This window comes from Myotis yumanensis, unplaced genomic scaffold (assembly GCF_028538775.1).
Source record: "Myotis yumanensis isolate MYYU_CA2020_CCGP unplaced genomic scaffold, mMyoYum1.0.hap1 SCAF_4, whole genome shotgun sequence".
Taxonomy (NCBI): Eukaryota; Metazoa; Chordata; class Mammalia; order Chiroptera; family Vespertilionidae; genus Myotis; species Myotis yumanensis.
In genome coordinates, this window is record NW_027223755.1 from 92501354 (window position 1) to 92645532 (window position 144179).

The window sequence follows — 144179 nt, forward strand, 5'->3', positions numbered from 1 at the left end:
GACTACTGAGCCACGCCAGCTGGACACAGAGGTTATTCTTCATCACCTCAAGGCCGCAGGCAACCTGGAGAGGCCCAGGCGTGGCTCCTTCCTCAGAGGTTACAGCAGACCCTTCCTGGCCAGTCCCCAAGCCTCTCAGATATGCAGAGTGCACTCGCAGGAACCAGGGCCAAAGGCCTTTGCCTTCTCTCCCTCCTCGCCTTACCCTGTCACCCCTCAAGTCTATTCTCTGTCCTGGCCATCTCAAGGTTGAACACCGAGAGCGCTGGCCTGGTAGTCGCACCATTTGGAAATGGCCCAGAGAGGGATTTGGTGAGAGCCCAGGGAGGCTCCCCCGGGCGACTCTGGCTCCTCCCTTCTCCAGTCTGTTGTGCAGCTTGCTCAGCTCTGTCTCTGATTTTGTGGGGCAGCCTAGTGAATCATCCAGTAGAGTCCCTCTTTGGCTTAAATTAGCCAGAGTCGGTTTTGGCTGGTTGCCAACAACCCAAAAGTAAAAATAAAATCCTTAACCATATTAACCAATTCTTAACTGATTCCTCCACTCATGCCTGAAATGTTGACAACCGGCACTGGCTGGGGCAAGTCGGGCTTTCCCTTTGCACCTCGAGGTGGGGGTGACATCTTAGGTTCAGCTGATTCTCCTCCATGACAGGTAAGCAGATGGGGAAACGGAGACTAGGAGGAGACAGAGATACGAGTGCAAAAGAGGTTGGGAAATGTCCTAGTAGTTGGAACTCTTTCCATGAGACATGACATAAAAACTTAAAAAAGAATTTACTGGCATTGTAGCTGAAAAGTACAATGGTAAAGTCAGCTTTAGTGGCTTTAGTTATGGCCAACAGTATCCTGGTTTCTCTTGGTCACTTGGCTCAGCAATGCCATCTTCCAAGTCTTGGCTCCATCCTCAGGTCCTCCCCTCACGGTCACCTGTGAGCTATGGCACCTCCAGGCCTCACATACTCTTATTTCTTCTAAACTCTCTCCTGGGAAATCTCATCTGCTCTCATGGTTTTAAACATGTTAAATTGCAAACCGATGTATCCAACCTCAACCTTGTCCCTGAAATCCAGACCCACCTTCCCACTGCCTACTTGATGTCTCCACCTCAAAGATGAAGAGGTGTCTCAAAATTTATTCCTTAATTTATTTTTTTAATATATTTTTATTGATTTCAGAGAGGAAGGAAGAGGGAGAGCAAGATAATAATATCAATGATGAGAGAGAATCATTGACTGGCTGCCTCCTGCACGCCCCCCACTGGGGATCCAGCCTGAAACCAGGGCATGAGCCCTGGCCAGGAATTGAACCGTGACCTCCTGGTTCACAGGTTGACACTCAACCACTGAGCCACACTGGCCGGACTCAAACTTTATTAACGTGCGTTTGGATTCTCCAAAAGGGAGCGTGTGTGCTGCCCTTCTCAAACCGACTTGATCATAGGATCCCTTTTTTCAAGGTCCACCTACGAACATTTAGGAATATATGTTCCGTGGAACACAATTTGGAAAAATTTTGACTACATTATTTCCATGACTCCCTCCAGTTCTCGAAGACTGTAATTTTGGGACTTAGCAGGACCACAGTAAAACAGAGGTCGCCTGGTCTTTTAAAAAAAATGATGTTTAAATGTTTCATGAAAGCGTTTGTTCATGTAATAACATCACCAAAAGGGTGCTGGACTTGACCTCCCTCTCCAGAGAACAGAGAGGAAAGCCTCCCAAGGCATCTTCAGGCTTCTGCACTCACTCACAGCTCCAAAGAAGCAAAGAGATGCTGCCTCAAATGTCCAAAGCCATTAGCACATTCTGCAAGGAAAATTCCATCCAACTAAAAGATTCTTTTTCCAAAATTACTCAATTACAAGCATGTTTCCACAGCAGAACGCTTTGACCTTTAGCAATTAAATCCAAACCAAAAGTACACAATTTCTTCCAAAAACTTCCAAGTAGATTTTTTTTTTTTACTCAGAAAGGGAAATCTAGGCCTGTGTTAGGGTTCTCCAGGGAAACAGGATGTATACATAGAGAGAATGAGATTTATTACAAGAAATAGATTCACACAACTTTGAAGGCTTGTGACATCCTCAAATCTAAGGTTGGCAAGCTGGAGAGAGTCAATGGTGTAGTTGCAGTCTCAGTTTAAAGGCCTGTGAACCAGGATAGGCAACGGTGTATGTTCTAGTCCCGTGGTCGGCAAACTGCAGCTCACGAGCCACTTGCGGCTCTTTGGCCCCTTGAGTGTGGCTCTTCCACAAAATACCACGTGCGGGCACGCACATACACTGCGATTGAAACTTCCTGGCCCATGCGCAGAAATCGGTATTTTGTGGAAGAGCCAGCAGGCTCGAGATCCAAGAAAAGCCAGTATTTTAGTTTGAGTCCAAAGGCAGGAAAAGACCAGTGTCCCAACTCAATAGTCAGGCAAGAGGGTTCCTTCTTACTCAAGGGAAGGTCAACCTTTTTATTCCATTCAGGTCTTCAACTTATTTGATGAGGCCCACCCACCTTGGGGAGGGCAATCTGCTTTATTCAGTCTAGCCATTCAAATGTTAATCTCATCCAAAACACACCCACAATATGTTTGGCCAACTAACTGGACAGCCCATGGCCCAGCCATGTAGACACATAAAATTAACCATCACAAGGCCCTTGACTACAATCCAAGCCTTGCCTTCTTTCAATTTCCTTGACTAACCTCTGTGCTACACTGTGTTATGTCCACTTAGTTACTCTGGGAATTGTGTCTCCCCAAATCTCCATCCCTGTATGGTTTCAGGAAAGAGTTGGCCAAAGAGAAACATATGTGAGACTTGGAAAACAGGTGGGAAACAGCAGCCACTGTTCTCTGAAGGACATCACTGCATGCAGTGATGCATGGTCACGCAGATAATCTAATAGGTTCAAGTATATGCTCAACCTCCTTTGCTCCACTTCCAGCTCTTCTTCCCAACTGCTGGCCCTGCTGACCAATGGTGGCCTCAGTCCCACCACCACGTGTTTGGTTCCTGATTCACAGAGGTAGGGACTACACCGAGGAAACCTGGACCATCCTAAAAGTTCCCCTCACTACCCCATGTTAGCAACTGAATGTTCCTGATCTCTCAGATCAACTGGTAGGTGACTCCTCTAGTCCTCACCTCCCCAGCTCCTCCCACAATTGTGGAAGGTCTGAGTCCTCTAAAGCAGCAGTTCTCAACCTGTGGGTCGCGACCCCTTTGGCGGTCGAATGACCCTTTCACAGGGGTCGCCTAAGACCATCCTGCATATCAGATATTTACATGACGATTCATAACAGTAGCAACATTACAGTTATGAAGTAGCAACGAAAATAATTTTATGATTGGGTCACAACATGAGGAACTGTATTTAAAGGGCCAGAAGGTTGAGAACCACTGCATCTAATTTATCTCTTATGCTGTAATACTCATAGTGATGCAGCTCCCCTGCCCAATCCTGACCAATACACATCTTTAATGTTGTTGTTTTGAACTTGCAGTTTAAATATTCACACAGAACTCCACATCCTGCCCACAGAGTGACACAAGTTTTAGATTCAGAAAAACCTGAAGTCCAGCTGCACCACAATGGATCCTGTGCAGCCTTGGGCAGGTGGCTTAACCTTCCTAAGCCTCAGTTTCCTTATCTGTAATAATGTCCTTGATAATAGTACCAACTTCCTGGGATTGTTGAAAGGATTAATTTATAGAGCACATAAGCTTATAAGCAAATAATTTATGATCAAAGTTCCTAGCCCTGAGTAAGTGCTCAGCAAACTTTAGTGCCTGGCTGACGTGGCTCAGTGGTTGAGCATCAGCCCATGAACCAGGAGGTAAGGGCACATGCTGGGGTGGTGGGCTCCATCCCCAGGGGGAGGCGTGCAGGAATCAATGATCCTCTCTCATCATTGATGTTTCTATCTTTCTCTCTTCCTTTCTTCCTTCTTCTCTGAAATCAATAAAAATATCTTTTAAAAAAACAACCACTTTAGTGATGTTGTTATTATTAACTAGAAGCTCAGAGCCAGTCAGTTTCTGGGAATGTTGTTTGTGCATGGCTGGCTAAGGCAGTATAAGCAGAAGGAGACCCTACATAAATAGGGTCATCCCAAAACCAAAGCCAGGAAAACAGCACTATGCATTAAATGTTAGAATTGTGAGGGAACATGAGGAAAGGAGGCAGTGCAAGACTGGAGGGCAGGCTGCATTTGAGTTTGAGAAATGAATTAAGGCAAGGGCTTAGGACTAAGGAATGGAGTTGCAGGCAAATGCCAGAATTCCCTTTTTATAGGATGACTAATTTGTAGCACAGAGCAGGCACAGTGGCCTATAGAAAACCTACAAGTCAGACCACAACCCTTACCTTTTCTCAAAGTCATGAAATATCCAGAAATTCAAATATCATTGCAATACTGCATCTATAGCTAGATGCTTCAATGTCATTTACTTTGGTGGTTATAGATGGTATTTATTATGATACATTATTTTGGTAATTATTATTTAGTGCTTTCTATAATACTCCAATATGTGTGTTTTTTAAATATCATAAGCATGCTTTTTCTCTCTAGATGCTCTCATGTGTATTATGTAAAGCTCCTTTCTCACATATTTTTGGGTAATTTCTTTTTAACTACTTCAGGTAGTTAAAAGCAATTGGGCCCCCATTAAAACAGAAACAGGGATTTATGTCCTACTCAATACATGTAAAATTTGTACAAAAATATCTTCTATAAAAATGATTGGTAATCTGTAGACTTACTACCTGGGAGATGTCTTGAGATGTGAATCCCATCCTTTGGGTTGTGGGTTTTTTTGTTTTCTCCAAATAAATCTGATCTTTAAAGTTCAAAAACTAAAAAAAATAAATAATAATAATAAAAGCAATTGGGTATAGATCAGCCGTGGGCAAACTATGGCCCGCAGGACAGATCCGGCCCTTTTGAAATGAATAAAACTAAAAAAAAAAAAAGACCATACCCTTTTATGTAATGATGTTTACTATGAATTGATATTAGTTCACACAAACACTCCATCCATGCTTTTGTTTCGGCCCTCCGGTCCAGTTTAAGAACCCATTGTGGTCCTTGAGTCAAAAAGTTTGCCCACCCCTGGTATAGATAGTATATTTTAACAAGGAATATGGTCCATCCATAATATTCACTATTATATGGGCCTATATGGATACAGGCCCATGTAACAGTGAATATTATGCAGCTGATCAATGTTTTTTTTTTAATGCATTTTTATTGATTTCAGAGAGGAAGGGAAAGGGACAGAGAGATAGAAACATCAATGGTGAGAGAGAATCATCGATCGGCTGCCTCCTGCATGTACCTCACTAGGGACTGAGCCCACAACCTGGGTATATGTACCCTTGACCAGAATCGAACCCGAGACCCTTCAATCTGCAGGCCAACGCTCTATCCTCTGAGCCAAACCGGCCAGGGCTGATCAATGTTCTTTTTGAAGAATTTTTAATTTTATGAGACAAGTATAGGATAAAAAATATGTGTATATATATATATACACATACATATATATAGCTAGATATAGACATAGATATGTAAATATATACATATATACACACACATACATTTATATAGCTAAATATAGACATAGATATCACACACTCTCTCTCTCTCTCATGTAAGTAAAAGATATGCATATAGGATGTCCCAAAAAATGTATACACACACTTTGAATAACTATCAGGGAAGAGTTTATTAAAATACATTTCATTTTCAAAATTGAGCCATTAGCTGTTAAAGTATGTATACATTTTGGGGAGACACCCTGTATATAAAAGATTAGAAGGAAATTCTCATAAATACCCTCCAGTCAAAAACCACAGGGAACACACCTGTAGTTGAACACTGACCTGGTGCACAACCATGGGGAACCGCGAGGTGCTCCGGGTCCGCCTGTGTGGGCATGTGAGCTGTGAGCGCCAGGCCATGTTCAATGGAACAGGCCGCAGGTCTTATACTCAATTGAGTGTTCCACTGTTGTCATCTTGAAACTCTTAGTAATTTTTTCATAAGGGCCCTGCATTTTCATTTTGCCCTGGGCCTCACAAGTCAGGAAACCATCCTAGTGACTCAGTTGGAGAAGGTTAGAAAGTTCTTATTATAGGATTTGGACTTGCGTTAGGTGATTTGGGAGAAGGTTCAAGGAAACGGGCTTTGCTCTGGGCTGGGTGTTGGCATAGTGTGGGGGTAGTTCTATAATTGGGGTATAACTATGTCAGTCAAGGTTCTCCAGGGGAGCTGAGCCTATCGGAGATCAGATAGATGGATACAAACAGACATACCGGCATATTTTAAGGAACTGGCGCATGCAATTGTGAGGGCTGGCAATTCTGAAATCATAGGGCAAGCCAGCAGGCTGAAAATTCTGGAAAGAGTTAATATTGCAATCTTGAGTCCAAAATCCACAGAGCAAGCCAGGCTGTCTGGAAACTCAAGTAGGGTTTCCATGTTACAGTCATGAGGCCAAATTCCTTCTTCTTTGAGAAGCCTCAGTCTTTGCTCTTGAGGCTTCAATTGATTGGATGAGGCCCACCCACATTCTGGGGAGTAATCTGCTTTATTCAGGGTCAGTCACATCTAGAAAATACCTTCACAGCAATATCAAGAGTGTGTGACTCTGGTGATCATCAGAGCGGTTCCCAATAATACAGTTCTCTCCTGAGCTCAAGGCAGGGTTGTACCTTCCTTCCATGCCCCTCTTGGAAGTTACGTGTGGATGTGTAACCTGCTTTTTGATCAAGGAAATGGGAGCAGAGGGACATGTCTCACGTGAAGGCAGAAGCTTTCAGAACCTGTGCTTAATTCACCACATTCTCTTTCTTTCTGACATGGTGAATGGCAATGCCCCAGATGATAACAGGTCTGTGGGCCTCAGTGTCAATGGGAGGAGGATGAAGCATGGACCTGACTGGCCCAGGAGGGACACTGTTATGGGCTTAACATTTGTTTTTTTTCCCCAAAATTCATATGTTCAGGCACCTACCCCTCAATGTGATGATATTTGGAGATGGGCCTTTAGGAGGTGATTAGGTGTAGATGAGGTCAGGAGGGTGGGGCCCCATGATGGGATTCGTGCCCATACAAGAAGAGACATCAGAGAGTTTGGGAGGACACAGGGAAGAGGCACTGGGTGCAGGCCAAGAAGAGGGCCTTCACCAGACACCAAATCTGCTGGCACCTTGGTCTTGGACTTCCAGCCTCCAGAACTGTGAGAAATACATTTCTGCAGTTTAGCTACCTAGCCTATATTTTATATAACAGACTGAGCTAAGACAGACACATTGTGTGAATGAGATTTGGTTGTTGCTTGTTACTGCAGCATTACCTGGTCTATCCTGAATGATAGAGTCCAAAGCCATGGTATTAACCACTGAGCAACACTGCCTCTTCACTGCCACTAAAAACTCCTTTATGAGAACTAAATATTAGCAAACAAGTCCTTTCTCGTGTACTGCAGTTCAAAATGAAAGAAACCTCAAAAGAACACAGAACTAACAAGAGCACAAAGGAACAGCAAACACTAAGCCAGAAACATTGGCCCTCTGGTGTACCCATAAACTGCAGATGGTCTAGTTTCTTCTTCAACTTGAAACGGGGGGAGGGGGTCAGGCCTTGTGCTAGGGGGAGCTGGAGGAGATGAAACAGCTCAGAGCCAGGTTCTAATAAAGCGCAGAGCTCAGAAAAGCTCAGAAGCCCCTGCACAGGCAGATTCCAATGCAAACACGTGGGCCCCTCCTTCCCTCCCCGGTACTCAGATCTCTGCACATCCCTCAGAAGCCTTGATGGCTTGTGGACATAAAAAGGCTGATTTGATTTGGGGCCACGTCTCAGATCCTCTGCTCGTTTCCCATGAAGATTGCCTTTGAAAAGCAGCTCCTCTGAACTGCTTCCTCTCAGCCCTAACACAAGTGCCACATTCTGTCAGCTCTTTAGACTGTTTCCAAGTGGCTTCCTTCCGATCTCAGGGTGTTGGCTCACTGTGTCAGGGAAGTTTGCTTCCTTGTTTTTCAATTCACTGATTTCTCCCTGTGACACTTGTTGTGTCCACTCTAAACACCAACCATCGCAAGACCGAGAGCACGCTGACCGCTGTGTCGGCAGCATTAGATGACCAACGCGCCCCTTTCGTAAGTGTTGATCTCGTGCTCACTACATACGAGGCACCATGCCAGGCACCGAGGTACCACAGTGAGCTTATTTCAGATGTAGCTCCTGCCCTAATGGAGTTTACAGTGTGGTGGTGGAAACAGAAAAAAATAATGAATAAATAAAGTACAGACAATTATGAAAGTGCTATTACAGAAAAAGCATGGCTCTCAGACACAGACTGAAACAAGGTGAGTGAGTGGGGGGGGGGGGGAGAAATCCATTGTTAGTTGGGGGCCCTCCAAGAAGCAGTCACTGCACAGGCCACTCACAGTTTCAGTGGGACAAGGAGTGCCAGGAGGCCCCCCAAGTCAATCACCTGGGCTTCACAGGTGCTCCTCCCTGGCCCTGCAGCACAAAAGCAGCCCTGCCTCTGCCTGCTGATCAGCACCAATTACCCCTACTGTATGGTGCTGTCCCTTTCCTCCTGCTAGCCTGGGGACAGGTGGCCCAAATGTCCTGGAACAGCATGGACTTCAACGGGACCCTTGCTGCATCTCCAGTGGATCATTGCGAGTGATGCCAAGTGGATCACTCCTGCTTCTCTTCCTCGGTTCCTGGACCTGTGCACTCTTCCTGTTGGACCACAGAGCAGCCTCTGGTTTAATGCACGTGCTGCATCCTGGAGGATGACGGCCCGTCGTTCAGAGCACAGCATGTCAGCTGGCTCAGCCATGCAACGCTCTATGGGACAGCTGCTCCAGATGGTACAGAATATAACATGAGCGCCGGGCAGCATGGCTCAATGGTTGAGTGCCAACCTATGAATCAGAATAGAACATGACCAGTGGTCCTGGGCCCACTCCTGGGCCTCCCTCACTGCCAAGCAGGTCCCCTGGCCAAATGCTGTCATGTGGGATTCCGTGCCCACAGATTGGGCATTCCCTAAGCCTCCAGACAGTGGTGCTGACTGAGAATCTGCCAGTAGGAAAGGCCATGTCATATTCAGACTAACTCAGGATAGGCCTGGAGCCCCATGAGGACCCACTGGCAGCAGGGCCATCAATCCCACTTGCCACAGCGGGAGATCTAAGAAGCTCCTTTTCATGGCTGCACATCTCTAAGTAGGGTGGAAGGAACAAGGTGCTTCAGGACTTCTGTTCGGAGGAGTTGTGTTAAGGAGGTGTTGCAGGTTGAACTGTGTCCCCCCAAAAAAATATGTGGAAGTCCTAACCTCTGGGACCTGTGAATGCAGCCTGTTTGGAAATAGGGTCTTTGCAGATGTCATCAAGTTAAGATGAGGTCATACTGCATTAGGGTGGGCACTATCAATTGGCTGGTGTCCTTATAAGAAGAGGGAACTTTGCCCTAGCTGGTTTGGCTCAGTGGATAGAGCATCAGCCTGGGGACTGAAGGATCCTGGGTTCGATTCCGGTCCAGGCTTAATCCTGGACCGGATTCTGACTGCAGGCTTAATCCCCGGCCCTGATCAGGGATTATGCAGGAGGCAACCAATTGCTATGTCTCTCTCACATCAGTGTTTCTCTCACCGTCTCTCCTTCTCCCTTCCACTCTCTCTAAAAAAAAATAAAAAATAAATCAATGGAAAAATATCCTCTGGTGAGGATTAACAACAACAAAAAGGAAATTTGCATATACACAGACACAAGGGAGAAGGCCATGTGAAGACAGAGGCAGAAACTGGAGTGATGTGTCTACAACCAAGGAAGGTCAAGGACTGCTGACAACCGCCAGTAGCTGGAAGCGGCAGGAAGGATCGTTCCCTAGAGCCTTCAGAGGGAGCAGGCCCTGTCCACACCTTGATTTCAGACTTCTGGCCTCCAGAACTAGGAGAGAAGTAATTTATCTTGTTTTAAGTCACCAGGTTTGTGGTATTTGGTTATGGGAGCCCTAGGAAACAGATACAAAAGGTGATATTTAGTCTGCGACCCACCATATCCCAAGAAGGCAGCTGTGTAAGCCACTCGGCAAAGGGAACAAGTAGGCTGGAGGACCTGTGTGACTGGAGCATGTTGGAGTTAAGAATGGAGAAGTGAGCACCACACAGGTCAGGTAGGGCCCTGTAGGGAGGGTTTAAGATCAAGTGCATTGGGAAGCCATTGCTGCATTTTTTTTTTTTTTAAATAAGAGAAAGTGTATTTAGAAAGTCACAGAGGTAGAAATGAGCTATAGAAGAAATGAGCTTAGGAAAGAAGTTACAGAGGCAAAAGAAGGGCCCTTGGAGCTTAGGAAAGAGAGAAATAAGGAAAACTCACCTGGGGTGGAGGCGGAGAAAGGCTGGGGGGTGCTCCATAGAGAGAGCCACCCATCAGAGCATTTTAAACAAGGAGATGTTATGACCCAATTTAGGATGGAAACTATTTCACTTAACTCCATTGTGACATGGAATATAGATCTGAGGCTAAACTGTGGGATTTGGGTTTTTTTCCTCTTACACTACATTAGCCTAAATTCCCCGAGGCAAGAGTGAATGTGTTAATATTTTATTTGGAACATGCAAACAGGGCAGCAAGGGTGAGAAAAGAGGGGAGTGAAGCAAAGGAGGATGTGAAATAATGTAAATAATGAGTGTTATGGGCTGAACTGTGTACCTCAAATTCATATACAGTGGGGCCTTGACTTACGAGTTTAATTCATTCCGTGACGGAGCTCATACTCAAATTACTCGTATGTCAAATCATTAAAGTGAACAAGTGAGACACATGATGCTGGGCTGATGTTGTGGCGTTCACTGTGACGTTAGCTGCGCCAACTAGCTGTGGGGTATCTGAAGCTGGCTCGTAACCCAAATTTTAGCTCGCAACTCAAAGCAAAAAATCAGCCGAGAGACGGCTGGTATCTCGAAAAACTCGTTAGTCAGGACACTCGTAAGTCAAGGCCCCAATGTATTCAAGTTGTAGCACACACACACACACACACACACACACAGCATCCTCAGAATGTGACTATTTGTAGATGGGTCCTTAAAGGAGTGATTAAGGTAAAATGAGGTTATTAGGGTAGGGCCCTAATCCAATGTGAATGGTGCCATATAAGTAACAGAGACTCCAGGGATGCACACACACAAGGTGAGGCCCCATGAGGAGAATACAGTGAGAAGGCGGCCACCTTCAAGCCCAGGAGAGGCTCAGAAGGAACCCAGTCCGAGTGGCCTTGGTCTTGGGCTTCCAGCCTTCAGGACTGTGAGAAAATAAATTTCTGTTGTTTAGGCCCCTAACCTATAGTATTTTATTCCAGCAGCCCTAAGCAGACTCAATGTCTTTTGTGAAGTCATTCGGACATCTGAAAGCAGTAGTATTTTCCTCAGATACTCTTGCTTTCTTTGTGGTGGAGACTTAAGAAGAAATTGCAGTGAGGAAATTAACCTTGAGAAGGACTCTGAAGCCTCAAGCAGTTTGTGGCTATGTCTGTGATGGGGTCTGCATTGTGATTTTATCACATTCATCTCCCACAAAGTTTCCTCTGGGTCACAAAACACCCCAGAACTGAGGCCTCCGACCAAATGTGCGGCATGAATTCCTGCCCTGACTCAAGGTGACTATCCCTCTCTCTGGGACATAGAAGGCAGAGGTGCATGTCATGTTTCTTCTTTTGCTTCAGCTTCTAATACATTTCTTTCCTTTTCAATGCAAGAGCAACTTCAAACCAAAGGGAGTGTTCCTGCCTGGAGTCATCACATCACGGGATCAGCCTGCCTGATCTGGGATCCTGGCAAAGCACCTGTTAGTAGTCACATGACTTTCTCAGATGACCTATTCTGTAAAAGAGAAACAATAATGATATCACCTATAACATGAGTTTTTGTGGGGGTTAAAGAGATAATACTTAGAACACCAGCAATGGGGCTGTGTGGTGGGAGTGATCCACTCAGAGGGAAAGACTATTCAGTCAGTGATATTGCGGACATTGTTGTAGCTCAGGGCCTATCGCTCAGGACTCAGTCGATGCTGTTCTTCATAAAAGTCTTGCATAACAATTTGATCCTTAAACTAGGAGCATGTATAACTTAAAATTTTCAAAGAGGTACAAACCCTATATAGTTTTATATGTACACTAGAGGCCCAGTGCATGAAATTCATGCACTCGGGGAGGGGTCCCTCAGTCCAGTCTGCGCCCTCTCGCAGTCCAGGAGCCCTCGGGGGATGTCCGACTGACGGCTTAAGCCCGCCACCGCTGCTGCACTCGCCAGCCATGTGCCCGGCTTCTGGCTGAGCATTGCTCCCCCTGTGGGATCGGGCCAAAACCGGCTCTCCAACATCCCCCGAGCGGTCCCGGATTGCGAGAGAGCGCAAGCCAGGCCAAGGGACCCCATTGGTGCACAATCAGGGCTGGTGAGAGACACGGGAGGTTGGCCAGCCAGGGAGGGACTGCGGGAGGGCTCCAGGGCATGTCCAGCCCCTCTTGCTCAGTCCCAATCAGCAGGACCCCAGCAGCAAGCTAACCTACTGGTCGGAGCGTCTGCCCCCTGGTGGTCAGTGCATGTCATAGTGAGCGGTTGAGCAGCCTTAGCATATCATTAGCATATTACAGTTTGATTGGTTGGATGGCTGACCGGCTGACCGGACACTTAGCATATTAGGCTTTTATTACATAGGACTAGAAGCCCATTGCAGGAAGATTCCTGCAAGAATAGGGCTTCCTCGGGCCTATTCCTGCAAGAATAGGGCTTCCTGAGACCGGAGCAAAGCAGAGAAAGGAGCGAAGTCCACTGAGGCAGCCTTCGCTCCCTTCTCCGCTGCCTCGCTCCCTCTCTTCGCCGCTTAGCCCTAGGCTCCCTCCCTTCTCTGCCACCTGGGCTCTCTCCCTTCCCCACCGCTTTGCTCCCTCCCAGGTCACTGATCCAAGGCCCAGATCCCCCAGGCAGCATCACACGCTGCTGGCCCCGCCTCGCAGAGTCCAGGGTCCGGGGCCTGTGTCCTTCAGGCAGTATCAAGTGCTGCCGGCCCCACCTGCAGTATGCAAATTAAGTGCCATCTTTGTTGGTGGTTAATTTGCATATCATGCTGATTAGCCTATGGGAGGCGTAGCGAAGGTATGGTCAATCGCCATGTTTGTCTATTATTAGATAGGATATGTGCTTGAAAATGCATAGAGCTTCCAGTCAAGATGGCAGCACAGGTAAATGTGGTACTGTCTTCTCTTTCTTAAAATATATTTTTATTTATTTCAGATAAGAAGGGAGAGGGAAAGAGAGATAGAAGCATCAATGATGAGAAAGAATCATTGATCAGCTGCCTCTTGCACACCCCACACAGGGGATGGAGCCCACTCAGGCATGTGCCCTGACCAGGAACCAAACCACGACTTTCTGGTTCATAGGTCGATGCTCAACCACTGAGCAACACCAGCCAGGCAAATGTGGTATTTTCTTAAACGTTTTTTTCTTGAATTAGTATTTTAAAAAAATAGATTCATAGTTATAAAAATGTTTATTGATTTTGGAGATAGAGGAAGGTATCCTTGTGTAGAGAACACTTCAGAAGATTTTACTTTCTCACAAATTAAAACGGTGGAGAGAGTTCCCTCTCCTCCGGGGCATGGCCAGGTCATTATTTGATTCTCATGGTTTGGAACATTCCCCAGATTAGTAACATCTTCCCAGAGTCTTCCTGTCAAACAGTCTTTGCCTCCTCTGAGTGACTCTAAGATCCGAAGGACCTATAACTACTGCTGGTTTGTGTCCAGAAATAGATACATCACAGGCAGAGTGTGCTGCTTGGGGAGGTAGCTGCCTGATTCATCAATTTTATCCCCCGGGCTATACCACTTTGACCAAAAGCCTCTCTGTTTCTCCTACTCACTTTTAGGAGAATTTCTAATTTTAATAAATAACAGCACACTCATTTCGCTGGGAGCTCCCTGGGGCTAGTTATACTATCAAGGCATGTTCATATTTCCATTTTCAATCATTTACTCCCTTCCTTGCTGGCACTATTTTTAAAACTTTCCAATCAAACTGAAGCAACTTCAGAAAAGCAGCCGACCACATCACAGTTCGTTTCAACTCTGCAGAAAGCCTGACTTTTGGAAAGAAAGCTTTTTAAAAAAGGAAAGTTCTCACCAATTCAGCCTTTCAAAGCCAATGAGAACTTCCAATCTTATTAAATAGCTGGTGTTTTGGCAATAGCTCTGAATTAATAAGAAAGTAGTTACAATATTTTAAATTCATTTTACTTATGGGCTTTTTTAAGGAGCTAATGAATATTCCCTTTGCCCTGCTCTTGATTCCCCAAATCTCATGTTCTGTAATAAAATTACGAACATATAAATAATTTGCACATGTTAAATTTTGGAATTGTTCCCTGACCAGTGTGGCTCAGATAGTTGGAGCGTCATTCCATGCACCAAAGGGTTGTAGGTTCAATTCCCAGTAAGGGCACATACCTAGGTTTCAGGTTTGATCTCTGATTGGCGTGCATGTAGGAGGCAACCAGTCAATATTTCTCTCTCCCTCTCTCTAGAGAATCAATGAAAAACATATACTTGGATGAGGATTTTTTAAAATTTTTGGAATTACTCTGAAATGTATTACCATGAATTTTAAACATGTTTGTGTTTTGTTTGTTATTTTGAAATTTCTTGAGTAAGAGGTTTTCGGAAAAGGAGAGCATCAATTCTGAGTCATTAAAATGAATTCCAAAAAAAAAAAAAAAAAAAGAATTCCTTTATCTATATTTAAGATTATTCCTATGGTACAAATTATATGATTTTTTAAGAAATATAAAACGCTTCATGAATTTGCACATCATCCTTGCACAGGGGCCATGCTAACCTTCTCTGCATCATCCCAATTTTAGTATATGTGCTGCCAAAGAGAACACCAAATGATATGATTTTAATATAAGTGTGAGTATACATGACGTTTTTCACTTAATGTATTTTCCTTGTGTGCATAATGAAATGCAAAACTCATGCTTTCAAGAATTGTGTTTTGCCCTGGCTGGGATGGCTCAGTTGGTTGAGCTTTGTCCTGTGCCCCCAAAGGTTGCCAATTTGGTTGCCAGTTTGATTCCTGGTCAGGGCATATGCCCAGGTTGCAGGCCCAATCCCTGGTCAGGGTGCATGTCAGGAGACAGCTGATTGATGTTTCTCTCTCACATTGATGTTTCTCTCTTTCCCCCACTTTCCCTTCCTTTCTCTCTAAAAGTCAATCAATATAAACATATATATTTTTTAAAAGCCCAGCTGGCGTAGCTCAGTGGTTGAGCATCAACTTATAAGCCAGAAGGTCATGGTTCGATTCCCAGTCAGGACACATGCCCAGGTTGCGGGCTCGATCTCCTAGGTAACAAATGTCCACACCTTGGTGCCTTAAACCAACTGACATTCATTTTCTCACACAGTTCTGGAAGCCAGAAGTCTGAAGTCAAAGTGTTTTCGGGGTTGGTTCCATCTGGAGACTCAACAGGAAAATCCTTCTTTGTGTCTCCAAACTTCTGGGGGCTTCCTTGACCATCTTTGGCTTATCTCACACCAATCTCTGCCTCCTCTTCACATGGCATTCTCTCTGTGTCTGTGTTTCTGCAAATTTCCCTCTTCTCAATAAGTACACCAGCCAATGGATTAGTGCCCACCCTAATACAGTATAGGGGTTCAGAACAAGTCATCCCGATAAGTGCCTCTGTTCCCCTCTCCTTTAACTACCTAAATTTGAATTAGGCAGAGGAAGCTACAAGTGCAAATGTCCTGGGGTTGCATAGAGTTTGCTAAGAAAGCTAGTGTGCCTGCAACAAAGGCCAGCCAAGAGAGGTGGACAGGCAGGGGCCAGTTCACAGGAATGTTGGAGGCCTAGGGAAGGAATTTGAATTTTTCATTCATGCAATGGGAAGACAGCCACTGAAGGATTTTAAGCAGAATAATTACAAGATCTGATTGGTATTTGTGTTTATGAAAGCTCGCTCTGCCTGTGTTGTGAGAATATAATACAGGGGGAAAGAAGGGAGGTTGCAGACAGCTAAGAGGGAACTGCTGACACCCTGAAAGGGGCAGAAATAGAATATTGGGGAACCAGCTAGTATTATAAGAGGGCACATTCTATCCTGGCTGGAGCTGACCTGGAGATGCAGCCCTTCCTCCCCATTTGAAGCTGCCTATTATCATGGGAAGATTAACAAAGGTGCTGCAGAAACCAGAATAACCAGCCCTTTGAAGATCCCCAGCCCTTTCTGCATACCTGCAGGCCTTTGCAAACCTCCAGCCTGCTTACCTGTTAATTGCCCATGTGGCATTCCCTTTGGCTATTTGCCCATGTAACCCCAACCCTTGCATATCACTAAGCCCTTTGAAGACCCCTAGTCCTTTTGCATATGTGTAAACTGCCCTTTTGCTATATAAGCAATTGGCTTATGGTGGGCTGCAGAGCAGATTTTTGTGGCTAACCTGCTACTTTCCCATACTGCCAGCAATGCTATATAATAAAAGCCTAATATGCAAATTGTCCCCTCAGGTGGTCTTTCAACTGACAGGGAGTTCGACCGCTCGCTATGATGTGTGCTGACCACCAGGGGGCAGTGCAGAACATGGCAGGCGTCGGCGACACGGCACTGGCAGCAGGCGGCATTGGAGGCATTGCCAGCCCCAATGGCAGGACCGCGGCGGGATGGGAGGCGAGGGCCGATTGACCTGCCGATTGCGCCCCACCCCCCCCCCACCCCCCGCAGAGACCAGCAGCAGCAGTGGCAGAGGGCGGGGCCACCACCGCTCCCAGGCGTTGAGGGAGCCGGGCAGGGGGCCCCCCAGGCCCTAATCGATCCCCCAGCAGCAGGATGGTGTAGCCCAGCCGTGGGCAAACTACGGCCCGCGGGCCGAATCCGGCCCGTTTGAAATGAATAAAACTAAAAAAAAAAAAAAAAGACCGTACCCTTTTATGTAATGATGTTTACTTTGAATTTATATTAGTTCACACAAACACTCCATCCATGCTTTTGTTCCGGCCCTCCAGTCCAGTTTAAGAACCCATTGTGGCCCCCGAGTCAAAAAGTTTGCCCACCCCTGGTGTAGCCAGTGAGGGGGCAGTGCCAGGCCAAGGCGGGGTGCCGGGCAGGGCTGCAGGACTGCAAGGCTGAGGGAATGAGCTAGGGCCTGATCCCCGCAGGCCACCCTGAGAGACCCTGCCCGTGCACAGATTCGTGCACCGGGCCTCTAGTATTGGAATAAATGCTCATATGTGATTCAACCCTGTCTCTGCTTAATTGGCTTGAGTAGTGACAGGCAGCACAGACCCATTGTTTGTCTGGTTACAAGCTCACCCCCCTCAAGTAAGAGAAACCAGGGTGGTGTAAATAGACATGCAGGGAGTCAACAGATATAAGACGTGTTTGAAGGATTTACTGAAAGTTTGAAATGATGTAGAGAGAGAATAAATTGGAGAAGTCAATGATAAGTGCTTGGCCATGGTGAGTGTGGGAGAGGGAAGATGAGCCTGAGGTTTTTTTTGTTTTGTTTTGTTTTTTGTTTTGTTTTTAAATATATTTTATTGATTTTTTACAGAGAGGTAGGGAGAGGGATAGAGAGTTAGAAACATTGATGAGAGAGAAACATCAATCAGCTGCCTCCTGCACACCCCCCACTGGGTATGTGCCCGCAACCAAGTTATATGCCCTTGACCAGAATCAAATCTGGGACCCTTCAGTCCACAGACCAGCGCTCTATCCACTGAGCCAAACCGGCTAGGGCTAGCCTGAGGTTTTTATTTAAGAGCCACAGATGAAGGGTGATGTCACAAACTCACTAACTGGGTTGGTGGGGGAGGAGCAGCTCTGTGCAAAATGATGACAGAGCATGGACACATGTCAAAGCTCGCATTTGGAAATCTCCCCACCATGCACCTTTACTTCATGGAGCTAAATGTTGTAGGAGAGGGAAAAAATTTTTCTAGGTTCTTGGCTGAGATGCCCCTGTAATAAAATACAGATTAACAGGAGAAATACAAATTTAATTATGTACATATGTATGGGAGCCCCACAAAGTTATGTGACTCCAAGATGTGACCAGAGCAGGAACTTTTTATACCTTTTAGACAAAGAAACAATCAATTTGTGAAGAGTTGGTAAGGCAGGAGGATCTGGGCTGGGGGTAGTAAACAGTAAAGAATTTACAAGGTTTGTTTATATAGCCTTCTGGGCCCTAAATTCTCTACCTCTGGGGATAAGGATGCCTTCTATCCTCTAGGTATAGGGAGGGCACCTTTCACCTGAGGGTCAGAGTGTTCTTGCACCAGCTGTGGAAATAATGAAATTCTTTTTCTTGTTATCAAACACAACCCTTCGAAGGGCAAATTCTTTTCTACCATGTTAGCATTCTATAGCTCCCTGGTGGCTGAGTCTGATGGTGTAGACAGAGTAGACCCCAGCCCCAGCATCTCTGCTTGGACATAGACCTTGACTTTGCATAAATGCATAGGCTGTGATGTGACAACATCCCAAAGGCCCCAACGCTCCCCATCACTGAGCTAGAAAGTCTCCTCATTGCCGCTCACAGACCTTCCTATTGGAAGGTTCCATCACCTGGATCTATACCTGGAAAAGTGTCATTGGCCAATATTCATGTCACCTCCTACCTGATCTTACTTATCTTGGATTCCTCAGGTTGTTCCTCAGAGGTGGGTTTTATTAGGCAGCCTCTCTGTCTGATTTACTGGATCTTAAAAAAACACACACAGCCCTAGCTGGTTTGGCTCAGTGGATAGAGCGTCAGCCTGCATACTGAAGGGTCCCAGGTTCGATTCCCAGCCAAGGGCACAGGCCTGGGTTGTGGGCTCGATCCCCAGTAGGGGGCGTGCAGGAGGCAGCTCATCAATGATTCCCTTTCATCTTTGATGTTTCTATCTCTCTCTTCCTCTCCCTTCCACTCTGAAATCAATAAAAATATATTTTTTAAACACACACACACAACACATCAAAACATCAGAATGAGGGCCTTAGGGTCAAAATTCCAGCTTGAAGACCTGGCTTCAAAAGCATGGTTTCTTGACCTGCTCATTATGTAAGTTTCAGTGAGTTCCTTAATCTCTCTGAGAGCCTCCTATTCTTCTTGGGTAAAATAAGAATGACGACATGCCCATCTATAGCATTTTTAGAGAGAAAGGAAGGGAGAGAGAGAGAAACATCGATGTAAGAGAGAAACATCTATCGGTTGCCTCCCGTACGCACCCCAACCGGGGATCAAACCCACAACCTAGGTATGTGCTCTTACTGGGAATCGAGCCTGCCACCTTTTGGTATATGGGATGATGCTCCAACTAACTGAGCCACAGAAGTCAATTTTATGTTCTAACTTGGAAAATGGCCATAATACACTATTAGGTGGGGGGAAATGTCACAGAATAGTATTAAGGGGTGATTTTATTTCCATCTAAAATTTAAATATCATATACATATGTTAATATATGCATTTTTAAAAAACTGGGAAAGAAGAGAATAGAATGAGCCATTAAAGCAGTTATTAAATGCCTACTATGTGCTAGGTGCTGAGAACATACAGATAAATAAGAAATTAGAATGTCACTTCCATGAAGGAAGAGAACTTTGCTGTTTTGTTCACTGTTATTGCCCCAGTGTCTGGCATATAATATGTACTCAATAAATATATATGTAACAGAAGGAAGGGAGAGAGGGAGGGAGGGAGGGAGAGAAGGAGGGAGGGAGGGAGGGAGTGAGAGAGGGAGGGAGGGAGTCCCTGTTCCAAAGTGGCTCATAGCCGAGTGTTGACACAGATGTGTGAGCAGATGACTTTTCTGAAAAGGGACACTGCAGAGAACTCTGGGCGAAAAAGGCTCCTAGTTGGTAGGGGTTTTGCATAAACCATCTCTCATCCTTATGGCATCACACCCCTTTCACAGAAGTTGGTTGCAAAGTCATGGCCATGCAGCCCTTTTCAAACTCAAAGTTTATCTGGCTACAGGAGCCCTCTTCTTTCAAGACAGCGCTTGGCCCTATAAAAGAGAACCAGGCTGAAACTGGTTTGGCTCAGTGGATAGAGCATCGGCCTGCGGACTGAAAGGTCCCAGGTTCGATTCCGGTTAAGGGCATGTACCTGGGTTGCGGGCACATCCCCAGTGGGAGATGTGCAGGAGGCAGCTGATCGATATTTCTCTCTCATCGATGTTTCTAACTCTCTATCTCTCTCCCTTCCTCTCTGTAAAAAAATCAATAAAAATATATTTTTTAAAAAAAGAGAACCAGATTATCCAGGCTGAGTTGGAGGCAGAAGTGCTGGTAATGAACATCTCCAAACTGGGTCTTAGAGAGCCAGAAACTCGGAAAACAATGCCTTTTGTCAGTATCTGGGGGAAATTGTCTTCAGACAACTCAAAGGTGACACCCAATGTCACTATGGGGAACTACACAGAAACCCTATAGTGGTTCCGGAAGAGGGAGGATGGGAGACCCTTGCTGTTGACGATTTTATTTCTGGATTCTTCTCTGATTCCTTTCTGATAGCTTTTGCTTAATTACAGTTGCATTGGAAGAGCAGAAGCCTCAAGTGGAAACACAGATTCGGGCTAACACCTGTCCAGGGACTAACTAGTCATCCAGATCTGGTAAGAACCTCTGTTCTCCCTCTTACCTGTTATGTAGCCTTGGACACATTCCTTCATCTCCGTGAGCTTCAGTTTTCTCACTTGTAAAATGGAGATGATGATACCTATTTTGCAAGGCTGCCAAGTATAGTAAATGAGATCAACTATGTGCACATTATAAAACAGAAAAAGCTTAGCAAGTGATGTCATTACTGAGACTTATTGAGCCTTACTAAGCATTTGACATACACTGTCTTTTTTAAAATCCTCACAACAACCCTACTATATTTTAAAATATATTTTATTGATTTTTTACAGAGAGGAAGGGAGAGGGCTAGAGAGTTAGAAACATCGATGAGAGAGGAACATCAATTCAGCTGCCTCCTTCACACTCCCTACTGGGGTTGTGCCCGTAACCAAGGTACATGCCCTTGACCGAATCAAACCTGGGACCCTTCAGTCCCCAGGCTGACACTATCCACTGAGCCAAACTGGTTAGGGCCAACCCTACTATTTCTATCCCCACTGTGTAGGTGGGAAAAACTGAGGTCCAGAGAGAATGGCCAAGGTCATTGTTAATAAATGGCCAAGCTGGGATTCAAATCCAGGCCATGAACTTCATGAAGAGCATCCACTGTGAATCAGGATGCTATAGTGGTTTGAGTGTATAATTGTTAAGAAAACTAGATTAAATGTATCCAATTATAAAATGGTCAAAGGAGCTGTGGCTGGTGTGGCTCAGTAGGTTGGGTGTCATTCTGTGCACCAAAAGGTTGCAGGTTCATTCTCCAGTCCGGGCTCATATGAGAGGCAATGGATTGATGTTTGTCTCTCTCTCCCTCCTTTCCTCTCTCTCTAGAATCCATGAAAAACTTATCCTCAGGGGAGGATTCAAAACTAAATAAATCTTCCTCACTCTCCCTGCAAAAACACTACTGTTTCCTGGGTTTCAGGCTGTACCTATCCATTGCAGAGACCTGCGTCCAAATCCCAGCTCTGACAGTTACTAATTATGTGACCTCCAGCAAGTTACTGAACCTCTTTCAAAGCTTTGGTTTATCTGTATACATAAAAGCCTAATATGCAAATTGTCCCCACAGGAGTTCGACTGGGAGACTGATCGCTCACTATGACATGTGCTGACCACCAGGGGCAGCATGGAATGAAGGCCCTGACCTGCAGCCGGCAGCCAGAGAAGGGAGGCCCTGGCTGGCAGCTGGAAGGCCCCAATTGGGCCTGATTGCCGACCAGGCCTAGGGACCTTACCCATGCATGAATTTTGTGCACCGGGCCTCTAGTTAATCTATAAAACAGAATCAGAATGCTTCCACCTAAGATGGTGGCATAGGTAAATGCAGTACTAGCATCTTCCCACAATCATATCAAAATTACAACTAAACTACAGAACAACCATCATTCAGAACTGCCTGAAATCTAGCTGAACAGAAGTCTTATAACTAAAGATAGAAAGAAGAAGCTACATTGAGACTGGTAGGAGCGGCTGAGACTCAGGACAGGCTGGTCCCACACCCATGTGTAGTGTTTAAATATTGGGAAGAATATCTTGCTATGGAGAGCCACTCTAAGGAGCAGGGGTCCCAGACCTACACCAGGCCCCACAGCCCAGGGTTCCAGTGCCAGGAAGAGAACCATAACTTCTGGCTGTGAAAACCAGGGGATTGTGACTGAGTGAGACAGAGGGTTCCTGGAGTCCCAGGTGTTCCTCTTAAAGGGCTCATGCACAGACTTACTCAGACTCACTCACTCTGAGCTCCAGTGCTAGGGCAGCAGCTTGAAAGGCACCAGGGACATACAGGGAAGAACTGAATCTTCTGGCTTTGGGGTGAGAGTTGAAGAGCCAGTTTTCTCCCAGATGGAAGTGCTAACAGAGGTCACTGTTCTTTGCTGAGCTCTCCCCTCCACCACAGAGCTGACACGTGAGTACCATATCTGAGTTTCCATCAACACTGTTACCCTGCCCTGGTGATTCCCTGTAATTGCCACCCTACCCAACTTGGGGGCCCACCCAAGCTGCTTCCAGTGGTGTTTCCATACAAACAACCTGTCTTGGTTCATGCTGCAAACTTTCCTAAAATTTCTCAAAGGTTCACAAACCCCAAACAAGCCGCATCTGGCCTCAGTGTGGCCCATACCTCTTGCTAAGTGGCTGTCCAGTACCCTTGGTTTGCAGCCTGGCCTCTCCTGCGCACCTCCAAGCCCAGCACAAGCAGCAGCCATCTGCAGATTGCTTTGTAGCTCATGCTCAGATGGCCCCGGGCAGAACACAGGTGACATTCAATCTTGCCCTGCACCTCCTGGGGGGCCCCAGAGCCAGCACACTTCATGGGCAGTTTCAACTATGCTGAAGCACCACTCAACCACCTTCATGAGCAACATGCTCAAGGGGCAGACTCAGCAGAGTCCCACTAAAGAGAGTCCTGCTCTGTGGGGCCAGCCCCTCCACAGAACCTCCACTGTCGTTGCTGTAGTATCAGCCAGTCCTCATAGCCCATCGGCCAAGGGTAAATCCCTCCCCTTGACATGCCAACAGCCATCAAGGTTCAAATACAACAGGAGGGTCACATAGCCCACACTGGGGCATAGCACACTTGGAGCAGCCAGCTCAGGTGACTGGGGAAGCTGTGCCACTGGGCCCTATAGGACACCTAGTTCATAAGGTCACTCTCCCAAGACTGGAGACAAAGCAGCTCTACCTAACACATAGGAACAATTACAGGGAGCAGCCAAAATGAGGAGGCAAAGAAACAGGTCCCAAATGAAAGAACAGAACAAACTCTAGGAAAAAAAAAACTAAATAAAATGGAGACAAGCAATCTATCAAATGCAGAAGTCAAAACAGTGATTATAAGGATACTAAATGAACTTAGTGGAAGAGTAGATGAACTTAGTAAGAACTTCAACAAAGAGATAGGAAACATAAAATTGGGCATAGAAAATGCTTTTTAAAAGTCAGAAATGGGGAGACCAAGATGGCGGCGTAGGTAAACACCGGAGACCGCTGCCGCAAACAACCATTTCAAAAATACAACTAAAAGACTGAACGGACATCACCCAGAACCACAGGAAGGCTGGCTGAAGAGAGACTCTACAACTAGAAAGAAAGAGAACAGCAAATCGAGGCTCAGAGGCGGCGCAGTGTGGAAAATACAAAGGTACCGAGGTGCGCGCGCAAAGCGGGCTGGTGGCTGAGGGCGCGGTTGTCGTTTTCTGTCGGGAGTGAGCCTCAGACTCTGGGCTCCAGATCCGGGCGAGTCTCTAGGGACCCAGACTCAAACGGGAGAAGCGGGATTATCCGGCATCAGTTGGGATCTGAGGGCAGCTTTCTCTCCGAGGTTTGCAGCGGCTGCCGGGGTTCTGAGAAGCAGAGCCTCTGGGAACGGGACTGAGCGTGGCCATAACTGCTCCCTCCGCCCGCCCTGTTGATCCCGCCCCGCCCAAAACCTGCGCACAGCCATTTGCCGATCGCCTCAGGCAAAGGCTGGATTAGCACCTCCCCAGAAGGCAGACGTTTTCCACACAGCTGATTCCTATAGCCAGTCGGCCTGGGGGTCAAATCCCTCTAGTGTTAACTACAACAATTAAGGCTTGGCTAGAACAAGACTGCACACAGAGACCACAAGGGGTTGCACCAAGAAAGCATAAAAGATGCGGAGACAAAAAAACATGACAGAAATGGAGGATATGGAGCTAAGAATCGCAATTTTGAGGGCTTGCCATAAATTTGTGCAGAGCCTCACGAAAACTAATGAGACCCTCGATGCTACGATAAAGAAATTAGAAAGTAAGCATACACGGACTGAAATAAAGAATATTATACCCAATAGCAGACCAGAGGAGTACAATAATCAAACCAAAGATTCGACAAAAAACACCCAATTGGAAAAGCAAAATGAAAAAAGAATCCGAAAGTGTGAAGATAGTGTAAGGAGCCTCTGGGACAGCTTTAAGCGGTCTAATATCAGAGTCATTGGAGTGCCAGAAGATGAGAGACAGCAAGATATTGAAAACCTATTTCAAGAAATAATGGCAGAAAACTTCCCCCACCTGGTGAAAGAAATGGACTTACAGGTCCAAGAAGCGCAGAGAACCCCAAACAAAAGGAATCCAAAGAGGACCACACCAAGACACATCATCATTAAAATGCCAAGAGCAAAAGACAAAGAGAAAATCTTAAAAGCAGCAAGAGAAAGAGGCTCAATTACCTACAAGGGAATACCCATACGACTGTCAGCTGATTTCTCAACAGAAACTTTGCAGGCCAGAAGGGAATGGCAAGAAATATTCAAAGTGCTGAATACCAAGAACCTACAACCAAGATTACTTTATCCAGCAAAGCTATCATTCAGAATTGAAGGTCAGATAAAGAGCTTCACAGATAAGGAAAAGCTAAAGGAGTTCATCACCGCCAAACCAGTATTATATGAAATGCTGAAAGGTATCCTTTAAGAAGAGGAAGAAGAAGAAAAAGGTAAAGATACAAATTATGAACAACAAACATGCATCTATCAACAAATGAATCTAAGAATCAAGTGAATAAATAACCTGATGTACAGAATGAACTGGTGATTATAATAGAATCAGGGACATAGAAAGGGAATAGACTGACTATTCTTGGGGGAAAAAGGGGTGTGGGAGATGCGGGAAGTGACTGGACAAAAATCATGCACCTATGGATGAACACAGTGGGTGGGGAGTGAGGGTGGAGGGTGGGGTGGGAGCTGGAAGGAGGGGAGTTATGGGGGGAAAAAAGAGGAACAAATGTAATAATCTGAACAATAAAGATTTAATTAAAAAAAAAAAAAAAAAGTCAGAAATGAAGAATACATTACAGGGAATCAACAGTAGAGTAAATAAAGCAGAGGATCAAATCAGATATTTGGATGCTAAGGAAGCAGAAAACACCCAAACAGAACAGAAAAAAATAAAAATGAAAATAAAGATTCCAAAACAGTGAGGATAGCTTAAGAAGACTCTGGGACAACATCAAAAGTACCAACATTCACATCATGTGGGTGCTGAAAAAAGAAGAGAGGGTAAAGAATTGAAAACCTATTTGAAAAAATAATTACAGAAAACTTCCCTAGCCTGGTGAAGGAAATAGACAAACAAGTCCAAGTATCTATAAGGGAGCTCCCCTAAGACTGTCAGCTGATTTCTCAACAGAAACTTGGCAAGTCAGAAGGGATTGACATGAAATATTCAAAGTAATGAAAAGCAAGGACCTACAACCAAGATTACTCTACCTAGAAAAGGTATCATTTAGAATTGAAGGACAGATAAGGAGCTTCCCAGACAAGAAAGAGTTCATCACCATCAAACCAGTATTATATGAAATGTTTAAGGATCTTCTTTAAGGGAAAAAAGAAAAAAATATGAATAATAAAATGGAACTATATACATATCTATCAATAATTACTTTAAATGCAAATGGCTTAAATGTCTAATCAAAAGATACAATGTGGCTGAATGGATAAGAAAACAAGACCCTTACATATGTTGTCTATAAGAGACTCACTTCAGATCGCAAGACACAAACATATTAAAAGTAAAGGGACATTTACTGGAAATATCCAGTAAATATTAAATGGAAATTAAAAAAAAAAAAAGCTGGGGAAGCAATACTTATACCACACAAGATAGACTTTAAAACAAAGGCTATAACAAAAGACAAAGAAGAATTCCACTTTCCAGCATTCCACTTCTGAGTATTTATCCAAAGAAATCCAAAACTCTAAATTGAAAAGACATATATTGATATATATAAAAGCCTAAGTGACTGTTACAACTGAATGACCAGTCAACCAGTCGCTACGATGCACACTGACCACCAGGGGGCAGACGCTCAACACAGGAGCTGTCCCCTGGTGGTCAGTGCGCTCCCATAGCCAACCTCCCACAGCTGTCCAACCTCCTGCAGTCCCTCCCCCCCACTCCCCGCAGGCCAGCTGGCCAACCTCCTGCAGTCCTCCCCCCCCACCCCCCTGCCCCAGGCCAGCCAACCTCCTACAGCCTGGCCCTTTGCAATCTGAAATTTGCTTAGTCTACTCATTCAAATGTTATTCTCATCTAGAAACACTCTTACAGACACTCAGAATAAGCTTGTTGTTTTTTAAAAAATATAAATATAGCCCTGACCAGTTTGGCTCAGTGGATAGAGCATCGGCCTGCGGACCGGAGGGTCTCGGGTTCGATTCTGGTCAAGGGCATGTGCCTTGGTTGTGGGCATATCCCCAGTGGGGGGTGTGCAGGAGGCGGCTGATCGATGTTCCTCTCTCATCGATGTTTCTAGCTTTCTGTCCCTCTCCCTTCCTCGCTGTAGGAAATCAATAAAATATATTTAATATATATATATATAAAGATACATATATATTTTTCAGAGAGGAAGGGAGAGAGAAACATCAGTGATGAGGTGAAATCATTGATTGGCTGCTTCCTGTATGCCCCCTACTGGGGATCGAGCCCACAACCCTGACAGGTAGTTGAACTGTGACCTCCTGGTACATAGGTCGATGCTCAACCACTGAGCCACGCCAGCTGGGCTCAGAATATGGTTTAAGCAAATATCTGGTCCTCTCAGTTTAACACAAAAAAGAAACCTTCACAGTGAATACAGTTTTCAAAGGCATAGGCGCACAGGGGGACCTGATGACTGAGAACTATTTTGCATGGTTTTCTGACCTTTTTGTGGCTGGGCCTCGGTGTTCCTCCTCCCATACCTAGGAGCCTCACTCAGTGACAGAGCACACACACGTGTACACACACACACACACACACACACACACACACACACACACACGGCCCAGGGGTCATCCAGGTAGAACAATAGGAGTAATTGAGAATCTATTCTTCAGTCTCACCTTCTTCCCTGCCCAGCAAGGGCTGGTCTTTCTTCAGCCCACTAGGCGGCGCTGCTGGAACCACTGCTAAGAAATTCCTCCACTAGTTTCTGCCCAAGGATGCCAGGTCCCCACGTGCCTAAATGCTTCCCAAGGAAGCAGAGGTGGGAGACAACTGCTCTCCATTTCAGGGGCTGACTCGGGGTTCCTGATGAATCCTCCACAATGGGCTGGGGGTGGGGAGATGGGGTGTGAAGATGGGGGTGTGAAGAGGAGGAGGATTTTAAGCACTGGCTTTTATTAACCACCTATTGTGAATCAGACACTGAATAGTCCTTAATCCTCACAACTGCTGCCCCTAACCCACCCCCATGGTAGTTCATTTCTCACAGCAGAAAGGGAGGCCCAGGGAAGTTAAGAGACTTGAGCCATTTCTCAGGTAAGGTCCCTGAGGTACAGAAAGTCTGGATGACTTAACCCTGATCACAGAGCTGGTGAGTGGGGATATTTGAAAAGATGACACCAGACGTCCAAAAGAGAGGGAAACAAAAAAGCCACTGCTGGGGGGGGGGGGGGGGGGGGCGGGGCATGGAGGAGGATAGCCACCTCATTCCACATTTTGATTCGTCCTTTATTTTTTATTCACCATCTGAAACCTTCTCTGAGACCTCTTCTGACTCCCTCTCCTCTCTCCTCCTCCAACTCCACCCTCCAATCTGGCAGCCTCGAAGAAATTTTGTTTTAATGTGAATTCATTACTAACATTTAAAAATTGGGGGATTACACATTTTTTGTTGTTCATCCTCACCCAAGGATATTTTTTCGTTGATTTTTTTTTTTCTAGAGAGAGAGTGGAAGGGGGCGGGAGAGACAGAGAGAGAGAAACATTGACATGAGAGAGACACATCCCACATGCAACCTAACCAGGTCCGGGGATGGAGCCTGCAACTGAGGTACAGTCCAAGGGGGCATTGAACCTGGGACCCTTCAATCCACAGGCCTACACTCTATCCACTGAGTCAAACTGCTAGGGCAGACTGCACATTTTTAAAATCTGAATTTCTAGCATCTTTCAAAATAAAATGGGTGCTTAAAAAAAATGGGCCCTTTGGTAGTGTTGGGCAAGAACTGCCCTGAGGCAAGAGTGGGGTCTAGAGGAAGGGCCTGCCCCTTTAAAGGAGGCCTGAGTCTGGGTCCCTCGTCCCATGACACATTTAAATGCAGCTCCTTCTTAAACTCTACTCCAGCCACACTGTCCTCTTAGCTATTTCTAGATACAGCCAACCTCTTCCCACGGGAGGACCTCATCCCTGTCCTGGACTCAAACTGCTCTTCCACAAAATAAGCTCAGGACTGGAGCCCTCCATCCCTCATCTCTGTCAATTGTTCCCCACAGAACACCTGACCCGAAATAGCAGCGTGCACCCCCTCATTATGGATTGCGTTATGTCCCCCTAGAATGAGGTATATTGAAGCCCTAACCCCAGTACCTGGGATGTGACTGTATTTGGAAAGAGGGTCTTTGCAGATATAATTGAGTTAAGACAAGGTCCTAGGATGGGCCCTAATACTCGTGTCCCGATAAGAGGGAAAGTTGGACACAGTCACACAGGGAGAAGGCCCTGTGAAGACAGAGGTGGGGTGATGCGTCCACAAGCCAGGGAAGGCCAAGACTGCTGTCTATTATGGGGCCGGGAAGGGCTCTTCCCTCAAGGAATCGCAGTTTTTTGAGCCAGGTGCCCACCTTAGTCCAATCATCCCTGGCAAGTAGGTGGAGTAAACTGGTATAAACATGACCACCTAGGGCCACCGCTCCAGAGAGCATAGCGAGGGGACTTCTAAAGAACAGAGAGGAAGAGAAAGGAATCCATGCAATGGTGATGGTGTGCCCCAGACTACCAAGAGCTAAATCCCTGGGCAATATGCCATACATATTTATTGCGCATCTACTCTACTCTACTTAACCCACGTAAAGATTATGTGTTGGTAAGGTACGTTTATTACAGAATGGAGAGGCCAGATTAAGTTCAAAACAAGTTCAATTGTCCCTGCCCTAGGGAGGCTAGAACCCAAAAACATTAACAGACCTGAACAAATTTTTATCACCATGAATATAATTCTTTTTGTACAGCTTTGTTCTTTTTTAAAAATATATATATATATATTATTGATTTTTTACAGAGAGGAAGGGAGAGGGATAGAGAGTTAGAAACATCTATGAGAGAGAATATTGATCAGCTGCCTCCTGCATGCCCCCTACTGGGGATCGAGCCTGCAACCAAGGTACATGCCCTAGACAGGAATTGAACCTGGGACCTTTCAGTCCATTGCTGGATGCTCTATCCACTGAGCCAAACCGGTCAGGGCTACAGCTTTGATCTTAAACATTCTACTAGAAATTTCCACAGGAAGATCCTAAAGGCAATGAAAAAAATGATATAATAATGATCCTATCTAATAATAGACAAACATGGTAATTGACCATACCTTTGCTACGCCTCCCATGGGCTAATCAGCGAGATATGCAAATTAACTGCCAACAAAGATGGCGGTTAATTTGCATACGTAGGCGAGAAGTGGCGGAGCGAAGACTGAAGGCTGCTCCAGCCGGAACAGCAAGGGCTGTGAAGGCGGCTCCAGCCGGAGCAAAGGCCTGGGTCCCGGGTGCCAGAGGGAAACCAGTGCCCGCAGCCAGGGGAAGGGAAGGCCTATTGCACGAATCTTTTATATTTACTGAGGAGCTAGTCATATTCCTGGCACATGCTAAGCATTTTTACATTCATTTTCTTATTTAAAAGGAAGGTATTATTATTTTATTATTTTTATTATTATGCCTTTTTATATATGAGGCTGATGCATAGAGAGAGTTAATTACTTGTCTAAGTCACATGAACTAGACCATCCATTCATGATAGATGACTCAATGGAATAGACATAAGAAAAGTGAGAGCATGCTGGGCCAGAGTGGCTCAGTTGGTTGAGCGTCATCCTGTACCTCGACAGGTTGCCGGTTCAATTTCCAGTCAGGACACATACCTGGGTTGCAGGTTTGATCCCCAGTCCAGACACCTACAGAAGGCAACTGATCGGTGTTACTCTCTCATCTCTCTCTCTCTCTCTCTTCCTCTCTCGCTGGTACACTATGACAAAGCCACTGTCATTTGAATATCCTTGCCCAGATCTATCCAAGCCATTTGTAACAGTTCTCTATGTAACACTTCAAGGCTGAAAGACTATGGGAAAGTAGAGACAAATCCAGTGCATCTTCAGAAACAATCACTAAGTAATGAGTGCAAATATTTAGTCAGAAAGTATCAGACAAATGATCATTCTCTGACTTTATATTTAATTAGAAATTGAATCATGGAAACGCCAAGTTTATTGTACATGAACAAAAAATTCAAATGAATAATATTTGTCTGGTTTGCTAATTGGAAATCAGCCAGTCCTTGCACCAAGCAATTATAAACAGACTTTAATTGCCTGGCTGGATATGAAAGGCAAACCTGCCCTGAGTATAATGCTGCTGCTGGTATTAGCTTAGTAACATTAGTAGCGTTTAGTAACAGGTGCAAGGATTAGCACCCACCAGCCAGCTAATCTGGCAAAGGCAATCTAAAACCCAAAGAAACAGGACATAATTATAATTTATAAGGGATAAAGGCTTAAAATGTGTTTCTGAACACTAAACGAAAGCAATATAGCTCTTTTTGACAAAGTGGGTGGCGGTCTAGGCAGTACTCCTGCCCCTTAGGCAATGTAAATTGAAAGGCTCTGAAAAATATATATTCTTTGATCCAAAAGTTTACATCCAAGAAATTATTTTACAGTATTAAGGAAGCCTTCAAAGACCTGGTTATAAAAATGTTCATTATCATGTTGTGTAAAATAGTGAAAAGCCTCCTACCACGAGCCCTGGCCAGTGTTGCTCAGTGAATTGGGCATCGTCCCGTGCACCAAAAGGTTGCTGGTTCGATTTCCAGTTAGGGCACACGCCCGGGTTGCAGGCTCAATCCCCAGTAGGGGGTGTGCAGGAAACATGTTTTGCTCTCACATTGATGTTTCTCTTTCTCTCCCCCTCGCCCTTACTATTTCTCTAAAAAAAACAATAAAAATATTTTTAAAAACCTCCTACCATGAGAAATTGGTTTCATCAAACATAGAACATCTATACAATGGGTACTACATCGCTATGAAAAAAGATGCTACAGAACTAGACACCCTGGCGCATAACAAAGTTACGTGACTTGAAGACACTTGAAGATCTAGTTATAAGAATGTTTTTCCAAAGAAGATATGCAAATGGCCCACAAGCACTTGAAAAAAATGTGTAACATCACTAATCATTAAAAATGCACATCAAAACTGCAAAGAGAGACACCACTTCATATCCATTAGGTATGCTATTATTTGAAACAAACAAGCAAAAACAGAAAACAACAAATGTAGATGAGGATTTGAAATTGGAACCCTTATGCACTATTGATGGGAATGTAAAATGGTGTAGCCATAGGTCGGTACTCAACCACTGAGCCACACCAGTGGGACACAATTTTTTTAATTGTGAGATTTTGCTTTCTAGTTTTTCTATAATGAGCACAAATTTGTACAACTTTTAATATTTAATATAATACAGATATAGCGTATAAAATTAGCCAGATAAAAGAATCTCAAAAGATAGTTTGTAAATGTGTTACTAATAAAGACTTGAGAAATACCAATTTTAATAAAGTGATTAGAGAATATCATCCACCTGAGAATTAAAAAAACCTAATTAATCATTCATCCACTGTGTGCGAGGCACAATTCAAGCCCTGAGGATGCAATATGTAAATGATAGAAACAGTGCCTGCTTTCGGGGATTAGTGGAGAGAGCTATCCCAGGAAATAAAGCGGTGATAATTTCAGATGAGAAAGTGCTATAAAAATTAAAAGAGAGTAATTAGATAGAGAGGATCTAAGGAAAGAGACAAGGCCTCCTTAGATAGTGTGTTTAGGAAAGGCCTCTCTGAGGAGGTGATAGTTGAGCCTCAGCTCATATGATAAGTAGCCAAGGAAAGAGGATTCTGGGCACGGAGCAAGTGTAAAACCAGGCTCATTCAGAGTGGTTCTCAGCCTTGACTCCACTTCAGAATCACCTGCTTTAAAAGAATATCGACGCCAGTCCCACCTAGAAAAAAGGAATCAGAATCTCTGGGTGGTGGGGAGTGTACCTAAACATTAACACATTTGTATATTTTTGTGGGGAGGGGATCAAGGAGATAAACAAACGGGACATCTGTAATACTTTCAACAATAAAGATAGATTAATTAATAGCAAAGAAAAAAGACATTTGTATTTTTTTCAAAAGCATTTTCTAATATACTAACAATAAACTTGTAGGCACCAAGACTAAAAATACAATGCCAGGCCCTCTCTTCCTTTCTCTCTCTCTCTCTCTCTCTCTCTCTCTCTCTCTGTCTCTCTCTCTGGAGCATGCCCACACCATTCCCCCTCTTCTTCCCTCAAGGCACATACCTTTGCTCTCTCTCTTTCCTAAGCTCCAAGGGCCCTTCTCTTGCCTCTGTAACTTGTTTCCTGAGCTCACACAACCCAGCTGGCTCATTTTTTTTCCTTTTTGTTTTTGGTTAATCCTCAACTGAGGATAATTTTCCATTGATTTTTTTTTTTTGAAAGTGGAAGAGAAAGGGAAAGACAGAGAGAAACACTGATGTGAGAGAAACATATTGATTGTTTGCCTCCTGCACAAGCCCTGACCAAGGCCCTGACCAGGGCCCGGGCCAGGGAGGAGCCTGTAACCAAGGTACATGCTCTTGAGCAGAATCAAACCTGGAACCCTTTGGTTCGCAAGCCGACCTCTATCCATTGAGCCAAACTGGCTAGGGCTTGACTCATTTTTTCTACCTCTGTGGCTTTCAAAATAAAATTTCACTTGTATTTGAAAAAAAACAATACTACTTACAATAGCTAAAAAATAAATAAATACTTAAGTGCAAATCTAACAAAACGTGTACAGAATTTATATACTGAAAACTAAAAAACACCAATAAGAGAAATCAAACAAAACCTAAATAAATGGTGAGACATACCATGTTCATGGATTGGAAGGCTCAACATAATATCTATGTAAATTCTCCCAAACTGATAAATAAACAATGCAATTCCTATCAAAATCCAAGTAAGATTTTTTAATAGTATATATACAGTTATTCTAAGCTCTATATAAAACTAACGTAGCTAAAACAATTTTTAAAAAGAAGAATAAAGAGAGGAATCAGTCTACCTAATATAAAGACTTATTATATTGTCCTGACCAGTTTGGCTCAGTGGCTAGAGCGTCGGCCTGTGCACTGAAGAGTCCTAGGTTCGATTCCGGTCAAGGGCATGTACCTCGGTTGCGGGCACATCCCCAGTGGGGGTTTGTGCAGGAGGCAGCTGATCAATGTTTCTCTCTCATCCATGTTTCTTATTCTCTATCCCTCTCCCTTCCTCTCTGTAAAAAATCAATAAAACATATTTTTAATAAAAAGACTTATTATATAGCTACAGTAATTAGGATTCTGTGGTATTGGTAAAAGGATAAAAACACAGATCAATGGAACAGAATAGAGGATCCAGAAATAGACCCACACAAATAGGCTGAATTGTATTTGATAAAACTGTAAAAGCAATTCAATGGAGGAAGAATTGGTACTGAAGCAACTGGATGTACAAAGGCAACACCAAAAAAAACAAAAAAAAAACTTCAACCTAAAAGCTAGCATGAGAGATCCTTGTGATGGAACTAACTTAATTTGTCAGTATATCCTTACTAGAGGCTTGCCCAGGGGTGGGAAAACTTTTTGACTCGAGGGCCACAATGGGTTCTTAAACTGGACCGGAGGGCCGGAACAAAAGCATGGATGGAGTGTTTGTGTGAACTAGTATAAATTCAAAGTAAACATCATTACATAAAAGGGTACGGTCTTTTTTTTTTTTTTTTAGTTTTATTCATTTCAAATGGGCCGGATCCGGCCCTCGGGCCGTAGTTTGCCCACGGCTGGGCTTGCCTGTGCCTCAGGCTGGCCCTGGGCGGCTGGGGGGCTGAGGGCGGGTCCAGACACACCGCATGCCTGCCACGCCCCCAGCGGGGCTGAAGGACTGGGGGACTCTGCCAGGGCTGAGAGGACTGGGCACCGCCCTCTTATGGCTATGTGTGCCGCCGTCTTTGTGATGGCATGACAGTTAATTTGCATATTTCCTCTTTATTAGATAGGATAGATTGTGAAGTTGCATGACCGTTTTGTCTGTATTCTTCAAAATATCAATGACATTAAACCTGTAGAGAGACCACAGAACTGCTCTACATTAAAAAAGATTAAAGAGCCCTGGTTGATGTGGCTCAGTTGGTTGGAGCATCATCCTGTGCACTGAAAGGTTGCCAGTTCAACTCCTGGTCAGGGCACAGACCTAGGTTGTGTGTTCATTATCTGGTCGGGGTGCATGTGGGAAGCAGCCGATCAGTGTTTCTCTCTCTCTCTCTCTCTCTATCTCTCTTCACCTTTCTCTAAAATCAGTAAAATGTATCCTTGGGTGAGAATTTAAAAATATATATAGTTTAAAAAGAGATTAAAGAGACATGATAACCAAACGCAACATGATCCAGAATTTTCTTTGCTATAAAGGACACTGTGGGGCAATTAGTGACATTGAATGAAATTGCATGTTAGATAGTAATGTTCTATTAACATTAATTTCCTAATCTTGATATGGCATTGATTTTAAGATACACACATGTTGAAGTATTTACTGGTAAAACATACTCTATATCAATTCAGAAAAAAATTATGTAACATTAGATAGAGAATAATAAAGCAAATGTAGTAAAATGTTAACATTTGAGGAATCTGGGTGAAAAGTTTCCAGGAATTCATTACAGTACTCTTATAACTTTCACCATAAATCTAAAAGGGCAAAAAGAATATGGGTCTGGGATCTATGCTGTGCTGGAAGCCGGTCCATCCTTGCTGCTTGACACAGTCGCTGCAGGAAAGAAACATCTGCACAGCATATGTTTCAAGGGACCTGGCGTATATAGCACACTGTTCTTAATATGTTTGCTCCCCTTAGCACTATGTGTTTTAACCAAGGTTACCTCCGAGAAAGGTTGTTTCGCCAGGTGGGGATTTTTCCCTGAGGTTAGGGAGGGGATACAACCCCTTAATTAAGTGCCAGGCGGGTAGTTAAGCTACATAATCTTTACTCCCTGGAATGGAGATAAGAAACGCCCTAACCTTTGTAATAGAAATTGACAGGATTAAAATCGGCTGGTATAAATACGGATGTAACAAGACAATAGTCGTCAGATCCTAACCAGAACCTAGCCAGAGAACATGGCAAAAGATCCTGGACAGAACCTGGCTACAGAACTTCACTGGAGAACCTAGACAGAACATGGCAAAAGAACCTGGATAGAACCTGGCTAAAGAACCTGGTGACTGAACCTGGCTGGAGAACCTGGAGAACCTAGCGAGAGAACATGGCACCAGAACTTGGTTGGAGATCCTGGAGGGAGAACCTCGCTATGCTGATGAACTGAACCCAGTCTCCATGTCATTCATTCTTCGCCGACTCCGTCCACACCTTTGGGGATCCCTGGACCCGTTGGGGTTGGACCCCAGCAATGCTGAATCTATGAAGCCTCTGCCACATGGTTGTGAGCTTGTGAAAGTTGTTCACTATTTCTGTGCCCAGTTTCCTCATCTGCAAGAATGAATAATAGGACTTATCTCATAGGATCCTAATAAACTTTGCGTGAGTAGAAAATTATAAAATTATTAGTATAGTACCTAGTATATAATGAATGCTCAATAAATATTCGTAACTATTACCTTGGTCTAGCCCTAGCTGGTTTGGCTCAGTAGATAGAGTGTCAGCCTGTGGACTGAAGGGTCCCAGGTTCACTTCCTGTCAAGGGCACATGCCCAGATTGTGTGCTCAGACCCTAGTGGGAGGTATGCAGGAGGCAGCCAAATAATGATTCTCTCTCACCATTGATGTTTCTATCTCTCTCTCCCTCTCCCTTCCTCTCTGAAATTAATAAAAATATATATATTTAAAAAGTATTATCTTGGTCTATTTGACATGCATGCATGGATAGATGGATGGATGCATGACTGCATGGATGGGTGAACACATGCATAAAATCAAGTAATCACAGTTTAAAGTACACTTCTCTATATAGCAGAGAATTGTTGAGCAAGCCAACACAGAATTCCAGCCTACTTGGCCATAACATTTCTCTAGGTACATGTATAAACTGACATTTTTCTTTCTTTTTTTTTCTTTCTCTTTTTTTAATGCTAGTTCCACTCCCCCACCCCCACCCCACCTCCCTTCACATTGAGGGGAGGCAGTTGCTACTCCATTTTTCTTCCTTTATCAGAGTCTTACGATTTTCATAATTATGAATCAATCCTTGAATAAGATCATCTCTGAATGACTCAACAAAAATACACAAAACCAACTCACCAGATCCTGAACCGCCGGAACCACTTGCAGGCATAGGTTCCCTTCTCGGCTCAGTCTCTGCGGGGAGCCCCCTGGAATTCAATGAGGACAACAGTGTGTTATGAAAAAAGGCAACAGGTTCTGTAGCACTAGTGCCACTATTTCTTGCATATCCATAAATAATGTCTAAATGAAATGTAGCAAGTAAATCTAAATTAGTAATTTTAAATGCATGGAAAGTAGGGAGAATTCCACAATTTAAAGAGACCCTGCAGTGATTACTTTTCCTGTGATCATACACACACATACACATATTAAACCCTGATTGACTAATTTTTTGTTGTTATTGTTCAGTTGAGGTTTCTATTATCTTAGCAGCTAATCAGATAGAGTCACCTGGGACAAATCTGTAGACCATAGAGTCAGGAGTATTGACTTGTTACAACAAGGGGATGACACAGCAGAGGAACGGTGGGATAACTCACCAAACAAAGGGAAAAGTAGCATTCTTAACAAATTTAGGGAAAGCATGGAGTCTGGATGAAATTGAAATGAAGCAGGGTTTTGATAGGCTCAGAGCAAAGTAGGGCTCAAGATCAGGTCTGGCCCTGACCGGTTTGGCTCAGTGGATAGAGCATCGGCCTGCGGACTGAAGGGTCCCGGGTTCGATTCCGGTCAAGGGCATGTACCTTGGTTGCAGGCACATCCCCAGTGGGAGGTGTGCAGGAGGCAGCTGATAGATGTTTCTCTCTCATCAATGTTTCCAACTGTCTATCCCTCTCCCTTCCTCTCTGTAAAAAATCAATAAAATATATTTAAAAAAAAAAAAAAGATCAGGTCTGGATGGCAAAATACACCCAGGGTCCTGTTGCCTTGGAAACTATAGTTATGCTAGATATGAACTGTCCTGTTTAGAAACCTCTTATCTGATACGCTGCTCTGGGTTGGCATTCGAGGCAGCTTCTCTGTGTCAAAGTGACTTAGATCCCCCAAATAAGATTGGGATGTTCTTATTGGTATAGTTTCAAACAATAAAGTTTCTGCTTGCTGATGACTTTGTAGGACAAATTTTCTCAATGAGTAAAAAGGCAGTGTTTACTCACAGGAGAGAGAACAATTTACAATGGCTTTATCTCTGTTTGCCCCGTCTGATGAAGAGTAAACAACTGATTCCTCAGGAAAAGCTAATTTCTTCTTTCTTACTATATCTTGAGATATATATATATATATATATATATATATATATATATATATATGTATATATATATATATATATATAATGTTGATTTTAGAGAGGGGAGAGAGAGAGAGAGAGAGATCCGCTGCCTCCTGCATGTGCCCTGATGGGGAATCGAACCTGCCACATTTTGGTGTATGGGACAATGCTTCAACCAACTGAGCCACACCAGCCAGGGCTATCGATATATTTTTTGTACAAAGTAGGGTATTTCATTATCCAGAATATGGCATAGGACCGAATAAAGGTGGTCGCTATCGTCAAATAGATAAAATGTTCAGCCTACCTGTAGAGCTGACTAATAATAGTGTCAATTAAGGTTGTTGCCACAAGAATGATTTGATTCTTCAGTGTTTATGAGGTGATTACACTGTAATTGTGGCTACACCTCAAGATTCACATATGTTATTTATGTGGGGAGCAGTTTATCAATACTGTCAACGATAACCACTCTATACAATGTTATTTCCAAGGATTTTCATCTTCAGTAATGCATTCTGTCTGCCAGAGAAGAAATTCAATAGCATCCACCCTGGACAGAGATTAGGAAAGGTGTGTGGACATCAAGTTGGGGGAAATTTTAGACTAGGAATCCTCCACCCTTCCTGCTGGCTGTGGTGACTAAAAAAAGGTGGGGAGGCAATGTCAAGATCTTATTGCCTTATTTTTTTTCTTTCATCATTCTTATTGTGGTAAATATATTGTGGTTATTTGGTAAATAACCAAAATGTGTCACTTTTAAGTATACAGTTCGGTGGCATTAAATTTTCACATCATTCTGCAACCATCACCACCATCCATCTCCTCAAACTGAAACTCTGCACCCATAAACAATAGCTCCCCCACCCTTACTCCAGGCAGTGCCTGGCAGTCACCATTCTACCTTCCGTCTATATGGAATCTGATTATTCAAGGCATCTCCTAAAAGTGGCTTCGTATAGTACTAGTATTTGTCCATTTGTCCCTGGCTTATCTCCTCAAGCATAATGTCTTCCAGGTTCATCCATGTTGTAGTGTCAGAATTCCTTGTTTTTTAAGGCTGAATAATATTCCACATTTTGTCTATCCATTTTTCCATCAATAGACACTTGGGTTGCTCCTACCGTTTGGCTATTGTGAATAATGCTGCTATGAATAAGAGTATGCAAACCTCTGTTTGCATCCCTGCTTTACCTAGTTTTCAGTATACACCCAGAAGTCGAATTGCTGAATCATATGGGTTCTATGTTTAATTTTTGAAGAATCACCTTACCATTTTCCACAGCAACAACACAATCTGACACTCCCAGCTGGGAACCCATTCCCAGCAAGGGTTCCAATTTCCACATGCTTGCCAACACTTATTATTTTCTGGGTGTACTGTTTCTGGGTATATAATCCTGGGAATGAGGTAGTTTCTTACTGTGGTTTTGATTTGCATTTCCCTAATAATTAGTTATATTGAACATCTTTTCATGTGTTTATTGTATATTGGTTAAAGTATCACCCCAATGTGCCATGGTTGTAGGTTCAATCTCCAGTCAAGACACATACAAGAATCAACCAATCCTATATAATAAAAGGCTAATATGCAAATTGTCCCCTCAACTGGGAGTTCCACCAGAGTTCGACCAGGGGGCGGGGCCAGCCGGCCAAATGCCCGAGGCCCCTCCCCCAGCCAGCCCCACCCCGATCGGCCCCCCACCCTGATCAGGGCCAACCTCCTGTGTGTCCCCCCTCCCATCAGCCCTGATGGGGCAGGCCAGCCCCCACCCATGCACAAATTCGTGCACTAGGCCTCTAGGGAATATATAAATAGGTGGAACAACAAATCGATGTTTCTCTCTCTCTTCCTCTCTCTAAAATCAATAGAAAATTTTAAATAAATAAACTGGATTGTTTTTGTTGCCATTGTTGAATTACAGGAGTTCCATATATATTCTAGATATAAATCACATGTCAGATATATGAAGTTATAATATGTTTCTCCCATTCTGTGGGGTTAAAATAATTTTTTAATTTGTTATATATTTTTATTGAGGAAGGAAGAGGGAGAGAGAGACAGAAACATCAATGATGAGAGAGAATCATTGATCGGCTGCCTTCTGCATGCCCCCTACTGGAGCTCAAACCCACAAACCAGGCATATGCCCTTGACCAGAATCAAACCTGGGACCCTTCAGTCCACACACCGATGCTCTATTCACTGAGCCAAACCAGCTAGGGCTAAAAAATTTTTATAAGTCACAGAAAGAAACAGATCTTGAGTGGATGCTTTAAAAACTTACACAGTAGCCTGGCCAGTGTGGCTCAGTTGGTTACGTGTTGTCCCATGCACCAAGGGGTCTCCGATTCAATTCCCTGTCAGGGCACACACCTGGGTTTCAGGCTCCATCCCCAGTAGGGGGCATGCAGGAGGCAGCCAATTGATGTCTCTATCACTCTCTTCCTCTCCTTTCTTCTCTCTCGAAAATCAATAAAAACATTTTTTAAATTTTATTTTATTGTTTAAAGTATTACAGATAGTAGTACATATGTCTCCTTTTTAAAAACATTTTTTTAAAAAACCTACACAGTGGAGCCATAGTAACTTAGTAAATCCAATTATACATGCAAAAGGGAGAGAGAGATTCACTATTTAAATAATGGAGGAGTTTCTGCCCTCCATTCTCTTCAAAAAGCATAGGTTTCAGAGGGTGAGGCCAGAAGACACACCTGCTGGTCCCTGAGGCTGTCTTTGTCCAGGGGCCTTTCAAAGTGTGAGCTCTCTGTGCTTAGCTTGATTCCAGTGTTTAGAACCCAGCTGTCCAATGTGGTAAGTCACATGTGGCTATTTAAATTAATTAAAATAAAATTATCAGGCCCGGGCCAGTGTGGCTCGGTGGTTGGAGCGTCATCCATTACAGGAAGAGGTGATGGGTTTGATCCCCTATCAGAGCATGTGGGAGGTGGTAGATCGATGTCTCTCTGTCTTTCTCTCCCTCTACCTCCCTCCCCCTTCCTCTCTCTAAAAATAAATAAATAGATAGATAGATAGATAAAATAATTGGTACTGAAGTCTCTGTAGTCACATTTCAAGCATTCAATAGCCACAGTATAGATATAGGACATTTCTATCATCACAGAAAGTTCTAGTGAACTGCCCTGGTTTAGAAATATACATTTTGGGGGTTACCTCATGGGTCCCTAACATAAGCCAAATACAGAACTAAAGAAACAAGAAGCACTTCCACTGCTGGAGGGAAAGTGGGCTGAGAGTGAGACCTGGTGTGTGGATCCTCAGAGGGATGGACTCAGCAGACAGGCAAAGCCGAGTTTGATTCTACTCACTCAGGGACTTGGCTGTAATCTACATTATAGATCTGGAGGACTGTTTCTCAGAGAAGAGTTGGAACCCTAGGATAGAGGTTTAGCAGTGGTCGGCAAACTGCGGCTCTTTGGCCCCTTGAGTGTGGCTCTTCCACAAAATACCGACTTCTGCGCATGGGCCACGAAGTTTCAATCGCACTGTACATGCGCGCCTGTACGTGGTATTTTGTGGAAGAGCCACACTCAAGGGGCCAAAGAGCCGCATGTGGCTCGCGAGCCGCAGTTTGCCGACCACTGACCTAGTGTGACAGTTGGACCACTGGCAACCATATGACTTCGGATGCTTATTTTGAAAAGCAGAACCCTGGGCCTCACACCAGGCCTACTGAGCCAGAACCTCCGGGATGGGTGCCCAGGCATCTGCACTGTTCATTAAGTCCTTCAGGGACTCTCTTATTGACCGACATTGGAGAACACTGTTAAGAAACGGAGCTGGGAAGTTGAAGAAATTATATGCAGTAATGACGAAAAACAGCAGGTTATATGAACCAACATAGACAGCCTTTTTCATGTCCCCAGCTCACTGCTTTTTGGGCTCTTACTGGCTTCTAATAAGAGAGAGTGCGTTTGCATGCATGCTGCACCATCCACCCGGAGTGCCCTGCACTCCTTATGGGCCCTGCAATACCTCATTCTTTAAAGCTCAAACTAGAAACCATAACCTCTTCCAGAAAGCCTCCCCAGCTGCCCATAGAATTATTCCCTCCTCTATGCTACTTCACATTTTACTTTGTTGATTAAAATGTTAGTAATAATTATTAACATATTAGTAATAGTAATAATTAGGTATGGAGCTCTCCTTATGGTATTCCAGGCTGTGTGCCAAGTGCTCTACCTGGATTAAATCCTTTTAACCCTTGCAAATAACCCTATGAAGCAGACACTATTGATTTCCCCATTTTACAGATGGGGAAACTGTGACACAGAAGTAAAGTCACTTGCACAACTAGAAGAACAAGAGCAGGAACCAAACTCTTCAAGGTCTTACATGAAGCCTTTGAGAACATGTCTCATTCATCTACAGGGGCCTGGTACCCAGCATAATGACTGGCATATAGTAGGTGACAAGTATTGTTTGCTAAATAACTGAATTTTAATAGGACACTGATAGAGAACCCTTAAGCTCCTTATCCCACCTTTTAACTGAAGATATGTTCATTCTAAAACAAGTAAGGGTAAAGGGTACAGGAGAGAGAGAAAGACGTAGGAAGATAGACAGTGTGTATGCCTTCACAACTCACACTCCGTCTTCTCTCCCAATAGCTGCTTTAGCAAGTTCTCCCTTCAATTATCCAAGTTACCTGCCAGTGCAGAGATGCCATAAGATCTCATTTGACTTAAGCCCCAGGCTGTCTCATGTATATTACAACAAATGCATCTTATCCTCCTATATCACTTCTTACAATCAGGCTGTAACTTAAGGCTCTGAGAGGAGCCCTATAGCTTTTCCAGTTTGACACCCCCATCTCTCTGCTTTAGTTCTTTGAGTATGTTTTCACTTCCTCTTTGCACATCAAATAATTGACTTGTTTTCCAGAAGGCCTGCAAAGAAAACTTAGAGTGGGAGACAGACTCATTATGTCCATCTGTTAAATTGGCTTTCCACCTATTAAGGGCTGTGTGCCACTCCACAATTATTACTGTCCTTACTGTGCCCTTAGTATGAATTTTTATTTCCTCCAGTGACCTTTATCGCCATCTCAAAGCCAGACACCATGACCTTGATGCCTCCCTAGAAAGCAAACACAGCAGAGTTCTCTCATTGTCTGGGGCTGTTGCTCCCTCCCCCTGTTCTCTGGAACCAGATCCAATGTCAGCAGAAGGAATTGCATTTACCGCTCCTTAAATTCCCTCTACAACTTTCTAGAACATAAGCTTTGCCTCCTCATGTGTTCAGAGAGGACGCTCATCAGGACACAAGGCCACAAAGGTCTGCTGCTGCTTCCCGAAGCCTAGAGTGACGCACGTGTTGATTTTAGGAGGAATATGAGAAGATTGTGTGTGGTAAAGAGACATGGGACTAAGTGATGCCAAGTCACATAATGAGACAGCCATTCTCTGGTCAACCACCCTTCTATTCACTTTAGAAGACGGTCTCAGATGAATTCTACTGTCTAACATATCTCCAATGCCTGCTAACCTTTGTTCTGAACAAAGCCAGAGTGGGCCTCCAGCAGGCCACAGGATCTGGCCAAAAATGTAATATTATTCTGTTCCCTTTGTATATATTTTCAAAATTGTATTTTTTTTCATGGTAAGGGATGCCTGTTTTACATTTACTATAGCAATAAAGTTTCCTTTGAAAATAAATTTGGTGAAAAAACCTGTGTCAGTTTAAAGAAAAAGTGTGAAGTAAATAATAGTACAGATGACAAATTCAAATGACAAAAATGGGAAACCTGAAGCTTGTGACACAAGGTGGTGGCAGTTAAGCCATTCTGGTAAGGGACCAGACTGGCCTAGGTTTGAATTTTGGCTCTGCCACTTGGTAGCTCTGTGACCCAGTTATTTCAATTGTTTGGGGGGATAATCCCCCCCCCCCCCACACACACACACAGAGTAGTTGTGTGGATTAAAAGAGGTGAAGCACCAAGCTCAGCATCTGACTCATAAAAGCAGCCCACTCCAAGGGCGCTATTGACGTGACGGTTGCCCCGCCTACCTCCAGACGGCATTCTGGTGTCTTGGTAAACACTCAGAAGGCCACCATGTAAGGGTCCATCCCAGTCCACGCAAGCAACCCGGACAAGGATGTTTCCAGATCAGTCCCACACTGTGCAGGACTGATTCTCTGTGCCTGCACCTTCCCACTTCACTTCATCTCTTCCACCCCCATCTACTCGACCTTCCCAGTGTGGTCATCCAGTCAGAGACTCTCCCAGCTCTTTGCTTTTTTTGTTTTGTTTTGTTTTTTTCTTTTTAAAAATATAGTTGACATAAGATATTATAGTAGTTTCAGGTGTACAACACAATGATTCAACATTTATATACCTTCCGTTGTGACCACCATGGTAAGTCTAGTCCCCATCTGTCACGGTACAAAGTGATTACAACATCATTGACTATATTCCCTATGTGTACATTATGTCCCCATGACTTATTTATTTTATAACTGGAAGTTTGTACCTCTTATTCCCTATCACCTTTTTCACCCTTCCTCTCAGTGCCTCCCCTCTGGCAACCATCAGTTTGTTCTCTGTATCTATGATTCTGTTTCGGTTTTGTTCCTTTGTTTTGTTTGTTTAGATTGGACTCTCCCAGGCCTTGACCCTCCCTCGTGAGTGCTGACAGTCTGATCTTTTCAATCATTACTTCATTGTTGTGACAAATATGAAGTGCCTGCTGGGAGAGTGGCGGGGGGAGCACTGAGAGTGGAAGCCCAGGCTGCCTCTCTCAGAGCACTTGCGCTTCCAAAGCACAGAGATGGGCAATAATAAACAAGACCCATAGACACGGGGCAATTTGAGACAGTCTGTGCCTGAGCTCCTCCCGAAAAGGACACTAGTTTACAATATGAGAGCGAAAGCAAGAAGGCAGAGCAAGGCCTTGCTCCGACTCAGAGGGAACATGCACCTCAGGTAACTGAAATTTTCGCCACTCCGCACGCATCTGAGAATGACCTCGAAAGCGCTGCAAGTATTGACTCCGGGATTACAAGTAAATTCAAGGGAGTAGATGAATTCACAAATACAGTTTAATGAAGATCCACTGTAAATCAGGGCGATGCAATAGTGAGGAGGAAGGGGGTCAATTTTCAATTGGGAATCTCTCAGAGGAGGAGATAACATCTCAGTTGGGACTTAAATGATGAGCAGTAGCCAGCCATGGAGCATGGCATGCCAGGGCATAAAAGCAACAAGAGTACAGAATTTGAAGAGGAAACAAGCTTGACAAGTTGAGGGATCAGAAAGGAGGCCAGAGCAGCAAAATTGTACAGAGAAGCCAGAGATGGAGAGAAAGGCAGATGATGAAGTGGGAGAAGTGTAGTTGTGGTCCACACAGATCCTGGCCCATCATCTATATAAAAGTCAGATCTTCCTCTAGGTAAGGGGCTCCCTTCAAGCCACCCCCACGGTCCTACCTTAGCTTGTACCTATTTGGGCCCCCCCAGGTAGTCCTGACTATTTCCCCCTAACAACCCAGACCCTGTTCTCTCTCTAACTTGGGATTGCTAACAAGTAGAAGTTCTTCCGGATGTGTAATCTAAATCAGTCCTGCAACAATTCACATCCATTTCTGTTGTCTTCACTTAAGTAATAATATAAGGAAGTTACCATCACGATCATGTCCTTTAACATATCATCACTTTCTGAGGACAAGCAATATGCTAAGAGCTTTCAGGAAAAGGCACAGAGAGGTTAAGTAACTTGTCAAAAGTCACACAGCTGTATACTACAGGAGTCGTCCAAGATGGACTCTTTCTATTGTGTTCTTTCCTCCCCTGGCTCTTCTCAAACATATAGACTCTCAGCAGGTCTCTTTATGGATGGTCACAATAACCTGATTCACCTATATAAAAAACAACTGGGTAATTTATCTACTTAAGTTCCCCATTCCTTGCCCTGTACAGGGTGAATCAGTAGCTAGTCTCTAGGGCTTATTATTATTTCTGAGGTCTGTAATCAGCAAGAGTGGATTCATTGTGCAACCAAAGGCACGGTAGTATTATTTAAATCTTGAGTATGGTAGATGTGAAATAACATTTGTTAAATGCATGACTAAGCAGGAAGGATGACGTTCTGCTAGTTTGAGTGGGCAAATGTCCTAGCATTTGTCATGCGATATCCATGCCCCAGTGTTTGTCATGCTGTGTCCTTGTCACGAGTGTCTGCCATACAGAGTCCCTGTCCTGGCAGTTGTTATTTTGGCTATCCCACATCCATTCCTTCTTTCTAATAACACATCGGTTCCTGGTTGGGGAAATATCTCTGTGGGTCATCTTTCTCTTGCTGGGAGCAGTCCCCCAGGCACAGTCCACATCAGCTGGGGAGAAGAATGTGACAAGAGCTTGGCCAATGGGCAGCTCCTCCTGGATTCAGAGCCTTGAGTGAAGGTGAGAGGGATGTTGGTGTGCTGTTCAGACTCAGGGTGACATTGTGTTTTATAAGAAATATAATCATTCAGCCCTAACCGGTTTGGCTCAGCAGGCTGTTGTAACATTAAAGGTAGATAAACTTTGAAGTTACATTGAAGATAATAACCAAATAATCCAGAAATTCCGAAAGAATTGAAAGCAAGGATTCAAGGTACCTGTATATCAATGCTCACAGCAACATCTATACTAATAAAAGGGTAATATGCTAATTAGACCAGGAGACCTTCTGGGAGACCTTCCGGACAAAGCCATGGTGGCAGGGCCGAGGCAGAGGTGGTTAGAGGCGATTAGGCCAGGAGGGGAGGGCAGTTGGGGGCGATCAAACTAGCAGGGGGGGCCAGTTAGGAGTGAGCAGGCCAGCGGGGGGGGGGGGGGCAGTTGGAGGAGAGCAGGCCGGCAGGGTGGGGCAGTTGGGGGTGATCAAGCTGGCAAGGGGGGAGCAGTTGGGGGTGAAAAGGCTGGCGGGGGGCGGGGGTGCAGTTGGGGACAAGCAGGCCAGCAGGCAGAGTGGTTAGGCGTGATCAGGCAGGCAGGCAAGCGGTTAGGAGCCAGTGGTTCCAGATTGCGAGAGGGATGTCTGACTGCCGGTTTAGACCCGATCCCACAGGGACATCACCTGAGTGGTCCCAGATTGGAGAGGGTACAGGCCAGGCTGAGGGACAGTGCATCCCCGCCTGCACAAATTTCATGCACCAGGCCACTAGTTATTTATAATAGCCAAAAGATGAAAACTGCCAAGTGTCTACCAATGAATGAACAGATGAACAAAATAAGACATACACCTACAATGAAATATTATTCAGCCACAAAAAGGAATGAAGTTCAGATACATGCTAAGTGAAATTAGCCAGACACAAAAGAACACATACTGTGTGATATACTTATATGAGGTACCTAGAGTAGGCAAATTAATGGAAATGGAAACTAGAGGTTACTAGTGTTAGGTCTGATCAAATAATTGAATCAATATCCCCTCCCCTGGGAACTGACCTGTAGGCCATTTCACAATGGACATTCCACTTGCATAGACCACATTCCACTTGCTAAGACCATTATCTCTCCCCTCTGGAGTTTCCCAGAATCTGGACCTGCACAGAGAATTCTCTGCCCAGAAAAAGCTCACCTGGAGTCCTTGAAAAACCTCTGACTCCCTGTCTTTGCGGGCTGGTGCCATTTTGGGCTCAGCCCATCTGGTATCCAGATGACCTAATCCTATATAATAAAAGGCTAATATGCAAATTGTCCCTTTGACCGGGCATTTGACCAGGGGACAGGGCCAGCCGGCCAACCTCCCTCAGCCCCTCCCCCCAGCCAGCCTGGCCCAATCAGCCCGATTGGGGCTGGCTGGCTGAACCCCATCCGTGCACGAATTCGTGCAGCGGGCCTCTAGTAAATTAATAATTCTTCACCCTTTTTGGCCTTGTGTGTTCCTCCTTTGGCGACCCTATCAACTAGGGGCTTGGGGAAGGGAGAATGGGGAATTCTTATTCATAAAGTTTCAGTTTGGGAAGATGAAAAGCTCCGGAGATGGATGGTGGTGATGGTTGCAGAAAAATGTGGATGTACTTTAAGCCCCTGAGTTGTACATTTAAAAATGGTAAATGTTGTTAGGCATATTTTCCAATAATTTTTTTAAAATATTTGTTATTAACTTTTAGAGAGAGAGGAAGGGAGAGAAAGAGAAACATCAATGTCAGAGTGATACATCAGTTGGCTGCCTCCTGCACTCCTTCTACCAGGGATCGAGCCTGCAACCCAGGCATGTGCCCTGACCAGGAATCAAACAGGCAACCTTTTGGTACAGGGGATGATGCCCAACCAACAAACCACACTGGCCAGGGCTACCATAATTTCTTAAAATAAAACAAATAGAGATAATGAGATAGTACAGTGGGGCCTTGACTTACAAGTTTAATTCATTCCGTGACGGAGCTCGTAACTCAAATTACTCGTATGTCAAATCAAAAAGTGAATGAGTGAGACACGTGATGCTGGGCTGATGTTGTGGCGTTCACTATGACGTTGGCTGCGCCAACTAGCGGTGGGGTATCTGAAGCTGGCTCGTAACCCGAATTTTAGCTCGCAACTCAAAGCAAAAAATCGGCCGAGAGACGGCTCGTATCTGAAAAAACTCGTTAGTCGGGACACTCGTAAGTCAAGGCCCCACTGTACTTATAATACATGATAATTATTATTATACTAGAGGCCCAGTGCACAAAAATTTGTGCACTTGGAGGGGGGGGGTCCCTCAGCCAGGCCTGCGCCCATTTGCAGTCCAGGATCCCTTGGGGGATGTCCACCTGTTGACTTAGGCCCACTCCCCGTGGGATCAGGCCTAAGCTTGCAGTCAGACATCCTTCTGGCAGCCAGGGAGCCCTCAGGGGATGTCTGACTAAAGTCTTAGGCCCCCAAGGGATCGGGCCTAAACTGTTAGTTGGACATTCTTAGTGCTTCCACGGAGGTGGGAGAGGCTCCTGCCACCACCTCTGCGCTGGCCAGCCATGAGCCAGCTTCTGGCTGAGTGGCACTCCCCATATGGAAGTGCACTGACCACCAGAGGGCAGCTCCTGCATTGAGCATCTGCCCCCTGGCGGCCAGTGCACATCATAGCAACCGGCCATTCTGCCGTTCAGTCAATTTGCATATAAGCCTTTTATTATTATTATATAGGATGTCCCTATTTCCCCCCTTTTGCCCCCTCTACCAGCTCTTACCCCCCACTTCTCTCTGGCCATCACCATACTGTTGTCTGTGTCCATGGGTTGTGCATATATTTTCTTTGGCTAATCCCTTCTTTAAATTCACTTCGTTAAATTTTTATTTTCAGGTAAGTGCTTAGAACTGCACTATTATATATTTTCTATTATATCATTTAGAATTAAGATATTTTTTAATTGGACCCTTGTAAATTTTAGCACAATTTAATAAATTATGCTAGAAGCAATTAGGAGATTTTTCATGTAATGCAGATACATTTCAATTAATATTTTATTAATTTTTAATTTTTTAATATTTTAATTTGAAATAATCTCATACATGGAAAGAAAACTATAAAATACTACAGCATATTATATGTAACCTTCACCCAATTTCTTAGGTGTTAATAATTTAAACATAACCATTATACAACTAACAAAATTTGGAATATATTTTTCTTATAATCTCTTTAATGTTACTTAATCCATTTACTTTGTTTTTGTTAATCTTCACCCAAGGATATTTTTCCATTGAATTTTAGAGAGAGTGAAGGGAAAGGGAGAGACACATTAATTGGTTCCCTCCTGCACATGCTCTGATAGGGACTGGGGATCAAGCCAGCAACTGAGGTACATGCCCTTGTCTGGAATCTAACCTGGGACCCTTCAGTCCATGGGCTAATGCTCTATCCACTGAGCAAAACAGGCTGGAGCTTAATTCATTTATTTTTAATCTATATGTGTCTTTATATTTAAAGTGGGTTTTGTTTTTGATTGACCCTCATAATCTGTCTTTTAATTGGTGCATTTATGCCACTGACTTTCAGAGTGCTTACTGATAGAGTTACTGCCATATCTGGCAGCTTCTGGGGCTTCGGGGGCCCACCTACCTGCGGCCTGGGACCGGATCTGATGACGGGTGGCAGGCAGGCGGCTTCTGGGGTAGCCCACGAGGGGCTGGATGGCGGCTTGCGCCGGCGGCTTGCAGTATGCAAATTAGCTGCCATCTTTGTTGGTGGTTAATTTGCATATCTCGATGATTAGCCTATGGGAGGTGTAGCGAAGGTACGGTCAATTACCATGTTTGTCTATTATTAGATAGGATATTTGTATAGTCTATACATTATTTAATAGGCTAGTGATGCAATGTAACACTACTGAACCTAGTTGGAGTTTTCCTCTGCCCACCTTCCCCATCAAGTGGTCTGTACAAATGTGCCAGGTTCTTGGGTGTAAAGCATAATGAGCAATATGTTAATAGCTCAAAAATAATGAACCCTGGTTTCTACAGGATGAATCAACTTTCCATATGAGTCATCTGATTATTATCAGACTTCCACTGTGCTCTCTATATGGGTCTTTTACATTCGTAAAGGGATGTAATGAGATAATCATTACAAAGAGGCAGCTAATTCAAATGTAAATCAATAAGCCAATGGATCCTGGGGCCTGCGATATTTAGACAACTGTTAATGGCTAAGCTATGCTAACAGAGGGAGCTGGCAGAGGAAAGAAGCCGCTCTGAGGGTGGTCCTGGTGGTTCCCCTATACTTCTGGGAGACAAACCCATTTACAGGGAAACCCATCAGTCAGCGATCAATAAACCTGGATTTAAGTCACAGAGGGCACCCAGGATTACATTGGCTAAGCATTTCCTCCAGATGGGTGGTCTGAGAGCATGAGACCTGTAAAGTGACAAAGATTTACTCATGGAAACATCTACAATTCATGGGGGAAAGGTGGTACAGCCACTATGGAAAATAATATAACAGTTCCTCAAAAAATTAAACATAGAATTACCATATGACTCAACAATTCTACTACTAGGTATATACCTAAAATAATTGAAATCAGGGACTTGAGCAGATATTTGTACACTCGTTTTCATAACAGCACAATTCACAATAGCCAAAAGGTAGAAGCAACCCATCGGTCCTACGACAGGAATGTAGTATATATAGACAATGGAATATTATCCAGTCTTAAAAAGAAGGAAATTCTGACATATGCTACACCACGGGATTCCAGGTATATGAAGCACGCGGAGTAGTCAAAGTCATACAACAGAAAGTAAACTGGTGGTTTCTATGGACTGGGGGAGAGGAGAGTGGGAAGTCATTGTTTAATGGGTACAGAGTTTATGGTTGGAAAGATGAAAAAGTTCTGGAGATGGATGTGGTGATGGTTACACAATAATGTGAATGTACTTAATGCCACTGAATTGCACACTTAAAAAATAATTAAACCGCCCTAGCCGGTTTAGCTCAGTGGATAGAGCGTCGGCCTGTGGACTGAAAAGTACCGGGTTCAATTCCGGCCAAGGGCACATGTCCGAATTGCAGGCTTGATCCCCAGTAGGGGCTGTGCAGAAGGCAGTCAATCACTGATTCTCTCTCATCATTGATGTTTCTATCTCTTCCTCCCTCTCCCTTCCTCTCTTAAATCAATAAAGAAATATATTTTAAAAAAAATAATTAAACCTTGGCCAGTTGCTCAGTGGTTAGAGTGTTGGCCTGAGGATCGGAGGGTGTTAGGTTCGATTCCCCGTCAGGGCATGTACTAGTACCTGGCTTGCAGGTTTGCTCCCCAGCTCCAGTCAGGGTGTGTACAGGAGGCAACTAATCAATGTGTCTCTCTCACATCTATGTTTCTCTTGCTCTCCTCACCTCCGCCCTCCCTTCCACTCTGAACAATCAATGGGAAAAATATCCTTGGGTGAGGATTTTTTAAAAATTATTAAAATGGTAAGTCTTATGCATATTTTACCACAATAAAAAGAAAGATCCCATTTTCAAGAATGGGTATGTGACCCAATTCAGGCCAACAACATGGAAGAGCTTCTCATTCTTAGAACTGCAGGATGAGATGCTCTCTCTTGGCTCTCTGGACCCGACATCTGGAATATTGGCTTTCATCTGGAACTCTGCAGCCCTCTTGGGACCAGCCTGAGAATAAAGCTGACAGCCAGGGCAGCTGCCAGGTAGAAAGCTGTGGATCCTTGATGATGTCATGAAGCTCCTGAACCAATGGTCTCAGAAGTCAGTTCTACCTTAGGACTTATAGTGATGTAAGATAAAACACTTCTTATAGTTATATCCAATTTGAATGGTAATTTCTATATCTTGCTTTTGAAAGTATCCTGACACTTGTACAAGTACTGTTGGTATAACAAAATTTTGGAAATAACCTAAAGGCCTATCAGTAGGGAAATGGGTAAATAAAAAAGAGGTAAAAACATAGATGGAAGTACTGTACTCTGAGAGGTTAAATGCCCGGCTGTATGGCTCAGTGGTTGAGCGTCAACCTATGAACCAGGAAGTCACGGTTTGATTCCCGGTCAGGGCACATGCCAGGGTTACGGGCTCAATCCCCAGTGTGGGGCCTGCAGGAGGCAGCCAATCAATGATTCTCTCTCATCATTGATGTTTCTATCTCTTTCTCCCTCTCCTTTCCTCTCTAAATTCAATAAAATATATATATATATATTTTTTTTTTTTAAAGAGAAACATTGACCGGTTGCCTCCTGTACACACCCTGATAGAGGACAGAACACGCAACCTGGGCAGGTGCTCTGACTGGGAATCAAATCAGCAACTTTTTGGTGCACTGTACAACACTTAACCAACTGAGTCACTCCGGCTAAGGTGTAAATATGTTTTTAAATAGGTTAGATGGATCACATTAAATATTCTAGTATGATAGCGGTTGCCATTTTTGAGGGGGTAGAATGGCAATGGGATGGTGGTAAAAGAAGCAACATGTATTGGAATTGTTTTATTTCTGATCTTAAAACATGAAACAAGACGATGTGATGTTAACAATTGACAGACTTGGGATTCTATGTAGGTATGTGAGTGTTTGTGATTCTTTGTACTATTCTATACTTACAAAATTCTCAAAGGTAAAAACAAAAACCAACAACAAACCTTCCCCAGTGCTACCCCTAGTCCAAACAAATTTATTTAAGGAAGGCAGAAAAAAACCTTTGAGCAAAGACGGGAACCAAGGCTAAAGTCTGTATAATTATTACTGGGCTGTAAGACTTCAAAAAACACGGCTTTTCACTAATATTAGAATGTTTAACCTTTTAACTGTTTATTTTGAAATAATTTTAGACATAAAAAATTATTGCAAAACTATTACGAGAGGTCCCATGTATCCATCACCCAGCTTCTCCCAATGGTAACATCTTACGTATCTATTGTAACACCAACAAAACCAGAAAGCTAACATTTCTACAATACAGGTGAGCAGACTCTACACCTTACTGGAATTTCATCTGTTTAACTTTTCTATTATCTTTAATGTCTTTAAGCTATAAAACCAATTTGCTCATCTATGGATGAATAAACAATTAGTATATCCACACAGTGGAATATGATTTGGCCATAGAAAAGAAATGAAGCACTGATATACCTGCTACAACATGGATGAAGTCTAAAAATATTATGCTAAGTGAAAAAAGTCAGACACAAAAGGTTATATATTATAAAATTCCATTTATATGAAATAACCAGAAAAGGCAAATTTTAGAGATAGAAAAGTGGTTAACAGAGGCATGGAGAAGAAGAGACTGGGGAGCATGTGGTTACATAATATTGTGAATGCACTAAATTCCACACTTCACTTTAAAGTGGTTAATTTTATATTATGTGAATTTCATCTCAATAAAAGAAATTTTAAGCAATTTTCTTATTGTAGAAAAATTCAACCATAAAAATATAGTAAAAAATTTCAATTTCTTCTCCCAGCTGTTTCCTCTCCATACCCAATCCCACTTCACATGTATACCTTCCAATTAAATATTCAATATGTAGTAACTGTTCACACTTTTTAAAGTTTTAGAACATACAAAGAGATACATGTTTCTTTCTCTCCCAAATGTTTACTGAACACTTTATCCAATTGCAATGTTGTAGATGATGGAAACACAATAGCGAATAAAACAGACTAAGGGAATTAATTTTCTAGTTGCAGGAGATTGGTAGTAAACATGGGAATGAATAACTTCAGATCATGGTAACTGCTGTGAAGAAAAAATAAGACAGGGTAAGAGGGCAGAGAGTGATGTGGGTTGGTGGAGGGCAGGGTGACTAGGGGAGACCTCTGAGATAAAGACACAACATTTGAGCTGAATGATAACAAGGACCTAGAGAGTTGACGATGAAGGAAAAGAACATACCAGGGAGAGGAAAAAAATAGATACTTTTAAAGAAACTGGATTGTATTAGATGCATTGATCCACTATATATTCTACACACACTAGATATTGTGCTTTTCTCTGACTTTACCGTATATTAAAAATGAAATTCCATATTGGCACCTAATTTATTTTATGCTTTTAAAGTATATGCTTTTCTTGATCTCAGAGAGGAAGGGAGAGGGAGAGAGAGAGGTAGAAACATCAATGATGAGAGAGAATCATGGATCAGCTGCCTCCTGCACATACCCTGCTGGGGACCGAGCCCACAACCCGGGCATGTGCCCTGACCGGAAATCAACGGTTACCTCCTGGTTCTTAGGTCAACGCTCAACCACTAAGCCACACAGGCTGGGCTACTTTACTCTTTTTGATAGCTACATATTATTCCATAATATTGATATAATATCACTTATTTAACCATTTCCATGCTGGTGAAATGTAGGTTGTTTCCAGTTTGGAGCTCTTGCAGAAATGCTGGAAAGAATAGATTTTCACCGTTGTGCTCATATTTCTGTAGAAACATTTCCAGGAATGGGACGGCTACATCAGTGTCCATTTGTGTTTTCACCCACTAAAACCCTGGGAGAGGTGTGAGTTTTCTTAGCATCCTCATGGTCGGAAGCATGAAAGACAAACTCTTAGATTGAAAAGAACAAAAGAAAGTACTGTGTAGTTGAGTAAAACAGACAAATTCAGCTTAAAGGCAGAATAACTAATGAAGGATAAGAAGACAGCAGAGAACAAAAGTGAGAGACCATTAGGAATGCCAGCAGGTGGAATTTGCAATGGAAGGTGGGAATTATCTGTTGTGAAATGGCTCAGACCTTGAACTGAGCATAGCTTTATGAAGTATAGCTGTTGTTAAGCTCACCCTGTGTGTCACAAAGAATAGCATAATGTCCTTGGAAAAACTTAAAGTTGATAGTCCTGTGTCTCAACAGCCCTAAATGAGTTTGTTTTTTTTAAAGGCAGTACCATCCCAAACTCCCTATTGCTTTACCCATTCATTCATTAAACATTTATTAAGCTTCAATGCCACTCTACTCGGCATTGGGAATAAAAAGATGAAGAAAAGACCCTGACCTCAGTTGCTCAGTCTTAGCTCAACGGTAATTATTAAGAAGAGCTTCTCACTGTCTGGCTGAAGCAGTGCCTCAACCCTGGCTGGTCAAGGCTTTTGAAAACCAATGGAGTGGATTCTTTCCTGAATATCCATAATTATCCTATTCAGGGATATGCAAGTTAATGACATCAACTGCTTTTCTAAGCTGCAGTCTTAGCAGTTTCTGTCTTTGTCCCTGGGAAAAGCACAAGGTACAAAGAAACTTTAATTTAATTAGATGTGAAGAATCGACCCATCGGAGCGATCATCCAGTGCCCTATGGGTGACACATCTTGAAGCATGGTATCCAATGACAAGGTGGTGGGAAGACAGAGCAGCTCACTATTTGAGTCATCTGCTTGTATTGACAATTTCTTAGTAATAGGTTGGGGAGTGCAAATCTTGAGTGAGAAGGCACTTTATTTCACACACATTGTATTTTCTTCTTGTGAATATAAGATAAAAATATTTATCAATCAATAGCAATGCAGGTCTCCTATGTAGGTTCTCTGTAAATCTGAGGGCAATCAATTAATACCAACTTTAAAATGGGACACTTTGCCGAAACCGGTTTGGCTCATTGGATGGAGCGTCGGCCTGCGGACTGAAGGGTCCCAGGTTCGATTCCGGTCAAGGGCATGTACCTTGGTTGCAGGCACATTCCCAGTGGGAGATGTGCAGGAGGCAGCTGATCGATGTTTCTCTCTCATCCATGTTTCTAACTCTCTATCTCTCTCCCTTCCTCTCTGTAAAAAAATCAATAAAATATATTTTTTAAAAATAAAATGGGACACTTTTAAGAAGCGTACAATTGGGTCTTCAGAGAACTATATTAGGTTGTAACCAGAACTTTGTATTAATCAGAGGAATACATTATTTTTTTTGTGGGGGGTGGGGCGGGGGGAAGTGTCCAAAAGATTTTAGGGAGCATGGACCACAGACCTGACAAGAAACTTGTTATAATGGAGGTATCTGGTTTCTTTACATTTTCCAAATGTTATGGGTTAAAGAAAAAAAGCACACAGAAAATTTGCTAGTTTAACATTAAACACAATTTCAAACCACATTAATGTAGAACTTGTTTTAAAAGGTAACTGACAGCTTTGTTTTTGACCTGTCTCATTAAGGTACTTTTTTAAAAAATAAAATCTTTATTGTTGCAAGTATTTTTTAAAAATATATTTTATTGATTTTTTTACAGAGAGGAAAGGGGAGAGATAGAGAGTTAGAAACATCGATGAGAGAGAAACATCGATCAGCTGCCTCCTGCACATCTCCTACTGGGGATGTGCCCGCAAGCCAGGTACATGCCCTTGACCGGAATCGAACCTGGGACCTTTCAGTCCGCAGGCCGACGCTCTATCCACTGAGCCAAACCGGTTTCAGCATGTTGCAAGTATTACATATGTCTCCCTTCCCTCCCACTGACCTCTACTAGCCCACCCCGCACCCCCCACCCCAGGGCTTCACCACCCCAGGGCTTCACCACGGGTTATGCATATATGCATACAAGTTCTTTGGTTGATCTCTTCCTTCCACTGCCACCCTCCCTCCCTCTAAGGTTCCTCCGTCTGTTCCATGTTTCCATGTCTCTGGATCTATTTTGTACATCAGTTTATTTTGCTCATTAGATTCCACATGAGTGAGATCATATGATACTTATCTTTCTCTGACGGCTTATTTTGCTTAGCATAATACCCTCCAGGTCCAGCCATGCTGTTGCAAATGGTAAGAGTTCTTTCTTTTTACAGCTGCATAGTATTCCATTGTGTAAATGTACCAAAGTTATTTTTTATTTTATTCTTTTAAGATATATTTCTTTACTGATTTCAGAGAGGAAGGGAGAAGGAGAGAGAGAAACATCAATGATGAGAGAGAATCATTGATCAGCTGCCTCCTGCATACCCCCTGCTGGGGATTGAGCCTGCAACCCAGGCATGTGCCCTTGGCCGGAATCGAACCTGGGACCCTTCAGTCTGCAGGCTGATGCTCTATCCCAGGGGTCCTCAAACTACGGCCCGCGGGCCACATGCAAATACAAATATTGTATTTGTTCTCGTTTTGTTTTCTTACTTCAAAATAAGGTATGTGCAGTGTGCATAGGAATTTGTTCATAGTTTTTTTTTAAACCATAGTCCGGCCCTCCAACGGTCTGAGGGACAGTGAACAGGCCCCCTGTTTAAAAAGTTTGAGGACCCCTGCTCTATCCATTGAGCCAAGCCGGCTAGGGCCCAAAGTTATTTTTAATCCACTCATCTGCTGATGGGCACTTGGGCTATTTCCAGATCTTAGCTATTGTAAATTGTGCTGCTATGAACATAGGGGTACATACATTCTTTCTGATGGGTGGTTCCAATTTCTTAGGATATATTCCTAGAAGTGGGATCAATGGGTCAAACTGGAATTCCATTTTTAATTTCTTTGAGGAAACTCCATACTGTTTTCCACAGAAGCTGCCCAGTCTGCATTCCCACCAGCAGTGCACTAGAGTTCCTTTTCTCCCGCATCCTCACCAGCACTTGTTTGCTGATTTGTTGATAGCCATTCTGAGAGGTGTGAGGTGATACCTCGCTGGCATTTTGATTTGTATCCCTCAGATGATAAGTGACTTTGGGCATTTTTTCATATGCCTCTTGGCCTTCTGTATGTAAGCTGAGTTTTCTTTTGTCTTTACATGTGTTTAAAACTCATATCTAGATCTAGATAAGGTTAAGAAATACCTAGTCTCTGTGTATCCATGCCTTTATTCTTTAAATAGTAGATTAGGAGCACTTTGTCTAGACTCCTTGCAGAAAAATACCAGCAATATGTTCTTCTCTGCCTGTACATGGATGAATTACAGGAAAACTTACCGGGTCCTCAGAGTTATTTTCCTCCTTCATACAGTTGTGTCGAAGTATTTACCTTTTGTTTTTTTTCTTTTCACATGCTTATCTAAAAGCAACCTGTCAGCGTAGGATGCAGTCAACAAAGTACCAAGAGAATAAACTTGAGCGAATCCGACCATTCAAAATAAAACCACGTTAATGGAACTAATGGTGCACAGAAGAAGCTGGACGTACCAAAATAACCCTATTAGTTGGGTACAGCTGGATACATCAAGGAATATGGCAATCCTCCGTTTAATTTGCAAAGCCCTTGGCCGGAGGAGGAGGGGATGGAAAAGTTTGGGTGAAGGATTTAAATGACTAGTCCAACAGTGAGTCATTGAAACTTTCCAGTTAATAATACCCTCTGCCCGGGCAGAGCCTGGGCCCGAGCGCTTTACGAGCCACATCACAGTTTAAGTTGTAATGTCTCACGGTTTTACTGCCTCTTCCACCAAATGAATACATAAAATGAAACGCGCTCTGCGTCAGCTTTGAAAAGCAGGAAAAAATCTGGCTGGGGGAGGGGAGAAGGAAGGGGGAAAGAAAGAGAACAGGTAGGGATTCAGAGAGGCAGAGAAGGCGGTGAAAAGGAAGGAATTTCCAGGAGCTGAGAGCTTTCCCCCGCATCCTGTGCCTCACAGGACGCGTGGACCGCCGTGAAGGCTGAGACACTCGCCAAGTCGCGCCAGGACTCGCCTCGGTGACCCCTGCCCCCAATCCGTGACAGGTGGGGTCGCTGAGCCGCCACCAGATCGCAGCTTCCTCGCGCTGCCTGCCGGGAGCCCGAGCCGCTTCCGGTTGCTCCGGACCCCAGAACTTCGACTCCCGTCAGCCCCCGGGAAAACCGCAGAGGGGTCGCGCGGACGCTGCCGGAACTCGTAGTCCCGTCTTCGCTGCGCTTCATAGCCGTAAGCGGGAACGCACAGGGCCGGGAACTACCAAGGCGAAGGTACGGGTGGCGGCGAGGGGTCAACCCGTGCCGGGCGTGGGGTTGGCGCTGAGGCTGTCGGAGGAGGTTGGGGTTGGGTGGGAGGAGATCCGCTCGCTTACACGAGGAGGATTGAGCCGCCGCCGCCGCCGTCGTCGCGAGTGCGGAGTCGGGGCTGGAGCCGCTGCCGCGACGCCGCCGGAGTTTGTGTCGCTAGCCCTCGGCCCTTCTGCCTCGCCGCTTCCCGGGGTCAGCGCGGCCTGCTCGTTCCCGGCCTGTCGCCCCCGCCTCCATTTCCCGCCCTCTCTTCACCACACACACGGCCCCCCCGATCATGGATCCGGGCAGTGGTGGCGGCGGCGTCGGCGGCGGCGGGAGCAGCAGCGGCAGCAGCAGCTGCGACTCGGCGCCCGACTGCTGGGACCAGGCGGACATGGAAGCCCCCGGGCCGGGCTCATGCGGTGGCCCCGGCGGCCCTTTGGCGGCGGCGGCGGGCGAGGCCCAGCGTGAACCCCTCAGTGCGGCCTTCAGCCGGCAACTCAACGTCAACGCCAAACCCTTCGTGCCCAATGTCCACGCCGCCGAGTTCGTGCCGTCCTTCCTGCGGGGCCCGGCCCAGCCGCCGCCACCCTCAGCCGGCGCCTCGGCCAACAACCACGGAACCGGCAGCGGCGCGGGAGGCTCTTCGGGTAAAGGGTCGGGACTTGGGGCAGCTCCGAGACGCGGGAGGAAGCCGGGTTGCGAGGGCGGGAGCAGCGACCTGGGGGCCTGGGCCCACCGGGGCTAGGGTGGGCTGGGGTGAGGCGGTGCGCCTCTCAGTGCCGGGGGACTTGGGGCCCGGCAGCACGTGGGGCGCTGACAGCGGTGTCGGGCGCCGGCAAGTCTTGGGTGGGGCGGCCCGGGGCCGGGGAGTCGGCCTCATGGGTGGCCGCGGCGGAGGGCCGGGCGGGGCGGGAGAAGCGCGCTGGGGACACGGCCGGGGCTTGGAGCCGGGCTCTGGGCCCCATTACCCACTTAAGCCGGGAACCGTATGGAACGGAGAGCGGGCGGCGGCAGGGCAGTAACACGAGGCCTAGAAGTGAGGACAGATGGAATCCCGAGTCTGTAGGTGGGCGTTGAAAGGTCCGAGGAGTTGGGAAGGACGAATCGAGTTTTCTCTTCACCCAGAGGCCTAGGAGAGAGCGTCTCTTGCTGCAACTTCTATTATTGAAACTGTAATTACGTGTTAAATATCTGTGGCACCGACCGGTCTAAATGAATCCCAAGATGCATTGCAGTCTTGTGATCCGACAGAAACTGTTGGCTATCAATACAAAGATCTTTTTCACCCTTCGAATTTTGTAAGCTTGTAAAGTTCACAAAATGTCACAAAGTTAGAGTACCTCATTTGACATGGGTAGGAAATCACATTAATTTGTGTGCTCCCTTTCTTAAGTGGGACTTGGACTTTCCTCCGTCAGTGACAGGCTTAGAATTTTCAGTGTGTCAAAATCGTTTACCTTACTCAGGTTGTTGGGTATAAGTCACTTTTTTTATGTTATGTGTCAGTTAACTAGTCTATTCAGACACGAGCATTTGTTATAACTTAATAGTAGCCATGTGCGGTTCTGACCTTAGTGGTAGACAAACTTTCAGTGGTTTCAAGTTAAGTTCGGTCTTTAAAAATCTGCCTGTATTTAGGGGCTGCTTCCATAATAGCATGCTTTCAGGTACTGATTTTGTAGGAATATCAAATGAGTGCACTGAAGTATTCTCCTTATGTAAAAGTTGCTTATTGTCCTGGCCAGTGTTGCTATCTGGTTAGAACATCTGTCCACCCAGGATCGTGGGTTTGGTTCCCGGCCAAGGTTTCTCTCGCACCATCCCTCCCTCCCTTCCACCCTCTGAAAGCAAAGGAAAAAATGTCCTCAGGTGAGGATTAACAAAATGAATAAATAAATAAAAGTTGCTTATTTTAGGAACTGTCAGTAGTATTAGCTTAAAGAGAAAAAGGGAAGGGCTGAATGTCCTTGCATTCTAGTGAGGGTATGGAACTGGATCGTAGTTATTCCCAGCAATTTGTGAGAGCATATTGTAGATTTCTCTTTAAAGTTCTATATTATAGTACTTCTTAGATAAGTGGACACCATAAAAGTTTAGTTTCTTCAGAAACTTGCTACAATTTTCTCTCTAGAGGCAAAAAGAGACTGGAGAAATACTTTTGCAAGTATGTACATATGTGAGCACACAGTTTGGATTTGGTTGTTTTTTTGATGGGTATTTCTTTTGCTTGTGTGGGTGTTTGATGTTTTCCCTTTGAACAATGAAGCTTACTTAGCTTTTATTTCTTTGCTTATATCAAGCCATTTTGGCTACTTAAACTAATCTACTTAACAGCTCCTAAAAGTGCTTATTTCCAGTGCTTTATCATACAGATCCCTTTTATCCAGACATTTTCTTTTTGGTCCTCCCTCCTTACTCTGGAGCCATCAGCACCACTATAGCTAGACCTATTTCCAGCCTAGCTATACCTATTAGCCATTCAGGGACAGCTCTCCTTAGAGCAGTGGTCTGGAATAGTGGTCAATTGTTGAATGGCTAGGCAGACTAGGCATTAACTTTTTTTTTTTAAGCTAATAAATTTTTATTTAAGGAATTTCACATGTTCTGTCTGAGTCCTTCCATTGCCTTAGTTTATCCTGAGTTTGAGTCTTAATCGTCTTCATCCCTTTTTTGCTCAATCCGGTTGTCATTTCAGTCAGTCCACAATCCTTATATTTGAGCTTCTTTGATCTACACTTGAATATGGACATCAAAAAGTCTCCACCTATAATCGTTGGGAACTGATTTCTTCAAGCAATTTACTTTAGGGCAATGGTTAGGGTTTGAGTAGATGGATCTGCCTGGTTTAATTTCAGATACCCTCTAAACACGAATAAGTTCAAATCATCTTCACTCCTAAGCTATCACTCCCTAGAATAGTACAGATCTTCGGATATACAAAATACCTAAAGAATAAGACATAAATTCAGATATTGTGTTCTCAAGATAAAACCCTAATAAGAAAAAGAAGTCATCTTTGTTATAGTGTTATCAACATCAAAATTAAAATACTAAAGCAGTATGGTTGATATTTCCCTTATATTCTATGCTTTTTAAATGATTAATCCTACAGTCCTGGAACCAGCATTTTAGGTATCATGTTCCTTCTTTTTTTTTTTTTTTTAATATATTTCTTTATTGATTTCAGAGAGGAAGGGAGAATGAAAGAGAGATAGAAACATCAATGATGAGAGAGAATCACTGATCGGCTGCCTTCTGCACGCCCCACGACTGGGGATCGAGCCCGCAACCCAGGCATGTGCCCTTGGCTGGAATCGAACCTGGAATTCTTCAGTCTGCAGACTAATGCTCTATTCACTGAGCCAAGGCGGCTAGGGCTCATGTACCTTCTTATATGTATCAAAACTCATACTGAACAATGAGTTCTGGGTTAGGCATTAACTCTTACCCAGGAGAACTTTTCTCTTCCTGATAGTTGCTCATTTGCAGTTTTACTCTTAATTCTTTTCTCTGTGACCTGCTGGGAGTTAGAGATGTAAAAATGTGTAGGGAAGTGGTTGTAAGGAAAGTCCCTACATTATGGTCAACTTTTTCTTTTTTATCAGAGACTTATTTTGATGTTACAGACTTTACCAGCTGCTTCTACAAAATGTGAGTTATGTTTTTAAAAATTATCCTTTGTAGGATATTTATTTGAAAAAGAATGGATTTTCTAAATTGAGGTCCTGAGTTATGTGGGACTGTTGGATTGCATGTTCCAAGCCCATTTAAGTCCATAAAATACCATCAGAGCAGAAAACTATGCTTGGAAGCAGTAGGGGGAAAAATGGAAACAGCACTTAGATTGAGTTTACAAAGGAGGAATCATAAAGTTTGCAATTTTTTTTATAGTGAGGAAATAGAAGGGCTAACATGTTTCTTTTGTTGTTAAGCCATAGCTGAAATTTGCTGTGTGTGTGTGTGTGTGTGTGTGTGTGTATTTAAACTAGATACCAGAGAGCACTTGAAGGAATCTAGAGATAAAGCACTAGGATGAATGACTTTTAAAATTTTTGTCTAGGAAGAATATGTCATTTATCCTGAAAACAGGCTTTCTTTTTTTAAAAAATTTTATAGGGGCACCTTGAGCAATCAGTAGAGGAAGATGCTTTTATACAGTGTCATCCACCTTCCCTAGAAGGCTGCTGGTTATACCTGTTTCCAGCTATCCCAGCTTAGGTTTCAGTGTTGACCTAGGATCTCTTTGAAAATTTAATAGAGGGTTCCAAAGACATGACTAAGTAGAACCCATTTAGATGTAATTCATTTTAGTTCAATACTCTGTACAAAGCCAAGTAAATTGGCTAAGTAATTGCTCTTCAAAGTAGAGGTCCTAAAATGAATGAAAATATGAAGACAAGGGTTATATATACCAGAACAAACATTTTCTATGGTAGAATGTACTTTAAGTTCCAGTTTGCACCTAGTTCAGTTTTTTCTTCTTCTTCAGTAAATGAGAAATAGGTTTAGCAGTGCTAATCAGGGTTAGTTACTTGGTGTCTTAGTCCATTTGGGCTGCTATAACAAAATATTACAGCTGATAAAAAACAGACATTTATTGCTCACAATCCTGGAGGCTGGAAGTCAGTGATCAGGGTGCCAGCCTGGTTGGGCAAGGGCCCTCTTCTAGACTGTTGACTTCTTGTGTCCTCTTATGGCAGCAGGGGCAAGAGAGCTCTTTGTAAAGACACTAATCCCATTCATGAGGGCTCCACTTTCATGACGTAGGGCCCTCCAAAGGCCCCACCTAATACTGTCACTTCAGGTGTTAGGATTTCAACTTAAGAATTTGGGGGGTAGAGGTGGGGCACAAATATTCAGACTATAGCACTTGGATTTAAGAGCAGCCCTGGCTTCTAAAGTAATGTGTAATGCTCTTTCCACTGTTCCACCCTCAACATTTCTCAAAACTCTGCTATTAAAAAAATAAGTATAGAATAAAACCAGCAGTCCTCAGAGGAAGATCTGTCTCCAAAATGTAGCACATTATATTGTGGAACTTGAATTTTAAAAAGAAATATTTGTTTTGTAGTGCTTGGTTTTCACTGAATGCCTGTATGGGGGGGGGGGGAAGGGATTTTTTTTTTTAATGATTGAGATATTAATATAACATGAAATTCACCTTCTAAAAATCTACTGTTCAGTTGTTTTTAGTATATTCACCAAGTTATGCAACAAAGTGTCATCCACCTTCACTAGAAGGCTTGTTACTTGGTGGATGCTTGTTAATCATTCAATAGTCTCAAAGAATGTCTTTGGAGCCCCAGGGTAGAGAAGATACAGAATCAAACTGCTAATGCTTGTTTCCTCCAGAAGAACTCTTAAACTTTATTATTATTATTAAACACTAGAGGTCCTGTGCACCGTGCGGGGGGGGGGGGGGGGGGGGGCGGGGAGGGGGTCCCCTCAGACCTGCCTGCACCCTCTCCAATCCAGGATCCCTCAGGGGATGTCCGACTGCTTCACACAACCCGGGACCGCTGGCTCCTAACCACTCGCCTGCCTGCCTTCCTGATCGCCCCACACCCAGGACCCAGGCTTTCCTCCCTCTGGCTGGCCACAGGCACCCAGGACCCGGGCTGGCTGCAGCCACAGGGGACCGTGGGTAGGCGGCTTTGCAGGGGCTGTAGCCGCAGGTGCCTGGGACTGTGGGGCAGGTGGCTTGTCCCTCTTACAGGCTGCAGGTGCAGCCGTTGGCACCCGGGACCGTGGGACAGGCGGCTTGTCCCTCTCCCAGGCCTTAGCCTGGCTAGTCCCCATTCCTCTCTTGCGAGCTCATTTGTGCCTGGCTGGTCCCCAGTCCTCTCTCACAAGCTCATTTGTGCCTGGCTGGTCCCCATTTCTCTCTCCCCGTGTTGAGTGTCTTTACATCTTGAGGGTGTGATGACCATTTGCATATTAGCTCTTTATTCTATAGGATTACCTGTTGACTGATAGATAAGTTTAGATAAATAAGGTTCTTGGCTTTAGATTTGTTTTCTTTTTCCTCTAAGACTGAAATGCCTACAATAACAATTCTAATATACAGGATTTTTCAGGCTTCTTTGGGACAGTAAATGGGATAGAGTGGACAGAGGAGATCAGGGGAAACTATTGCTCCTAGAGTGTCGTGTGTGTGTGTGTGTGTGTGTGTGTGTGTGTATTAATCTTCACCTGAGGATATTTTTTCCTTTGATTTTTTTTAAAAATATATTTTATTGATTTTTTTACAGAGAAGAAGGGAGAGGGATAGAGAGTTAGAAACATCGATGAGAGAGAAACATCGATCAGCTGCCTCCTGCACACTCCCCACTGGGGATGTGCCCGCAACCAAGGTACATGCCCTTGACTGGAATTGAACCCGGGACCCTTGAGTCCGCAGGCCGATGCTCCATCCACTGAGCCAAACCGGTCAGGGCTTTATTTTTTTTTTTAAGTGAGAGTGGGAAGGAAGGAGAGAGACAGACAGACATTAATTGGTTGCCTCCTGCATGGGCAGGGATCTAACCTGTAACTCAGGTACCTGCACTTGACCGGGAATTGAATCCTCAAACCATCGGTGGCTAGGGCCGAAGCTGTAACCACTGCATAGCACAGGCAGCACTGTCTCTCCTCCCCCGCTCCCCCCAATCTTGACTTACTGATTATTAGATTATTGAATCTGGGCCCTTGTTCCATGATTTTACATGCTTGAATGACTTGAGCAGGAGGATTTAGGGAACAAGTGCTGTGCCATATTGAGCAGTTGTTTAAACTGTTAGAAATTTTGATTGAGAATAAACTGTCTTTGGAACAAGTTTTATTTAGTGCAGTGAGTACACAGCTTTTTGCATTCTTTTGTCCTTTATTTTTCACCTTTTCTGAATTGTATTGCATGAAAGGGCAGCAATTAAAGTTTATCAGGGCAAGTTAGGAGGATATTATAAAGGACAGATTTTAAGCTTGGTTTTGCTTGCTTTTGTTTGCTCAGGAGGAAATGTCTTAGTGTTGAAATAGTATTGTTTTTCTGGTTGAAGAGAAAGAAAAAAATGAGACTGGATAACCTTATGGGGGCGGGGTGAGTTAGCAGTATTAGAATGGAAATTTTTGAGCAGTGAATCTGGTTTTGCTCAGATATATGTATAACAATTAATGAACTGCCTACAGAATGCAGGATGCTGTTCTAGGCACTTGAAATGACAGCACCAAGATGAATAAATTATTCTCAAGGAGTCTAGAAAGAGATCAGATTTACTCTAATGGAAGACACAACATGATAAGAGGGCCATACAGAGGGGTGCAGAGGGCTTTCAAAGCTGCAAATAATAATTGTTCACAGATTGCCTTATGTTGTAAATAATTTCAATCTTGTCACCCTAATGATAAAACTAAGAATCTATTTTCTAAGTGTCGTGAATATCTTAAGTTTTTTAAGTTTGCTAGGAATTTGCTAGAGTAGAGTATCAGATATCTTTTACACTCCTTGTCTCATTAAATAGCAGTGAGTTTGGTTACTGCAATTCTGACTAGTGTATCCGTGAGGCATGCTAATTTAGAATTTCTACTCATAGTTCTTAGAAATCTTTGGAAAGCAAGAATTTGTTCACTGGCTGAAGGTTCTTGATTATTCTAAGGTCTCAGATTTCTTTTTTAGCTGTCAATTGGTGATTCATACCAAAGCTTCTTAAAAGTTTTATACTTGTTTTCAATAGATTTTAAAGAAGCATAGCTGGGCTATCAATGTATTTGGGTTTTTTAATTTGTGTGTTTTTTTTTTTGTTTTTTTTTTAATAAATGGTTTTGCTCTAAGGAAATTTACAGTGGAACCTGGGTTCTCGAACTTAATTTGTCCCAGAAGGCTGTTCAAAAACTGAAGCATTGCTTCCCATTAGAAATAATGTAAATTGAATTACTCCATTTCAGACCCCAGTTCCCTGTGTTTTTATGGTTGTTGTTTTTTTATATATATTTTATTGATTTCAGAGAGGAAAGGAGAGAGAAGGAGAGAGAATAAAACATCAGTCATGAGAATCACTGATTGGTTGCCTCCTGCATGCCCCCCATTGGGGATCAAGCCTGCAACTGGGCATGTGCCCTGGCCAGGAATCAAACCTTGACCTCCTGGTTCATAGGTCTGAGCCACACCAGCCAGGCAATATTAACCATTTTAGAGTGAACAATTTAGTCATAGTGTTGTATAATTACCACCTCTATCTAGCTCCAAAATATTTTTATTACCCCAAAAGGAAACTTCTACCCATTAAATAGTTAATCTCCACTTTCCCTTTTCTCCCAGCTTCTGGCAACCACCAATCTCCTTTCTGTCTTTATGGATTTACATATCCTGAATATTTATATAAATGTAATCGTACAACGTGACCTTTTTTGTCTGGCTGGTTTATTTCTCTATGACCAAATTTTAACTATTTAGAAATCTAGATTATCATCTGTATTAAACTACTATCTGACTGTCTTCTGTTAAAATTTTTGCACTTCTTGTTTTAAAATTTGTGGTAATATACCTAGTTCATTAGTAATAGCCAGTTCATTAGTCTTCCTTTATCATAAACAGTAGTATTAGTTTCTCTTTTCAATTTGGGGTATGATAGTTTTATTCAAAACTGATACACTCAGCCCAGCCGGCATAGCTCAGTGGTTGAGCGTTCACCTATGAACCACGAGGTCACAGTTGGGTCCCAGTCAGATTCCCAGGTTGCAGGCTCTATCCATAGAGTGGTATGTGCAGGAGGCAGCTGATCAATTTTTCTCATCATTGATGTTTCTATCTCTCACTCCCTCTCCATTCCTCTCTGAAATCAATAAAAATATATTAAACAACAAAAAAACCTGCCACACTCAGATAACTTTCCCACTTAATTAGAATGGTTCCTGTCTTGAATATTTGATAAGGGTGTATTTCTGAACATAGAGATACCACTGGAAATATGAAACCATAATTTCATTCCTCAGGAGATTTACTAACTTCTCTTTCACTAGCAGATACAAACCATGCAGGATCTGATAGGTTAATCTCTAATTAGAATGGTCATCTGTTTGCTAACCATGAACAATGACTTTGGGCTTAGTAGAATTCTACACCCCTGCTCATATAGTAGTCAGTAAAATCTGGATGTCATATGCATTATGAATAAGAACAGTAGAATTAACAAGAGAAGGTTGCTCGTGCATTTGTGAATACTGGGTACAACTATATTGAGAAGTTTACATTTAAAAAACATTTTGCTATATCTGTTATTTTTCTGGCTCATTATTCCAAAACATCAGTTGGCAAATGTTGCTAAGGTTTATAAATGTGATCCATCATCTGAATACATGGAAAGCTTTTTTCCAACATAACGAAACTGGTCAACTTCTTACTTTTGAGCCCTTTAATACCGTCATTACCTGTAATTAAACATTTCTTTTCTTTCCTTTTTTCAATCCTCACCTGAGGATATTTTTCCATTGAGTTTTAGAGAGAAGGAAAGACAGAGAGGAATATTGATGTGGGAGAAACACATCGACTAGTTGCCTCCTGCATGCACCCCAACCAGGGGCCCAAGGCTGGGGAGGAGCCTCTAATCAAGGCACATGCCCTTGACCAGAATCCCTTAGGTCTGCAGGCCGAAAGCTCTATCCACTGAGCCAGACTGGCTAGGGCAGTGGTCGGCAAACTCATTAGTCAACAGAGCCAAATATCAACAGTACAACGATTGAAATTTCTTTTGAGAGCCAAATTTTTTAAACTTAAACTATATAGGTAGGTACATTGTTATTAACTTAATTAGGGTACTCCTAAGGCTTAGGAAGAGCCACACTCAAGGGGCCAAAGAGCCGCATGTGGTTCGTGACCCGCAGTTTGCCGACCACGGGGCTAGGGTTTATTTTCTTTTCCATTACAGTTTACATTCAGTATTATTTTGTATTAGTTTCAGTATATTAAGCATTTTCATTGCTTGTGGTACTTGACTCTCTGCCTCTGTGAGCTTTACAAACTTAAACATTATAAATGTAGGATGTTTTGGAAAATAAAACGGAACAGATTTTTTTATTATGCTGCATTATGCAGCCATGTGGAGGTGGTCTCATGACTGATGTCACTGTTCTAAGAAGTACTTTACAGCTTTATGTATGTAAAGTATAAATACTGTATTTTTGTAAATCTAAGAGTTGGTTCTAGTATCTAGAACTAGGTGGTCAGTGTATGTACTTTTTCATTTTGAAAAGCTCACTTACAGTTTGGGGGCTATCTTATTAGGTGAGGAGGGGGAGCCCACTATAACAGTTGTCTCAATCTTTTTCCTGTTTTAAAATACTTGTACATCATAACTTAGTTTACTTTTTTAAAATATATATATACAGAGAGGAAGGGAGAGGGATAGAGAGTTAGAAACATCGATGAGAGAGAAACATCCATCAGCTGAAACACTCCCCACTGGGGATGTGCCTGCAGCCAAGGTACATGCCCTTGACCGGAATCGAACCTGGGACCCTTGAGTTCGCAGGCTGACGCTCCATCCACTGAGCCAAACCCGTTAGGACTTAGTTTACTTTTATTGACTGACTTTCAACAGAGGTTGTTTGAGGAAAGGCACTTGTATAACTTGTAAAAGCCCAGTTGAGTCTGTTATGTCTGTATGTTAGATGGTGGTGATTATAGTATTTCATAGGGTTTTTGAGGGAATTTAAATGAGAGAGCAAATAGCACAAAAAAGTTCAATAAAGCCCTGGCTGGTTTTGCTCAGTGGTTAGTGTCAGCCCGTGAATCAAAGGGTCGAAGGTTCCGATTCCTGGTCAAAGGCACATACCTGGGTTGCAGGTTCGATCCCTACCCTGGTTGGTGTGCATGAGGAAGAAAACCAATCGATGTTTCTATCTGACATCAATGTTTGTCTCTATCACTATCTCTTTCTCCCCTCTACTCTCTCTAAAAATCAATGGAAAAAAATATCCTTGGGTGAGGATTAACAAAAGAAAACAAAAGAACCCAAAATATTAATATAAATTAATATTTGACAAAGGAGGCAAGAGCATACAATGGAATAAAGATAGTCTCTTCAATAAATGGTGTTGGGAAAATTGGACAGGTACATGCAAAAAAAAGAAACTAGACTACCAACTTACACCATACCCAAGAATAAACTCAAAAATATTTAAATGTTAAGTTGTGAAACCATAAAAATCCTCAAGGAAACCATAGACAGCAAAATTTCAGACTTCTCTTGGAACAGTATTTTTGCTGATATATCTCCTAGGGCAAAGGAAACAAAGGAGAAAATAAATAGGACTATATCAAAATAAGCTGCTGCACAGCAAAAGAAACCATCAACAAAATGAAAATGAGCCCACTCCATGGGAAAACATATTTGCCAATGATATATCTGCTAAGAGGTTAATATCCAAAGTATATAAGGAACTCATTCCACTTAAAAAAAGGAAGACAAACAATCCAATTAAAAAATGGGCAAAGGATCTAAATACACTTCTCCAAAGTGCACATACAGAAGACCAATAGACATGAAAAAATGCTCAAAGTCACTAATCATCCAAGAGATGCAAATTAAAATAACAATGAGGTATCACCTCATACCTGCCAGAATGGCTGTCATCAAAAAATCAATAAATGACAAGTGTTGGCAAGGATGTGGAGAAAAGGGAACCCTAGTACACTGCTGGTGTGAATGCAGACTGGTTTAGCCATTATGGAAAACAGTATGAAATATCCTTAAAAAAATTAAATATGGAACTGCCATTTGACCCAGTGATCCCACATCTAGGAATATACCCTAAGAAACCCAAAACACCAATCAGAAAGAATGTATGTACCCCTATGTTCATACCAGCACAATTTACAATAGCCAGGATCTGGACATAGCCCAAGTGCCTATCAATAGATGAGTGGATAAAAAAAGCTGTGGTACATTTAATACTATGCAGCAGTAAAAAAGAAGTATCTCACCCTTTGAGACAGCATGGAAGGACCTGGAGAGTATCATGCTAAGTGAGATCAGTCAGAGAAAGACAAGTATCACATGATCTCACTCATATGTGGAATCTAATGAACAAAATAAACTGGATCCAGAGACATGGAGACATGGAACAGACTGGAATCTCATAGAGAAGGTGGAGGAGGGTGGGTGGGTGGGGAGATATTAACCCATGGACACAGACAAATAGTGTGGTGAAAGCCTGGGGTTGGGGACAGAAGTGGGCTAGAAGGGGCCAATGGGGAGAAAAGTGGACAACAAATGTAATACTTTCAACAATAAAGATAAATAAATAAATTTTTAAAAAAACATTAGTTGGAGTTAGGGTCACCCCCACATCCAGCGTTGTATCAATTTGTGAGAGCTTGGTATCCTTGTCTGGCCATAATAGATACTCAGTATATGCTGATAAAATTTAGTTGATACTCAGTACAGGTTAGGGTATGAAGACTGTCATTTGTTGAATATCTGATAGGTGCCAGAAGTTATTTCTCACTAAACAAAGCTTTTGTTTAGTTTCTTCATTTAATCCGTTCAATAATCCTGTCAGGTGGATGGCGCGTAATTTCCATAATTACAATGAAATAATTGCATCTTACAACTTGTTAGTGACAAGCCATGATTTAAAGTCAGGAGTCAGCTCAGTTCTAGCCTCTTTTACTACTACATGCTACCTCTTCCATCTCTAGGGTGGCATATGAACTTTATTCACTTAGCATTGCCTGGCTTCATCTCAAAATTGAATATTTTTCCTTACCCACAAACTTTGCTTTGAAATAGGAAAATGAAAAAAGGTTAATTTCTATTATGTCTGAAGTACAATTTCTGTCCCCTTCTAAATCTAGTTGAAATGATTTCTGCTCCCACCCCCCCATTTCTATAACATAGGTTGGGGGGGTCATTTTAAACCTTTCACTCTTTCTTCCTAATCCTGTTAGATGTTCCATCCATTATCTGTTCACTTAACCCCACCTCTAGTTTTATTGCTCAGTTATCATAACGGCATGCTTTCTTGTAGTAGTGATGCTGGTCTTTCTGCCTGTAGTGTCTTTCCCTCTCTATTTCTTCTATATACTACCATAGAATGATCTTCCTAAGTGATACTCGATATGTCAGAAAGCCTTGATTGCCCTTTACCTTTCAGGGGCAGGAAATTGCTTTCTTTAACACTTGTTGTTATTAAAGGTTCGGTCCAATACCTTTTCTTGACTCTTATAGGTGTTAATACTTTCTGGCAGTTGTTTTATTTTATTATTTTTTTATTATAATTTATTGTGCTGATATTGGCTAATAAAATTATATAGGTTTCAGGGGTACAAGTCTATAATACATCGTCTGTATATTGTATTGTGTTCACCACCCCAAGTCAAGATTCTTTCCATCACCATTTAACCCCCCCTTTACCTTCTACCTAGTCCCCCCCACCCCCCCGCAGTGACTTTAAAATGAGTTTTTGCTGGTTATGAATTATTTTTTTAAGTAAATATATTTTTATTGATTTCAGAGAGGGAGGGAGAAAGATAGAAACATTAATGATGAGAGAGAATCATCGATCAGCTGCCTCCTGTACATCCCCACATTGGGGATTGAGCCTGCAACCCGGGCAAGTGTCCTGACCGGAAATTGAACCGTGACCTCTTGGTTCATAAGTCTATGCTCAACCACTGAGCCACACCAGCCAGACTAATTATTCTTTACTGGAGGCCCGATGCACGAAATTTGGGCAAGAGTAGGCCTTCCCTCCCCCGGCTGCTGGCACCGGCTTTCCTCTGGCACTGGGAACCCAGGCTTCCCTCGCAGCCCTGGCTTTGTCTGGAAGGACGTCCGCATATTACGCTTTTATTATTATATATTACTTTGTGTGTAGGATTTATGTGACTTCAAATTCTTTGATGTCTTTTTGTATTTTGCAGATTCTTTAAAGCAGGGGTACTTTCATATTAGAGTATCATTTAGGTTTATCAGATATAAAAAATAAATTTAAGCATAGTTGGGGAACAGTATGTATCTCTTCTAGTGATGTCATAGGTAGTTTTATGGTGTGGAAATGGGATTGTGCTTTACCTTAGAACTTTAACATAGTGCAAAACTGGCATAATTGTAATTGCCTTTCTGAGATGTTGTAAAGGCCTATATATAGTTGGAGGATTTTATCTGAAGTACTTTATTTTATTATTATCAAATATAATTTGTTTGAGGATCCTGATGATAATGTGATTATAGAATCTTAAAAAGGGCTAATCATAGCCTTCTTAGTCTAGAGCTACTAAGGGAATTTAGAGAAGTAATGTGTATTTGTTGAGAAAAATTTTATAAATTTGATCTGTGCTGGGCAACAGATTGCTTTTATAATATCTGTGAAGGAAAAGTTTATGAAGCAAAATAAGAGAATAAGCATGCTTTTATGAATATATTTTAGTTACTTATTTTTTTAAAGTAGGTTAAACAGAGACTTCTAATTGGAATATCTGAGTTAGTCATTGATCTGAATTATTGAGATTTTTGTTGTGTTTTGAACTTTTGTTTTTAAAAATGTAAGTAAAATGGATATATAGGTCTTAATTTTTAATAGAACTTATTTCTATTGAACAGCACCTGTGGAACCTTCTCAAGAGGAACAGTCATTGTGTGAAGGTAATTTTCTATGATGTGACACTTTTACTATTTGATTTGAGAAAACAAGTTGTGTAATGGTGTGTAAAGCTAGATATTGCTTTGTAAATATATATTATATCTCAATTTCTTGTCTAGGTTCAAATTCAGCTGTTAGCATGGAACTTTCAGAACCTGTTGGTAAGAAAATTTCTGACCATATTAATACAGTAATAAGAAACTCTTTCACTCTCAAGATTTAAGGTGCAAATGTAAGTGTTATGATCATTATAATGCCTACATTTAAAACTGACATTGAGTCTTTGCTATGAAGATTTAGAAAGCAGAACTAATTAGACATTAATACTGCTGTGATAAATTTAGTGTTGCAAATAGAAAAGAATTGAATGGAGGAATGTTAAAGTCAGTTTAAATAGTTGTATCTGTTCCATTTAGTTGGTGAAAATTTTTCTTCCCTTTTGTAACTTAGTACTCTTAAGGGTTTCATATTCCCAAGGTGATTAATAAACTTGAAGCCAAAGTTATTACTTGCAGAGGAAAAAGAAAAGATCTTCTAAATTCTTTCACACTTTTCCTATGTTCTGATTTAAAAATTTATCTTTTTCTACTGTCAGGACATCTTAACACTGGAATAACAGGGCTGTTAAGAATGTTAAGATCTCCTGCTTACATGTTGTTTGTCCTAATGAAAATGAAGCTTTGGTAAAATAGCAACTCTCATAGTATATGAGTCAAGCTGTGATGTCAGCAGTGTGGCCAGCTTGAAAGCTATTATCCATTTCTGTTGTGAAAGATTTTCTTGCTTATATATCACTAGACATTAGGAAATGGAGCTAAATATGCCAAGTTCCATTTATTGAAAGCACCTATGTTTTAAAGTATCTGTATATGTTACAAATCTTTTTTAGAATACTAAATTAAAATGCCTTCTTTCAGTAGAAAATGGAGAGACAGAAATGTCCCCAGAAGAATCATGGGAGCACAAAGAAGAAATAAGTGAAGCAGAGCCAGGGGGTGGTTCCTTAGGAGATGGAAAACCCTCAGAAGAAAATGCCCAAGAAATGATGGAGGAAGAAGAGGAAATACCAAAACCTAAATCTGTGGTTGCACCACCAGGTGCTCCTAAAAAAGAACATGTAAATGTAGTATTCATTGGGCATGTAGGTAAGTTACTCATAGCTATGATTGGGTACATAAAATAGAACATCTTTTTAATAACTTGGAGATGTTTCATGAAGCTGAACTGTGATTTGCTAGATTATTTAGCTGGCAGAAAGTTGTCAACAAATACTTCGTTCTCAAAGGGTGGGCAGATGAACAATTCTGTAATGGCATGGAAGTTGGGAGAAAAGCTTCAGTATATTTTTACATAATGTGTAAATTAGCCTTTGATGATAGCTGAGCATATTATGATATCTTAATATCCTAGGGAATTTGCCTTTTTTACGTGTGAACTTAATTTATTAATTTTATTGTATTAACTTTACTGTGTAGTTGAATGTTGTGGGATATGAGAATTAGTAATAGGTTGCTGATTTAGCTACCCCCTACCCCCCACCCATTTGATTTACTTAGATATTTAATCATCTAACCTATCCCCAAAATTCTGAGGAGAAAAATAATACAATCATGTGTCCTTTTTTTTTTTCCCCCTTTATCTCTGCTTTCCCCTGAATATGATGATACACCCTTCTACTTTTTTAGTAGCAAGAACTCCTTTGAAATTTGTATAGGAACACTAATCTCTACTAAAAGTGAAAGGCAGACTACTTAAATGTAGTCTCAGCTCTTGGCTATTTTTGCTGTTCTCTAATGCTCCCTTAGGGTTTTTTGTTTTTCCCTAAAGTAGGTTGTTGTTGTTTTTTTAAAAAAAAAAACCACCATATTTTTATTGATTTTAGAGGTGAAGGGAGAAAGAGAGACAGAAACATCAATGATGAGAATCATTGATCGGCTGCCTCCTGTACACACCCTACTGGGGATTGAGCCCACAACCTGGGCATATGTTCTGACGAGGAATCAAACTGTGACCTCCTGGTTCATAGGTACCAGTAGATGCTCAACCATTAAGCCATGCTGGCAGGGCTACCCTTAGGTAATTTATATTCATTTGCTGCCTGGCTCTTAGCTGGAGGTCAGGGAATACTCTGTTTAAAAATTCTTTCTTTTGTTCTTTATCAGTAAAGTAGTTCTAAATCATTATCAAGCTGTTAGGGGGACTTAGTAGCTCCTTTTTCCAAGGGAGAAGGTAACTAACCAATAGATTCCTACAATTTCTGTTGCTTTTGCATGATTTAATTATATAGTATATGCTAAACCGTATCTTCATAGTTCTGTTATATGTATATACTGGTTGACTTTTTAAAATTTTTTTTATACCTATGCTTTGCATATTGTTGATGTTATTACTTTTAGATGCTGGCAAGTCAACCATTGGAGGACAAATAATGTAAGTATATTTTTTCTTATATAATAGAATTAACTCAATTGAATGAATTTTGGGAATTGTCAACTTTCATAAAATCATACAAAGGAGATTACCCCAAGTTAAGAAAAATCTATATATAAAGAGCCACGGGCTGTCACATCTGAAATAACCAAATGGACAACCAAACGACTGAGCAGCAGGCTCAGTGGGGCCTGTGTGGGGCAACAAGGCCGGCAGGGGGGGTTAGTGAGGGACGACCAAATGACTGAACAGCAGGCTGTGTGGGGCTACCAGGTCGGCAGGGGGGTTAGTGAGGGACGACCAAACGACTGAACAGCAGGCTGTGTGGGGCGACCAGCCTGGCAGAGGAGGGCAATGAGGGGTGACCAGGCTGGCAGGGGGGTGCTGTGAAGGGCGACCAAGCCGGCTGGGGGAAAGTTGGGTGACCAGGCTGGCGGGGTGGGGGGGCAGTTAGGGGCAACCATGCCAGCAGAGGGGGGCAGTTGGGGGCGACCAGCCTGGCAGAGGTGGGCAGTGAGGGGAGACCAAGCTGGAAGAGGGGGCATTTGGGGGCGACCAGGCTGGTGGGGGGTCAGTTGTGGGTGACCAGGCTGGCAGGGGGGCAGTTGGCGCCGATCAGGCAGTCAGGCAGATGAGCAGTTAGGAGCCAGACGTTCTGGATTATGAAAGGGATATCCCAACTGCCGGTTTAGGCCCGATCCCCAGGATCAGGCCTAAACTGGCAGTCAGACGTCCCCCGAGGGGTCCCAGATTGGAGAGGGTGCAGGCTGGCCTGAGGGGGGGACCCCCACACACACAAATTTTGTGCACTGGGCCTCTAGTTAATAATAAAATGACATTACCTGTAGAGAAGACTGATATTAAGGAGTAATTTTTGCAATGTGATCATTAGTATTTTCTGATGGATTATAGGCCATCACTAAAATTCTTTCGTGATCACTGTCAGACTCTGATGTAACATGAATTAAATATACTTCTGAAAATTACCTTTTACATTTTTTATAAAAACTAATAAAGAACCAACCCTCACTTATAGGAAATTTTACTCTTTGAATATAATTTTCTTGGAAATAATAAAAACCAGCTCTTGAACCTGGTGCATAAAGAGAACTGGCGTTTTCTCATCATCAACTCCTTAAATTTATGTGGATTTAATCAAATATAAGGTAGTCTGGCTAACATGCTAAGATAATTTTTTATTATATTATGTAAGTTATTAAGGTATGAAGACACCATGGTTGGCCTTCAGGAACATATCTAGTATTGAAAAATCTTTTAAATTCACAGGTCCTAAATATTTAATCCCTCTTAGATTAGACCCATTTTTTAAAGCTGTCATCAGAGGATCTAGATATCATCATCTTGTCTTGTTTCGTAATCTTAATTGATAATCTTTCCAATTCTCACTTTTGAAGATTCCCCAACAGACTCTAAAACAAGGATCCTCTTCTAAGGCTCTACGGATAATAGTGTTGGGCCCATTTGATGATGTGTTAGAAGAATGTATATTTTTTGGTTATGGGCTGTAATTTTCATTGGTATTTCACTGGGATTCTATACTTAAATGGTTAGAAACATGCACTACAGATGACTGCACAGAGAACCCCATAGAGATGAAAGCTAGAACTGGAATTCCTAAGTATTTTAAAACTAGAGGCCCGGTGCACGAAATTCATGCACAGGTGGGGGGCCCTAGGTCTGACCTTGCGATCAGGGTCTATCGGGGCTGTCTCACCCAGTCCCAATTGGGGCTGGGTTGGCTGGGGCCTGTTGGCTGGGAAAGGGGACAGAGGGAGGGACCGTGGGAGGTTGGCTGGCTGTGGGAGGTTGGCTGTGGGAGTGCACTGACCACCAAGGGGCAGCTCCTGCATTGAGCGCCTGCCCCCTGGTGGTCAGTGCGCATCATAGTGACTGATCAACCGGTCGTTCTGGTCATCTGGCTGTAATGGTGGCTTAGTCTTTTATATACATAGATAATCTCACTTTGAGAAATAATATATTTAAAGTATTAAAGTGTATTAGTAAGACTTAATTGCCTGGACAACACTGTTGGAATCATTTTATATAACATTTACATTTGCTTTTTAAAAGAAACTTTTATTGCTTTGGCCAGTGTGGCTCGGTTGGGTGTCATGCCGTGCAGCAAAAGAGATTGCTGGTTTGATTTCTGGTCAGGTCACATGCCTGGGTTGTGGGCTGGATTCCTGGTAGTGTGCATGCAAGAGGCAACCGATGTTGAGCTCTCACCTAGATGTTTCTTTCTCTTCTCCCTTCCTCTCTCTCTCAAAATGAATAAACTATTCTAAAATAAATAAATAATAAATAAATATAATAAACTTTTATTATGAATTTTAGACTTTACAGAAAGGTTGTAAAAAAAAAGTACATACTTCCCATATACTTTTCACTTAGCCTACCCTAATGGAAACATCTTACATAACTGTAGTATAATCATTAAAACTAAAAAGCTAACATTGCTATAATACTATTAATTAGACTACAGATCTATTTGAATTTCACCAGTTTTTGCAGTAATGTTTTTCTGTTCTAGAATTCCATTTTGTGTTTGTTTTGTCTCCTTTAACTTGCAACATTTCCTCAGTCTTGTCTTTCACCACCTTCATCATTTGAAGATTGCTATTCAGTTATTTTATAGGATACTAGAGGCCCGGTGCAGGAAATTCATGCACTCGCGGGAGGGGGGCGTCCCTCAGCCTGGCCTGCGCCCTCTCACAGTCTGGGAGCCCTCAGGGGATGTCCAACAAGGACCTAAGCCATCAGTCGGACATCCTTAGTGCTGCCGCGGAGGCTGGAGAAGCTCCTGCCACAGCCACTGTGCTCACCAACTGTGGGCCTGGCTCAGGGCTTCTGGCACTGACCACCAGGGGGCAGCTCCTGCATTGAGCATCTGCCCCCTGGTGGTCAGTGCATGCCATAGCGACCAATCGTTCCACCATTCAGTCAATTTGCATGTTAGCCATTTATTATATAGGACTAGGGGCCTGATGCTTGAAATTCTTGCAAGAGTAGGCCTTCCTTCCCCTGGCTGCTGGCACCGGCTTCCCTCCAGCACCTGGGACCCAAGCTTCCCTTGCAGCCATGGCTTCGTCAGGTCTAATTAGCATATTATTCTTTTACTATTATAGATTCTTCAATTGGGGTTAACTGATGTTTTTTACAATCACACTGAGGTTAGGCATTTTGGGCAAGAATATCATCAAAGACATGTTGTACTCTTAGGGCATCCAGTAGGGGTAAAAGATATCAATATTCAGTATGTTTTATTTATTACTGGTGATATTTGCTAAAAATTACTTGGTTAAGGTGTTACTAGGATTCTCCACCATAAAGTTATGATTTTTCCCCTTTATTTTGTGGGAGATAATTTGAGACTATGCAAATAACTTTTCTACTGAAAGTTTCCTGATTCAAGCATCCACCAGAGGTACCTTTACTTCATTATATTTAGAATTGAAATTCCTTTTGTAGTGATTTAAAGTTTTCCTAATTTCATTGAGTAATTTGTGTTTCTTTAAATGTTTTCAGGTATTTGACTGGAATGGTTGACAAAAGGACACTTGAGAAATATGAAAGAGAAGCTAAAGAGAAAAACAGAGAAACTTGGTATACTAAACTTTTATGATACTATAAATTACTTTTAAGGAAATGCTGCCCACTTAATGCTTTTGTAGTCTACTGAAATAGTGTCATAACAAAGGAAGTTTCTTTCCCCTCATACTACATAGTCTAGATCATTTCCCGATGACTTCAAAACTTGCACAGAGAAAGTTTGGAAACATCCAAACATCCAATTAAAAGGCTTATTGAATATATTCTAATTGGGCCATTTAATTGGGCCATTATCTAACCACTATAAAATTGCATTTAAAGAATTTATAGTAGCCAGGAATAGAATATGTTACAGTGGAATTTGGGAAGAAAACAGGAAACATCATAGTACTTAGGACACGATCATTAACTATGTAAATAAACAATGGAAAGAAAAATAATTGAAGGAATTATTGACAATGATTCCATTGAATGGTGAGAGAAAAGGTCAACTTTTTTCAGTTTTCTAACCTTATCTTATTTTTTAAAAGTTAACAAGCTTATCTGAATGGGGCATTGGTGTGTTTTTTGTTGTTATATTGCTCTGTAAAGGGAAAATCTTAATGAGTATATACTATGAAATACAGATGATTAGGTAATCTAAATTAATGCCTTCTATTATGGATGATTTGAACTTAAATAAGTAATTTTTACATGGCAAATAATATTGAAATAATTTTAGCAAGTAACTATTGCTCCCAAGTGGCAGGTTAATGGCCTTCACGTTAAAAAGACATCCTTAGACAGCCATTATTCATATTTTGTGACAGATGATTATAAAAATGAAATATAGAGGAACGTATTAACTCATGGTGATATTAGCATTGGTACTTAAAGTAGTCTTTCTGTGTATGTTTCATAAATAATGTTTGCTTCTAGAATGGTTGACTGGATATATGTAAAATTTCCAAGTGCTGGAACCACATTAACATAAGTTTTACTCTCTTAATTTTCATTTCTGTCTAGTTCTGTTACTGGTTTAAATGTATGATGGACATAAAGCTAGATGTCATCAATTACACCTTTAATGGTAGAAGAATATCTTAGAAATTTTCATGTTCTTATCAGTATTATTCTTATTTTAAAATTATTTCAGGTACTTGTCTTGGGCCTTAGACACAAATCAGGAAGAACGAGACAAGGGTAAAACAGTAGAAGTGGGTCGTGCCTATTTTGAAACAGAAAAGAAGCATTTCACAATTCTAGATGCCCCTGGCCACAAGAGTTTTGTCCCAAATATGATTGGTGGTGCTTCTCAAGCTGATTTGGCTGTACTGGTAAGAAAGACATTTCTAATTCACCTTAATATTTGTTAGCAACCCCACTTAAACTTTTTAAAAAATATATTTTTATTGATTTCAGAGGGGAAGAGAGATAGAAACATCAATGATGAGAGAGAATCATTGATTGGCTGCCTCTTGCTCGCTCCACACTGGGGATCAAGCCCACAACCCAGGCATGTGCCCTGACCGGGAATCGAACCTTGGACCCTTCAGTCCGCAGGCCAACGCTCTATCCACTGAACCACGCCAGTCGGACCCCACTTAAATTTTTAAATATTTGAGTTTATCTGTAAAAGCTGGAATTTAGGTTGTGGTGAACTATAATATACACGGTCACGATTTTCACTTTTGTCTTACTGATCTGTGCAAGAAGTCTTTATAATTTAGTTTACTTATGAAAATATATTTCAACTTTCCTCTGCCATTGCTATTATCTATTATGTGTCAGAACTTAGTGTCCACTAAATGCCAAGCCTACAAATTAGGCAGTGAGTATGAATATGAAATTATCTATTTTTTTGAGGCCTTCCATCATTTTGCAATTTTTTTAAATCACTGTTCCAGCACTAAATCATATACATGTTTAATTTGTAACATACATAGAGGCATACTAGAATTTGGAAAATTGAGGATCAGAAGAAACATTTATACTTAAATCTTAAATCACTTAGACATTGTGATATTTGAAAGCATGTATATTATGACTAATTTTCTTCTATATTTTTGCAGAAAGCTTCTGATAAAACCGAAAGGAAAGACATTTTATTGCTAGAAGGGTATACCTGAATGTGTAAGAATAAACTATTTGATTTTTTGGAATAGGTAATCTCTGCCAGGAAAGGAGAGTTTGAAACTGGATTTGAAAAAGGAGGACAGACAAGAGAACATGCAATGTTGGCAAAGACAGCAGGTGTAAAACACTTAATTGTGCTCATTAATAAGATGGATGATCCCACAGTGAATTGGAGCAATGAGAGGTAAGCTTACATATCTTATAGACATGTTAGTAAAATAAAGGATGCTTTTGTTATGTTTTTCCCCTGTGGTTTTTCTAAACTTCATTTTTAAAATTGAAACTAGAGTTCAATTGCTTTATATTATAATTGGATTACTTATAAATGTTATAGATACGAAGAATGTAAAGAGAAACTAGTGCCATTTTTGAAAAAAGTTGGCTTCAATCCCAAAAAGGATATTCACTTTATGCCCTGCTCAGGACTGACTGGAGCAAATCTTAAAGAGCAATCAGATTTCTGTCCTTGGTACATGTAAGTAATTCTTTTTTTCCTTTAAAAGAGTTTATGTCTTAATAAGTAATTTAAGAAAATAATGAATGTAACTTTGGCTTTAAAAATACCAGGAACTTTGCCCATTTTTAACTGGGTTGTCTTTTTGTGATAGAGTTGTAAGACTTCTTTGTGCATTGGGTACCCCAGGTCCCTTATCAAATACATGATGTGCAAATGTTTTCTCCCATTCTGTGGGAGATCTTTTCACCTTCTTGATGGCGTCCTTTGAAGCATAACACGTTTTAATTTTGATTAAATCTAGGTTATTTTTTCTTTTGCCAATTGTACATTTGGTGTCATACATAGGAAAACTGCCTAATCCAGTTAGGAAGAGTTAGAACCCTATTATTGACATTTAGGTGTGCATTTCACTTTAGGCTACTTTTTTTATAAGGTGAACTCTTGATTATTATATAGCTTTGTAAGTTTTCAAATTGGGAAGGGTGAATCTTTGAATTTTGTTATTTCCCCAAGATTGTTTGGTTATCTGGGTTCCTTGAATTTCCATATAAACATTGGGATCAGCTTGACAGTTTCTGCAAAAAAGGCAGCTGGGATTTAACAGGATTGAATTGAATCTGTAGATCAGTTTGGAGAGCATTGCCGTCTTGACAGTATTTTATGTGTCCTATAAAGTGTAGCTTTAAAGGGGAAATTATTTTATAGAATCTTCATTTCAGAGCTGGAAAAGTCCATAAAAATTAAGTAAAAGAGTGCAGTCATTTATTACAACATGTGGGCTATTTGCTATAAAATATTTTTCTAAATCTCAAGTGTTAATGGGGAGGTTTTTCATATTATATTCAGCTATTTTCATATTATATTCAGCTATTTTATTTTTAATTTTCTGAGGAATAAATGAAATTAAATAATAAATTGGATTAATGAGACGAGTACATGGGTAGAATGAAAACATGATTATAACCATTTTTTTGTATAAAGATACAGTCATGTAACTTAATATTTTGATATTTATGTTGACTCTCTTTAATGGATATTGTTATGTTCTCAGTGGATTACCATTTATTCCATATCTGGATAATTTGCCAAACTTCAATAGATCAGTTGATGGACCAATCAGGCTGCCAATTGTGGATAAATACAAGGTACCCAAAATGTTCAAGAAATTGGGTTTATGGGAGGTGAAATAGTAGTTTTGTGTTTGTTTTAAATTATGAAAAAACTTTAATAACAACATAGATGTCTCTTTTAATGGCTGCTTATTATTTTGTGGTATAGACCATAATTTATTCAACCAACTTAAATTATTTCATCTGTTTCCCAATGAGCCAATAATCTTTTAGAGAGAAACTCATACAAGTGAAATTGCTAGACTCAAAAGGATTTGCACATTAAAGTTTATGCATATTGGCAAATAACCTTTCAGAATACTGTGCTAATTTATATTGCCAGCAGCAGTATATGAGTGCTAGTTTTACCACAACCTCACCTAACCGGATGTTCTACTTTTAAAAAAAAAAAGCATCATTATTTTTACTGCAATATCAGTGTAATGTTTTGCCCCTCCTCAAATACTTTATTCTTAAATCCTCACCTGAGGACTTGCTTTTATTGATTTTAGAGAGAGGAAAAGGGAAGGGGAAGGATGGAGGGGGAGGGAGGGAGGGAGAGAGAGAGAGAGAGAGAGAGAGAGAGAGAGAGGAGAGAGAAATATCATTGTGAGAGTGAAATATTTATCAGTTGCCTCCTGCAGGTGGCCCGATGGGGGGTCGAACCTGAAACCTGGGTATGTGCCCTGGCCAGGAATTGAGCTCTTGACCTTTGTGTACAGGACTATGCTCCAACCCACTGAGCCACTTTGGCTAGGGCTCCATACTAGATTTCTTGAACAAGTATTGCTTTTCTAATTTTATAGATAAAGAAACAGGCTCAGAGATTGCAAGAACCTGAATTTGAACAAATAATTCAGATCTTCAAACAAAATTCTGTGCCCTCTCCTGTACCATGCTTTCTTTTTAAATCTTAGGCATACTTATTTATTGGTACTATAGTTGTTCACATGCTTATGAGGCAGGTATTATAGATTATTTGTTACCTATCCTGTATTTAAGATTAATTCTAAGTATTATACCACTTGTTCTAATGATTTTTATTTTTATTTTATGAGTAAGCCCTGCAAGATTTCACATGGGGTTGTTGAACTGTTGTAGAGTGGTAATAAAAATTTGAAACTTTTTTTAAATTTTAAATTTCAACAGGATATGGGCACTGTGGTCCTGGGAAAGCTGGAATCAGGATCTATTAGTAAAGGCCAGCAGCTTGTGATGATGCCAAACAAGGTAAGAATTAATAATGTCCTTTCCCATTTAGCTTTTCTCTTGAAAATTTTAGCAAGAAGCCAGGACTTTTCAAAAGGTTAGGGATTTCCATGAAAATAAACTTAACTTTTAAAATCCAGAATTACATTTATTAATGTCAGGTATAAAACTTAAGAAAAAAATATGTGGCGTTATTCATTGACAAATGGGGAGAGGCCAGTGTTAACACAGTGGTAGAGCTAAAAGCTGCACCAAGAGAACTTCAGCTCTTTTATTTTACAAGATGGAAGAGATCTGGAGTGATTAAGTGACTTGCTCCCGTTAATACACTGGATTAGTAAGTGAGCCAAGGGTGGAAACTCAGGTTTAATCACAATACAGTTAGCTTTCTTTCTTTTTTTGTATGTGGTTACATTGGATACTATAACATAATATGTTTAAGCTATGTTCCTAATTTTAAGAGTAAAGCGTTTGTCTTTATCATAAACTAGAGGCCCAGTGCATGAAATTCGTGTATGGGTAGGGTGCCTACTGGCTGCCGGCTGCCAGCTGGGGCCTTCCTTTGTTCCGTGACACCCCCTGGTGGTCAGCGTACATCATAGCAAGCAAGTGATCGAACTCCCGAGGGGACACTTTGCATATTAGGCTTTTATATATATAGGTAGTTGTCTTGACTCTTTCCTACTTATTGTGATTTCTTCATCATTGGAGAGGGTTTTATTAAAACATGCAATATTTCTATGAATTATTCCTTTCTGTTATTTGTGACTGCTCACTTAGTGATATTTATAGATGACATGTTACTAAGAAAGTTACCTGTTTTCCAGAGAGGGCTTCTCTTAAAACTCCAAAAATGTTGTTTAATGTAGGGAAACAGATCTGAATCATCAGATATTTTGTTAGATTTAAATGAGAATTTTTTTACCATGCTCAATTCCAGGCACAGTGAATTAGAAAAGATGTCTGTTGTCAATATAGTGTTTAAGTATAATTGACACCTTACAAATTATACTCTGGGGTTTCTTGATGCCTTAGGCATTGGGGATTAGAGTATTCCACCATAGTATTTTTATTCTAAAGTGTTTCTGCATTAAAGCCTACTTTTTCTGCAACTTGAAAGTCAGTGACTAGTGAATGAAAATAATAGTCGGTTTGAATTTGTGTAGAGTAGTCATTAGAAATATAGTTGATCATGGGAAATGGAAGTGGGATTGGTGTTTGCCAGGGGTTGGGGAAGGGAGAATGGGGAATGACTGCTTAATGGGTACAGTGTTTCCTTTTGGAGTGATGAAAAGTTTTGGAACTAAATAGTGGTTATGATTGTAGGACATTGTGTGACTGTATTAGATGCCACTGAATTGTACAGTGTAAAATGATTTAAAAAGACAAATGTTATGTGGTGAGTATTTCACCACCACAGAAAGAAAAGTACAATTCACTATAGGCAAGGGCCTTAATATACTAGTTATAGACCAGGGGTGGGGAATGTCTGGCCTACGAGCTTTGGTCTGGCCCTGCCAAGGCATTAGGGGCAAGTTAATTAAATGTTTGACCAAATATAGCAGGCTAATTTTTAAGTTGATAATTTTATATGGCCCGCAAATGATGTTATAAATATTCAAATGGCATTTGGCAGTAAAAAGGCTCCCCACCCCTGTTATAGACAGAGTGGCTTTTCTCTGTGTAAGCTGTCACTTTATACTAATTACTTACTGGGCAGGTGTAGCATATCTTATAGTTGGTTAAGTGAGCCTTGAAAACTCACTTTACTTTTGTCCTCAATCTCTGTGGAACAGAGTTAAATATTTAAAAGATACAGATGTCATACTGCTTTACATTTGAAAATTAATGGGTAGGCAACCTATGGATTGTGAGAAAATAATTGCATATCCTAAATCTGATAAGAGGTTAATATGCAGAATATATAAAGAACTCCTACAACTCAACACAAAAAACAAGCCACCTGACTAAAAACACGAGCAAAAGAGCTTAAATTTACATTTCTCCAAAGATGTACAAATAGCCAAAGAGCACATGAAAAATGATCAATATCACTAATCATTAGGTAAGTGCAAATCAAAATCACAATCAGAAAATACTTCACACCCATCTGTATGGCCACTATAAAAAACAAACCAGAAAATAGCCGTGGCCAGGTAGCTCAGTTGGATGGAGGGTCACCCTGTACACCAAAAGGATGTAGATTCAATCCCTGGTCAGGGTGGGTATGGGAGGCAACTGATGTCTCTCTCCCTTTCCTTTCCTCTCTCTCAAAATAAAACATATCCTTGGGTGGGAATTTTAAAAACCTTTTTTTAAAACCCAGAAAATAACAAATGTTGGCAATGGAAAAATTGGAGCCTTTGTTGACTGTTGGTGGGAATGTAAAATTGTTCAGCTGCCATGGGAAACATAATGGTGTTTCCCCCCCAAAAATTAAAAATAGAATAAGACCATATATATAATCTAGTAGTTTCACTTCTAGGTATGTAACACCCCCCCCCCCCAATTAAAAACAGAGCCTCAAAGAGATATTTGTACACCCATGTTCATAACAGCATTGCTCACAGTTGCCAAAAGGTGGAAGCAACCCAGGTGTCTGGCAGATTAACAGATAATCAAAATGTACATACGTATAAGTGGATTATTATTCAACCACAGAAAAGGAAATTCTGACATATGCTATACAATATGAATGAACCTTGAGGACGCTATGCTAACTGAAATAAACCAGTCACAATGATTCCAGTTCTATGAGGTACCTAGAGTAGTCCTCAGATTTCTTAGAAGCAAAGTAGATGGTGGTTTCCAGGGCTTGTGGGGAGGGAATAATGGGGAGTTGTTTAATGGTGTAGTTTCAATTTTGTAAGATGAAAAATTTTCAGAACTCAAGATTGGTTGTATACAGTATGTACTTAATACTATTGGACTGACAAAATGTTCAAGGGGATACATTTTATGTTCTGTATTTTACCACAGTATTTAAAAATTAATGAGTAAAATTAAAAATTGATTTTTTCATTTGCTACTTACAAAATTGTTCTAATGTACAGATTGATATTTAGACCTTTTTTAGATTGCTGGTTTGTTAACTTCTGGTTCTTAAGGAGTCTATGGAAGCCTATGCTTCTAATGCCTGCATTACTTCTACTTCCTATGCTGGGCTGTAGCAGTAAAGTGAAGCAAAAGAAGTGTTATTGGAGGATAAAAAACTATCTGTGTGAAGGAATTTCTGAATATTGCTTTGATACTAAAAAATTGGCTTTGAGTTTGTATGCAAAAAAAGTTTGAGTTAACTGAATCTGCAAGTTTAGTGCAAAGTGGCTTTTCCCCCACTTCAGTGCAGTAATCTGAATGCTCATTTCTGATAATTTGAGATACCAAAAGGATATTGTATAAACTCCAGCTCATATGTTATTATTAGGAATGTGGACTCAAACATTTAAAATCATATCCTATCTAATAAAAGACAAAGATGCTAATTGACCATACCTTCGCTACTCCCATCAGCCCATCAGAGCGATATGCAAATTAACCGCCAACAAAGATGGTGGCTAATTTGCATACTGCAGGCAGGGCGGGCCAGCACGAGCCACCAGCCGGGACCCGTGTGCGGCCCTGGGCGGTGGGACCCCCCCATGTGCGGCGCAATTGGCCCGAGGAAGCCCTATTGTAGGAATCTTTCTGCAACGGGCCTCTAGTACTGTATAATTGGTAAACACATTGCAGGCTTATCTCCAAAACTTGTTGAACTGATAAGACAGGGTATCACACCTCAGTCAAGACATGGGGCATCTATGAAGACAGTTGTAGATACCCTTTACTTAGAAATGTTAACCACTTATCCCTATCAAATTGCTTAAATATAGCCTAAACTCACTCCTTGCACAGCTACATGTTGAATCTCTAGAGAATATGGAAATGTTTAGTTATCTTTAATACCTTTCATAAACTAAGAGAAGTTGTTGGTCTCAATCTTAATTTTTGAGTAATTACGGTGAACAGTAATGATTCCTTGGGGGGAGTATAAAGGAAAGGCTTCCCAGAGGGGATAGAGCAGCAGTTCTCAACCTGTGGGTCGAACGACCCTTTCACAGGGGTTGCCTAAGACCATCAGAAAACACGTATATAATTACACTATGGGCCCAGTGCACGAATTCGTGTACCTTGAAAGGAACTGTGGGCTGTGAGGCTGCGGTGGGCACAGGGGTGGTTCTTGGCCCATCCTTCATGCCCCTGCTGGCCCCTCCTGCTGTGGCCCCTGGTCCCCTCTCTGCTGGCAGCCCCACTCCCATTGCTGCCAATTCCATGCACTGATGGCGCCGACCCTGCTTGCACCCACTCATGGTGCAGAGCAATTGGGACCAGCATCAGCAGTGGGTGCAAGCGAGGCTGGCGCCGTCAGCAGGTGTGAGCGGTGACTGCTGCTCTGATCTCCCCTCAGGAGCAGGGGGAGGTGGAGAAGCCCTGAGGGGTGATCGGGCCGGCGCCGCCATTTGCACCCACTGACGGCGCTGAGCAATTGGGGCTGGCACCAGGTGCCAGCAGTGGGTGCGAGTGGTGGCTCCAGTGCCGGCAGTGGGTAAAGTGCAGGGCAGGACTTGTGCACGGGAGCAAAGAATTTTTAGATAACCACCAGAGGCTCACCCTGATGACAGTGATTGGCACCCTGCCTTGGACTGGCACTCCCACTCACCTGCTTTACCATCTGGCCATGAACAACACCCACTATGTCCTGCTCTTGCCCCCTGGTGATCAGTGCACATCATAGCGACCTGTTGTTCATTTGTTCTGCCGTTCAGTCTATTTGCTTATTAGCCTTTTATTATATAGGATATTGTTTTTGTGATTAATCACTATGCTTTAATTATGTTCAATTTGTAACAATGAAATTGGGGGTCGCCACAACATAAGGAACTGTATTAAAGGGTTGCAGCATTAAGAAGGTTGAGAACCACTGGGATAGAGTGTGCCTGCTCTGTTTTTAAACTTTGACTGAGATTACCAAGTGGATTAAGTTAATCTTACACTAGCTCTATTGTGTTTAGCCATACAAGGCCATAAGGGATTGTTATGTTGGGTTATAAGGGCAAAAAAATAGTGAACAATAGTTTGTACATGGTAGAACTGCTAAGATCTACCCCTTTATCCTGCTGTTACTACAAAGAACTTAGTTAACAAATATGGCTCTATTTCACTTAGGATGAATTTCAGTAGAACAGGTATCATTAAGATATAAGCAACCTTTTGGGAAAGAATATCATGCAGAAAAGGGGTAAAGGTACTAGAGCTTAGCAAGTGACTGTAGCATTCTGGTATGGAATATATTGATCTGCATTTTTCACTGTTCATTTACTATCATGAGATAATTCGTTTTGTCTTGAAGGCTATTTTATTTGGTTTTCTGGTATATATTTTTGAAAATATTTTTGTTCCCATTTTGATTTTAGAGAGAGGAAGGGAGGATGGAGAGAGAGGGAGAGAGAGAAACACTGATGTGAGAGAAAAATACTGATTGGTTGCTTCCCGCCTACACCCAACCAACCTGCTACCTGGCACATGCTCTGACTGGGAATCAAACCAGTGACCTTTTGGTGCATGGGTTGATGCTCAACCAATTGAGCCACACCAACTCGGGCAGTTTTCTGGTTGATGTTTTAAAAATCTGAATTATCTCAAAGGGCACAAATGGAAATACTTGTGGGTATTACTTTTAACATTTCCCCATCTATATATCTTTTTTAAATTTGTGCAGCTATCACCATTAATTCCAGAATACTTTATCACCCCAGAAGGAAAACCTATAATTATTAGTATGCTTATTTTAAATCCTCTCCCCTTTCTCACCCTCCAGATCCTCTCCCATCTTGCAACCATCAAAATGTTAACTCAAAAGTATACTCTTGCCCTCGCCATATTTGCTAAGTGGTTAGAGCATTGGCCTGCCCACGAAAGGGTTGTGGGTTTGGTTCCCAGTCAAGGGCATGTACCTGAGTTGCTGGTTTGCTCCCTGGTCCTGGTCGGCAGCCCGTGTGGGAGGCAACCAATTGAGGTGTCTCTCTCACATTGGTGTTTCTCTTTCTCTCCTTATCCCCTCCCTTCCACTCTCTGAAAAGCAATGGAAAAAAATATCCTCATGTGAGGATTAAAAAAAAAAAGTACTCTTCAGGTATTTGGGGATTGATAGGTAATGGAATATATGTCAGTTAAATCCTAAATTCCACAATAAAAATTATATCCATAAAATTAAAATCCATGTTTGATATTATATTTTTATTGTTGAGTATTACAGATGTCCCCTTCCACCCTTTTTCCCTGCCCAATCCCACCCCAACCCAGACCTTCACCATCCTACTATCTGTGTCCATGGGTAATGCATATCTGTCTATATAAAAGCCTAAGCAACTGGACAACCAGCCGACCAGCTGGTAGCTATGACATGCACTGACCACCAGGGGGTAGACGCTCAATGCAGGAGCTGCCCCCAGATGGTCAGAGTGCTTCTACAGCGGAAGTGCAGCTCAGCTGACAGATGGGCGCCAGACACCGGGCTCATGGATGGTGAGGGTTCATGACTGGCGATTGCAGCTGTGGTTGCGCGAGTCTCTCCTGCCTCCACAAGTCTCTCCTCCCTCTACGGCAATGCTACCCAACGGCCGGCGCAACGGGGCTGGGCTGAGCAGGAGTGGTGCGGTGCCCGGCCCGGGCTTGGGCTCCTCCCTGGCTGCCTGCTGCTTCTCGCACTACATCCCCCGAGGGCTCTCAGGTTGTGAGAGGGCCCAGGCCAGGCTGAGGGACCCCACTGGTGCATGAATCTGTGCATCCACCGGGCCTCTAGTATGCATATAAGTTCTTTGGTTCATCTCTTCCCACTGCCCCCCTTCTCTCTGAGATTCATCAGTCTGTTCCATGTTTCCATGCCTCTGGTTCTATTTTACTCATCAGTTTATTGTTCATTAGATTCCTTGTTTATTTTGATTTTTAAGATTCAATTATTGATACATATTTATTGTCATTTTATTGTTCATATTTTTTTATCTTCTTTTTTCCCCTTAAAGAATACCATTCAACATTTCATGTAATAATGGTTTGGTGGTGATGAACTCCTTTCACTTTTTCTTGTCTGTGAAGCTCTTTATCTGACTTTTCAATTCTAAATGATACCTTTGCTGGGATGTTTTTTGGTATGGGCCTCATTGGGTTTATCTTGTTTGGGGCTCTACTTCCTGATCTATTTCTTTCATAAGGTAGGGGAAGTTTTCTGTCATTATTTCTTCAAATAGATTTTCAATTTCTTGCTCCTCCTCTTCTCTTTCCGGCACCCCCTGATGCATATGTTGGTATGCTTGAAGTTGTCCCAGAGGCTTTTTACACTATCTTCTTATTTTGGGATATTTTTTTCTTTTTGTTTTTCTGATTGGGTGTGTTTTGCTTCCTCATATTCCAAGTCACTGATCTGATTCTTGGCATCCTCTACTCCAGGGGTCCTCAAACTACGGCCCGCGGGCCACATGCAAATACAAATATTGTATTTGTTCCCATTTTGTTTTTTTACTTCAAAATAAGATATGTGCAGTGTGCATAGGAATTTGTTCCTAGTTGTTGTTTTTTTAACTATAGTCCGGCCCTCCAACAGTCTGAGGGACAGTGAACTGGCCCGTTTAAAAAGTTTGAGGACCCCTGCTCTACTCTGTTGATTCACTATAAATTTTTCTTCATTTCAGTTAGTATATCCATCATTTCTGACTGGTCCCTTCTCACTAAGTTCCTTGATATTCTCACTAAGTTCCTTGAAGTTTTCATTAATTTACTTGAGCATCTTTATAATCATTGTTTTGAACTCTCTATCTAGTAGTTTGCTTCCATTTCATTTAGTTCTTTTTCTGGAATTTTCTTCTGTTCTTTGTGACATGTTTCTTTGTCTCTGCATCTTGGCTGCTTCCCTGTGTTTGTTTCTGTGTCTTAGGTAGAGCTGCTATGTCTCCTGGAATTGATAGAGTGGCCTTGTGTAGTAGATGTTCTGTAGAGCCCAGTGACTCAGCCTCCCCAGTCACCTGAGCAGGGCATGCTAGGTATGCTCCTGTATGAGCTGTGTGCACCGTCCTGTGTAGTTTAGCCTTGATGGATGTTAGTGTCTTTGGGAGGTATTGACCCCCTGGCCAATTGGATGTGAGAACCAGCTGTGACTACAGAGGAAGTGCAGGAGACACCCCTATGGAACAATACTTGCTTCATTGGGGCTTTGGTGCTCACTGAGTTTGCCCCTTGAGTGTGTCGCTGGTGGATGTGGTAAAGTTGTAATCTGGAGTGATCTGAAGATGTCCACCAGGTGCACAGGCGAAGGGGCCGCCCCGGAGGTGCAAATGGATAACAGATAATTTTAATTGGCAGTTGTCCTTCGGCGTATGATTTTTATTAAAGTTCATGTCATACAAATGTAGTAAGTATTTTGGATAATCAGCAAGCACAGAAAAATGCAACAACTCAATAAACAGGTTGTTTTATGGTCTGCAATGCAATGAGTGAATGTGTCAGAAAACCTCCAATCTCGGTTTCTTTTTAAGCACAACGTGGAAGTTCTTGGAATCCTTTCTGATGATGTAGAAACTGATTCTGTAGCCCCAGGTGAAAACCTCAAAATCAGACTGAAAGGAATTGAAGAAGAGGAGATTCTTCCAGGATTTATACTTTGTGATCCTAATAATCTTTGTCATTCTGGACGCACATTTGATGCCCAGGTAAACCAGTTACTATAGTTATCTCAGTGATGTTTACTGTTCAAATGAAATTTAAATGTCCTTTGTTCGGGTTATTGATGACATGTCATCGTGTGTAGAAGGGGAATTGAAATAGAATAAATCGTGTGTGTGTCACAACAGCCATAAGGTCTTCTTACTGGTTAGATAGTATTCTTTGTAAATTCCTTTTTTTCTAATCTGTTTATATCATTACTCAGTGTCTTTCACTTTAAATAGAGCAAGTTGCCTTGGAAGTCATGGTTTGTCTGTTCCTTTAGCGCAAATAACTCTCCAAACAGAAAAACATGCCCAAATTTTTCTTATTAGTAACCTGACCCTCCCCAGGACAGTGACAGAATAAATTATTGGTGTAGCTCACAGAATTTTTCAATTCTTTTACAAAGTATAATAACTAATCAAATTAAATTCTGATGCCAGATGCAAGGTTGTTTACTTTTACTGGACCTTAGATATTGAGAAATGGATAAAACTATGATGTTCACATCTGGGGGTGGAGGGAACCCAGTAGCATGTGAGCAGTAATGATTCCTTGGGGGAGGTATAAGGGAAAGGTTTCCACTAGGGGAAAGAGTCTGCCTGCTGTTTTGCAAGTTTGGGCATTTGCCAAGAAGATCAGTAGGTTAAGGATATCAGAGTTCATTCTTTGAGGTCAAGTGACCTGACCTATCACTTCTAACACAAAAATAACTTTTAAGATGGTAAGTTATATATTCTTGTGATACTATATACACTTTAGCACATTCAATTATTTTTTTGCCCTGGGTATAAAGATGTGAATTTTTGTTTGACAGATAGTGATTATAGAGCACAAATCCATCATCTGCCCAGGTTATAATGCGGTGCTGCATATTCATACCTGTATTGAGGAAGTTGAAATAACAGTGAGTATTAAGATAATTGGGGGTTTTGTTTGTGTGTCTTAAGGCCATTTCATCCTAATAATTTCTTAACAACAGTAGTGATGTACTCTTATTTGCATGCCTATTCTTAAAGATTCTTTTATTTGGCATTATTCTGATGTCTTTTCATCCTTTTATCTTGGATAGGCCTTAATTTGCTTGGTAGACAAAAAATCAGGAGAAAAAAGTAAGACTCGACCCCGTTTTGTGAAACAGGATCAAGTATGCATTGCTCGCTTAAGGACAGCAGGAACCATCTGCCTTGAGACCTTTAAAGACTTCCCTCAGATGGGTCGATTTACTTTGAGAGATGAGGGTAAGCCTTAAATTGATGTGTAGTAGTATGTCTAAAATAGACTTTTCACCTGAGTACAGTTCATAGAGAACCTGGGTGCATGTTTTATGAGTTAAATGAATTGGACAACAGGTAATATTAGCTATGCATTTTAGCAGTAATGCTCTAGAACAGCGGTTCTCAACCTGGGGGTCAAATGACCCTTTCACAGGGGCCGCCTAAGACCATCGGAAAACACATATATAAGTACATATTGTTTTTGGATTAATCACTATGCTTGAATTATGTTCAATTTGTAACAATGAAATTGGGGGTCACCACAACATGAGGAACTGTATTAAAGGGTCGCGGCATTAGGAAGGTTGAGAACCACTACTCTAGAAGAATTTTGATATTTTGCCAGTAGTGAGTTTTAAGAGCCATTTATTTACTATAAGCAAGACATTTCTGTGATGTAATCCTTTATAATATATGTGATTAAAACCCATCTTGCCCTTTGAAGATTTTGCAAGGTGAGCTTGAGGTACATATCTTGTCATTTTGTGGTCAGAGGAAATCATTTAAAAATCAAATATAATACATTTACTGCACTGATACGAGGGTGGGAATAAAAGGGATATATAGATTGATTGCCTTTTAACACTTGTTTTTTAGAGGGTTAATATTCATGCTCTTTTTTGAGTTAATCTGAAGAGCTGTAATTTTTCTGTTTTGTGGCCATGAAATTCTTTGGTATCAGGAAAACAAAATGATTTTTACTAAACATTTCTCTATAGATTAACTTAGATAACTATTTTAAGATTGGAAAATTTATATAAAACTTTGGTTCCATTGAAATATAGAATACAATTGTATGTTCTAATTCCATTCAGCAAAAAATTGACTGTATTGCAAGTCAAAAACTGCTTAGCACTGGAAATATAATGATAAATATGGTTGCTGCACCTTAGTTCTAGTTCAGGGAAATCTTTATAAAGACACTATAGAGTTCTTAAAATTTTTTATTTTAAAAATCTGCTTGGTGTTAGTGAAATTCACTGATTACTGGGTTGTCCTATTAATATTACAAAATTAGCCCAACTGGCCTGTGGCTCAGCGGTTGAGTGTCACCTATGAGCCAGGAGGTCACGGTTCGATTCCCAGACAGAGCACATGACCAGGTTGTGGGCTAGATCCCCAGTGTGGGCAGTGAAGGAGGCAGCCAATCAATGATTCTCTCTCATCATTGGTGTTTCTATCTCTTTCTCCCTCTCCCTCTTAAAACAATAAAAATATATTTAAAAATATATATATATCAAAATTACAGAGGAAATTAACGTAGCATGAATTTTTAACCCCCAATAATTATTTTTTCCTAAATATAGTGGAACCTCATTTATTGAATTTCATTCCAAAAGGCTGCTCAAGAAGTGATTTGTTCGAAAACTGAATCGTTTTTCCCCATTAGAAATTATGTAAATTCATTCATTCCAAACCCCCAAATGATTCTGTTTCAACTTTTCTTCTATATAGTACATGTTTAATGTACTGTTTAATTTATAAATAAATACTACTTTTCTTAAATTTATCAAACCACCCCCTACTAGCCTTAAAGGAATTTTTTTCTGTATCATTGCCTCCGAAATGCTATCACCAGCTAACTGCTTTTCCTTTATCCAAATGTGATTGCTGTTTGTGAGCACTTTCAGACCCTTGGCAACATTAGCACTCTTTTTTTAAAAAAAATTTTTTTTATTGATTTCAGAGAGGAAGGGAGAGGGAGAGGGAGAGATAGAAACATTAATGATGAGAATCATTGATCGCTGCCTCCTGCATGGCCCCCACTGGGAATTGAGCCTGCAATCCTGGCATATGCCCTTGACCGCAGTCAAACCTGGGCCAGGGCAGTGGTCGGCAAACCGCGGCTTGCGAGCCACATGCGGCTCTTTGACCCCTTGAGTGTGGCTGTTCCACAAAATAACACATGTGGGCGCACACAGTGCGATTGAAACTTCGTGGCCCATGCGCAGAAGTTGGTTTTCCGCCTGGGTGAGTCTATTTTGAAGAAGTGGCGTTAGAAGAAGAAGGGGGTGTCGGTCGGTCTGGTGACGGGAGACGCAGCGTGGGGGGGGTACATTGTTTTGAGGTACGTTCGCCAAGTTCGACCCCTCCCAACTCTCCCATCCACACTAGTCTATCTGAAACAAGTATACAAGACAAGTGTGGATGGGAGAGTTGGAAGGGGTCGACCTCAGCGAATGTACCTCAATCAGATTGAGGACGTTTTTAGCAAAGGCCAGCTTAGGAGTACCCTAATTAAGTTAATAACAATGTACCTACCTATATAGTTTAAGTTTAAAAATTTGGCTCTCAAAAGAAATTTCAGTCATTGTACTGTTGATATTTGGCTCTGTTGACTAATGAGTTTGCCGACCACTGGGCTAGGGTAACATTAGCATTCTGTCCTTTGCTTGTTGTCTGAGACCCTTTTTGTCATGCTGAAGTATCAGCATGAAAAGATTGTCAGGTGGAAAACCCAGACATTTCTTTTTCTGTGAACATCTTGGTCAAGAACCAAATTGTTCAAGATGGGAGACCTTCGAGAAATGAGATTTCACTGTAGTAGGTTGATTTTTAGTTTTTTTTCCCCCATAAGACGGAGAGCCCCTTTAACATCTTTGAGATAATTCATACTATGAAATAGACCTGTTTTAAGTGTACAATGCAATGAATTTTAATATCTTTATAGAGTTGTGCAGTCATCACATTCTAATTTTAGAATGTTTATTATAGCTAAAAAGAAGCCCTTATACCTATTTACAGTTATCTCCTACTCCTACCCCCAGACCTAGGCAATCACAGCATTTTTTTCTATTTGCCTTATTGGATAAGCCATATAAATAGAACATAAAATTTGTGGTCTTTAGTGTCTAGTTTATTCCACTCAGTATAGTGTGTGTGTTTTTAAAAATCTTCATTGGAGGGTGGCTTTTAAAAAAATTATTTTTAGGGAGAGGAAGGAGAAAAAGGGAAATATCAATTTGAGAGAGACATCGATCAGTTGCCTCCCGTATATGTCCAATAGAACCTGCAACCTAGATATGTGCTGCCCTGACCAGGAGTCAAAACCACAACCTTTTGGTGTACGGGTTGACGCTTCAACCAACTGAGCCACCAGGCCAGGGCCACTCAGTATGTTTTTTGAGATTCAACCATGTTATATATCATGTATTGTATATAAATCATTCCTTTTTGTTGCCAAATAGTATTCAAGTGTACTAATATTCCACATTTTACTTTTTCTAAGAGATTTTTTTTTAATCCTCACTGGAAGATACTTTTCCATTGATTTTTAGAGAGAGGGAAAGACAGAGAGAAATATTGACGTGAGAGAAACATATTGATTGGTTGCCTCCTGCATGTGTTCTGACCAGGGCCCCTGGGCCAGGGAGGAGCCTGCAATCAACGTACATGCCCTTGACCAGAATCAAACTTGGGACCCTTAGGTGTGCAGGCTGACACTCTATCCACTGAACCAAACCAGGTAGGGCAAGAGATTTCTTATATAGGAAATCATGTCTTTTTTTCAGCCTCTCTACCTCTCCCCCTCAAAAGATCCACTTATTAAGACTTCTTAATCAGAAATCATGTCTTTGTTTGTTAGCAAGACGCTTTTTGTCATGCTGAGGTATCAGCATGAAAGGGCTGTCAGATCCAAAACTGAAGTTAATACTTCACATTGTAAAAATTAAGATTTAAATTAATAACTTTTAAATACCTTAGATGGCTTTGCTGTTAACTACTGAAAAAGTTTTTTTGTTTTTGTTTCATTTTCAGGTAAGACCATTGCAATTGGAAAAGTTCTGAAACTGGTTCCAGAGAAAGACTAAGCATTTTCTTGATGACCCTGCACAATACTGTGAGGAAAATTGACTGCAAAAGCCTACTTCACACCGCCTTCTCATATTTTCTGCCCATTGACAAACCTCTCCCCATATTTTGCAAGACAAAATTCACAGCAAAAGTCCACATTATGTCAGCTTTCTCATATTGAGAGCTCTGCTATGCCACTGTTGAATTTTTCCCAATATTTTTTTCTTCCCCTCTCAAACTGCTTCCTTGGACAGATTTGGCAATAGCTTTGTAAGTGATGTGGACATAATTGCCTACAATAATGAAAACCTATAGAAATTTTTTAATTTTTCATTTTCCCCTTAGGCATACAGTCTTTTCCCCCCCAGGCAGATCATTCTGAGTGTGCGAGTGTGTGTGCACATGTTACGAAGACAACTACCATGTTAATAAAATATTCAATTTGAAACCCTTTTCGGTATTTGAATTGCTTTTGAATAATGTTTTTTATCTGGATATAACATTGTTGCATTAGCTTTTTAACGTTACCAAGTAATTGAATGCATTTTATTACTTGGACTTTTCTAAACTCTTGCCCTATCCACTACTTTAAATGAGGCATTTACAAACAGTATTCAAGTTTGTATTAAAGGAAAGAATTAGTTTGACCTCTTTTTGATGGTAATGCATACATATAATTAAATACCTTTCTGTAACTGTGACACTGCTTTATTAGATCTATCAGTTATTTTTGGTCAATTTATATTTTAACATTATTTCTTAAACACAGTAAATTGTTTTAAAATAAAAGCATACTGTAGTTTTTATAAGAAAGCATAATTGTACCCCTACAATAAATTCCATTACCATGTTAAATTAGTGGAATTTACAATAAAGAAAGCATGGTGAGACCTGGCAAAAATGCCTCCTTTAGAATTTATAAGAGCTGCATGCATCTAGTAAGAAGATTATCAATTGGAAGTGCCAGATCTACAAATTACTCATTTTACTATTTGTATCACTGATTTTAAACGTTTGGGTGTTCCTTGCTGGTTAACGATAAATCTCATCCAGCAACTAAATGAACGCATTCTTAGGAACCATCAGAATTTGCACAGATTACAGTTAACAGTGATAAGTAGAATCAAGCACAGTATAAGCTTTTTTCAACTATTTGAAATTGTTTTCTTAAACATAAAGCTGAAATTTGTTAAACTATGATTTGGATGAACCACAATGTAGCATTGTGGTGGTTTTTAGATTGAAGGATGACTTTCTGCTACAACTCATGACTTTGACATTTTTAATGAGAATAAATGGGAAATGGAAAAGAATTTCTCAGTTTATTGGAAGCCCCCCTTGATTTTGAGTGTTGCCATTTATTGAAGACTTGGCCTTTTTTAGATTATAATTTATCTCTAAATAAGATACATTGTAATTATTTATTTAATGCATTAATTTAATTCCCTGAAGTCTTCCTTAGAAAAGAAAAGCCTAGTCAAACTGTAATTCCAATCACAAAACCTGAAACTTAATTTAACTCTTGTTTTCTTAACTATAGAAATCCCATTCATCTCATGAATGGGCTATATTTTATGAACAGAGCTACATTATTCTCTTGCAGCTTCCTGTAACTATACTCATGGCTATTAAATTGCATGAATTTTAATTCTATTACGTCTGCACATCTCTGGGCTTTTATTTTTCTGGGAAATATGGGAATTTTAATCAGTACATAATAACTTTTTGTACTTCCAAGTTAATAACAGAATAGTAGTAATTGCTTGGATTTTAATGAATCTTTAAAAACTCAAGAGTTGTTAAAATTACTTCTAAAGATAGAGTTCCATTTTTAAATTGAACACATTTTAAAAACCAGTTATGCTTGCTATTACGACATTTACATTTTTAGAATATTATGTGCATGTTGCCAACACTCTTAAGTAAAACATGGCTATCAACTGTGAAGGGCCTACATCTAAAATGTAATTATGGAAGAAAAACTTCATGAATTCTTGCACATTTGTGCAAATAATTATTTAATAATAATCTCATTGTTAAATTAACCAACACCATATGCTTTATGAGCTTTGACATTTTTTAGAGAAGTATTCTTAAAGTTGCTGCATTTTAAATTAATTACAATGGATAGTTATTTGGATGGGGAAATAAATGCCTGAAATAAACTGGCAGTGTGTGGTGATATTGGACCTTTAAAAAGCAATACAGATTCCTATGCTGTCATTTTGTCTTCTGCAAGTGCAGGTTTGTTTATATGGTTGACAATGCAAAAATAGAGGACAATTGGCAGCAGATTTGGGATATTACAGACCTAAACATTTAATCTTTAGCATAAATGTGTTAGAACAATTGTCTTTGCATCTTTTTACATTACTGATGTTGTTTATACAACTTTCATGCTAGATTATTTAATTATAGTTTTTTAAAATTAATTAACTGAATTTAAGAGAAGAAAGATACCATTGAAATAAATATCTAAGTAATTGCTATTCTAAACCCTTATTTCTTACTGTGGGGGGCTGGTATAGTATCTATTCCTTGCTTTTCATTTGCAAAAAAGGACTTGCCCAGTGAAAAATCTATGTAAAATCAAGAGTTGAACTGAGTATGTACTGCCATGAACTTAATGTAAACAAATAGTAAAGTTGTTGAATTAAGCCCATGTACATTTGTTTGTTTGAATTGAAAGTCTTGATATATGTGATAATTGAATGTAAAAACTTTGTAAATTGTAAAAAAGTCCAGGTTGTTCACTGTAACGAGGCAATTAATACTTGTCTGCTAGTTATATAGAGTACAAGAACTGCTTTACAATATGGGATGTACTTTGAGCGTGATGCCATCCTATCAGCTGAGTGTTGCAGATATTTTGGGTCATAGTATCAACCAGATGCAGTTTTGTAATCCAAGAAAAAGGTGAACCTATGGTCAAAAACTGCTTCCATGATGAACTTTTGAAAAAAGTCAGCTAAACTCCCTGGCAATCTTCAGGAACACTATTTATGACTAATTACTCCGTGATCTTTGATGACTATTCCACATGACAGCTCTATAGCACCTTTCATCATTGGCATGGACTTCCTCATTGACTGCTGCTTCATGGATGGTAACTTCATTGCTTTGGGTAGGGATTTAAGGTAGTCAAGGGACAAATACACAGTTTTTATTACAGCTCTTAACATCAGGCAACTATCAACCTTTAAAATCTTTGTGAAAATTCTGGTTCCAGCACTATAGCTCTGATTGTAGGTTAAGTGTTATATTCAGTGTTGGCCTACCTTATCAGAATAAACTGTGCTATCAATCCTCTCACAGACATATGTAAGGTAGATAGCAATCAATAGGATTTAGGGGACGATTTTCTGTCTCCAAATAATACAGCTTTTATTTCCTCCAGCAAATTTCTCAGTGATTCTAGCAGATAGCATCTAATACATTCATGATCTTGTTTCTTTCTTTAGAGATCGTGCCATAGCATCAGCTTGTTAAATAAATGTAATTACATAGCACAACTCAAAAGACTAGATTTAAATTTAGCAGCCAGTTGGTGATACTAGATTTGATAGTAAATGGAACAGAAGTGTTCTTATATTCCTGTAGTAGTTCAGTGGACCCCATTTGAACCAATTTACTGTTGGAATTCAGACAGGGTAGATTTGGTTCAACTTGTAATGGTTTTGGCTCTAAGATATTCTTGATTTTCAATATCCTAGAACATATTAAGTCTTCCCGTCAATAAATACACTTTCACATACCTCTAATCCTATGCTTCCTTGAAACAGTAATATGCTAGCAAGTTGTTCACTAAGGAATGTTATAAGGGCCCTGGAGGAAATGGTGATTAAAACCTTTATGTTCTCCAACATAAGGGAAAAGCAGAGGCACCATGTCTGATTAGGCAGAAAATTACACAGAATTTCTTAAGCAACTCTTGGGATGGCAATTGCCTTTTCTGCCTTGTCACACGTGCCACTGTGCCGTTTAAAAATTAACGTGGAAACCTCAGGTTTGTCCCCTCTGCCAGGCACATTAGCTTAGTGCTTCAGATGTCAGCCCAAGTCCCTGCTACCTCCTTTCCTGCTGCCCTGGAAGAGTATTTGTGCTGGAGCTGGAACTCCTGCATTCATTCCTCAGGTGATCATCCACATGAATTAGGTGAAACAGGTCTGAGCTTTGAAGGTCTGCATTTTAAGAACTCGCAGTAATCGACACATCTTAGTTAGCTAGTTTCTTCTGTTCTTAAGGAAATGTGGATCTCTTTCAGGCCAAGGTTTAGAATCTAGTTTTCACTAGATAGCAGGTTAGTACCTAGTTCTCATTTTAAAAAGAGGTGTGTGTGTGTGTGGCGGGGGGGGGGGGGGGAGCCTAATTAGGTTTGCTGGTTTTTTAAGAAACTAAATTCCAAAGCATGGCAGAATGCTATAGGTAGGAATTAGGGGAATCCAAGGTAAAAAAACCTTTTTCTTATGATTTGTAGCTACCTACTGTGCCTGAATTGGTGCCTGTGTGAGGATTAAGCCCTTAGTCTGCTCTTGCAATTACTCAAATGACAAGTTTAAAAATACTTGCTTTTGTAATAATAAAAATTGTCACCTACTCTTTTGAAGAATTTGTCTGTTTGTTTATAATTACCTGCATTATATCAATTTTCTGTACAATCCTTTTTTTTTGTATCAAGTATTGGAACCATTTACCAGCATGGACCTAATTAGATGGATCTAATAAGCTCTGTCACATAAGGAATTTACAGACGTGGTCTGCTTGCATATAGTATGCAAGGCCTTTGTACAGTGCATGATTCTTAACAAAACAGCAACCTGATAGGAAGTTACAGATGCTTAACAATAAATCAAATAACTATATAACAGTATGTGGCTTATGTGAACATAATTGAGGGAACATCAATGATTCTGCCAAAACTACAAACTTCTATTGTTCAGAATTTTAAATAATGATCAAGAGGCCATATAGTACTTGTCCTTCTTTACAGTATAAAGGCAAAAAGAAATTACTGATAAACAGGCATTATACATTTCCGTATATACTCATCTTTTATTATGGAGTTAGGATGAGTTCTTGTTTAACATTAGGTGAAGGCAATCACTTCAGGGTTTTGTTCAATATCTAGTATGGGTGTTTGACATTAAATGAATCTTAGCTTAAAACTTATGAGCAAGTTTGCCATGAAAGCAGGGGTTCATGTGAAAGTTCTAAATAAATGGTTTGACATTTCCCACACTTTTCAATGGCCAGCTCTCCAACTCAGTCCATCAAACATTGGGTTTGTTGTTGAAAAAACAACTTTCTTAAATGTGTTTGGGCATCCAACCATACATAGGCAATGTACTGCAGTGAGCAGAAAACTGATGGTAGAGAATTTTACACTTCTTGACCCATGAGACCCCTTTCAGAGATGTTCTCTGAAAAACAGCATCAATACCTTGGATACTGTAGATTTGTAGTGAAGAACTATATATCTCCCAATCTAGAATAAATGATGGCCATTAGAAGTGTATGCTCTAATTACCTTATTTTCTTCCCAAGAGTCTTAGTCCGTACATATTAATTTTTTTAAAATAATTCATGCCCTGGTTGGTGTGGCTTGGTTGGAGAATCATCCTGAGTACAATGAAGTCGGGTTCTATTCTCAATCAGGGCACATATCCAGATTGTAGGTTTGATCCCAGGTGGGGGCACATTCGGAAGGCAACCAATCAATGTTTCTCCTTCCCCTCCCTCTCTAAAATCAACAACAAAAAATCCTTGGATGAGGATTTTTAAAAAAGTATTTCGCCCTACCTAGTTTGGCTCAGTGGACAGAGCGTCAGCCCACAGACTGAAGGGTCCCAAGTTCAATTCCAGTTAAGGGCATGTACCTCAGTTGCAGGCTTGATTCCCAGCCCTGGTCGGGGTGTGTGTGGGAGGCAACCAATCAATGTGTCTCTCTCACATCGATGTTTCTTTCTCTGTGTTTCTCTCCCTCCCTTCCTCTCTAAAAAAAAAATCAATGGAAAAATATCCTCAAAAGGGGATTAACAACAAAAAGGAGTAATTCACATATTTGGTTCAAGATACTTACACAGGGTATCCCCCCAAAATATATATACACTTTGAATATCTATTCACTCCAACAGGTTAAATATGAAGAAAGAAACATCAATTGAGCTATCAGCTGTTAAGTGTGTGTACATTTTTTGGGACTCCCTGTATTTAGTTTTCCTTTATCACCATTGGCTCTAATATAACTACCTGTAGTATTCCTTTACAAGCACTGTTTATGACTTTGGACGTTACAAAGATCACTCCAACTGAAGGACAGAGAATGGACTACAAGATGCAAAACTGGAGGAAAAAAATGATGCCCTACACTACTACGTAAAAGGGATAAGTTCAAGAGATATTTAATAGGAATAAACAAGATTTTATTATTGACTATATTTGGGGGATGAGAAAAGATTAATTCCCATATTCTGGGCAACTAGGCTGTTGGGGATGCCAATGACAGAGAAAACAGAAGGAGCACTTCAAGGGAAAGATAATGAGCTCGCATGCGGAGTATGAAGCTCTAATAGGACTTCTACATCAACGGTTGATGAGTTTCAAGATGGGAGGTCTGCAAATTTCTATTATCTGTTGAGGGATAACAAATCACCCCAAACTCAATGGCTTAAAAAACATTATCTTGCCCTGGCTGGTTTGGCTCAGTGGATGGAGCGTCGGCCTTCGGACTGGAGGGTCCCAGGCTCGATTCTGGTCAAGGGCATGTATCTTGGTTGCGGGAACATCCCCAGTGGGGAGTGTGCGGGGGGGCAGCTGATCGATGTTTCTAGCTCTCTGTCCCTCTCCCTTCCTCTCTGTAAAAAATCAATAAAATATACTTAAAAAACTAAACAAAACAATATCTTGTTACTAAACAAGGACTGGCCGCCCATTGCATACAGAAGCCAATATTATGACACTGGCTTTTGAGAAAAGGCTTTATTGTGAAGTCACCAGCAAGGAGACAGAAAACAAGGCTCAAATCTCTTCTAATCCAGGTGAGTTTTAAGAGGTTAGGAGAAAGAAGACTGGTATATAAAAGCACTGGCAGGGCAAGTTTTGATTGAAGAGCTTTGGACCTTGGCCATTTATTGAAAGATATGGTAAGGGGCTTCAGCACCAGATCTTCCTGGGACAACCGATCCTTTGCTTCTGAAAGGGTTCCAGAGTTCAAGTTTTGGTCATGTCCCAGTCGTTTTGTTCTGGGAGGTAGGGGGAAGGGCAGCTTTGGTTCTGGGTGCAACTAGAGGTCAAATTGTCTCCTCTGAACATGCTTCAGCTGCATGACTTGTGGTTTTGGTTTGTGTCTCTGAAAAGCAACTCAATATCTTGTTAGAAATAGGACAGAGCCTGTCTGAACTGATTCTGCAGTTACAATCACACTTTTTATGGGTCAGGAATTTGGAAGCAACATAGCTAAATGGTTCTGGCTCGGGGTTTCTCAAGACTTTGAAGTTATCTCAAGGTTTGATTGAGGAAGAATCCACTTCCAAGCTCACTCACGTGGTTGCTGGCAGGTTGCTTGAGGAGACTTAAGACACGGTAGCTGACTTCACTCAGAGCAAGTAACATGAAGGAAAGAGAGCAGGAGAGATGGAGGGAAAAAGAACATTCCGGGCAGAAACTATAGTCTTTATAACTTAATCTCAGAAGTGACATCCTTTCTGCTACATTCTATTTGATAGAACCAAGTCATTAAGTCCAGCCCACACTCAGTATCAAAGAATTTGTGAGCATGACATTTTTTAAACCACCACAATACCACATCCAAATTATTAACCTTCCTAAAGCACAGTTCATCACCACCTCCTCTTCTTTTCTTAGCACCAGTTCAAAAACCTTGTACGATTCCTCCAGAGTATAAACCCTCAGCTAGACAACAAAAATTCCTTAACCTACTCTTCTAGCCTCATCTCCCATTCCTCCCCTCTGCACATTCCTGATCCCGCTACTTACTACTTGCAAACACCACCGTGCACCTTCTCCTGACTTCATACCATTCCCCTGGCCTACCAGCCTGGTTCTCAACTTGAATGCAGGCGACACATCTGACCGCCCTAAGGCTCTTAACACATACTAGAAAAACTGATAAATGAAGCTGAATGTAACAATTCATAATCTTGTGCTCAAACTAGTTTCGCCTTACACTAGATTCTAGAATAGATAAGTGAGAGTAAGTAACAGAGATTTAAGAAAATTTCTTCTAAAATGGATCGAAGACAAAGTCATTATTAGAGATCAGCCGAATACCCCATTCCTCCACCTTTGGCAATGTGGAAGGAGCATTTTTGGGGGGAAAACAACTGATATGGAAAGTCTCCTCTCATTCCTTCTCTCTCAAACATTTCCACAGCTAGTTCCAAAAAGACTACAACCATCCATCCTGAAGGTCCATTGAAAAGCTCCTAAAAAGAAAAAACAAAAACAACGAAGAAAAACTCCCAAATAAACTATTTTTTATCTACATGCTGGAAGGACATTCCGAGTTAAAACAGATGAGGCAGAGCATTCTGTACTGACTTGGCCAACCTCCAAGACACATTAAGAGAAAAAAACCGCCCGGGGCCCGTGTTTCCCAGTGGTTAGAACCCAAGGGTCGCGGGTTCTTCCAGGTCAAGGGCACTCACTACCTGGGTTGCTGGTTCACTCTGGGGGTGCGCGCAGGAGACAGCCAGGCAATGTGTCTCTCTCTCACATCAATGTAAAGAGAGAGAAAGAGAAAAAGTCAATGTACAGAACAATAAGTAGACTTGGCTACACTTGTTAAAAAAAAAGAAAAAAAAAAAGACCAGACCCAGCCATACACAGAGAGAAAAAATGACACCAGCCATACAGAGAGAGAAAAATTACAACTATTTCGTAAACATGCCTTGAGTACCCTTGGCAGGTTCCCAGGGGCAGTGGTCACTTCTGGGGAAGCGGGGCGGGGGGAGATTCCGCCGCATTCCGGCCTGCACGCTCGGTGTGGACGCTCTTACCTCCCACCTCAGAGGCTCTGGCTCCTCGTTCGGGGCCCCCCACCGTTTAACGACGCGCGCGGTGTTTCCCGCGCCTGATTCCACGTAATTCTCACCAGCGGTGGGGAGGTTCCCGCCACCTTCGTGTTGGAGGAGACTGGCTGGACAGCGTCAGTGGTTCCCCCAAAGTCACCGGACAGGTGGGTGGTGGGGCCAGAACGCCCCGCTCTCCTCACGCCCCTCCGGGCCTGCCCAAAGGCGGGGTCCACGGAGAGCGGGTGACCTCACTGGGTGCATGGACAGGCCTCCTCTCCCGCCTCCAGGAGCTTGCTCGATGTCTTTTGTGAACGAGAGAGACCAAAACGTCGCCAGGCTGCTCCCCGAGCCTTACGGAAACACGGGGAGTTGTCACCTCAGAGACTCCGACTACAGGCGGAGCCACACACTCAGTTTGCTCGCGCCCGCCAAACCTCTACGACGCGACGCCCGGAAGTGACGCGAGGACACGCCCCACGCTCCCTAACTTCCGGCTACAGGCCTGGGCTCGCGCATGCGCCTGGGGAGCCAGGTGTGGTGTTCCGCAGCCGCACGCCAGTCTGCACGCGGCGGAAAGAAATGGAGGACTCCGCTTCAGCACCACCCGCAGCCTCAACCGCAACCCCAGCCTCAACCGCAACTCCAGCCTCGACCTCAGCAACCCCGGCCGCACTAGGGCAGCTGGATGAAGAGCAGGTAAGAGGCCTTTGGGAGGGGGATTCGGAAGCGAGGTGGCCTTGGCCTTGTGGTACGCGGGGTGCTGGAGGCGGGCCCGCGCTTCCTCCGATTCCCCGAAGATTTGAGGGTCACTGGTCGCGGTACTCTCGGCCTGCCCGCCCTTCCATGCGCACGGGTAGGCGCTCGCTTACCCCGACCCTGCGGCCTGGCTCCCTTGAATTGGAATGCAGGTATATAGCTTGGGATTCTTGAGCGAGGTGTAGCTGGCTCTACTTCCCTACCGTTTGACTGTGGCCAAGTCGTTTAATTTTGTAAGCCTCGGTTACCTCGTATTTAGAATGGGCTCTGCTGCCCTCCGCTCTCCAGGATTAGAGGAGGCAGTGCGCGTGCGGCGCTGTAGCCAAGGGCCTGGCGTACAGTCCGCGCTCGCTGAATGCTAGTTGCAATGTGATGCGCGTTTACTGGGATCACTGCCTTCATCATCGCGGGCGGGGGAGGAAGCATGTGCCATCTGGCACTTTTCTGCAGACGAACGGAGGGTTCTGCATTCCTGTGACTACAAATTGTAGGATCCTAATAGCTATGGTTTTGGAGGTTGCCTGTTAAACTAGAAATAGAGCAGGAAAAAAAAAAGGTAAAAGCTGTAGGAAGAGGGCAAATGCTAAATTGGATTGAGATTTAATTTACTTGTCTATCTTCACTTTACAGACCAGAAAGGCAGTGAAAACTCTGTTGGCCCATTCCAGGTCCAGGAAAAACGCGAATGGATTGCTTTTGAATGAGAATGAAAATTTATTTTTAATGGTGGTATTATGGAAAATTCCAAGTAAAGAACTGAGGGTCAGATTGTAAGTTCTGGTTTTCTGCCTTTGCTGTTTTAATCAGTCAATTCTGTGTAGTGTTAACAGTCGTGATTTAGTTTCTAGTGTAAACTTTGCAAACTCAAAAATAAAAATCTGAGTTGATACAAATAATTGTGCTTTCCAAAAAACACAGAGGAATTCAGACAAGCTTAAATTTTTTAGAAATTTCACCAGTCTGGTGGACAATTAACCTAAGCAGTTCTATTGAATACGAAATCTATTTTTTGAGAGAACAAAAGTTAGAATAAATTAAACAGCTTTTGTACTTTAATAGAATCTGTCATCTTTTCATGTCAAACTACTTCCAAGCTAAAAACCCCTGATGTCCCGGACTCGCCTCTTTTAAAATATGTTTTTATTGATTTTAGAGAGATAGAAACATTGATGGGAGAGAATATCAACATCGATCAGCAGCCCCTTGCTGGGGATTGAGCCTGCAACCCTGCCATGTGCCTTGACTGGGAATCAAACCAGTGATCTCCTGGTGCATGGGTCGACGCTCAGCCACTGAGCAACACCAGCCAGGCTGAACTCGCTTCTTCATACAGACACTATTTAAAACTTGGCAGTGACCTCCTTATAGAAAAGAAACCAATGGCAATTACACATTCTCATTGCTAGGACTTTTAGGTCAGAGATGCACCTCTGCAATTGCCAGGCGTAATAAATAAAAACACAAGTAATTTTTTAGTATAAGTAAGCCCCAGGTAATACTTGGGACCTATTTTTAAAAAAATTAAAATGTAACTGGGTGTGCTGTCTTCTGTCTGACAACACTGCCTTTCTGTGGAGTCCCTCATTTCCTGAGTATCAAAAAGCCAGCTGTACTAAAGAAAGCAGTGTATAGGGTAGTTAGTTTCTTTTCTGGGAAGGGGAGGAGGGACCAAGAATGATTACAAATTGGAAAGAACCTTTTGATCCTCAAACCCTTCAATAAGTAATGTTTACAAACCTGCCTCAGCCAGCTTCCCTTACTTATTGCTTTATGTATTCCTCCTGCATTCTGTTTTCCATACATTTGCTCAGGCAGTTTTCCCTTTGGGAAAGCCCCCTTATTTTCTCTGGAATATTTTCCCCAGCTGCTCACACCTTTTTGGTGATTTTTGTCACTTACCAGCTTCACAGTTCTTCCCACATCGTTTGCCAGGTCATGCTACTACTGTGTATTACTATCTCTTCTTAAACAAAGAAACTGTTTCCTTAAAACATACAGGCCTAGGAAGTGCATTAAACCTTTTTTTTCCTTTTCTTTTTAACACAGCCTAGTAATCATGCCATGTCTCTTGGTCCCTGTTGGTTTGCTCCATATTTTCTTTTCAGCTCTTAAGAGCTCTGTTATTTATGGAGCCCAGAGTTTTCTCCATGGTAATTTCTAAATCAGATCTGCCCTGCTGGAAATCGATTCTAGCACATTATAGGATGAGTACACATATAGTAACATGTGAAATAATAGTTATATATGCACTATTCTGGATGTCTTTGTATTTGAACTCTTATTCTATCCCAAATATTAATTGATATTTTGACCTATGGGTATTTGTGGTGACTTCCATCTTAAATCTCTGTGCTATTGAAAGTCAGACATATTTTTAAAATGTTCTTAATATAGAGAACATATACACACTTTAACAGCTGATAGCTCAATTTTGAAGATTAAATGTATTTTAATAAATACTGCCTTTATAATTATTCACATTTGGGGGAAGCACCCTGTAGTGTTTACTTAGATAAGTGTGAGTGAAGTTTACTGAAATGACAGTAAATTGATTGTGTATTCTATGGCGTATAAACACTTTCTCTGTACAATAATGCTTTATTCCGTGGTTTCTTCTGTATTTTGCAGGCCCTTGCCTCATGGTATTCGATCAGATTTAGCAGATGTCTGTTTATTTACTAAGGACGAACCCAATGCAACTCCTGAAAAGACGGAACGTTTTTATAAGAAGCTTCTAAACAAGCATGGAATAAAAACCATTTCTCAGGTAGGGAGCAGTTAATATTTTCAAGATAATGAAAAAATTTGAGTCAAATGAAGCGAAAAATAATGCATGGCTGTATCACCTAGTATTTCTCTCCTAGGAATTTAATTTAACTTTTTTCTTTTTAACTTAATTCTCCTTGGCTTTAGATAGGACATATTCCATCTTTCATCTGATGGCTCAGCTGTCCAGGTTTGTTGATCCACGAGCTCACTGTGTACACGAGTACCTTTCTTGAAGATTTTACAGTTGTTCCATTAGGTCATTTACTCTGAACTTCTGGAGCATCCTGTGTTTGCCTCTGACTTGGCATTTCTCACCCTGTCTTACAGTTGTTGGTGTCATTTCTTTAGCTGAGGTCGTCCCATCTTATTTGTCTCCATGTTCGTGGCATTTAGCATAGTGCCTGGCGCATTTTAGGCACTCACGTGTTCAAAACTGGCTCAAGGACATTTTAAAATCTGAATACAAATTGTTCCCTGAGTATTTCTTGTAGTTGTTCATATTCTTTTTGTGTTCTGTGTTTTGTAGATTATCCCCCTCCGAACTTTAAAAAAGGAGTATAAAGCCTATGAGGCCAAGCTCCGCCTCCTGGGTAGTTTTGACTTGTTCCTTTCTGATGCAAGAATCCGGCGGCTCTTACCCTCACACCTCGGGAGACATTTCTATAAGAGAAAGAAGTAAGTTTCTGAGCAAAGACTGGACTTGAGCATCATAGAATTTATAGGTGTATATGCATTGTACTCTAAATGTCTGTGTCGTTACAGAGTTCCAGTACCTGTCAATCTGAAAGCCAAGAATCTTTCCCAAGAAATCAACTCATCAATAGGTGGAACTGTCTTAAACATCTCTAAAAGTGGTTCTTGCAGGTAGGTAAATGTATACATGTGTTTAATCTTATACTTAATAATGATTTTTATGAACATTTTTTATAAGATAGCGCTAATGAAACCAGGTCCTTCTATTAAAACTAAAATCCATTCCTCAGACGTATTCAGTTCTCTAGAACAATGCTATCCCATAGAACTTTCTACAGAGATGGAAATGGTCTGTATCCCTGCTGTCTCCTACAGGAGTCATTAGCCATATGTGGTTGTTGAGCACTTGCATTGTGGGAACTATAGCTGACGAACCAAATTTCTAATTTTATTTTATTTTAATTAATTTAAATAGACACATGTGGCTAATGCTTACCATATTGGATAGGGCACCCCTAGGTTAAGGATAGCAGGGAGAATGAGATTAAATGCTTAGAGAACATCCATATAGTTCTGGGCTTTCATGTTGACCAGCATCATATTATCCTTTAATGTGAAGACCTACTTCAGTCTTGGTTTAAACATATTCCAAATTATTTCATAAAATACTTAGTCTGCTGATGTGGTCACCTGTGGTGTGGGGATGGGCTGCTGCCAGTAGTGTAGAACTGTAGAGTATGGTCCTTTCTCCCAAAGATGCCCAGGAGCCCATGTGTATGTAGTGGTCACACAGACCATAAAATAGGATCACCAGGGTTTCTTGACCACACGCCAGGGAGGGTAGTCCTTGGCAGAGTGGTTCCAGGTATGGCAGAACAGAATTTGGGCAAAACACGTGGGCTCTGATGTTGCCTTCTGCCTTCAGGTGGGAAGTCCCTTATTTGAGTGTCATTAGGTAACTGAGAAGAGTTGTTCATCAGGCCTGGCCCCTACTTTTTGGTTATAGGCTGACATAAGAGTAGTGGCTCATGGGAAGCAGTTAGCTAGAAGGTCTGAGGCCTGGTTCATGGGATTGGTGAGCAGCTGTGAAAAGGGGACAGCACCATGAATCCAATAAAGGAGTAGAAATCTGCCTCTAAGGTTTTTCCAAGCCAAGTCCAGAGCTTAAGAAACATGGTGGAGAGCTAATAAAAACAATACAAAAACATAATCATTCTTTTATCTCCATTCTTACCCTTCCTAACACAGTTGTTTTCTACCTTCCTTCCCACCCTCCCCTTATGTCCACCCCTCTTCCTCTTTCTCCCTCCTCTCCCCCTCCCTCCTGCTGTTTTTCCATCTGCAAAGCCAAGAGTATGCTTGCAGGTAGGCGGCAGCAGACATAGAAGGTGATCAAAGCCCCTGTCTCACCCTGCTTCTGAGACACTGCCCTTTTGACTCCCATGGTAGGGAGGATGGGGACTGGCAGGGAAAGTGGCTGAGCATTCGGCACTTCTGGGCTTCCCACTTGGCTTATGTCTGCACTCTGTTTCAAATGAAGGGATGGTCTTGCTCTTTGCCAGAAGACTGATACTGTAGGAGGGAGGAGAGCTCTTTGGTTTAGAGGTGGCAGCTGGGTCAGGGCCGTGGAACTCTAAAGACAGCAAAGCAAGCAACCCTTCCAGGAATCATTCCTTTCAAAACAGTCACTACTAGAGGTAATTGTCCTCAGAAAAGCTGTGGGCTGATTCCTGGACCTGTTTTCCTTTTTAGGTCTGTATATCTCTATTTCTCACATACCTGCCTATGCCTTATTTTGAAGAATTATTTTTAAAAATCGTTTTTGTCTGAAACTTAAATTTCAGCACTATCCGCATCGGTCACACTGGAATGCAGGTTCAGCACATCATCGAAAACATTCTTGCTGTTACGAAAAAGCTTTCACAGAAATTGCCAGAGGTATAGTCTTGCAGATGCATCAATTGATCGTTCATTTAAAAGACACAAAGCATGTGTAGATTACATTACTCTTTTTTTGTTTGTTTCAGAAGTGGGAGAGTGTGAAACTCTTGTACGTGAAAACTGAGAGATCAGTTTCCCTTCCTATCTTTTCTTCATTTGTCAGCAGTTGGGGTGAAGCTAAAGGAGTGAACATTTCTAGACTGAAGAAAGAAGTAAGTAGAATTTTAAGTACTGGGTAGACTTAGTCAAGGATGTAAATGCTGCCCAGAAGAGAGAACCAGGTTGCCATTTCTGCCTGGCTTTTGTCTTGCAGTAGTTTTCAGTGACTGTGGTTTTGTGTTCATTGTTCCCTCTTTACCTATGAGATAAGTTAATAAAGTACAGTAAGACATACATTTATGATAAGGTAGGTGTTTTAATTTCTCGTCAAAGGCCTAATTAGGCTTTAAAAGGACCTATTCATTGGCAAGATGAGCTAAGAGAGTGGAAATCCAAAATTTAGTTTAAGTTCATTGGTGTTTATGGGCAAAATTTAAGATTCTATTAGGCTAACACGTACCTCTTGTTTTTGGTTGGTAGGTTTTTGGTGCTAATAGGTACTATTGCAAAAGAAACCAGAATGAGCATTAGCCAGTTGCTCAGTAGGTAGAGTATCGGCCCTCGGACCAAAAGGTAGTGGGTTCGATTCCTGGTCAAGGGCACGTACCTCGGTTGCCCACTAGAATCAATCAATGTATCTCTTTCACATCGGTGTTTCTCTCTCTCCCCACCCTCTCTCCCCTCCCGTTTTCTTAAAAAAAAAACAACAAAAAAACACACAATGGAAAAAATATCTTCAGGTGAGCAAAAAAGAAGCCAAAATGAGAGAAAATTGAAACTGGGTCTATCTCCTCATTTGTTCATTTTTTCTTCAGCCATGTTTATCTTGTCCAATGAATTTTTTTATTTTGATCTTTTTATTTTTTTACTTCCAGAAGTTCCATTTTTTGTTCATCTTCAAATTGGCTTTGCTTTTTTTGGTTTGCTGTTATCTAGAAACTAGAGGCTCGATGCACAAAATTTGTGCAGGAGCAGGCCTTTCTTTTCCTGGCTGGAGCACTGGCTTCCCTCTGGCACCCGGGACCCGGGCTTCCCTCGCAGCCCCTGCTTTGTCCGGAAGACGGTTGTCCTGACGTCTGGTCTTATTAGCATATTACTGAAGGTTGTGGCATTTGGAAAATTATTTGTAGAAATGACTTGAGGTGTAGGAAGAAGATCTTATCTCCGGAGGACTGACATTTACATCTGCCAGGCACCTTGGGGCACTCTCAGTTTAGGCTTGCGCATCAAACCGTGGTGCTAAAGTTGTAGGACTCCTTCCTGCTCATCTTTGCCCTGAGGGTGGAACTCATGGGCTCTCAGCTTATCGGTCATGAAGAGGGGTTCCTCCTAGAATCCCTGCCCAGTGTGGATGCTGGGATTTGATATCCCTTTATACACCGCCTCCACCCCCTATTCCCCACATGGTGGTTAAAACAGAAGTCAGTGATTAGGAGATACTCTCTGGGCCAAAGTGGATTCTGGACTTACTTCATTGTGCCCTCGTTAATTTCTGACAATATAATCAGCTTATCGATGCTTTTTTGGAAAAATTTTAAAAAACATTTTACCTTGCCTTTTTGTTTTAATTGGGAGGGTGATCCAAAATAATATAGAGGAAGCAAGAAGGCTGGATTTTTTTTGCCATTTGTCAGCAGAGTCATTTGTGGGCTTTGTAAAAATGTTGGAATTGCTGGTGAAAATGGAATTTGGATGCTATTATAGGTGTTATTTAACAGTACTCTGTGGTAAGGATTAAGTACCTCTAGCTATGTAAACTTTTTACTCTTAACTTTCCACCATAACTTGAAGCAGGAAAAGAATGGTCAGGGATTTTTTGTTTTTGTTAGCTTTATTGAGATGTAATTTATATCACATACTATGCAATCTGTATAATTCTTTTTTTTTTTTTTTAATATATTTTATTGATTTTTTACAGAGAGGAAGGGAGAGAGATAGAGAGTTAGAAACATCGATGAGTGAGAAATATCGATCAGCTGCCTCCTGCACATCTCCCACTGGGGATGTGCCCGCAACCCAGGTACATGCCCTTGACCGGAATCGAACCCGGGACCCCTCAGTCCGCAGGCCGACGCTCTATCCACTGAGCCAAACCGGTTTCGGCAATCTGTATAATTCTTAACTCACCTGTCAATGAGATCGACTTTCACAAAACTTGTGACTGCATAACTCAGATACCCAGATTTTGAGTATCTTATCTATAAGTTAACACATAAAATGCATCTGTGGCCATGACTCAGAAACAAAGTGGCGATGGGGTTCAAGTACTGGTAATGGGGTTTGTTTGCTCAGAGCTTGTACAGGCCAAGGCCCTTTCAGGGAGCTTATGAATAATCAGAACTGCAAGTGTCATTTATTTTCCAACTAAAGTATCTCTTACTAAAATTTTGGGTTTTCGGTAGGAAGCAAAGAGAATATTAAAACTAAAAGAAAAAACAAGACGAAAGGAGAAGAAAAGAAACAGAAAGCCTATGAAACGGGGTAGAAAGTCTACATCAGCCCTACCTACAGAGGAGACGGCCTCTAAAACTTGTGGTTCTCCAGTGAAGGGCCCTGGACCCCAGGAGAAAGAGACCCCTAAGCCTGAGAAGAAAGAGACCTGCAGAATAAAAACCGAAAATAAAGTGCAAGTTGAATCTGAAGAAGAAATCCCATTGCTGGTCCCAATAGGAGAAGCTCCTGCCAAAGAAAATGTAGAGGTATGTTTGCTAATGTTTAATATCCACAGTGGATTGATTTAGTGGCCACTGTGTGTCCTACAGGCACTGCTGAGTGGTGAATGTAAGATGGGAGGCACTGTTTTTAGGGAAACCTGTTCTACCAAAGATTTTGAACTAAAAGAGAAATACTAGAGTAAACCCTAAGAACCCAGGAGATGGTTACCATGAATTACCTGACCTTTTGTTTAAATATTGGAGCCACAGTATAGTAAACACAGCCCTTTGTGTGTATTGGAATCAAGGGAGACTTGACCATATTAATCTAAGAAACTTTGCCTGTGTTTTTAAAAAGCAGGCCACGGTGGACATTTGGGCAGTGGTTCAGTTTCTGAGGGTGAGTCCCGGATCACTTACCAGGGGAACCGTGGGTCCTGGACCCTGCCTCTAAAATCCTCCAAACACCCCACCCCCAATGGTTCTTAACAGAAATCTGACTTCCTGAGTTTCAGAGGAGGTGATTTAAAGGAACTGGGTTTTTTATTTTTGGTCTTTTGGTAATGCTTTTACTCTACTCATAGTATCTGTCCAAACATTGGGAGAAAACCTTGAAAACAAGGGGAGAAATAGGTCCCTAAGAGTCTAGAAGATTACCAACCACCCCCCATGTGTGTAGAGAGGACTTTTGGTCCCTCTGTGTGTATCCTGGGCCTATTACAGCACATTACCTGTTTTGTATTTCGTTCTAACAGTGACCCTTAAACTCTTCGATAGTAAGTACTACCCTCAGAGCACTACTGGATTTTTTAAATATCCTTAAAGTTAACATAAATGATCATGCTATTAACCGTGTGCAGTATAATTGTTTTTAGAAAAAGTAAGCTGTTTGCTTATAATGGGGCTGGCAGGTAATATGTTGGAATTAAAGAGTGGAAAGCCTAGCTGACAGGGTGTTGTCTGTCAAGAGCTATAGAAGTATTTATGCCCTTTGAATCCATCTAGGAAATATGTTTGGCAATAAGATATGGAAGTTTCATCATTGCTCATTATAGAAGCAAAAAATGAAAAAGTATTATGTACCCTTGCAGTAGTTTTTGAAAAATTACTTGAAATAATGTTTGGTAAGAGTTTACAGTTCTTAGGAAATACTAATAAAATAATTGGGAAAAGGGCATAATACTTGGAGTTTTTATTTTTTTCCACAAAAGAGGTTTATTAAAGGGGAAATCAAGGGTTTTTGGACATATAGTAGACACCCAACCTAAACTAGTAGAAGAGGAGGGTCAGAGATTCTCCAGAGGTGAATGAAGGCAGTGGATCCTTTAAAATGGGTGGGGAACGTCTGGCCTGAGGGCCTTTTAAGTCCCATGATAACATTTGGTCTGGCCCTGCCAAGGCATTAGGGTTGAGTTCATTAAATATTTGACCAAATATAGCAGACTAATTTTTTTTCTCCAAGGTGACTTTTTATTTTTTAAAATTTTATTGGGGTTGACATTAGTCAACATGAACATATACGTTTCGTGTGTGGATTACTAATTTACAAAATCTGTATATAGGACCATGTGCCCACCACCCAAAGTCAAATCTTCTCCTGTAACCTTATATTAGGACCCCTTTTTTCCCCCACCCCTTTCCTCTGGCAGCCACCACACTGCTGTTTGTGTTCGTAAGTTTCAGTTTTATATTGCACATATGAGTTAAATCATATAGTTCTTAGCTTTTTCTGTTTGGCTTATTTCGCTTTGCATAATGTTCTCAAGATCCATCCATGTTGTAAATGATGCTATTTCATCCTTTCTTATGGCTGTGTAGTATACTTCATTGTGTATATATACCACATCTTTATCCAGTCCTCTGTTGTAGGGCACTTTGGCTGTTTCCAATTCTTGGCCACAGTGAATAATGCTGCAGTGAACATAGGGGTGCATGTATCTTTGCGTATAAATTTCTAGTTTTTTGGGTATATACCCAGGAGTGGGATTGTTGGGTCGAATGGTAGCTCTGTTTTTAATTTTTTGAGCAATCACCAGACTGCTTTCCATAGTACTTGTACCAGTCTACATTCCCACCAGCACTGAATGAGGGTTCCCTTTTTTCCACAATCTCTCCAACACTTGTTGTTGCTTGTCTTGTTGATAATGGCCTTGCAGACTAATTTTTTAAAAATACATATTTTATTGATTTTTTACAGAGAGGAAGGGAGAGGGAGAGAGAGCCAGAAACCTCGATGAGAGAGAAACATCAATCAGCTACCTCCTGCACGCCCCCCACTGGGGATGTGCCCGCAACCAAGGTACATGCCCTTGACCAGAATCGAACCCGGGACCTTTGAGTCCGCAGGCCGACGCTCTACCCACTGAGCCAAACCAGTTCTGGCTGCAGACTAATTTTTAAGCTGATAATTTTGTATGGCCCTTGGCAGAAAAAAGGTTCTGTACCTCTGCTTTACAAAAATGAGAAAGAAGGGATTTGGAGTGTGTTGAGTGAAGGCTTTGGGGAGAGAGCAAGAGCAGGGCATATCCGAGGAACTGCAATAAATGGCTACAGTGTCAGTGGTGGAGAGATGGGAAGGACAAGGGGAAAGCCAAGTGAATAAGAAAAGTTGGAAATGCCAAAGGTCTGGCTGGGGAAGTAAGGGTAGACCAGATCTATCAGCTAAATTTTCAGTGTTTTTCAGAAGTCTTTAAGCCACTTAAAGATTGGAAGCTTTTGGAACTGATACAGAGAGAATCATGTCTCAGAAATAATATTCCAGCTTCACTGGAGACCATGGATTAATCCAGGAGAAAAGTGGTCATGGAGTGTCAGACTAGATAAGTGGTAGTGTCAGACCCGGACAGTGGAGAGAGCAACAAATGGATGAAACTGATGAATTTAAGAAGCAGATTCAGCCTGGCCCATGTTGCTCAGTGGTTGAGTGTTGACCTATGAACCAGGGGGTCACAGTTCCAGTCAGGGCACATGCCTGGCTATCTGGCTCGATTCCCAGTAGGGGGTGTGCAGGAGGCAGCCAATAGATGATTCTCATCATTGATGTTTCTATCTCTCCCTTTCCCTTCCTCTCTGAAATCAATAAAAATATATTTTAAAACAAATAAGCCCTAACCGGTTTGGCTCAGTGGATAGAGCGTCGGCCTGCAGACTGAAGGGTCCCAGGTTCGATTCCGGTCAAGGGCATGTACCTTGGTTGCAGGCACATCCCCAATATGGGGGGTGTGCAGGAGGCAGCTGATCGATGTTTCTAACTCTCTATCCCTATCCCTTCCTCTCTGTAAAAAAGTCAATAAAATATGTTTAAAAACAAAAAGCAGCAGATGCAGCAGAATGTGGTGAAGACTGGGTTGTGAGGTCGAGAAGAGGAAGTGAAGCAGGGGAAGAAATGGAGACAGGAAAATATTGGCTAGTAAGGAGATTAATGGCCAGAGGAGGAAGCCAGGTTTATAGAGAGAAAGAGGGGTGTTGATCAAGACCAAGTATCTTCTGAGCTGTTGTCTTTATGGACCCAGAAAAACCTAACTTTCTTCTTTATTTAGATGCAAAAACATGCCACAGGAGAGAAGTCTCCAGTAAAGAGTCCTGGTTCCAACCCACCTCGTGGGAAGAAGAGAAAGGCCTTTCCAGCTTTGGAGATGCCGAAAGCACCAGAGCCCAAGACCCCAGGTAAAGGCCCAGGGAAGAAGCCAAGAGTCAAAGAAGAAGTGGAGAAGCAAAGAAACTCTCCTTTGGGGAAAAAAGACCCAAGACAGACGCCCAAAAAGCCAGAGGCCAAGTTCTTCACTACAGCTAATAAATCTGCAAGAAAAGCTTCCCACACCCCCAAACAGTGGCCCCAAAAACCCAAAGTGCCCCAGCCGACCTAAATACAGTGACTTGGCCAGGAGGAAACATCAGAGCTGCCTGGAAAGCTTTTGAAAAATAGCCGGGTCCTGACCCCTGTCACAGCCTTCTTTCTCCAATATTGAGACCTGGACTTAAAACCTCACCAGTGATTCTGATGTATGTTTGTGGGTGTAAGAACCAGTAGTTTGAATAATCCATTTTTTAAATTGTTCTTTCATCTATTAGCTAATATAATAGAAATTACAGTGCTTTTATTAAAGTGTAACATTTGCTTCTGAGTAAACTATTCCGTATCTTGTTAGTTTTACTTGCATGCCTGTGATATGACCTTTTCCTTCTCTGGCTCCAGAACAGCAGTTTGTGCAAACATTTCCGAAGCTTGTCTTCAAGTCAGTGGTGGGCTCCCTGCATGCAAATCAACTGTGGAATTTATGGAACATCTCAGGTTTCTTGGCCCATCATGCGGAGCTGGTATATCTCCTTGGGTCTTAGGTGGTGGTTGGCCAAGGTTATAAACCACTGAGTTAGCATATATTTGGTGAGAAAAATTGACATGGCTTCATTTATAAAGGCACCAAATTGAATCCTGCCTTCTTGAGGCAAGAAAATACTTAACCTCCTTCAGCCTTCCAGTCTTCCTCCAGATTACTCCTCACCCTATAAAGAGTTGCTTAGATTTGGCACCTCTATGATAGGGAACCTGGAAGTGGAGTCTTAAATTTGGGTGATTGTTAAATATATGCCGACTTCTCGGGTGCACAGCTTTTCAGTGGATATGAGTTGGGGTACACATCACTAGTAGGAAGTGATGGGTTCCTATAGTATGGGAAGGTCAGCATGAGACATGCATCCGAAGATCACCTGGTTCAGAAGCAAAGAATAAAACTTGAGATGGTTCTTGGCAAGTCGAGACAGTTGTTGCTTTTTAGCCCCACAAATTAAACTAATGTTAACTTTTTAAATCATGAAAGCCTCTAATATACAAAAAAAAAATTTGTAGGTTCACTGTCCTTATAGGCTTTTATAAGTGAATAGAAGTGTGTGTTGTAGGGGTTTAGCTTAATTGAAACATTTTCCATGGAGACTAGGTTCTGTGGGAAGGTGTTCGGGTAGACTTGTTTCACTTACTCAGAGGTGAAGATTTAAGTGCTGTTTTGCGTAGGGCAAAGAAACAATCAGATAATGTGGTTTATGTGACAACTTTCTGGGGTTTTAAGGTTTTCTAATTCCATCCTCTAGCCAAGTAAAAGATTTTGTGGCACCAGGTGATTCTTACATCTAGGCAATTCTTAAAAGTAGGTGTTCTGTTTGTGTGTGTGTGTGTTTTATGAATTTTTATGAATTTCTTTGAGCCAAACTAATGACATGCTGGGAAACGATCTCAAATGCTCCCTTCTGTTTTTTGTTTTTAAGACTTAGAATGTTTAGAGCAGTTTTAGGCTCATAGCAAAATTAAGATAGGGAGATTTTCCATTTCCCTCACTTGCACACATGCACATCCCCCAATCAGAAGAGTATGTTTACAACTGATGTTTGTGATGTGTCACAAGCCTACCTTGACACATCACTATTAGCCAAAGTCCATAGTTGACATTAGGGTTCATGCTTAGTATTGTACATTCTATGGGCATGGGCAAATGTATAGTAACATGTACCCACCGTTATAGTATACAGAGTATTTTCACTGCCCTAAAAAGTCACCTGTGGCCCTAGCTGGTTTGGCTCAGTGGATAGAGCGTCAACCTGCGGACTGAAGGGTCTCAGGTTCGATTCTGGTCAAGGGCACACTCTCGGGTTTCGGGCTCGATCCCGGTCCCCAGTAGGGGGCGTGCAGGAGGCAGCCAATCAATGATGCTTATTGATGTTTCTACCTCCCTCTCCCTCTCTCAAATCAATAAAAAAAAATAGGTGCTGCACCTATTCATACCTCTCACTCCCTCCCCAGAGCCCCTGGCAACCACTGATACTGTTACTATCTATAGTTTTGCCTTTTCCATATTGTCATATAGTTGGAATCATACAGCATGTAACCCTTTCAGACTGGTTTCTTTCACTTAGTCATATGCACTTAAGATTCTTCTGTCTTCTCATGGCTTGATAGCACATTTCTTTTTTGTGCTGAAAATATTGGAATATTATTGTCTGTCGTTTTTGGCAATTATTAATAAAGCTGCTAGAAATATCTGTGTGCAGGTTTATGTGCTTTGGATAAACACCAAGGGAGTGATTACTAAATCATGAGTATGTTGGTTTTGTAAGAAACTGCCAAACTATCTTCTGAAGTGGCCTTACCATTTTGCATTCCCACCAGCAATGAATGAGAGTTCCTGTTGCCCACATCCTCACCAGCATTGGGTGTTGGCCATTCATATAGGTGTGTTTTAGTTTGCATTTCCCTGATGATACTGATAAGGAATATGCTTATTTGCCATCTGTATATCGTCTATGCTTAAGTATTCCTTTTTTCTTCCAGTCTGTATTTTCCAAGGTGTCCTTAATGAAATTATTTTGATATGAACACATGCCAGCCCTCCTTCACTTTACTCCTTTAAATGTCTGTTATTAAGAACAGAGAGAAAATGTTAAGAAATCCTTGGGGCGGGGATAGGGTGGCACTTGTGGAAAATACACAGCCCTGGTCCCACTGCAAACCTAAGTTGGTGGGACCAAGGAATCTTTTTTTTTTTTAGGAAGTGTTACTTTTTATTCACATATTACAGAGGCAAAGCTTCTTGCACAACATGAACTACACACTGGGCATGGTATTTCAGCATTGATCTCTTTCTGGAATCCCTAGACAAGTTTTTGCAATCATACTCGTTTTGCATACAAAGTATGTTCTTTACATCAAAGTACATATTAACAAAAACACGTTCTAGAAATCATATACCCTCTAAAACTATTTAGTGAAAAAATCCTTAGAAGGGAATTTTTAAAAATAATACAGCCATTTGATAAATATTTTTGTAGAACTTAAAATGAGGTTTATTTCTGAACATTTATTTAGCAATATTCCCTTTATCAAACAGTTCTGCAGATGAATGGCAAACACGTTTTTCTAAAATGAAGTAGCACTGGAAAATAGCCAATAGAATTTTTTCAAAGAAGTCTAGCCTTTACTTGAATTTCAAGAAGTTGTAGCTACATACTACATTAGTAAAATCTGAAATAAAGTTATTCCATATTAATTTTTTCACAGTTTCTTTAAAAAATATTAGTGGAGATAAATTATCTACCAACTTTAAAAATCTAAACTTATATTCACTGAACAAAAATAAATTCTTTCAGAACATTCATTGCCTGTTAACAGCAAAATACTATAAGCATTGCATGTTAAACTTTCCCAACACCTCATTTCTATAAAACAGGATTAAATATAAAATGGGATAAATATACTCAATTCTTAATGGAAGATACATTTAACGCAGATTTAAGTGAAACCCTAAATCTTCTCAAAAACAAAACACTACGGAGCGCCTAAGGCAGATTCGCTTCAAGGACTTGCGTGCATTGAGCAGTAACTGACTTCCAGGCATCAGGCCTTTGTTACACCAACTGCACCGAGTCTCAGGGAAAAGAGTCATACATTCGAGTTTGTAATTATGAAAAAATGTCTACATTGGAAGTAAAATGCACCTTCAAAACATCTATCTTTAGTTGTCAGAAAAAAATATATTTGTCACTATCTGGCCCAGAATGCAGTTAATAAACTGGTTTTAACAAGAGTTCTTCCTTTAATTTCACGAAAACCTGCATTTTCTACTTTGTATATTGCTTTTATTTGAATAAAAGTGAGGGGGGAGGGAATAAAAGCCTCCAAATGACAGCAACCTCGTGCTTTGTGGGAATAAATGAAAAGGGCGAAGTTATGCATCTGGAAATGGCGGCACGGACCCTGGTCTGAGTGGTCAAAGTGACAGCGAAGCAGGACTAGGTTTTGGCCCAGCCGTGGGCAAACTACGGCCCGCGGGCGGGATCCGGTCCATTTGAAATGAATAAAACTAAAAAAAAAAAAAAAAGACCGTACCCTTTTATGTAATGATGTTTACTTTGAATTTATATTAGTTCACACAAACACTCCATCCATGCTTTTGTTCCCGCCCTCCAGTCCAGTTTAAGAGCCCATCGTGGCCCTCGAGTCAAAAAGTTTGCCCACCCCTGTTTTGGCCACAGGAGCCTCAGCTTTGAGAGAAGAAGTCGAGTTGGAGAAACCCTCCGAGATGCTGCTGCTTTGAGCAGTGCAACTGAGAGGAGCTGAGATGGAACATTCACCCACAAGAACTCCTTTGAAAGGCTTCCTAGCCTTTGGGGCCAGAAGATCCATTCACTTGGCACATAGGGCTTTTGTGGACAGAAGCCTTCAACATCTCCCTTTTAGGAGTAGTGGTCCTTTTTGGTTAATAAATGCTCAATCGTTAGGGTGTGCTCTTTACAAACCCGATGAGTAACACTTCAAGCTTTAAACCAAATTAAAAGTAAAATGCTTGCACAGCACACAAAAACCAACAGTTAGAAACAGTAAGTTTATTGTTTGACCAAGCGCTCTTCAGGGTAAGCAAGTTATTACACAATATATCAACAGCAGCCTCCTATTCAAAATTCCTCTAGGTTAATTACCACGTCTTATTTCTGTAAACAAGTTAAATCTGTCTGTATGCATCTGATATCTACTTTCACATGGTAAGTCCTTTCCCACTAGGTGTCGAGGCAGTCAGCTTCCATGGCTCTGTCGCCACGCAGGAAAGACTGGCACAACTGCAATGAGCATCACAACTTGAAGTCACACTAAGTGTTCTAGGGGGCCAATTCTGAAGAGGAGAAGAATTAGTTTTGGATGTATGTTTCATTTTAAAAAATATACTTCACCATCCCATTTCCCATGTGTTCCTATACACACATTTGAGAAATTATGGACAACAAATGGGTGCAAGGCCGGAGGCAGGAAACAGGATGCGGAATTTCGTGAAGGACTGTTTCCGGGAACCAGATGGGACTGTCACTTACCTCTTTGATCATCAAAGGAACAGAAGGGAGAACAGACACTCAATATCCTTGTCAAGCTCACCTGACAGTAATGATGTCAGAAGAAAGCGTTTAAATACAAGGTTCAAACGAAAAGAACAAAAAAGGCATCTTCATAGGTAATCACCTGTAATTTCCAGCATTCTCATGTATTTACTTGTGGTTTTTAAAAATAAACTACAAGCATAATAAAACGAATCCAATGGAAAATTGATGCATTTTTAAACAAGAGATTGAATAAACAGGTTTTCAAATATTAAACTCCATTTTCAATGTAAAGCCTTGTTTCATTTCATTTCAGAACATTCCTCTCAAATTTTTATAACTTTAAAAGAATTAACTGTTTTACATTCCCTCTATGGAAAAAAAGAAAGGTTTACTATATACTGAAATAGCTTTACTTCTATCAGTTGAAACTATCAATTCAACTTAAACTAAGTGAACTAGATAGTATTTCAAACACCTAAAGAGCAATTTTAAAGACAATTCCTCTGCTAAACATGGAAATAAATTGTAACAAAGTTTGTGAGAAAGTAATTTATTCTACCATTTTTAAATATGGCAGAAATGATATCTAGCTGCGTATATAGTGCACCACCACTAGGATCAAGCTTTGAAGTCTACATGGACCTTAACTGTGGGAGTTTAAATGAATACCTGTAAGATTAAGATTGCACTTCAATCATCAAAGTCTAAATAAAAGGAAAAAACAGACACCAATGTGTCTAATTGTTCTAATATATAAATGACCCTGACCAAACTTTTATGGAAAAAAAAAGGGGGGGGGAACATTTGTTTCGATTGTCAACTTTTTTTTCTATAAATATAATGTATAAACTTTAAATTAGCATATAGGGATGGGTCCTCCCCCCACCAACAAAAACCAACGATAAACAAAACTAAAAAAAATGCATAAAGTCAAAACCAACGACAGAGTAATGTGACTGTTCCCGGTCAGTGCTGGTTATGCTGCCCTCTTGCAAAATGACAGGCGAAATCGTACGTGTTTTTACATTTGCATCCGCAGATGTTGCCCTGGAAAGGCTTCTCATACCCATGACATCCCATGTGAATGGTGTAGAGGATGTTGTCGGCAAAGTACATGTCACAGTGCTGGCAGTGGTGCAGGAGCTGCGGGTCCTGGGCCGGCAGGGTCGGAGCGGGCGTGCTCGGCTGGCTCTTTCCTGTGCTCGGGGTGCTCGTGTGGGCACTGGGTTCGCTGCTTGGACCTGACACGGAACTGTAGTTCCTCTGGCTCTGGGGCGGCCGAGGCTCGGGGCTGGTGGGAGAGGCGCTCCGAGGAATACTTGCGGCCGCGGCAGAAACCACTGCCTGGGCCGGGGCTGCTGCAGCAGGAACAAGTTCAGAAGAAATTTTATAGTTAGAAATCATTGATGTTACCATCTCTCTCCCTCTCCCTTCCTCTCTGAAATCAATAATTAATAAATAAATAAATAAACAAACAAACAAACAAATAAATAAATAAATGCAATGTCACATCAAGAGGGAGGATAAGCCCTGACCGGTTTGGCTCAGTGGATAGAGCGTCAGCCTGCGGACTGAAGGGTCCCAGGTTCAATTCCAGTCAAGGGCATGTACCTTGGTTGTGGGCACATCCCAGTGGAGGGTGTGCAGGAGGCAGCTGATCAATGTTTCTCTCTCATCGATGTTTCTAACTCTCTGCCCCTCTCCCTTCCTCTCTGTAAAAAATCAATAAAATATATATTTAAAAAAAAAGAGGGAGGATAAGTTCCTAGTCAACCTTGTATTTATCTAACCTTAACCTCTTTCTCCTCTAATCCCTGCAGATAAGATTCATCATGATTAGAACACCTCGAGTTTATGATCAGTGGACTCTGCTGCAGAGAATAATCCGAAGAATGTGTTCATACAGATTCTGCAAACAATACTCTTTCTTCTTTACTGGATTAACGATTTTGATTTTTGGATTTACTGTGGCAGGTTTCTCCCCGCGCCAGTATATGTTTCCCTTGGCAATGACATTGATAGCTACCGGCACTGTTTTTCTTATCGTTCTTATTGCGGTAGAATTTGATGTATGCCATCGAGAGTTGGAGGAATTAACTCCCCAACAAGAAGGATCATGGAACTACAGAATCCAGTGCATAGATGTTTAAGCATTAGTAACGGGAAACCAATAGTCAGCACCTGCCTATAATCTTATCTGAAACCTGGATATCCCTAGGCCTGTGGACCTTTTTAAAGTTTCTTGAGCATTTTATTTGCAAAATAAACACTGGTTTTTAAAAGCTACTCTGATTTTTGTAATGTTCTCCTCTATTGCCTCTGTGAAGTCTCTTCCAGGGGAAGTCCTTTCTCTCCAATACAGGACAGATAGAGAAACCAGTTTTCTTCTCCCTGTTTCTACATCTACCAACATTTCACATCATCAAGCTATATACCTTAAATAGATATGATTTGCATTTGTCCATTATATATTTCAAAAAAGCTGGGAAAAAGGAACAAATTATTGATGTGCAAAACAACATGGATGAATCTCATAATATTTATGCTGAGTGAAAGGAGTCAGGCTCTAGCCCGTTTGGCTCAGTGGATAGAGCGTCGGCCTGCAGATCGGGGGGTCCCAGGTTCGATTCTGGTCAAGGGCATATACCTTGGTTGTGGGCACAATTCCCAGTGGGGGGTATGCAGGAGGCAGCTGACTGATGTTTCTCTCTCATCGATGTTTCTAACTCTCTATCCCTCTCCCTTCCTTTCTGTGAAAAATCAATAAAATATATCTTTAAAAAAAAAGAAAGGAGTCAGAAACAGACGTGTCTAGACTAAATAGTACTCTTTATATAAAATGCCAAGTAAAGGCCCTGCCGGTGTGGCTCGTGGTTGAGCATCGACCTATGAACCAAGAGGTCGAGGTTTGATTCCTGGTAAGGGCACCTGCCCAGTTTTCGGACTCGTTCCCCAGTGCGGGGGAGTGTAGGAGGCAGACAATCGATGATTCTCATCATTGATGTTTCCATCTCTCCCTCTTCCTTCCTCTTTAAAATCAATAAAAATATATTAAAAATGCCAGGTAAAGGATAAAAAGCAGACCAGTGGTTGCCTGTGGGTTGGAGGGAAGAAGGCCTGGATGAACAAAGGGAACTTTGGAGGTGACATGTGTTCATGGTCTTGATTGTTCTAATGCTTTCATGAATGCATACATATGCCAAAACTCATTGAATTATACCTTTAGGATATGTGCAACTTGGGCACCTCGTTTATATAGCTATGAAGACGTGAGTAAAGTAGCACAGAGTGAATGATTGAAAGCATTACCCCCCCAGTCTTCACTGGCATTAAGATCCTCCTGGGGTGCTTGTGGAAAGCTGATGCTCCATGAAAGAATCTGGAGAACTGTGCTTTCAACAAGAGCCCCCAAATTTGTCGAGCCCAGAGTGGCTGGGAAATTGGTATAAAGTGGTGGTAGCTGATAAGGAGGCTTTCCTCATCGTGACCAAACTATCATCAGGTGAAGCCAGATGAAACCACCACCATCAATATTAGGGGAAAACAAATGATGATTTGTTTCCAAGCTCTCTCTCTCTCTCTCTCTTTTTTTTTTAACATGGACACTTGATCATTAACTACCATATAACAAGTGTTTGTCACCAGTCTCTCCTTTAAGGAGTTTCCTCAGCTCCTCTGCATCTAGGCCTTGATTATTGGATTAATTGAGAGAAAGCTACACTGATGGGTGAAAATGCGTCTCCAGGAGAACCAGGTTGTGACAGTTATTCAATCAAGATCCCTTCTCCTATAAAAGCAACACGAAGAGTTGTGTTTGGCATTTCATCTTGAAGGGTGTTTGCTGGTTTCCATTGTCCAAGAACTGCATTTAATACCAGGTAAAGCATGCTACAATTTTTTTTACTATATATGAAAGTAGTGGTGTGTTTGGAAGTCATTAAAGATGCTCTTTTTCTAATAACTAGGTGAGGTCAGGGTTGTCTTTTTAGGTTCACTGACCATTGCAATTCCTCAGAAGTGGGTTTCTCGGTATACTCTGTTTTTCTCTTGTTTTTATTTCCTTATGTGTAAATTTTTTAAAATAGATAAACATTGTAATTCTTTGTCTTCTATGTGTATAAGATATATAATTCCAGACTGACATCTACCAAAACTTTGTGTAACGTGTCTTACATTATGCAAGTAATATTTCTTTTTCTTTTTAAAATTTATCTCTATTGTTGAAAGTATTACAGATGTCCCCCCTTTCTCCCCATGTGGTGTCTCTGTCTCATTTTTTCCAAGTGAAATATGATGGATTTCACATTTTGGAGGGGAGACTGAAAATAAAACATATATTTAATATGAGGAATTAGTAAAAACAAACACACCTGGAAATGGAGGACTTTAATAGGAAAACCTAAAATAACAAATCCACTCTTGCTGGAATGAATTAAAACCTTCTTGGAAAAGTGACTAGTAGGTTTTTATGGCAATCCCATAACAATAATTAGCATCTCCTGAATGAGACAAGATATATAGTCAGATAAAAAAAATTATTTAAAAGTTAGTCTAGCCCAGCTGTTAGGAGTGTTGTCCCATACACCAAACCGGTTTGATTCCTGATCTGGGCACTAGGGGAGGCAGCCAATTGATGTTTCTTCCTTTCCTATCCCCTCCCCCACCCTGGCTACTCCTCTCTCAAAAATCAATGAACGATATATCCTCTGGTGAAGATTTTTTTTTTTTAAAAAAAAAGTTAGTCTATAATTACATACCAATATAATGTAATAAAATTGAAGAGCAAAATGGTATGGCTATTGGAAAAATGATGTGTGTGTATGTGGAAATGACTGTACAATTAGAAAATCTAGAATCTTAATTAAAGAGTGGCTCAGTGGATTGAGGGTCGTCCCACACACCAAGAGGTTCAAGAGGTTGCTGGTTTGATTCCCAGAGTATATGCCTGGGTTGTGGGCTTGATGCCCTGTAGGAGGCTTGCAGGAGGCAGTCCATTGATGTTTTTATTTTCTCTCCCTCTCTCTTCCTCTTTCTCTAAAAAAATCAATAAAAAATTTCAAAAAAGCTTTAGAATTCTTGTAATAAATTAAAATGACTAGCTGCAAGTATTGGTACACAAATTCAGTACTTTTCCTTTGTAGTATAATTACCTGTTGAAATAGACCTGATAAAATTCCCTATTATAATACATAATATGAATTATATAAAATTACTTGATATAATTGTAACTGTATAAATGTATATATCATATGTAAGGTATATGAACAGAATTGTAAAGAGTAAATAGAAAATAAAAATAAAACTGTAATGAAGAATACAAAGATGAATTCGATTAGTAGAGAGAATTTTCTGAAAAGGAAAATACGGCATTATAAAAATATAATGTCTTCCAAAGAAGTTATTTTCCCACATTTCAAAAAACAAACAAAGCCCCCCTCCCTTGCAACATATCTGTGTGCTGAGGGTAATGCCAAGAAAAGTCTGAAAGACAAGTTGAAGGGGAACACCTGAAACCAGTTAATAAAAGTGGTTCTAAATCAGCACAAGTGGGAATTGGCAAAGGATTGATCAATGGAAGGTAGTGTGTCAAAAGATATAGCCAAGGGAATAGGTTTGTTTAATATGATGCAATTGGCATTTCAAATTAATGGGGAAAGATGGTAGAGAAATAGTTGGCTATTCATTTGGGGAAAAATACAGTTCTGTTTCATGCAATGTACAAAAATTATCAATATATTGCCGGAACCGGTTTGGCTCAGTGGATAGAGCATCAGCCTGCAGACTGAAAGGTCCCAGGTTCGATTCCGGTCAAGGGCATGTACCAGGTTTGCGGGCACATCCCCAGTAGGAGGTGTGCAGGAGGCAGCTGATCGATGTTTCTCTCTCATCGATGTTTCTAACTCTCTATCTCTATCCTTTCCTCTCTGTAAAAAATCAATAAAATATGTTTAAAAAAATTATCAATATATTAAAATGAATAACAATAAGATCAAAACATAGAACTTCATGTGGCTCAGTGGTTGAGCATCGACATAATCAGGGCACACGACCAGACTGCGAGCTCAAACCCCAGTAGAGGGTGTGGGGAAGCAGCCAATAGGTGATTCTCTCTCATCATTGATGTTTCTATCTCTCCCCTCCCTCTCCCTTCCTCCCTGAAATCAATAAAAATATATTAAAAAAACAACATAGGACTTCATGATCTTGTGGTAGGACATTGCCTCTTAAATGTTTCTTAAAGTGAAACAAAATGTGCCCAGCAGCAGGATTCACTGGTCAAATGGGTTAAATGCCAGATAATTTTCAAGAGGGGAGAAAGAGTAACTCTATTCAGATGAGAAAGTGGCTATTAAAACAGAACCTTTTGTGGGAGATCAAATTTCCCTTGTTAGGCTTTGTTTCAAGTGCATGTTGCTTTCAGCTTCTATTACATTATATCTGAATCTAAATGAATTAATAGGGCCCTTGTTCTGTGTTCCATATGATCTGTCCTAGAACTAGTGTAATAATCTTAAATATACTCACTTTTGGGTAATCCTGACACGCCTGGAAAATGCAATGTGTATCTTAAGTCTTTATACATCCCCAGGCAAACCTTGGGACTGTGGGCAATGCCCCCAATTCAATATTGGTCTCTATGTAAAGGCTCTAGAAGTTTATGATAGCTTCATGAAGGTTCTAGAACAGTGGTTCTCAACCTTCCTAATGCCGCCACCCTTTAATACAGTTCCTCAGGTTGTGGTGACCCCCAACCATAAAATTATTTTCGTTGCTACTTCATAACTGTAATTTTGCTACTGTTATGAATCGTAATGTAAATATCTGATATGCAGGATGTATTTTCATTGTTACAAATTGAACGTCATTAAAACATAGTGATTAATCACAAAAACAATATGGAATTATATATATGTTTTCCGATGGTCTTAGGCGACCCCTGTGAAAGGGTCGTTTGACCCCCAAAGGAGTCTTGACCCACAGGTTGAGAACCGCTGTTTTAGAAAGAGTATTTACCCGGTGGCGTGGCTCAGTGGTTGAGCATCGACATATGAACCAGGAGGTCGAGGTTCAATTCCTGATCAAGGCTTATGCCTGGGTTGTGGGTTCAATTCCCAGTGGGAAGCATGCAGGAGGCAGCTGATCAATGATTCTCTCTCATCATTGATGCTTCTATCTCTCTCTCTCTTCCTCTCTGAAATCAATTTAAAAGAAGATAAAAAAACAAGAATAGATACTCATTATCCCTGACTTCCTGGCATCCTTCCTTGGTTATCCTAGCCAATAGCCCTTTGTTTGACATCATCAGGACACGTGATAACTGAGAGTGAATGGATTTCAAAACTTCAGCTAGAAGCAGTGTCATGCTAAATGGGGCGGTAGGTTTCCAATCAGCCTCTGACTTATCTGACTTTTTTTTCTTCTTTCTAATTTCTGCAGATAAGACTCATCATGATCCCGTTTTCTCAAGCTTCCGACCAGAGGAGCTGGTTGCTGAGAATATGGCAGGGATGGTGTCCCCAGGATTTTTACAAATATATCTCGTTTTTAAATATTGGATTAAGCATTCTCCTACTGGGTATTTCTGTGATCGCTTTCTTATCGAATGATATACCTTTTCCTCTTGCAATGATAATGGCTGTTTCTGGAGTTGTTTTTGCTGTTATTGTTGTAATGTTCATTTTCTATGAAGCTGGCCAAAACTCAGAAGATTCACCTTCCGCCTTAGAATTATCAAACCTTGGAAATACCCAGGAGCGCAGAAATATTGATTGTGAAATGGACCCATGGGCAGCAGGCACTAGACTATAACTTCTATTAACCCAAATATCTTTGGGCCTTTGGACCCCTGTATGCATTGTTTTAAATAGAAATAAACTCTGGCTTATAAAAAATCTTATCTGATTTTGGAATGTTCTGGTTCCCTGTTGCTTCTGTGGAATCTCTATTTCTCCAGAAATTCTTGCTCTCTCAAATTCATGTCAGAAGAAGGAACCAGTTTCTTCTTCCCTGTTGCTGCAACTATCCACCTTCTTGCTCTCATCCCACCATCATTGAAAATTTGGCTACTGCCTCTCACTCTGGCTCTTCACATCAATTCTTGCAAATTTCAATGTGCAGAGAGGTGACCAACCCAAGACGACAGGTGCCAAGTTCATGGCCCTCTTCACCTGCAATGTCCTGTTCTTCTCTTCCCCATCAGTGACCTACTTTGGTGGGAGTGTCCTGTACCTTGTCAGGACCCCAAAACTTCCTTGCAGACATCCCATTCATTACCACATAGCCCCCCTTATACTCAGAGAAATTTATCTTGTACCCTTCACTTGACAATTCTCAAATGTCATGGACTTCTCCAATCCTTTGATGCCACTGCCTCTTTACTTTCCCACAGCCCTTGACTTTCTTCTTGTCCCTCGTGGGCTCCCAACTTTTCGTACCCTTCAGACCCTCCTGTATATCTGGTAACATCACTGGACTATCCAAGTTGTATACAACAAAGCCAAGAAGCCAAACCTCCTGAGAAATGACACAGTAAGGATTCCTTCAAATCATGACCCCTAACCTCAAACAGGCACTCCCGCTGCCGTTCTCCGTTTCACTGTGCCTACTCTTTCCCCTGCTGCCCAGGCAGATTCCTCTGTAAGCACATTGCCTCAGTCATATCTTCATTGGCTGCATAGGTGAATTGTTCTAAACGTTCAAAGAATTAATACTTATCCTTCTCAAACTATTCCAAAAAATTAAGAGGAGGAAAAGATCTCAAACTCAGTTTACAAGGTCAGCATTACCTTGATACCCAAACCAGACAAAGACACTATAAAAAAATGATAGGCCAATATTCCTGATAAACATAGATGCAAAAATCCTCATCAAAATATTAGCAAACCAAATTCATCAATACATTAAAAAGTTAATATATCATAATCAAGTGGGATTTATTTCTGGGATGCAAGGTTGGTTCAATATCCACAAATCAATTAATATGATACACCACATAAACAAAATAAAACATAAAAATTATGCAATCATATCAATAGAGGCAGAAAAAGCATTTAACAAAATATAACATTCACTTATGATAAAAACCCTCAGCAAAGTGGTAAAAGAGGGAATATACTTCAACATAATGAAAGGCATCCAAATTGAAAAAGAAGTAAAACTGCCATGCTGGAGGCTAATTCCAGCATGTCATAATAAATGCAAGAAGTCCTCAAAAGGTTCATGGGCTTCTATATTCAGCAGGGCTGAATTATATTACCTGCTGCTGAAATAGCTGAAAGCATTTCCCCAAACCTGAAAATCTGCATATATTATTGCCTGCTGCTGGAACAGCCAAAGGCAGTTCCCCCAACCTGACCAAATCTTACCTTTGATGTGTATATCTGCTTTGCTATAGGGCAAAAAATGTGTTAATAAAAAGCTAGGGGTCCAAAGATTCGAAGAACTTAGTTAATAAAGCTAAGCTCCATCTGGCTCCCCCCAAAATGCCTTCCAAATTTATATTTCATGTCTAGTTTATTTAATTTACTTGCAGCCCCTTTTCCAGATTCCTTAGCCCTTCTAGATGCAGGATAATACCCCAGCACTGTCATAAAGTAATTTGCAGATGACATGATACTAGTATATATATATATATATCCCACGTTCAAAGGCTGTTAAATCGCGTTGTTTACACATATCTTCAGAAAAAAATCACTTCTACTGTCATGGTAAACTACCTGCTTCCCTATTTATAATGGTCTGGCCCTCTAGCAACTTCAGCGCGAAATTATAGCTAATTTGCCTACAAACGTCAGGTGGTCATAATAATCTGGCCACTCAGTGTATATATAGAGGACCCTGAAGATTCACCCCCCCAAAAAACAAACAAACAAACAAACAAAAACCTACTAGAACTAACACAGTAATGGGAGTAAAGTAACAGGATACAAAATTAATATTCAGAAATCAGGCGCTTTTTTTGTTTTGTATGTTTTTTTGTTAATCTTCACTGAAGGATATTTTTCCATTAATTATTTTTAGAGAGGGAGGAAGGGAAAGGAAGAGAGAGAAGCATCGATATGAGAGAGAGCCAAACCAGCTAGGGCTAGTAGCATTTTTAAAAATAGCAATAATGAACTAACAGAAAGAAATTTAAAAACCCCATTTACAATTGCATCAAAAAGAATAACATACCTAGGAAAAAATTTAACCAAGGAAGTGAAAGACCTGTACTTGGAAAACTGTAAGATACTGAAGAAAGAAATTGAAGAAGATACAAATAAATGGAAAGATATACTGTGCTCATAAACAGAATTAATATTATTAAAATGTCCACACTACCCAAAACAACCTACAGATTCAATACAACCCTATTGAAATATCAATGGCAATTTTCACAGAGCTAGAACAAATAATCCAAAATTTATATGGAACCACAAAAGATCCAAATAGCCAAAGCAATCTTGAGAAAAAAGAACAAAGTTAGATGAATCACGCTACCTAATATCAAACTATACCTTAAGGCTATAGTAATTAAAACCGCTTGGTACTGGCATAAAAACAAGTCCATAGATTAGTGGAATAGAACAGAGTCCAGAAATAAACCCACACCTACTAGTATATGGTCAATTAATCTATGACAAAGGAGGCAAACAAAACAGAAACAAACTCATAGTTACAGAGAACAAATTGATGGTTGCTAGGTGGGGGCAGGGAGAGGTTGAAGGGATTAAGAAGTATTAATTACCATACAGCATAGGGAATATAGTCAGTAATCCTATTTAATAAAGACAGAATATGCAAATTGACTGTCACTTCACAACAAAGATGGCGACATCCACAGCCAATAAGGAGGGAATATGCAAATTGATGCAACAAAGATGGTGGTGGCCAGGCCAGGATGCTTGCATCGTCACCATGGTGATGACACAGGTGTTCTGCCCTCCCCGGCTGCTCCGGGTCTCTGGGCAGTGCGTGAAGGTGGAAAGGCAGCTCTGGCCAGAGTGAAGGTGGTGCCGGCAGCCAGGGGAAGGAAGGCCTATTCTTGCACGAATCTTCATGCATTCATCCTTTAGTATTGTAATAACTATGTATAGTGTCAGATGGGTACTAACTATACTTATTACTTGGTAAGTTATATAAATGTCTGCCAGCGGTTCTCAACCTGTGGGTCGCGAACAATGAAAATACATCCTGCATATCAGATATTTACATTATGATTCATAACAGTAGCAAAATTACAGTTATGAAGTAGCAATGAAAATAATTTTATGGTTGGGGGTCAGCACAACATGAGGAACTGTATTAAAGGGTTGCGGCATTAGGAAGGTTGAGAACCACTGGCTCTAATCACTATGTTGTACACCTAAAACTAATATTATCTATAATAATAAAAGCATAATATGCTAATTAGATCAGACATCCTTCCAGACGTCCTTCTGTCCTTCCGGATGAAACCAAGGCTACAAGGGAAGCCCAGGTCCCGGGTGCCAGAGGGAAGTCGGTGCCGGCAGCTGGGGGAAGGAAGGCCTACTCTTGCATGATTTTCATACATCGGGCCTCTAGTATGTCAATAATAATGAAAATATATAAGAAATTAATTAAAATAAAATTTAAAACATACTATTGTCACAAATGAGCCCATATATAACTCATGAAATATGAGTAATGCCAGGTTCTTGGATTTGATAGTATAGTACATTAACATTGAGAGAGGCTGAGGGAAGGCACATGGGACTTTCCTATAAATTTCTCAGCAAGCTCCTATGAATCTATAATTATTTCATAATAAAAAGTTAAAAAATTTTAAATAGTATTTAAACAAACTATTGAAGTGAAAGAGAAAAAAAAACAAAACCCACAAACCACAACGTCAGGTTTTGTAATTTTTGTAACTTTGCATTTGTAAGGGGCCCAAAAATGCTATTGTCATTATAACAACTGGCCACACAGTGTCACTAGTGGCCTGCCATAGCCCTCTTAAAATTTTTTTTTTTTTCTCCCCTAAACAAGATTTGTCATTCATGAAGAAAAGACCTGGCCATGTTAAAAAATAACAAATTAAAAAACAGCCACATTCAAGCACAGTTTTTTTCTGATTGGGAGCATTTTGAACCCAGATATTTCATCTTTTTTTTTTAGGTGGAAACACAGAAAAACCCTAAGAAAATGAATAGAGTTTAAAGAAAACAAATGGGATATTCTCTAGAGGAGCCTTGCTTCCAAGATGTGGTCCATGGTCCAGTAGGACTGGCATGGCCTAAGAATTTGTAAGAAGTGCAAAACCCAGGCCCCACCCCAGACCCGAGTTAGGTTCCTGATAAGTTCAAAGTGCCAGTGCTGCTGGTCCATGGACAATCCTCTGAATAGTCATACGGAAGGGACACAAGAACATGGGCAGAGGCCTGGAAAATATCAGCTGCTGCAGATGCAATAAAACCTTCCTGATTTGAAGTTCGCTAAATCTGCTGTCTTAGGTTTACAAATTGTCAACATAAGAACCATCCCGGCTGGCAAGGCTCAGGAGTTGAGCATGAACCTATGAACCAGGAGGTCACGGTTCGATTCCCAGGCAGGGCATGTGCCCAGGTTGTGGGCTCGATCCCCAGTGCGGGGCGTGCAGGAGGCAGCTGATCAATGATTCTCTCTCATTATCAATGTTTTTTTTTTTTTTTTTTTTTTTTTTTTTGTACGTTTTTTGTGTTTTTTTTTTTATAATTTTTATTTCTTAAAGTATTACAAAGAGTATTACATATGTCTCCTTTTTCCCCCCCATGACATTCCCCCGGCCCCTACCCCCCGCCCCCCCCCGCCCCGTGTCTTGTGTCCATTGGTTAATCTTATATGCATGCATATAAGTCCTTCAGTTGGTCTCTTAATCCCCCCCCCCCAACCCTCCCCAGGCTCCCCATTGTAGTTTAACATTCTGTTCAATGTTGCTCTGCTTCTGTATCTACACCTGTTCATCAGTCCATACTGGTCCCCTTTATTTGTCCCAACCTCACTGGAGTAGTCTCAACCTCACCAGGGCCGTCTGAGCCTCACCAGGGCCATTTCAACCTCACCGGGGTCGTCCCTACCTCACGGGGGCCGTTTCAACCTCACCGGGGTCGTCCCTACCACACCAGGGCCGTTTCAACCTGACTGGGGTTGTCTCTACCACACCGGGGCTGTTTCAACCTGACCGGGGTTGTCCCTACCACACCGGGGCCGTTTCGACCTGACTGGGGTCGTCCCTACCTCACGGGGGCCGTTTCAACCTGACCGGGGTTGTCCCTACCACGCCGGGGCCGTTTCGACCTGACTGGGGTCGTCCCTACCTCACGGGGGCCGTTTCAACCTGACCCGGGTTGTCCCTACCACGCCGGGGCCGTTTCGACCTCACCGGGGTCTTCCCTACCTCACGGGGGCCGTTTCAACCTGACCGGGGTTGTCCCTACCACGCCGGGGCCGTTTCAACCTGACTGGGGTCGTCCCTACCTCACGGGGGCTGTTTCAACCTCACCGGGGTCGTCCCTACCTCACGGGGGCCGTTTCAACCTGACCCGGGTTGTCCCTACCACGCCGGGGCCGTTTCGACCTGACTGGGGTCGTCCCTACCTAACGGGGGCCGTTTCAACCTGACCGGGGTTGTCCCTACCACGCCGGGGCCGTTTCGACCTGACTGGGGTCGTCCCTACCTCGCGGGGGCTGTTTCAACCTCACCGGGGTCGTCCCTACCTCACGGGGGCCGTTTCAACCTGACCGGGGTTGTCCCTACCACGCCGGGGCCGTTTCGACCTGACTGGGGTCGTCCCTACCTCTCGGGGGCCGTTTCAACCTGACCGGGGTTGTCCCTACCACGCCGGGGCCGTTTCGACCTGACTGGGGTCGTCCCTACCTCACGGGGGCTGTTTCAACCTCACCGGGGTCGTCCCTACCACGCCGGGGCCGTTTCGACCTGACTGGGGTCGTCCCTACCTCACGGGGGCCGTTTCAACCTCACCGGGGTTGTCCCTACCACACCGGGGCTGTTTCAACCTGACCGGGGTTGTCCCTACCACGCCGGGGCCGTTTCGACCTGACTGGGGTCGTCCCTACCTCACGGGGGCTGTTTCAACCTCGCCGGGGTCGTCCCTACCTCACGGGGGCCGTTTCAACCTGACCGGGGTTGTCCCTACCACGCCGGGGCCGTTTCGACCTGACTGGGGTCGTCCCTACCTCACGGGGGCCGTTTCAACCTGACCGGGGTTGTCCCTACCACGCCGGGGCCGTTTCGACCTGACCGGGGTTGTCCCTACCACGCCGGGGCCGTTTCGACCTGACTGGGGTCGTCCCTACCTCTCGGGGGCCGTTGCAACCTGACCGGGGTTGTCCCTACCACGCCGGGGCCGTTTCGACCTGACTGGGGTCGTCCCTACCTCTCGGGGGCCGTTTCAACCTGACCGGGGTTGTCCCTACCACGCCGGGGCCGTTTCGACCTGACTGGGGTCGTCCCTACCTCTCGGGGGCCGTTTCAACCTGACCGGGGTTGTCCCTACCACGCCGGGGCCGTTTCGACCTGACTGGGGTCGTCCCTACCTCACGGGGGCTGTTTCAACCTCACCGGGGTCGTCCCTACCACACCGGGGCCGTTTCGACCTGACTGGGGTCGTCCCTACCTCACGGGGGCCGTTTCAACCTCACCGGGGTTGTCCCTACCACACCGGGGCTGTTTCAACCTGACCGGGGTTGTCCCTACCACGCCGGGGCCGTTTCGACCTGACTGGGGTCGTCCCTACCTCACGGGGGCCGTTTCAACCTGACCGGGGTTGTCCCTACCACACCGGGGCCGTTTCGACCTGACTGGGGTCGTCCCTACCTCACGGGGGCCGTTTCAACCTCACCGGGGTTGTCCCTACCACACCGGGGCTGTTTCAACCTGACCGGGGTTGTCCCTACCACACCGGGGCCGTTTCAACCTGACCGGGGTTGTCCCTACCACGCCGGGGCCGTTTCGACCTGACTGGGGTCGTCCCTACCTCACGGGGGCTGTTTCAACCTCGCCGGGGTCGTCCCTACCTCACGGGGGCCGTTTCAACCTGACCGGGGTTGTCCCTACCACGCCGGGGCCGTTTCGACCTGACTGGGGTCGTCCCTACCTCACGGGGGCTGTTTCAACCTCGCCGGGGTCGTCCCTACCTCACGGGGGCCGTTTCAACCTGACCGGGGTTGTCCCTACCACACCGGGGCCGTTTCGACCTGACTGGGGTCGTCCCTACCTCATGGGGGCCGTTTCAACCTCACCGGGGTTGTCCCTACCACACCGGGGCTGTTTCAACCTGACCGGGGTTGTCCCTACCACACCGGGGCCGTTTCAACCTGACCGGGGTTGTCCCTACCACGCCGGGGCCGTTTCGACCTGACTGGGGTCGTCCCTACCTCACGGGGGCTGTTTCAACCTTGCCGGGGTCGTCCCTACCACACCGGGACCGTTTCAACCTCACCGGGGCCATCCCAGCCTTACCAGGGAAACAGGATGTTTGGTCCTCTGTCCCCTGCCGGCGGCTCCCCACTAGACAAAATCTCCAGGCATTCCTGGTGGTTGCACATCCAGCGCTCCTGCCCTCCACCAAGTGCACAGACTGCCTGTCTGCTGTCCCGCAGTGCCCCACCAGAGACTGGGACCAGTGGGCATGTTTGTGCGCTTGCTGGTACAGCAGTTCCACAGTGCCAGCCGAGTCAGGCCCAGCCCTGGCCGGCCCCGGACCCGACTCTGCCCCCCCGATTGCATCCCTCCCAGATGCAAGGAGCTGAAATCTGCAGCCTGCTGGGATGGGCTCTGTACTTGGTGCTTCAGCACATCCTACTCAGTCTCTATGCGCTTCTTTCTATGCGAGGAGTTGAAATCTGCAGTTTGTTGGGTTGGGCTCTGTACTTGGTGTCACATCCTACTCAGTCTCAATGTTCTTTCTCTCCTTCCAGTTGTAGAGCTACCACTGGGCCAAGTTTCCCATGGTTCTGTATGATAGGTGTTTGTCTGATATTTGGTAGTTTCGATGTTGTTGTGCGAGGTAGCACGCACAGGTCTCTTCCTTATGCCGCCATCCTGGTTCTCCTGGGTCTGCTTCTTGAGTGTGTCTCTCATGGCTGCAAGCAGTTGAAGTCTGCAATTTGTTGGGACAGGCTGCAAAAGCGCATGTGGGTCTTTTTGTGCACCTGGCACAGCTTGGATGGGGATGTAAATTGATTAGGGCTGAGACTCAGGGAGTCGCCATGGCGGAGCAAATAGCACTGGCTGAGTCTCCGCGGCCCCTTGACTCTCTGCCAGGGCTTTGTGTCCCCCAGTGCCGGCGAGCAGCTGTGCAACAGAGTCTCCCTCGCTTTCTGATGGCTGCAAGGCCGTGCTGCCTCTCCCCGTAGGGTCTGGTGCTTCATGATCCCGCCTGAACCAGCTCAGTGGATTTGAAAGTTTGCAGAAGAAAAGGCGCTTCTACTTGTGGGTCTGGCACAGCCCAGATGGGAATGTAAATTGCGTAGGGCGGGGTCACAGGGAGTCGCCGGGGCGGAGACTCAGCGGCCCCTTGCCTATCCAGGACTCCAGGACTTTGTGTCCCCCAGTGCCGGCGAGCAGCCGAACGCCAGAGCCTCCCTCGCTTCCTGAACGCCAGAGCCTCCCTCGCTTCCTGACCGCTGGAAGGCCGTGCCGTCTCTCGCCTTGGGGCCTGGGGCCTCAGAGACCCGCCCGAACCAGCTCAGTGGATTTGAGAGTTTGTAAAAGCACAGTCATTCCCTCTTGTGCCTCTGGCACAGCCCTGAGGGTAGGGCGGGGTCACAGGGAGTCACCAGCATGGATGAAATAGCGATGGCGGCGTCTCCGCGCCCCTCGCCTCCCCGGGACACCAGGACTTCTTGTCCCTCGGTGCCGGTGAGCAGCCGCGTATCAGAGCTTCCCTCGCTCTCCGACCACTGCAAGGCCGTGGCCGCCTCTCCCTGTGGGATCTGGGGCCTCAGAGACCCGCCCCGAGCAAGCCCAGAGGATTCGAGGGTTCGTAAAAAACCGAGAATCCATTTGCAGCCCGCGTGGCGTGTGACTGCGTACCTCTGGTTTTGGTGCCTCCGTAGCTCCCACTCAGTCTCACTGCGCTTCTTTCTTTTCCTCCAGTTGTAGATCTCCCACTGGGCCAACTTCCCCATGGTTCTGAGTGGCGGTTGTTTACTTCATAGTTGATAGTTTCAATGATGCTGTGAGAGAGCAGCACACACAGGTCCGCTCCCTACGCCGCCATCTTGGTTCTCCCCTCATTATCAATGTTTTATCTCTCTCTCCCTCTTCTTTCCTCTCTGAAATCAATGAAAAAATATTTTCAAAAAAGAAACATTCAAACTTATAGAGAATTTGTGTGGGTTTATTTGAGCCAACTGTTGATAATTGCCAGGAAGCAAAATCTGAACGAATTGAGATAATGCTCCAGAGAATAGCAGTTTTGCACCTTATTTTATACGTAACGATCAAAAGAGAAGACACACCCTAACTGGTTTTCCTCAGTGGATAAACCGTTGGCCTGTGGACCAAAGGGTCCCGGGTTCGATTGTGATCAAGGGCAGGTACCTCGGTTCCAGGCTCCTTCCCGGCATGGGCCCTGGTCAGGGCTCATGCAGGAGGCAAGCAATCAAGGTGTTTCTCTCACATTCATATTTCTCTCTGTCTTTCCCTCTCTCTTCCACCCTAAAAAAATCAACAAAAAAATATCCTCGGGTGAGGATTAAGAAAAAAGAGAAGATGCAGGTGAGTTACATGAAATCCACTGGTGATAGATTATGGAGGTGGGAGAAAGCAAAGCAGAGAAACTTCTGGCATTGAATGAAAAGTAAAATGATAGACACATACATCTTTTACATAGGTGGGTACAGAACAATTAACAGTCTACATTAACTCAATAATAACAAGGGGATTTGTGGTCTCCGCAGAGCGGTGCCTGTGCTCTGAAAGGGTCTGGAAAAAGGAAAATCATTTGCTCTTCCAAAGATATGGAAGAGACAATAGACAGGCTCAGTTAAGGTAAAGATTGACCTTTGTCAGGGACGATGCTGGCCTAGGACATGCCTACCCACCATAAACTGCTTTTATTTAAAAAGTTTTAATTTCAGACCATCCTTTGTGGTTACTTTAGGTCTCTGAGTTTGAAAGGCCACCGTCCAGGCCTTCCCTGAGCTTGTGACCCCTTTTCTTCCACACAGTGGGTGGTTCATTATTACAACATGCATAATTACATCCACAAAATAATGTGTGCACTATGGTATATGTGTACACACATAAAATATATAAATTGGCTTAAATGTTCGTCATATGTCAAACTTGGGTTCTGATCTTGCAAAAACAGTTATAGAAACTTAGACCAAAACATTAATAATGGCTTACATTGACCTATTGATTTTTTAATAAAATAATATATTTTATTATTACTTAATTATTCCTGAATTTCAATAATATGTCAGATGTCACCACCCTTCTTTAGATGGGGGATGCTAAAATGTCTAAAAACAGATAGTTTCAACTGTTTCCAGGGTGCTCTTAGAATATTCTGAAGCAAAGCATTCAGAGTTTGATGGG

At 42.1% G+C, this 144179-nt stretch overlaps 2 protein-coding genes, 1 long non-coding RNA gene and 1 other non-coding gene across 5 annotated transcripts; 2 read left to right on the forward strand and 2 right to left on the reverse strand.

Annotated features, from left to right (window-relative positions):
- Positions 1-14844: 14844 nt before the first annotated feature.
- LOC139009589 (U6 spliceosomal RNA) lies at positions 14845-14951 on the reverse strand. Its single transcript, XR_011471326.1, has one exon. It is a non-coding gene; the product is annotated as a U6 spliceosomal RNA (small nuclear RNA).
- Positions 14952-36985: 22034 nt separating this feature from the next.
- On the reverse strand, positions 36986-59369 carry LOC139009049 (uncharacterized). The gene is made up of 3 exons (XR_011471255.1): positions 58531-59369; positions 50264-50418; positions 36986-37089 (listed from the first exon to the last, which is right to left on the reverse strand). It is a non-coding gene; the product is annotated as an uncharacterized lncRNA (long non-coding RNA).
- Positions 59370-59587: 218 nt separating this feature from the next.
- GSPT1 (G1 to S phase transition 1) lies at positions 59588-99280 on the forward strand. 2 transcript variants are annotated; one of them, XM_070412963.1, is made up of 15 exons: positions 59588-60165; positions 74095-74136; positions 74254-74295; positions 75052-75279; positions 76531-76564; positions 80111-80188; positions 81270-81450; positions 82279-82433; positions 82584-82724; positions 83758-83851; positions 84965-85045; positions 93589-93762; positions 94575-94664; positions 94830-94998; positions 98794-99280. In XM_070412963.1, the coding sequence occupies exons 1-15, from the start codon at positions 59811-59813 to the stop codon at positions 98844-98846; spliced, it is 1917 nt and encodes a 638-aa protein (XP_070269064.1). In that variant the 5' UTR covers positions 59588-59810; the 3' UTR covers positions 98847-99280. The 2 variants fall into 2 exon arrangements, with proteins under 2 accessions (XP_070269064.1, XP_070269065.1); XM_070412964.1 differs by having other exon boundaries at positions 75055-75279.
- A 9102-nt stretch (positions 99281-108382) lies between these two features.
- On the forward strand, positions 108383-122801 carry RSL1D1 (ribosomal L1 domain containing 1). Its single transcript, XM_070412965.1, has 9 exons — positions 108383-108557; positions 109248-109387; positions 111246-111384; positions 111913-112061; positions 112149-112250; positions 113924-114017; positions 114107-114232; positions 116522-116818; positions 120313-122801. The coding sequence occupies exons 1-9, from the start codon at positions 108441-108443 to the stop codon at positions 120637-120639; spliced, it is 1491 nt and encodes a 496-aa protein (XP_070269066.1). The 5' UTR covers positions 108383-108440; the 3' UTR covers positions 120640-122801.
- The last annotated feature ends 21378 nt before the right edge of the window (positions 122802-144179 follow it).

Coding starts and splice junctions, on each gene's coding strand:
- RSL1D1 (XM_070412965.1), top strand. CDS start 108,441: ATGGAGGACTCCGCTTCAGCACCACCCGCAGCCTCAACCGCAACCCCA. Junction 112,062..112,148: donor CATTTCTATAAGAGAAAGAA/GTAAGTTTCTGA, acceptor GTGTCGTTACAG/AGTTCCAGTACCTGTCAATC. Junction 114,233..116,521: donor TTTCTAGACTGAAGAAAGAA/GTAAGTAGAATT, acceptor GGTTTTCGGTAG/GAAGCAAAGAGAATATTAAA.
- GSPT1 (XM_070412963.1), top strand. CDS start 59,811: ATGGATCCGGGCAGTGGTGGCGGCGGCGTCGGCGGCGGCGGGAGCAGC. Junction 60,166..74,094: donor CGGCGCGGGAGGCTCTTCGG/GTAAAGGGTCGG, acceptor TCTATTGAACAG/CACCTGTGGAACCTTCTCAA. Junction 94,999..98,793: donor ATTTACTTTGAGAGATGAGG/GTAAGCCTTAAA, acceptor TTTCATTTTCAG/GTAAGACCATTGCAATTGGA.